The sequence below is a fragment of the Cololabis saira genome, chromosome 20, assembly GCF_033807715.1.
Source record: "Cololabis saira isolate AMF1-May2022 chromosome 20, fColSai1.1, whole genome shotgun sequence".
NCBI classification, from domain to species: domain Eukaryota; kingdom Metazoa; phylum Chordata; class Actinopteri; order Beloniformes; family Belonidae; genus Cololabis; species Cololabis saira.
The window spans coordinates 16,507,375-16,651,553 of NC_084606.1; the positions used below are offsets into that span (position 1 = coordinate 16,507,375).

At 40.5% G+C, this 144,179-nt stretch overlaps 2 protein-coding genes and 1 long non-coding RNA gene across 3 annotated transcripts; all 3 read left to right on the plus strand.

The window, feature by feature from the left end:
• Positions 1-26,712: 26,712 nt before the first annotated feature.
• Positions 26,713-87,675, plus strand: LOC133420842 (astrocytic phosphoprotein PEA-15). Its single transcript, XM_061710699.1, has 4 exons — positions 26,713-27,014; positions 85,661-85,830; positions 85,926-86,083; positions 87,478-87,675. Exons 2-4 carry the CDS (start codon positions 85,664-85,666, stop codon positions 87,540-87,542), a joined length of 390 nt encoding a protein of 129 aa, XP_061566683.1. The 5' UTR covers positions 26,713-27,014; positions 85,661-85,663; the 3' UTR covers positions 87,543-87,675.
• A 12,591-nt stretch (positions 87,676-100,266) lies between these two features.
• LOC133420464 (sterile alpha motif domain-containing protein 9-like) lies at positions 100,267-110,768 on the plus strand. Its single transcript, XM_061710159.1, has 5 exons — positions 100,267-103,037; positions 104,270-104,386; positions 108,291-108,422; positions 110,475-110,519; positions 110,608-110,768. Exons 1-5 carry the CDS (start codon positions 100,307-100,309, stop codon positions 110,766-110,768), a joined length of 3,186 nt encoding a protein of 1,061 aa, XP_061566143.1. The 5' UTR covers positions 100,267-100,306.
• An 11,417-nt stretch (positions 110,769-122,185) lies between these two features.
• On the plus strand, positions 122,186-124,009 carry LOC133420754 (uncharacterized). The gene is made up of 3 exons (XR_009770621.1): positions 122,186-122,212; positions 122,778-122,837; positions 123,352-124,009. It is a non-coding gene; the product is annotated as an uncharacterized LOC133420754 (long non-coding RNA).
• Positions 124,010-144,179: the final 20,170 nt, after the last annotated feature.

Consider the following 144,179-nt stretch of genomic DNA (forward strand, 5'->3'; position numbering starts at 1 on the left):
TCATAAAACCCCAAGGAAGTCTGTTTTCCCTGGCAGAAACCCTGCTGGGTCCTTGTTTTGATCTCCGGCCATGCAGTGGGGTCGTAAACGGACTATCTCGACCCAGGCCGAGATAACCAGGAGTTAGCAGCAGGGGGTCGCAGGACTTCAGGAAGAAGGGGCAAAGTCTGGTTTTACAGGTCCTCAAAATCACAAAATATTCATACATTTATAAGTCCAGATTTCACATGGGCGACGCACAACATAGCTAAGGATTAAACTGTTTCCAAGAAATCCAAGTGAACATGCGCGAGAAAACAATCGATTATTGATTGAGGTGCGTTTGACTCTGTGGCGCTAGGTGGCGCCACATGCACTTTTGTGTTGGTGTTCTTCCGGTTAGTTCTTTGTTCGTTTTCTCCTACTGTGTTGATATTCTGGCTTTCACAGTGTCATCACTTCCAGAGGCGGGAGTCCCGGGACAGTTGCTTGCTCTACTAAGTGTGGGTTGCGTATACATGCCGGAATAACTCCGATTAGGACGGTTTATCTGGCACTAAAAGCTTTATCTCAAGAAATTCAATTGGGTTCGACTACGGCCCGGCTAAGGTGTATACATGGCTTTTAAAAATTCAATATCGGTCAGATTAAAGCAATATTTTGACTTTCTGTTTCTGTTAGTGCATGTAAACGTACTAAGTGGCTTTTGTCCATCTCCTGCACCCCTCGTCTGTTTGTCCAGCCTGTTCAAGGATTGCTAACAACATCAGAAGCCTCTAAAAACAGCGTACGGCCACATTAGCCAAGTTGCATCAACATTCAACAAACGTTTTTCAGAAAGCACCAAGGAGTTTACTATTTACCTCTTGACCATGCATGGTTCATCTTTTATTCAAGATGTCATACAGGCTGACATGAGCTGCCAGCGAGAAGCTCCCAGAACGTAGCGAAACAGGCATTTGTATACATTAATATGGAAGTAGAAGTAGTTGCTGCTACTGCAGGAACAGCTGATTCAAGTACTTAGCAGCGCCTCAGGAAGTGTGGTCACGACTTCCAGGAGCAGAATAACTGCATGCATTTTTACGGAGACTGCTGAGTAGCTCACAAAGTTAAGGAAGTGATTAATATTGCATTATTGTAAAACTGAGACCCTTTTAGGTTTGGCTTTCTATCAGCAGAATTAGCATGAAATTACATAGAAATAAAAACAAACTCCATTTTGTTCTTAGATAGAAGGAAAAAATAGGTCCAAGCAAGAACATACGCCTTAATTTCATCAAAAAAAAGATATATTTGCATGCTGTTTTGCACAAATGAGAAGTTCCCAGGACATTATAACTGAATCATTTTTTGGCTGCTTATAAATGCAAACTTAAAATATCTCTCATGGCTGGAAAAGTTTGTTTCCAGAGAATATTTTTCTTGTATGCGGACAGTAAGGTTGATCAACTCTGTATCTGAATACTGTTTTTCTCTTCCAAACTATAACCGGGCACGGCCTGAGACATAGGCCATTTGAAATCTTGCAGGCTGCAACAATAACTTGTTATATGGTGATGAATGAATGTGAGGGGATGTATGTTTATCCTAGTGTGTCACAGCTGGTCACACCCGTGGTCATGCCCTCATTGGTCATTGGTGGGAGGGCTCCTGGTGTGGATAGATCCCCAAGATTTAGTTCCTCACCTCAGCGTCAAGCCAGGTATTTATTTATTTATTTAGGTATTTAATTATGATGGGTTTTTTTTTGTTATTTTATGTTCATGATTATGTTTTAATGTTTATGTGGGGGGCTATGTGTGCTGTGTGGGTATTAAAGTGAGGATGTGTGTGTGAAAATGACCAAATGTGTGAGTTTTTCTATGTTAAATGTTGATTTTATGATGTAAAGCACATGGCGTTACTACTGTATGAAAAGTGCTACATAAATAAAGATTTGATTTGATTTGATTTGGTTGCGCAATACTCTTGATTTTGGCCCTATCCTGATTTTTCCTGTTTACTGAGCAATAGTCGAGGAGCTGGACCAAACAGGGCAGCCCTTCTCATTTACATTATGAGGCAGAAATGCATAAGGTAAAGTAAAAAGAGGAAACGAGGGAATGTAAAAACAAGGAATGCATGTATGAGGAAAAGGAAAGACAAAATATATATATATATATATATATATATATATATATATATATATATATATATATATATATATTCCTGCTTTTAATGTTAATTATGCCAGTTTTGGTCCTCATAGGTTGATGATTTCATATCATGATGTTTAAAGGTTTTGGAAGTATTTTGTCACTGCTTAAGGATGACAACAGGTGCAAGACAAAACTAAACATCTATAAAGTAAATATAACCCTTTAATTATAATCCGGAATCATTTCCTAAAACATACACAGAACTCACTTTCGTTTTTCCTTTTTCTGATAATCTGCATCGAAAGTGACCAAATAAGAGTATTTCCTCGTGACCCGTTTAACCTGTTTTTTATTTACTCTAACTTGATGCAGATTATCTCCCAAACAGGCTGATCGTCTTCTTGATGGTTCTGTGGATTTCATGTGTAAACATTTAACAGAAAGAACGTACCGTAACATGGCTACTTGTTTCATTCTCACTTGTATGCTTTACAAGTAGATTTCAAGACAGCGGAAAAGGGAGTGGTTGCATTTTAAAGTGTTTGTGTGCGTGTTTCAGTTTCAGTTTCAGTCAAGATTGAGAATACGCAGTGAAGTTACAGTGTTTTTCTAAATGGAGGAGAAGATGACCGAATGTAGGAGACTGGCAGGTAGGAGTAGCAAAGAAAGGTCAAACTACAAAAGTGCTGCAGTGCAGGATCTAACAAAAAAAAAACGCAGGCGCAAGGACAACTAAAGAGAAAAGAGGTGCTGAGAAGCAGAGCAGAGCAGCAAGACGCTGGCAGGTAAAGGAGGAACAACAGGGCAATATATAAACTCACAGGGGTGTGTAAATGCAAATAAAGGAATAAAAACATTTTCAGAAAAATACAAAACAGCAGTCCAAAAACAAAAGAGCACCATGAAACTAACGTTAAACCCTCAGCTCTTAGTCCTTCATTTAGTGATTGATCACGACACAACCTTCTATTACAGAGACTTTAAAGGAGCATGAGGCTCCTTCTAGGAAATGAGACTTGTTAGCGCCACCCTTTGCCACGACGGCCGCCGGGGGTACTGCAGCCAACAGTGACGCCGGTGTTATGCCAAAAAGTGATTGCCTGCCAGAATCTGATTTCTTTTGATTTCTTTCTTCACAGCAGCCCGTTGAACAATAGCGCTAAAACATCAGATTTTCAGATTATGAAGCTCAAGAATGAGATCAAATCATATTTAGGTAGAAACAACCTTTCATTAATTGTATTTGGCCTTCAATCCATTTTTGGCAGGTAAAAAGACCCATTTTCAGGGGAGAAATCAGATTCTGACAGGCAATCACTTTTTGGCACGACACCGGCACGGGAGAACGGGGAGAACACGCATGCAGCGTCATGTGACGTCACATCCGCAGGACAGCGCAGGAAATTCCGGCCTGGAATTGCAGCACATTTTGCAGCACACAGCCTGTTCAAGGCAATGGAGAGATACACTAGAGGGCTCATTCTTTTTGGTTTGGGAACGCTTCATCTGACATTATTACTAGAAAACTTAAAACGTATACGAATTTTTTTCATAAATCCTGCAACAATCCTGCCTCATGCTCCTTTAACATTTAATTTGGGGATGAACTCTAAACTAAACTCTAACTAAACACTCTGAACAGATCTAAATCATATTAGTCTGATAGACGTTCAGATGCACCACAGCTGGTCGTGCGGTTCCGCAAAGTTGTCCGTCCGGATCAACATGTTTCCTTGTATAAATGCTTACATTACATCTTATTATCACGCTGCATGGCATTAATGTCCATTGTTATGCAGTCTGTACTCGGGTGTACTTATTCAGGAAGCCAGGACCAATTAAATCAGTTACTTGGACCAAAGGTATGTCTTAAAGATGCAAAAATATGGATGTGATGGATCTTGATTTCCTGCCTCTAAACTTGAGTGAGACTGTGGTTCTATTCTCTGGACCGGAGCTCCTCAGCCTGACTCCCCCTCCAGTTACTCTGGAACGCCTTACTTGGCTTACTGTGAGGAAGCCTGGAGTTATTTATGACTAGGATACACACATAAAACCAGTTTCCAGGACTGCCTCCATGTAAAAATGGTCAAAACAGGTAGGATCCTGTCTTAGAGTGATGGAGAGAGAAAAACTGATTTTTGCATTTATCTCAGACTTATGTCTGTGTAAAAGTTCTCTGAAACTGCCTCCATTTGATCTACAATATCAAATATTGTTCAGAGATTTGATGAGAAGGAGCAGGAAGGGTCATATTTCCTGCTCATTGGCTTAAATCCAGCATATAACTTTAAATTCCTATATGACGTCATTGCAGATACCTCAAACTTGCATATTATCCCAAATAAGCTATTTGGTTTCAAACATCAGGCTTACTTGTGGTTCCTAAAAGGGTGGCTCTTATTCCAGACTCCTCTCTTGTAGAAGCATTTCCTAGTTTCTTCTCTCACGAGTCATAAAACATTCAATTTTGACTAAGCTTATAGTTTGGGCTGCATTTATGCTGCTTGTTTTCCTCTTAATGTACGAACATGACATCAGCACACACCATGTTTGTACTTTCTCTTGTTTCTCCCAGCAAGTATTCCTGGCGTAATGTTTTTGTGTTTGGCGTCTTCGTCCAGTCCGCTCACCCTCCCCAAGTGGAGGGGCAGGTGGCCGCCCCTCCTGCTGGTTCTGCAGGATTCTTCCTGTTAACGGGACTTTTCCCTCCGCGCCTGTTGCATCCTGCGTGATGCATTTTCAGGACAGGGGACTCAATCCAAGTGAAGATTTCTGTGCCCTATATATTATATATATATTATATATATATATATATATATATATATATATATATATATATATATATATATGTATATATATATATATATATATATATATATATATATATATATATATATATATATATATATATATATATATATATATATATATGTATATATATATATATATATATATATATATATATATATATATATATATATATATATATATATATATGTATATATATATATATATATATATGTATATATATATATATATATATATATATATATATATATATATATATATATATATATATATAGAAGCAGAACAAACCTGTGGGCTGAAAACACTGCAATCCTCCACATTAGTTACTGACCATCACCTCCCGAGTCTGTTCATTCAAGCGCTTTCATGGAGGGTACCATATATTATTTATGTGCAATATCACCACTGCATCAGCAAGTCATTTTATATAAGTATGGTTTATGCATACATATCTTTTTTCCTTTAATCTTTATGAGACAAGATATGTTATTCCTGCCAAGTTTTTTTTTACCCATTTATTTTTTGCACTTTCAGTCTCAGCGTCTCTGTGGTTATCCTGGTTAGCCACAAGAATGCCACATTAACTCTTTACACTGGCAACTAGTGTTTATTTGTTAATTTGTTTATTAAAAAGGATCCCCATTAGCTGACGCCAAAACGACAGCTAGTCTTCCTGGGGTCCAAACGTTAACATACAAACTCAAACATTACAGAGTCAATTCATAGAAATACAATTCTAAATAGAATCACAAATAACAAATCACAAATAAAAACTGTGAAAAAAAAAGTGCTGTTGAAACTAGGGACATATGGAGCTCATCTTTCTTGACGCTCACCTTTGAAACACTTTATTTAGGGACACTTCTTGACAGCTTCTCTGCAGCCTGTGCTTCTAATACGACCGCACCTTTGTTGTGGAGTTCATACTTTTACATGAAAGCTGTGATGCACTGAGATAAAAAGTCAGGATAAAGGAGCACTTCCTCACAGGAGAAGAAAGTTTTTACAATTTCCTTGCACTTTTGAACCCCTTATCTAAGTATATTTGACTTGTAACGGCATGCAAATATGTATAGTAAAAGTAAAACATTAAACAAATGTTCATTGAGCATCTTAAACGTGTGCATGTAGTTGTATCTTCCAGAAGCCAAACAGGTGCCCTGTGTTTAACTAACCAGGGGTTAATGTTTAAGTTAATGAAAGTTGATGTTTTCTATTATATCTGATGATAAGTTAATGGTGCACTAACTCATCGATTCTTCTGTCCATATATATAATCCTTGTTGGGGTTCCAGCAGACTGGTACCTTAGCGATTCATGGGTCACTCGTCACCATGGCAACCAAGGCCTTTTCAGCTGAGGGTAACAGTTTGTATTTTCTTTACAGACCTTGGAAAAGTTTGTAACCTGGAGTCAACTTGAATTTTTAACTGATGATCTTGAAATCTACCATTATGTATGACGGAGCACCGAGGGGTGTTATTATATGTTCTTTGTAGTCTTAAATCCTGAGGTGCATTCAGATAAGTTTTAGGTCTTATGCTTCGGACTTCAGTGTCACTATACCGAGTTCCTACACTGAGGTTTTCCTGATAAAGTAGACCCATGTTGAATCTGTATGTGGACATTATCTGCAACGGTTGAAGAATGTGGGACACAACTACTTTGGATGACTACGTTCACAGTAAGAAATTCAAAAATGCGAAACTTGATATCACTCAATAACAAACATCCAGAGGTGGGTAGAGTAGCCAAAAATTGTACTCAAGTAAAAGTACTGTTACTTCAGAATAATATGACTTAAGTAGAAGTAAAAAGTAGTCATCCAAATAATTACTTGAGTAAAAGTAAAAAAGTACTTGGTGAAAAAACTACTCAAGTACTGAGTAAATGTTGAGTAACGTCTGATTTATTTTTTTAACACACAACCATTCTAACTGACAAAAGTACAAAATAATCATCTTCAGGAAAATTAAATCAATAAAATAAATTCAAATGAATAAAAAAATAGCTTAAATTAAAATAATCTTAAAGTAAATTAAAGTACTTTAATAAATAAATAAAATAATAACTTTTTTAACCAGGCTCCGCAGGCAGAACTAGAACAAGCCCATGAACTCATATAAACTCTATGGTGTGTGTGTTTGAGCATTTTTCCCAAAGAATCACCCAGTGATGTCATGAGATTGACGCGTACGCGGATAAAAGCGATAAAAGAAAAGTAACGAGCTCAACGTAGCCTAATGTAGCGGAGTAAGAGTAACAGTTTCTTCTTCACAAATTTACTCAAGTAAAAGTAAAAAGTATAGTGATTCAAAACTACTCCTAAAAGTACAACATTTCCCAAAACTTACTCAAGTAAATGTAACGGAGTAAATGTAACTCGTTACTACCCAACTCTGCAAACATCACACCTTTGTGAAAATGCGACCAGAAAGATCCAACTGAGAAATCTTTCTGGTGCTGTCTAAAAAAAGAAAAAAAGGAAGGAAAAGCATCGAAACAAGAGATCAGGATGAAATGAGAGCAGTGACTCTGCACTTTCTTTGTTTCTTTTTCCACTGAGTCATCCTTGTCAATAAGCGCATTCACACAGAGTGACACAACAGTCCCTCTCTGCTGCTGTCCCTGCTGATTCGTTCTGTCGGCCCCGCGTCCCCCATCTTCCAATTGTGGTTTATTGTCTTTCCTCTGCCTTCCTCTTCCTAATATCCCTCCATCCATCCTTCCTTTCTCAGCAGCTGAATCTTTAGAGTTGTTTTGTGTGCTGAACTTCCTCCCTGTGGGCCCCCCTCCCCCCCGTCTCTGCTAATCGAGCTGGTCTTATGATGGGAAATAACAATTTCCTCATTTTGGTGTGCTCAAGGGAAAACACAGACGCAAATCTGTCCACACGCTCATGAAATACATGGAGATAATCTTACAATTTCACAAAAATACACAGTAATTCAGATTTGTCTTAGTTTTAAAAACAGGGTTTAAATTCAACCAGTGCGTTTTGAAAGAGAGTCTGCCTCTTTTTTCTGTAGAGATCCGTTTTCTCTGTGATTTGGAGCATGTCAACATGCCCAGGATTCAAATTCATGTTAAAACAACATGTGCATAAAGTGCAAGAATTAGTATTGGCGTTCTGATTAATAACAATGACTTTAATATCACATGAGGGTGGACTCTGGGCTTGACCCGGCATTCAAAGCCTCTTGCAGGGACTGTGCATCTTTCATCATCAGGAATCTCCAACAATGGCTGGCAAACAAATCGTAGCTTTCAGAGGAATGATTCATGCTCGACCGCAGGTGGTTTGCATTGTTAAAAGCAAGATACTGATGTGTATGTTGAAGCATTTGTTGTAGTTTGCGGCGGCTTACATTTGGATGTGGCCCCAGCTCTGGAAGATGTACTGGAGTTGAATCATGAGGATGATGAGAGGAAACTTGACAGGTTAAAGATATAACCTATATTCATTCTTCTCAGGCTGCAAAACCCGACTTTATGTACGACAAAGAGGAGAGCACACCATCTCCCCCCTCATGCTCTAAACCTGGCCATGCAGGCCATGTGCAGACATCCACATGCATCCGGGTCGAGCATCTCCTGGGGCCTCATGTACAAAGACTTGCGTGGATTTCCTACTGAAACATGGCGTACGCTTAAATCCAGAAAACGTCCTACGCACAAAATAATCCAGATGCATGAAACTGTGCGTAGGCAGGAATCCAAGCACATTTCCTTTGTACATCCCAATCAACGTGGAATTGAGCGCACATGTAGGAGTACCAGACTCCTCCCTGTCCACGCCCCCATTTAAATATGCAAATGTATTTTAATAGGCCCTCGAGGGCCGGTTTCCCTGTTTAATTGCACCGTGATACAAGGAGCTGTGTCATCAACAGAACTATCCAGACTTTGATGACAAGCTGGTGACGATCATTAATTAGAATCAGGTGTGTTAAAGCAGTGAAACATCTAAAACATGCAGGACACCGGCCCTTCTGGGATTCAGTTTGACACCTGTGACATATTTTTTTATTTTTTTTGAATATTCTTTATTTCATTCAAAAAAATAAAATAATTCAATACAAATACAAATGTTCTTAACTCGTGAATGAAAAGCAAGCAGAAAGAAGAAGAATCTTATCTGATCTGCCCCTTTTTCCAAGAAATAACTTCACAAATAACATAAATTAATCATATAATCTGTACATTAATGGAATGAAAATGCTTCCTGTTAACGTACACATATTCATCCAGTGATGGTGCTTTTATAGCAATGTGTGTGCAGTCGATAGCTCCGATTACATTAGGAAAACCGGCTAAATATTCTTTCTCTTCTTACTGCGCCATTTGTGATATCTTCTAACACTGCCAAAGCTGCCATTGTTGTTAACGATATTTCTGCACCACTTTGCGCATGCTTTTATATCCACTCGTGTAATTGCAGACAGTTGAATGTGTTAATTGTTCATCAGTGTGTCTCTGATGTGCACATCACTCTGAGGGCTAATTGTTTTCACATTATTAACAGTTTCCCAGCATCACCACTAAGTGTCGCCAACGGACCAATAGCTGTGGAAACGTGCGTACGCCAGCCATGAAGTTGGCGTCGAGCACCGCACATTTCCACGGTCATTTCACTCTTGATTCATCCGAACGTTTGCGTGGAAAAGGGCGTACGCCATGTTTTTGTGCGTACGCACGCTTTGTACATGAGGCCCCTGGTCTCCAGTAGTAACAAACACCACTGGATTGAGTTATGAGGGAAACAAACAGACAAAAGCCACAAGGCTGACAAAACAACTTGTTTCTGCTTCTCTGAGGTATACAAGGAGGTTTAAGTTTCATGGAAGATCCAAATATTCACTAAAGGTCAGCAGGCTTGCTTAAATGTGGATACACTTGCTATGCCAACCACATCAACACCTGTCGGCCACGTCTTCCAGGAATCATGACCGAAGTCCAGTTCAACCAGTGTTAAAGTATTATTATTATTATTATTATTATTATTATTATTATTATTATTATTATTATTATTATTATTATTATTATTATTATTATTATTATTATTATTATTATATAATGTGTCCAGTTTATGCTTTATGTGCTCATGTGGGCAGAACATAGGTTTCAGGGTCTGAATGCACTCAAGGACCTAATAGTGTAACGTCATTGAATTAGAATAACACATATCATTTTGCATTCAAATGACCATAACATATCTTGTACATCACTTTGTTTGTTGTGTTTTTTTTTCTTCTTTTTTTGCAAGTAAAGACACTTGGGGCCCGATTTACTAAGATCCTAAATAAAGAGTACTAAATTGCGTGTGCACTGAAAAAGTTTGCGCGTGCTGTTGTTGTGTGTTTTGCGGGTGATCAACTAAGATTGCGTGCGCAATTGATAACAGGTGCAAACTGCAGTATTTAAATGAGGTGTTGCGCATCTTACGGTTTGCGGCGCAAACTTTGCGCCATGGAGAGTCTGGATGGAAAGCAGGGTATAGTCGCAAGCGCAAAATGAAATTTGACGAGTTGGAGTTAGAGATATTAGTGGAAGAGGCAAATTGTTGTGCCGTATTCAGCACCCCTGCCGTGAAAAGCACCCCCTCGTATATTCAATGATAAGTAGACCAAGAAAAAAAACAACACACTGACACTTCAATATATTTATATATACACACTCACACAAACACATACACGAGTTTATATTATATATATTTACAAATATTATGGAAGACAACACAGTAAGCAGGCTATTAATTAATGACATCAATAACCATTTACCCGATTTTTTTTTTTTACCCGAATCCATGAGCGCATTTAAACATGAATCATTAACACAAAACTGGACGCTAAACAGAACATGGACAACAGAACATGAACAGAACACGGAATGAGAATATAATTTTTGTCAGACGAGGGGGTGCTTTTCACGGCAGGGGTGCTGAATACGGCACAACACCGGGGTATGACAACTGCAGAACATATAGGCGCACAATAAGAAACACTTTTTTCTCCATGAAAACACGTGATTTATTTATTATCACAAATAAAAAAATTAATGTGGCTCCTGTGGCAACCTTTTGCTGAATAATACTCGATTTAACATTCAAATAAAATATTTCTCCTTTTGCATGTGGAGATTAGCACCTTCCTTTCAAACGTATTAAATACAGACGCAATCACAATCCATGCAAAAACTTTCAGGCTTGGTAAATCTCATTGCGTGTGGTAAATGGACCAATTTGCATTTTCCCCTCCCAGTATTTAGCGATTTCTGGTGGGTACGCCCCATATTGATTATTCATCAGTCCAAAAGTACTAAATGAATAGCGTGTGCTATTTTGCTCATTTGAGAGACGCAGTCCTCTTTGCACGCTGTTAGTAGATCAGCTTGCACATTGGTTTGCGGGTGATGTCAAGTTTGCACACGTTTTTACGCACGCAAACCTTTAGTAAATCAGGCCCTTGGTGTTTAGGACAACCCATCTATTACCCTATAAAGTAGAAAGGTCAGCTGTGATTACTCAAGATACCTTTGAGTGCACATTCAAATACCAGGTGTGAACCTACATGCAGATCTCCGGTCACTTGTGATCACATTTCTCCGAGCATACAGCGTCTGAATGAGGTCAGATTTCATGCCAGGTTAATGCAGAAAATCAAAGTGTGTACATCATAAAACGCTATCAGCTGCACATACCGAGCTGTGGAAGGTTTGTCCTCCGACCTAAAGCTTCAACAATCACACAAGCTGACACCAATTCATTTGATATACATCTTGTACCCCGTTTAATATTTGTTGCAGAAAACATCTGTTCCACTCAGACTGGTAGAAACTGAGCTGCAGCCTCAGACAAGATCTATGAAATGAAATGAGATGGTCTTTAGGTGGAAATGGTTGAGTCGCAGCCTGTGGTGACTCATCGCTCCTCTGTAATCACGGATAGTTTCGGAGCAATTGTCAATCACGTCGAGAAAATTCCCTGAAATTACAGCAGAATAATCGACACACAGCATCACAGGCAACCGAAGATCATCGCCTGCTCATCCGTCACCCACCGAGAGACAAGTAGCAGAGCTATCAGAAACACAGGCTGTGGTCTTCCTTTTGTTTCTCCATCAACTAAACATCTGTGTTTTCTGTCTTTCTAAACGATGTCTCTACATTAACTTTAGTTAGTCTCCACTGTCAGAAAAAGGATTTCTCAGTGTGTGGAAGTCTGGGTATACATTGCTGTTTCACTGCAGAGACTGTGTGCTTATCTTTCAGAACAATATATCAATTGTTTGACCGAAACAACTGCCAAGACAAAACTGTGTTTCACTGAGCTGGTGTCAGGTAGAGCGAATCGCTGTCTTCAGCCCTTCAAGAAGCTCAGCTTTTAGAATATTCCAAGATACTATACTGTACATACGCGATGATTAAGTATTTACCCTAACCCTAACCTTCGTCTGTTGTTAGGGTCGCCACCGACCCGTTCTTAGGTTTTAAATTCGTACAACTACCACAAAAATGCATTTATTGCATCAAGGCTTTTTGACTTTGTCAGGAACCTTTATTTCAACAAAATAATATCCAACATTTTTTTTTCACTAAATTATAAAATGCTCTGGTTGAAATTGTTACCTTTTACTTTTTTTTCCATTTCCTTGAAGTAAATGGGTCGAAATTTACCCATAACACCATAGATGTTACTATAGTTAATAATATTAAAATGAAAACATAAATGAAACAAATGTATCTAAGATATGTGTTCTAATACCTCTCCGTAACAAGCTTTTATTTATTCATATGATTCTCTTAAGGCTCATTTTACCAATTTTTACAATTGAAATTAAGGGCTAAACTGACAAAAAAAGGCCCAGAGTTCCCACACCAAGAATATTAAAACCAATATTTTCATGGATAAGGAAGCCTAACAATTTAACCAAGAGATGAGAAACAAATTGGATGATGGATAATTGCTTTTAGTGTATTTTAGAGATAATTTAAAACACGGGTCAAAACCGACCCGTTAACATCGGAGATGGTAACAGAAAGCTAACACCAGACAAAGGTTAAAAAGGTTTGTATTTTTTTTAAACAATTAGTTTCCTCTTAGATGCTGTGAAATGTTCCACATATTCAGCCGTGAATGGAAAAGAGGAATTTGCGCCGTCTGTCACAGCAACAGAAACAGGAAATAAAGAGTGACTGAAAACAAAAGTAAAGTTCTGCAGAAGCCACACTGCAGAAACTAATTTCTAAAAAATAGACTTGTTTCAATAAAATGAAGGACTATTTTAGACTATTTTGTCAGTAGAGGAAACTTTCTTTGGTTAAAACAAAAATGAATTTATAGAAAGTCAGCACACAGCGGAGGGGATCTCATTAGATTTGTAACACATTCGGTGCAAGTCCAAATACATGACTGTATTCAGTCCCTGCTAATCTAATTATTCTTATATAATGCTGAATAATAAATAGAACTGTGGAAATAAAGATTATTAAGTTGAATCTTTAATTTGATGTAACCGCCCCCCACCTCTCCATCCGCTTCCTGAGCCTGAGTGAAGAGGGACAACTCTTGTCCGGAGGGTTAGAAATTCCACTTATATATAAAACAAGGAGAAAATTATTCTCATGTATTCTGTGACCCAAAAAGAAAAAGATACCCTCAGGGCAAAGTCAAAAAGTGGACACTTTTGAATTTCCCAGCGATCTCCGAACTTTCACAAGGCCTTTTTAATCAATGACTTATGTTGCAATACAGCAAAATGTCCAGTTGCTTAACGGTGGTATTATTTATGACTGAAATAGATGATGAAGCAAGGAAATGCATTTGAGCAAGGATATATCAGGATTCGTTAACGTCGAGGATGGCTGGGTGTTTCATTTCTGTTATTCTCTGTCCAATTCACTGATAAAAACGGTCAATTTTAGAAGATTAAAGGGCCACTACCAAACAAAGTTAACAAACCAAACCGTGACCCCACAAGACCTGCATCCAGACACCTTGCAGGCGCTAATGTTGTCACACTAACAGCTCACACTAACTAAAATCCACCTTTAAAGGGAAGAAATGGTTCCTCTTTGAGCTCTAAAATTATGTCCAAAAGATTAAAAGATAAAAAGTTGAAAGAGACCTCTCTTTAGTACGACGGAGTATTAGGGCCAAACTAAGACAAAAAAAAATTGGAAATTACGAGAATAAAGTCATAATATAATGAGAATAAAGTCGTAAAATTACGAGAATAAAGTCGTAATGTTGTGAGAATAAAGTCGTAATAGAATAAAGTCATAATATTATGAGAATAAAGTCGTAACATTACGAGAATAAAGTCGTAATATTATGAGAATAAAGTCGTAATATTACGAGAATAAAGTCGTAACATTACGAGAATAAAGTCGTAACATTACGAGAATAAAGTCGTAATATTACGAGAATAAAGTCGTAATATTACGAGAATAAAGTCGTAATATTACGAGAATGAAGTCGTAAAATTCCGAGAATAAAGTCGTAAAATTCCGAGAATAAAGTTGTGACATTACGAGAATAAAGTCGTAATGAATAAAATGGTAATTTATGAGAATAAAGTCATAATATTGTGAAAATAAAGAATAAAGAATATTGAGCATCTTGTGAAGTTATATTTATATATTTATAATATATTATAACTTTATTCTCGTAATATTACAACTTTATTCTCATAATTTTACGACTTTATTCTCATTACATTATGACTTTATTCTCGTAATTTCCTTTTTTTTTTTTTTTGTTTGGCCCTAATACTCCGTCGTACTTTAGGGACATGTCTTCTCTTGGAGACTGCTGCAGGTTTCCTGATTCAGCTGAACAGATTACTCCTGTGAAGAGTCAAAATTTCAAGTCTAACCTGCATCTAGTGTGAAAGCTGAACCTGACAGTGCAGCAAAGTAGTTGGCTGATCCACATAAACCAGCAGCAGACAAGAAGCACGCCGCAATGGAGTAGACTAAATTCATTTTCTTATAAATAAAAAAGAGGAAGAAAGGGAAGAAAAGGGGGAAAACCGTGAAATAACTTGCAACTGACAAAAGTCGTCTGAGGCGACCAGAAATAAAATTATAGACAAGTTGTTAAAGGTAAAAGCTGTCGTTGCTGCGGTCCACGGGACTGTAGTCAGCCTCCCTAGAGAGAGGAAAAATAAAAAACCCATTCATATTATCCTTCTCTTCAACCTGTCGGGAGACATGAGACACTTCCAAAGAAATTCAGCTCAAGTTGAACTCCAAGCTCAAGGTGCATCAGCGTCAGTTCGCACCATCCCAGCCGAAGTTGACTTAATGGAAGATGACTGAGGAGGACTAAAATGTTGGGAGTAAATCCTAAAAAAGCAAGACTGGAATTCGTGAAAAAGATGATTGACAAGCCACAAAGCTTATCGGAGGACATCCTTTGGACAAATGAGACAAAACTGGAGCTTTTTGGTGACGGACATCAGCTCTGTGCTCACAGAAGCAACAATAAAGCATTCAAACAAAAAAAAAAAACAGCCTCTGTGGCTAGTGAGAAACGTGGAGGGTGTCAGTTAACTGTTAACTGATGTTAAAGAGCCATGTCTAATTGTCATCAGTCAAAGTTCATTTATCTACAGTTTCATTTCTCAGTTTTAAGTCATGTCAGTGGGTTTTTCTGTCCTCGCTCGAAGGGTACTAACAAGGTCTCTTCTTGGGCATAAGTGCAAGAATGATGCATCCTGACAGACCCTTTTACCAGCTGCGTTCCTGAGTCCACAACTGACCATGTTGAGAATTTAAAGGCCTTTGGAAGTAAATGAAAGCTGATGCACAATAAGCACTTCCTTCAGGCTGAATCCAGTCGGATATCATGTAGATTTCATCATTTTTATGCGTGCAACCGTGATTTGCACAAGAGCTATGGTATTATAATGCACTATAAATATGCTTTTACTGTTGTTTTTTAAATTATTTAAGCAACTGTACCCTTCTGATTAATGTGTAATGTGATATACATGTTTCCTGTAAAAGTAATGAATTCAACTCACGTCAACACATCCCTCTCTGTCATGCCTGGCAGTTAAGATCAAGATAAACCTTGGCTTCGGGCTAAACGACAGTGCAACAGGCCTTGAGGTTTAACATGGTTATGTTTATGGGGGGGGTTTAATCACGGGTTAACCTCCCCCTCAGTTAAGCCATGCTGCAACTGGCCTGCAAGGTTTCTAGTTCTGGCATTGGACCCTGCTTGTTAAATGGTTACTGCCTTCTGCTCAACCACCTTTTTATTCCTCTTTGGATTTGTTTTCTTTCTTTAAACTGATTTTCTGTGAACTGATCTGACCTCCTTCAGTTATGCAATATCTCTGCAATGATGTCTATTATATCATATATATTTGGCTATTTTATGCTACCATCAAATCCTGATTCACTCTTCAGAAGTTTGTTTAAAGGCATCTTTAAAGACATATGTTGAGGGTTGGTGTGAACCAGCGTACCGCCACCGCCACCATCTACTCAGAACTTTTTGCGAGTGTTGTCAACTGAGACAAGTTTGTCAGAAAAATAAAGATACGTATTTTTTTTTTAAGCGCATGAAAGCTGAAAGTTGTTGTGAGTACAATGTGCCCTTGTAGAAACTGATGTGTGCAATGCTTTTTTTTATTTGGGGAAAAGAGGTGAATTGAATCTTGCCTCCGGGTCAAAGACTTTCCAACAAAAGTCTTCTTTATGGTCAAATATTGGATGATCCACTTCATCATGAGTTACCGGCCCCAAAAAAATAGACACAACTATTTTCCTTACAATGAATGAAGCACATTTGGAAAGACTGATGGTCATGAGACGCAGAGTAGTCTTAGGAAATTTCTGGACAACAAAAGAGCATTGCAGCGATTCTGGAAAAAAACACTATGAGTTCTTCAGAACTTCAGATAGAGGGAAAAGTCATTTAAAGGAGTCATTTATTCGTTTTCTATTCCTGCTTTTTTCCGGTTCAGGGTTGGGGGGTTTCTGGCTTCTATCCTAGTCGCAGATTAGACCCCAGATAGTTTGCCAGTCCATCACAGGGTCATTTAGACGAGTCAAAATGATTTTATCATCCTACTCTTTGGAAAAACACTTGTATGTACGAACTTTCTTAACTCATGAAGTCACTTCATCTAAACACATACACACCGAGGTATTAATACGTAGGTTGAGTCAATCAGCATTTAAAATTATTTTGGTGATGTAACATTAGGGGGGTAAGGAAGAGTATTAGGGCCACTTAAAAAAAAATAAAAAGAATTCTGAGAAAAAAGTCAGAATTCTGACTTTTTTCTCAGAATTCTGAGATTAAAGTCAGAATTCTGACTTTTTTCTCAGAATTCTGAGATTAAAGTCAGAATTCAGACTTTTTTCTCAGAATTCTGAGATTAAAGTCAGAATTCTGACTTTTTTCTCAGAATTATTATTATTTTTTTTTTAGTGGCCTAGAATTCTGACTTTTTTCTCAGAATTCTGAGATTAAAGTCAGAATTCTGACTTTTTTCTCAGAATTCTTTTTATTTTTTTTTAAGTGGCCCTAATACTCTTCCGTAGGGGGGCACCATGGTAAAAAGAAGAAGAAGAAATGTGACGTCACATGATCAACATTTCATGTTGTCTGGTTTTTAAACAATTTCAATCAAATAAATCTTTTTCAGCTCATACTGTAACTGACAAAATCTTGCCTAAGCATAAATAATAACGAAAGGAAAGCATCCTTACTCAGAAAAAGAGAGAGTATTGTTGGTGTCTTGTAATAAACTAGTAAAAAAAGCAATTTCTAAGAAAGATTTTTTTAAGTGTTCCTTCAAGAAAATAAGAAGACTGTTTCAAACTGTGTTGCTGATTTTAAGAATTATAATCAAGAAAAGTTTTCTAACCCCATTGGCAAATATATATTTTCTTAGATTTTTTGATTTTGATAAAATTTAGGAATATTCTGCTTATTTCTCAATGGGCTGTTTTTACAGTGCTCAATTCCATCCGATGAGCAGCAGAGGAAGCTTTCTTTGGTTGAAACAAAAAATGTGCTAATTTCAGTTCATTTATATAAAGTCGGTTCAACATTTCCTCTCAGTGCATTTTTGACTAGTTTCGTGAAATATTAGACTTATTTCTAGAGAGTCTGCTTTTGCAGTGTATTTCCATGTGTTGTCCTTTTTCCATAATTGGACAATACATTTTGACAGGAGCTTGTCACCAAACCTTTCAACTTCACTGAATTCTCCTTCATGTTTACCCATGTTTGTGTTTCTTTCCTTTCACTTCCTAAAAAGAAGTGGTTTTTGACAGGCAGTCCAGGCCGTCCGGGTGTTTGCAACAACAACACAGAACCATTGTTGCCACTAGACAAGATAATTGAAATAATTTTCTCATGTCATATCACCAGACAAAGAGACATCTGTCACATTAGTACACCGTCTGCATCGTCGTCGCACTTCACTTGCGAATCTCCGGCCTCACTGTTCTCTCATATTAACAGAGGAAAAACAATGAGCCCAGCAAAACTGGACACCCTCCGCTCACTGCCTGCACCTAAAAAAAAAAGTATGATAAGTGGCATCCTCAGGTTCTAGAGAAAGAGGAATTTATTTGGCAAATATCTGCTTGAATTCATGCATGAAAAGGGCTTTAGTTCAGAAATGTTGTCTAATGAGATTTGCCTTCACAGTTACAATTACAAACATGTGGTCATGGCTATGAGAAACAATAGGGATTAAAAGTTTTAAACAAGAGCAGACTCATTTTGCTAATGTCCAGTACTTGGTCCCTCCATCCATCCAACCCAAGCTCGTCCCTGTAAAATAGTATGATAATAACAATACAATAATATATTTGAAGAAAGCTTATGATTGAATGCCAAGGGAAGAATTGTGTATATTGCATGACAAAGTGTGGAGTGACAGAGCAGTACAGGACGTATACGAGAGCAGGGTGGCAACGGTGCCGTGTGCAGTACGAGTAACAGATGGCGAGGCAGTTTTAGTTGTACAGCATGTTTCATACACACAGGCAATTCAAAGTACTTTACAAAAACATTGAGCTGAAAGAAAAATGAAAAAAGAATATAAGAATGAGAGAGAAAAAAACCCCAGCTTAATTAAATCACAAAAATACATTTGGAGAGAAAAGGGAATTAAACAGAGCTCAGAATAGATAAGTAAAAACAGAGGCATGGGGAAACAGTTTATTTTGTTTATAAATGTCTAGAGTTGGAGCACATTTACTATCAATTGGAAGTTTATTCCATCTGTGAATAGTAACTAAATGCATTTTCACACTGTTTACTTCTAACTTGCGGTTCCCATTGAAAGGATTTCAAAACAGGAGTAATGTGCTCAGTTTCCCTGGTTCTTGTTAGAACTCTGGCAGCAGCGTTCTGTTGACTAATCGTTGTCCTGGGAAGACCTGACAGAAGAGCATTGCAGTGGTCAAGTCTGCTACAGATGAAAGCATGGATGAGCTTCTCTAAATCTGCTCTGGACATAAGAGCTCTGACTTTGAGATGATAAAAAACTCTTTTAGTTACAGACAAGTTTTCAAACCTTGGCTTTATGGGCTTTTATGGCAGGTCAGCAACTTTTATTCTTTCTATTTTGTTAACAAATAAATGTTGTCTTGATTTAACTGAAATAAGCTTGATTGCATCCAGCTATTCAGATACTGCAAGTAGAGACTTTAATCGACCAGAGTCATAAGTAAATCTGGGTGTCATCTGCACAGCTGTGTTGAGCAACACTGTCATGTATGATCTGATCTGAATAACGTGGCTTTCATGTGACAGTGGGACTCCAAAAAGGGTCAGTTCTGAGCCCCTTATTGCTTGCCTTGGTGATAAGTTGACAGATAAAAGTCCATGGGGACTTTTGTATTCGCAGATGATGTAGTGATCTGTAGTGGGAGAAGGTAGCAGGTGGAAGAAAATCAGGATGTGATATAAATATATAGAAGAATACTAAGGTCAGTCGTCCATGTGACATCCCTTAGAGAGAAAAACCAAATGAAGAAAAACCACAGCGTCACAAAAGAGAGTTATTGCCTTAGTCTGACTCAAATTGTGTACAAACTGAAAGTAAACATCTTAGTCCAACTGGAATCAAACTACACAGAACCTCTCATAGCTAGACTACCACACCTGGTTGATGTTGAGCTAATTCCCACATGTAAATGTTTAACTGGACTGAAACTGGCCCATGCTCCTCGGTTCCTGCCCCGGGCTTTGACCTGGAAGTGCTTCAAGAAATCAGTACACACAAAAAACGCACTAAAGCAACATGTACAAAGGTATTTTTCTCATCTCAGCGATGAATTCACCAGTAGTGTTGTCGCCACACCTTGGCTTCAGGGGGAAATGTAAATGTTTGTTTTTTTAAATACATTTATGGAATTACTCTGTGTCTATTTGTATTGATTATTCTATTACTTAATACATATAGAATAACTACAAATGCAAATCAGAACATGATCAATTTCACTAGTTATTATACACTGCAAAAACTCAAAATCTTAACAAGAATATTTCTTATTTCTAGTTAAAATGTCTTAATTTTAGTCAAATAAAATCTCATTTCATTTAAGACAAGACTCAAAAACAACCATTTTCACCTGTTTCAAGTAAATTTTCACTTAATAAGTGGAAAAATCTGCCAGTGGAACAAGATTTTTTTGCTTATAAGGAGAAGATAAATCTTGTCCCACTGGCAGATTTTTCTAATTATTTCAAGTAAAAAATTTACTTGAATCAGGTGAAAATGGTCAAATAAGTTATTTTTCTGGTGATGACACTTGAGATGAGATTGAGATTTTTTGACTAAAAATGAGACATTTTAACAAAAAAAAATACAAATATTCCTGGTAAGGTTTTGAGTTTTTGCAGTGAGCGAGACTGCATTTGAAAAAATTCCAATTTTCTTAACCACACAGATAAGCTACGTAGCAGACTTCTGTGATGAGTATTTGCTGGACGTATTGATTGATACTCTAGTTAATGTGACTCGTAACCTTGCCATAGCTTAGCTTCGACTGAATTGACGCCACTGGTGTTGTCTACAGCAATTCAAGGAGTTGATTAAGTTCAAGGTTAAATTTACTATCTAACAAATCCCCACACAAATTTTAAATTAAATGTATTAAATATTACCGCCGTTGTACCACACAGTAGGTTTGTGGTGACGGTTTTCTGACTGCATGTTTTGGACTGCACCTTTGCCGTTCTGTAATAAAGGCATAATCTCTTTTTCTAAATAGGTATAATCCTGTTTTCCCACAAGTATCCATTTGAATTGTGCTTTATAGCGACCCTTTTTTCCAGGAGGCCGGAGGAGAGACACTAATGAATGATTTAACCACATTTGAGGGATCAGCACCCAGAGGCACACCTCCTGCTGGCTTGCTCTTACTTTTAAAAGAATGGACTTGGTGTTTTAGATGGAGTTGCATGGAGAGACAGAATCAGGAGGAGGGATTTGCAGGCTGGACAGTGACATCAGCTTCCAAAAATGTGTGTGTGTGCAAGTGTGTGTGTGGAATCACAGGAATTAATGGGAAGAGCTCTCACTCTGTTCATAATGTTTCGTATGCTGTGTCAGCAGTCTAAGGATAAAAGTGATTAGCCTGATAGTAAACCTGCAAATAAAACAATCACATTATATTTTAGCATCATTTTCTTAGTTTTGGATAAACATTATGAACAGACACGATTTAAACAAAATACGTCTTTACGATGAGTTATACTTTTTTGTTGCTTTGTTGTTCGATCCAGCAGAGATGTTTTACCACCTTCACACCTTAAAGCATGGCGAACAGAAGTGTAAGAGAAACGCATTCATCACTCTGGTGGTGTTGATGTGCTTGACAGATTGGACCAGTCAAATCGGAGCTTGACATCCTTCTTTGAGACAACAGCAATATTTTTCAAGAGAAAAAAAATCAAAAGTAAATCGAATTTAATGCGAACACTATCACTTTCACAATTTTGTAAATGTGTCCACAAGGGGCTTCTTGACTTACTCGAAGATGTGCATGTGGTGATTAAACTGAGATGACGATGCCGTGAATCCTAATGAAATACTTCTGCTTTGCTCCTGGAATCTCATCACTTTCTGTCAGGACGGAAGAAAACAGAACTCATGGCTCAGAAATCATGGCTAGACTGAAAACTGAGGAGGAGTTTGTAAGTTAGCTAGGTGGAAATGTGGCTTCCCATTAGCCTAGGTCTGGGATAAAGCCAATGGGGCTGGAGTTTTAACAGGCTGACCTCTTACTTGGGCCTTTTGGACATTGCGTAACCATGACAGTGTCAGACCAGGTAGGATCCACTGATTTAGCAAACTACTGCTTGGTATCACATGATAGCAGCAGTGCACCACTTCAGATATCTGCAAACTGTCAATTATTCAAATAAGTTGCAAAGCGCTCTGCGTATCTAACCTACAGTGGGACTGTGTTTTGCCGTGTAGAGGTTACCATGCTCTAGTGCTCAAAACTCTGTAAATCTACACCAGACAAATGAAAATGCACTGAAAACACTGTCCAAACTCACATCCAAAAACAAGGAAAGGGGGGGAAAAAAACAAGATGAAACTGCTGTTTATTCCACCCAAATTCGAGCATTTAAACAAATCAAATCAGAGAGGGTTGTATTAACACTGATGCTTAACCTAACTATGTGGTTTTATTGCTTAAAGTTGCAAAAGAGGGTAAAAAGTTAAAGATATAAAGACTAAAATCTGAGCTAGTGTTCCTACAACTGGTCCTGTAGCCACAAGTTCAACATAGTGACAAACTTTGGGGTGCTTTTGAAGAAAAGGCATCTCTGTCGTTCAGAGTAAGGACAAATGACCCACATGGTAGTTTAGTTTACAGGGTTTATCGTCACTGTTTGTTTATTATTACTACCTGTACATCTATCAACCATCCGTCATTAATATCTGCTTAAAGGTTTGGTTTATGGGGGAGGTAGGTGTGGGCTTCTCCCAGCCACGTCCTCTCACTCCTCTTGTTCCCGGGCCAGCAGAGAAATAATGTTGCAACCCATTTGCACACGGAAGCGTTTGATTTGCTACAACACACAAAGTCAGACATGAAAAACAGAAAAACATCTTGGATGTATCCAGGAGAGATACTCTTGCACTTTATTAAGCAGCATGTTCTTGCATAACGACATCATAACGGCTGTCGTTAATAAAAACACAGTGACCTGCTTACTACATTTTACACAAAATAGACTAAAGTGCTGGAAGAAAATGATGCACTCCAGGTAGCCTTGGTGATTACTGAACTTGGGATTGTCTGAGTTTGCAAGTAAATTAAGCCTTGTGTTAAAATGTCTTATGTTGCTCCAGAAATAAATCAGGCTGTAAATATTAACAGCCTGTTTCCAAAAACAGTCAAGATCTAACTGCCATCACTTTCTCATCAGTCACTGTAATGCTACAAAGGTTAGCTAAATAGTCACCAGCTTGTGCTAACCCAACATTGGCTAAATACGGCTCTCTCTTCTGCTTTCACCACCAAAACGACATTCAACAAACATTCCCAAGCCATCTGCAGCTCCTCTGGCCTGGATCAGCTGAATGAGCTGGCAGCTATAAGTAACTTTGAATGACACAAGGTGGGCGTGTTTCAGCCGACTTCCTTCACTTGTTCTAGCTATTTGCATCGCAGTAGAAGAACAAAGAGGCTACAAAATGCTTCAGTAAACTTATGGACGCCATCCAGACGGGTTTGTGTATTGATTTTGCTCTATATAACCTTAATAAGTTGTCATTCTGATGCCCGGGAGCATTCTTTTTGTCACTTATGGCTCCAATATTCAGGAAACTGCTCAGATTCAAATTGACTGCTCTAGTTATCCCTCCAGCATGTCCGGGGTTTGCTTTGGGGCGTCTTCCGTGTTGGACCTGCCCAGAGGACCTCACCAGGGAGGCATCTTAAACAGTTTTATTTATGCAATGGATACTAAAGTCTCTTTTGATCACTGCTGTGACATGGAAAACATATATAAGATTATTCCTAAAGTCATACATTTTTTTTATGTATCATACATCCTCACTCCACTGGCTCCCTGCCTCAACCTGGATTGAATACAAAGTCCTACTCCTCAGTCCTCACCCATAAGTGCATAAATGGACATGCATCTCCGTACATATAAGGACTCATTACTCCCCAAACCTCAACCCGAACCCTCAGATCTACAAACTGCTCGCTCCTCCGGGTTCCCAACACCAAGCTCCACATGGGCGACCGGGCCTTCTGCTCAGTAGCGCCCGCTTATGGAACCGTCTCCCTGACCGTCTGAGGGCGGCACAGACACTGGACTCTTTTAAGGCTGGCCTAAAAACCTTTTTATTGAGGAAGGTGTTTTTGAGTTGAATTTTATGACTTATTATTGTTAGTTTTAAAGCAGCACAATGTAACTTTCAGCTTTTATTGAGTTTGGCGGCTCCTTTGGACAAAAGCGGCAGTGCTTTACCAGTAGTGTGGCAGGGTTCCTACCATCCACCTCAAAGTTACATAGTGCCAGTGAAGGCGATACAGACCCCTCAGACCATGACAGAGGTGTCATTAAACCTGTTGTAAGTTGATGTACCATCACAATGACTCTGGAAATATTATATTAAGGTGGAAAAGTTACATAGTGCTGCTTTAACTATGTACTAGCTCTGTGACACTCTGAGATTTTTGGATGAAGAGTGCCTTACAAATACTACTACTACTACTACTACTGTCATTTAGCAGACAGTTTTATCCAAAGCGACTTACATCTGAGACACACACACCATGGAGCAACTAGGGTTAAGGCCTTGCTCAGGGGCCCAAGGTGGTTCATCTTGGTTGCCATTCTGGGGCTTGAACCTGGAGTCCTCCAGACCCAAGTCCACCTCTGTAGTCACTAAACTACCACCCCCCACATAGAATTTATTATTAGGGCCCGAGCACTGACAGTACGAAGGCCCTATTGTATCAGGAATTTTTTTCCTCGTTTTTTTATTTTCTATTTTTATTTTTCCGACGAAATGAGGGACTTTTTGTCCCCCTAAACGTGCCCCCAAAGTCACCAAATTTTGCATGCAAGCCAGGCCTGGCGAAAAATGTGATATTTAATGGTTTGCATTAATGGGCGTGGCCTAATGGCTCAACAGCGCCCCCTAGAAAACTTCGTGCCTCAAGCCCCACAATACGGTTTGACGTACATGCACGAAAATCGGTACACACCTGCATCATGTCGCAACTTAAAGAAAAGTCTCCTGGCGCCACAACCGAAAAAGGCCATTTTGAATTAATCATGTAATTTTGGCGCAAATTATGCCATTTCTTCGGCCGTTAATGCAGCCCGAACCATAACGTGCACCCAGGTGTGTTATACATCAAAATGTGCGTCTCCATCCTGCGACGATGGGTATTACTTTTCTCAGTCAAAAGCGTTACCGTGGCGACAATAGATGCCAAAAAGCGCGCCCCTCTTCATCTGATCGGTCCATATTGGATAGTTCCTACTTTCTGCCATAACTTTTGAATGGTTTGATATAGAGAGTCGTGGGTGGTGTCATCTGACTCGGTTTTGAGTTCTTGAACATAATTGGTGCAAATTAGCCCCGCCCCTTCATCTGATTGGTTGATATCTGATATTTCCTACTTTCTGCCATAACTTTTGAATGGTTTGATATAGAGTTGTGGCTGGTGTCATCTGCTAAATGTCCAGGCCTGAAGAATCTACATGCAAGTCATACAAGCGCTTCCACTGCAGCACGCCAGGGGCGTCAATTCAGTATGGCAAGGTACGGCAGCCGCCACACCTTGGCTTCAAGGGAAAATGTAAATGTTTGTTTTTTTAATACATTTATGGAATTACTCTGTGTCTATTTGTATTGATTATTCTATTACTTAATACATATAGAATAACTACAAATGCAAATCAGAACAATTTCTAGTTAAAATGTCAAAACAACCATTTTCACCTGTTTCAAGTAGATTTTCACTTAAAATAAGTGGAAAAATCTGCCAGTGGAACAATATTTATTTGCTTGTAATGAGAAGATAAATCTTGTCCCACTGGCAGATTTTTCTACTTATTTCAAGTGAAAATTTACTTGAAACAGGTGAACATGGTAAAATAACAAGTTATTTTTCTGGTGATGACTCTTGTTTTAAGTGTAATGAGATTTTTTGACTAAAAATGAGACATTTTAACTAGAAATAAAACAAATATTCCTGGTAAGATTTTGAGTTTTTGCAGTGAGCGAGACTGCATTTGAAAAAGTTCAAATTTTCTTGACCGCACAGATTAGCTACATAGCAGACTTCTGTGATGAGTATTTGCTGGACGTGTTGATTGATTCTCTAGTTAAGTTCTGTGACTCGTAACCTTACCATACCTTAGTTTCCACTGAATTGACGCCACTGCAGCACGCCAGTGTTAATTATTACTATTATTGTTAATATTATTATTATTATTACATCCATTTAAATTATAGTCGTGCTCATATAGCCTAGAAGAAACCTTCTTTCTTCATATTTATTCACTGTGCTTTGTCTCAGAGTGAGACATCGTTTTAAATAGACGATCTCTGAAAGGATCAGACTGGATGTTTAACCGTGACCGAGAGAGAGAGAGAGAGAGAGAGAGAGAGAGAGAGAGAGAGAGAGAGAGAGAGAGAGAGAGAGAGAGAGAGAGAGAGAGAGAGAGAGAGAGAGAGAGAGAGAGAGAGAGAGAGAGAGAGAGAGAGAGGAAAAGGCGTTTCCACGTCTCAGCGCCGGTATCGGAGCAGCGGACTCAGACACACGCGGACGGACGGACGGACGGACGGACGGAGCATCACGACTGCAGATCTGCGTGATCACCAAACTTTGACTGACAGTCCAGCCACACTGCGTCCCGTCCACGGCCCCACTCCCATCCGCGACTAAAAACTACTTTAAACCTCCTAAAGAAAGGGGAACCAGCCGAGGTCGCCGAGGCGGACTTTTCCTCTCTCGCAACGACGTCAGATTCCCAGACTTGAGAGGAAATTATCTCCCCGCACATCCGCGCATCTCTCCCCGTCGGTAGCTGACTCATTTCTCGCTGCGCTCGAGGTGAGTACCTCTTTATTTTCTCCATCTCTCCCTCTCTCTCTCTCTCCATCCTTTTATCCAAGGCTTCCAAACACACAAAACGCTCCCCGGCGGGGGGCTGTTACTTCCAGACACAAGTCCAGAGAGTGCGGTTCATTCATGTGACGCGTCCTCATCCATTCATGGATGCGCGCAGAGAGACGCACGGACACACACAGTCTGCTCCCATATGGAAAAGATATATACAAAACTTATAAGAAGTTTACATCACCTACAGTCAGTACTCGAGTTGTAAAAAATAATCAGGGGGGATTGTGGATTTTATCATATGGGGACATATAATTTGTGCTGAATACAAATAATATAATATATTACAAATAATAGCACTGACCAAAACACCTGCAGAAATACTGCAGGAATGACATAGCAGCAGTTAAATGCAGCCTTCTGTAAGCTTTAAATATCCATGGGCTTACATCAAATACATCAAAACACAACAATAAAAACAGTTTTCTGAACTTATCAATATGACTCTGTCCTTCACAGGATAAGTAAAATGGATCACTGCAAAAACTCAAAATCTTAACAAGAATATTTGTCTTATTTCTAGTTAAAATGTCTCATTTTAGTAAAAAAAAATCTCATTACACTTACAATAAGACTCATCACTGGAAAAAACAAAAATTTTCAGCTGTTTCAAGTAGATTTTCACTTGAAATAAGTAGAAAAATCTGCCAGTGGAACAAGATTTTTTTGCTTAAATAAATCTTGTCCCACTAGCAGATTTTCCTACTTATTTCAAGTGAAAATGTACCTGAAACAGGTGAAAATTGTCACATTTTTCTGGTGATGACTCTAAATGTTGAAATAGCAGTAATACCACATTCATTGATGAAATGACGTAAGGGATGAAAAGGGGGGATGGCAGTTTTACAGGGGGATGATTTTGACTGTTTTTATTTCAGGGGGGATGCCATCCTCCCTCATCCCCCCTCAACTCCAGTACTGCCTACAGTAGTAAATCTTTAGGCTTTACATGTATTGTGTGTCTTATAAGACTTATAAGTCCCATACTATGATAAACTCTTGAAAGTGGCCTCTTTTGCATTCTTTTCATACAAGATAATAAAAAGAATTAAGTATGAATCAAGTAAAAATAATGTATGTGGTTTATAAGGAAATTGAACAGCAAATTATGTTTTCCATACATGTTTCATATAATCTTTGTAGTTTTTAATTATATGTCAGTTTTCAAGACATATGCTTTTCTTATATGGAAACATAACATTATATGCAGGTTTTCTGTATGTAAAGTGTACAAAATTTGCAAGGGAATTATGCTTTTTTTAATGTTTTATATAAGTTTGTTTATGTCATCTAATTAAAATGACTAAAACCAGTATAAAAAACCTATATGAGTATGTAGCATTACATTACTAACATTACTAACATTAACATTACTAACATTACTAACATTACTAACATTACTACATTACTAACTGTTGCAGCTGCAACAGTTTCCTGGCTCAGCCTGGCTCCAAACACATCACCTGAACATGTTTTAGAGGGGAATTTAGTCAATTGGGGAATTTAATTTTTAATAGTTTAAAAAAATATAAGGGAAAAAAGTGGGTTTATTCCAAAGTATGAAATGAAAACTCTTGCCAGTATGATTTTGATTTGAAAGTATCGTTGACCACTTTGTAAAGGGGGGCACGGTATTTACCTGACATGAACCTGTCCTTACTTGACTCTCAGATCAATTGGGGGATTGGTCCGTTCCACGCGCATTGATTAGACTAATTGGATTGGGATTAGTGAGCCTGATGGTGCGCGCGTCTGCGGTGTCTATGGGGGGGATAAGGATCGCTGCAGTTCTTTTGGAGACTAAAATGACACAAACTTTAGTTCAAGGAATGAATTGATAAACCGCTGATGACCACATGTGACTTTTCTCCGGATGGCTGGTGTGTGTGTGTGTGTGTGTGTGTGTGTGTGTGTTTGTGTGTGTGAGAGCGGAGGGGTGGGTTTTTTTATGAATGGATGTGACTGGACATCCAACTGTGTGTGTGTTTGTTTGGGGAGGGGGGGCTTCTCCCACACTGAATGAGTTCATATTGATCTATTGTCTCTTTTTCAGCGCATTGATGGTTGAACTAGATCCATACTTTGTGTTGTTAAAGGCCATGCTCTTTAGTTCTCAAGGAGGGGGATTGCTTCTTCATTTGTAATGTTGTAAATGTTCCAGTCGGATGGTTTGGGCCCACAACATAACCCCAATCCAGTGGGCCAGAAACGAAATCAGGCCCAAACACAGTAATCGTTCTTCTCATCCGCTGGTGGTGACTTCAGTGTCCAAACTATACCAGATCTGTGTTCTGTTTATTTTATTTTCTGCTAGGGCTGTGCGATTAATCGATTTTAAATCTAAATCGGATTTATTAATCAAAATCGATGTTAAAAAAGGAAAATCGGAAAATCGATTTTCCTTTTTTGCAGCTGGCTGCATTACAGACAGAGCTTGTCTAGTCATCTTTGTTTGGTCAAGAAAATTGTAAATGTTGTCACTTTACTAAACTCAATGAGGATTAACAGTATCTTTCAATTACACTTCATTCCCAATAGGGAAATTTGTTTGCTATTTTTCTTTAAAAATAAAGATAAAATATTTGAAACAATTTATTCCATTGTCTTTTGTAGTTTTACCAAAAAAATCGAAATCGAAAATCGGGTTTTCAGAGAAAAAAATCGGGATTTTATTTTTGTTCAAAATCGCCCAGCCCTATTTTCTGCTCAAATGCACGTCCGGCCGAATCCAACAGTTTTGCAGCCCAAAGTGACGACAGCCACCGGCTGCAGCTGAACCCAAGCAGAACCACTACTGATACGCTTATTAAAGCTGGATAAATGTGGTTAGTTTCAGTTCTGACTGTTTTCTGTTGTAGAGTGAGCTCACTCTGCATCCCTGCTCATCCTCATCCCACACACACACATATACATCTGGCACGTTACACCTAAGAGTGCAGCCAAACAGCTGTCACACCATTTCCCATGAGGCTGCATTCCACTCATCCCAGAGCCAGCGTTCCCATGCATTGAGCATGGACTCGTAGAGGACGTGTCTCCAACAAGGTCTTCTGGGTGAACCTGAAGGTCTGGCAGGCGGCGGCGCTGGGATCCAGACCCAGCAGATGGAGGTGGGTCCTCACGAGCGCAGAGGTGCACCGCTGGCTGCATGTGAGCCTTGACTCAGCTTTTTGGGAGCTTGTCTCCTCTCTGTGAAACGCATCGATCTGTGTTGTGGAGCAGAGGGGGGAAACTGGGCAGCGCAGCAGAATGTGCTTCCTCTCGGGTTCACTTCCTCTGTGTGTGTGTGTGTGTGTGTGTGTGTGTGTGTGTGTGTTTTTGGTAACTGCTGCTGCCGCCGCCAGGGGAATGTTTGTGGTCGACTGTTTGCAGGCTCTGAGTCAATCACAATTCTGGGGGAAGATCTGTGTTAAAAGATGGGAAAGAGTCAAAAATAAAAGAAACAGGTCTTGTTTTTTATGTACCGGTATATATTTTTATGACCGTCTCATCCAAGAGCTGGCCAAGCAACCAGTAAATAAATACACCTCAAAACAGACACCTAACCCTGTTCTCAGACCAGCAAACTGTGAAAACAAAGGTTTTATTTAGTGTGAAAGGAAGGATGTCGCTCACCACAGGCTGATGCTGGTGCCGTCACCACATTTTACAGGAGATGAAAGCCTGGAGCTGACAACCGTTACTTCTGCAATCGCATGAAATGAAGAATCGAAACTTTGTTCAGATATAATTGGACTCCCCGACACCTGATCTGCTTCCTCTTCCTTCCTTTGGTTTTGGCTCAAATGCTTCAATGTATCGAACTTCCACTTCATATCGCAGAAGGGATGCCGGGAAAACATGGTCATAATTTCTGTGGGTTTTTTTCTTTCTTTTTTTGCTGTTTTTGCCTTCTTTTAATAGGCAACAATGACACATGATTAAAAAGGTCAGATTCTGGTTGTGTAAAGTGTTCAGATTCAGCCAGGACAGCTGGTTTGCAGCTTTCCCAGTGACAGCTGGAATGGACCCTATTCCCCGGCCCTCCGTACTCTGTCAGGGTTAAAGCAGGTAGAGGAAATCATGAAGTCATTGTTGAGTGATTATATTGCTACTAACTTGTTAAATTTACTTGTATAAAAAGTATTGTAACTACGTGTTTTTATGGAGCATCTTCGATCAAAAGCACTCTCTGCTGCACTTTAGCTCTCAGCGTCAATTAGCTGTTATTCTTAAGCGCCAATCAATCAGATGTTGTGCAAGGTCACAGACAGAGGTCGTCTGCATCAGAGGGGGAAAAAGAGGTTTTCAAGCAAAGTTTTAGTGAGAATTGTTTAAACAGAAATTGCATCCATTGATTGGCCGGGCCTATAAGTGGTCGACCTTTAAAATGAACCTAACCAATGTTGGGGTTGATTATTGAAAGTGGAAGGAAAGTCTCAAATTTACATTTAGTTTATTACAGCTTAGTGTATTTAAGGGGATAAAAATCAATGTAGCATCTGCGATGTCACCTACTGGTTATAAAGCATCCCGTTTGTCATTTTTTCTGTCACCATCTGGAGATTTTGGAGCCAAAAGTGATATTAAAAAGGGATTAAATCCCCATTTAACTTGTTTCTGCCCCGGCTTGTGATTATATAAACTAGACTTTAAATCACCAAGTTACCTGGAAGTGTTGTCAGGAGGACGTGACTTGAAAACGCCGTTATATCATCTTGCATCTATAGCCCGTCCTGCAATCCGCCGCGGGAGACACTGAAAGCTCTGGCATCTGATATTTACCAGAATCAAGTGTCGGCCTGATCTGACAACAGAGCATGACAGCACAGCAGACGAGGCAATTAAGATCACATCCTGCTGGAAAAGCAACACAAATCAGTGAGCTCCCAAAGCGTGGAGTCGGATATCGAAGAAAACAACTTGTGTTGTCGGTAAACGAGGCCCTCCGTCAGCATGACAGCGACGGGTCCTCTGACGGGCCTCCTGGCTCGCGGTGAACACACCTGCATCGGTGCCGGACAGCTGTTTTGTTTGGTTTTTCTTTCTTTTTTTTAATTTCAAACCACGTTTGCTCCCAGTTAGGGCTGGGCGATATATCGAGATTTTAATATATATCAATATATTTTCAAACACGATATGGTACGAGACAATATCGTTTATATCGATTTAAATTTTTTTTTATTTTTTTTTATTTTTATTTTTTTTACTTTTAAAAAAAAAAATGATATAGCTTATTTTCTGACAAATTGACTTGAATGTTTTATTTGAGATTTGCACACATTTTTTGTTATTTGCACAACTGTCAACCTCAGTGGAAAAGTCTGCCTGTTACTGTCTACATTGTATTAATTGCACAGTGTATTTTAATTTAATTGTTATGCAGGAAAGGGATATTTGTTTTATTTTATTCAAGAAGCATTTTTATTCTATATATGCAGGCAGTTTATTTTTATTTCATTTGTTTTATACATTTTGATATTGTGCAGACCTCTGTTAATAAAGGAACCTGTGTGACATTTGGCACGAGGCATTGTATTAAAACTGACTGTTTTTTTAAGGGTTTGCCTCAGAAAAAAAGAAGCTAACAGAGATGCTATGCTATAATGCTTTGGGGGAAACCCCAATTAAGGCACAGAAAAAATATCGAGATATATATCGAGTATCGCCATTTAGCTAAAAAATATCGAGATATGACTTTTGGTCCATATCGCCCAGCCCTACTCCCAGTGAAACCCGGCGTTACGGAGGGTTGGTGTCATTGCGGCTCGTTACATCACTGCCTGTAATCTGCTGCACAGCTGCTCGCTTGCATCGCTCCCGCCGCCCGCTGCACTCAGATCTGCTCCAACCATTTGCAGATTAAGCTGCCGGAGCAGATGCCACTTTCTGGCTCCGATGGAAATGTTCCAGCGGACCAACAGCACATGTTGAACATGTAGAAAACATATGACGTTTCCTGCTAAATTTGCTCTGGAACGCTTACACTCGCAGAGACGCTTTGGGAAACTGCTCCATTAAATAAGTCTAATACTCGGGCTGTGCTTCTCTGACGTGAACTAGATGTTTGTTTGTCTCAGTGCTGTTCTGTAAATCAGTGACATGCTACACGGTCCACTTGAAAAGACTGACTAATTGTTTTGAAGAATGTGTTCAGCATTCTTGCCTGGCTTGTGGCTGAACTTCCTCTGAATCACTGGGTGCTTTTGTTACTCACTCAAACGCGTTTGTTTGCCACCATTTCTGTCAATAAACCATCTCTTTAGGTTAATTCAGCCAGCGCTGGACTCAGCTCCGTAGAAAGCTGATGTTTGTCATCACACATGACGATCAGCTTGGAGGTAAACTCCGAGGGCTCATTCGTGTCTCCGAGCCGGCGCAGGCCGGAGGACTCTGATGGTTCAGGCAGCACAGATGTGCTCGTATGTAGTCCTCCAACAAAGGATACTCGTACTTTGAGATAGGGCTGGGGATTGATTCAAATGTCAAGAATCGATTCGATTCCGATTCTTAAGATTCAGAATCGATTATCAAGATTCGATTCCGATATTGATTTGGGTTAGTGTTATTAAAACTGTTTTTTGATCTGTTGCATGAATTATATGACTGTAGTTATGCAAAATATTACTACTAGTATTATATTGAGATTAAACAGCAAGTATTGGCAGCTAATGATGCTGTAAGGACCAATCAGCTCCCAGAATGCTGATAGAACTGCTTTCAGAAACATCGTGTGGGTCAGAATTACCAAACAGATCCAGGGTTTGTTCCATTTTCTGTCTATTTTGGTTTTTAATTTTTGAGCATTTGGTTTTTAGCATTTTTTGCAAATGTAACCCCAAGACGGTATATAAAGTAATGAAATATAGACAATTTATGCAATTATAACCTTTAATGTTTTCATACCTTTAAACATATTTAAAGGCAAAAACATGGCACCAGTTATTCTCGTGTCCAACAAAACATTCCTTTTTTGGGGATAAACAAAAAAATAACCAAAAGTTGTAATGTAAAAAAAATACATAAATAAATAAAATAAAAAAAAATAAATAAAAAAAAAAACAAAAAATTTAAAAAAAATCGATCTTTAGACATATGAATCGATTTTTAGGAATTAATATGAGAATCGATTTAGAATTGGGAAATCGATTTTTTCAACACAGGTCTACTTTGAGATTTAGGTAAGGATCCTGATTGTGATAGATTTTTTTCCCCCTACTAATCAGCATTTCTTGCAGTGCAGCAGAAAAACCACAGACATGATTTATAGTGGACAAATATTACTTGATGGATCTGCAGTCATTTGAAAATGATGTCTCAGCATCCACGTTTTGGGTTAAATAAAGTTTGTGTTTCACCAGAGTGTATTGATATGAATCCCTGGAAATGTTACTGAAGCCTTGTGTAGTGTAACATCCACCTCTGGAGCTGTCTGACGCCTGTCCTTAAGTTGCCATGGCAACAGTAAACAGAGAAATAATCAGGCTGGCCTGTTTCTTTTTTTTTTTTTTTTTTTTAATATCTTTTTATTTCACAATAATTTTCACAATTTACATTTTCACATGCATGATTTCTATTATACCCTCATTCCTACCCTCCCCATAATTACCCTAGGGAAAAAAAAAAAAAAACATTAAGGGAGAACAAAATTAAATAAATATTTAAAAAAAAAAAAATAAAGAATAAAAATAAAAAAATATATAGTAGCAGCAACAGCGATATATCAAACTATATATATATATATATCCATATATACATACAAACATACATACCTATAAGGCACAAGTTCGAAAACAAAATAAAGACACTCATTGGTCCCCTTTGGAAAAATTATCCAGTTTTGAGAGTAATGGGAACCAAAATTCTTGAAAAATATGAGCACGGTTGTATTTTTCTAAAGTTAATTTTTCCAATGGTAAAAAAACTGAAATTTGATCCAAAAAAAACTTGAAAGTTGGAGGGGAATCATCTTTCCAAAGTAAAAGTATGCATTTCTTGGCGAAGTATGTGATCATAATTAATATCCTGGTTTTTTTCCGGTCTAACTGAAGATCCAGTGTGTCGTTTAATAAATACAAATTGGAACTTAAATCAAAATTAATTTCTAATACTGATTGTGTGAAGGAATGAATTGATTTCCAGAAACTTATTAAAATATCACATTCCCAAAACATATGTACAAATGTTCCATCGATTTTTTTGCATCTTGGACATTTTGAAGAGATATCGTTTGAAATTTTGTGCATTTTAATTGGAGTTAAATAAAATTTGTGAATAAATTTAAAATTAGCCTCTTTAATTTTATTACTAGTAAAAGGAAAATTTATATTTTCACATATATTTAACCACGTGTTTTCTTCAAAGACCATCCCCAACTCCTTCTCCCATATCTTCACTAAAGTTTGGAAAGATGACAAACCTCCTTGTGATAAAATATTATAAAATTCACTGATCTTTCCTTTAATTGTGTCTGAAGTTATAAATATGTCCTCTATTTCAGATAGTCCAAGTCGAATTTTATTTGCTTTGATAAGTGATTGAACAATGCTCCGTATTTGTAAATATTTAAAAAAATGTTTGTCAGGGATGTTGTATTCTGATTTTAAGTCAATGAATGATTTTAATTGCATGTTCAAATTAAATAAATCCTTAAACTGTTTTAAACCAGAGTTTGCCCATTCACCTATGTTGATATGTTTGATATTCAGATCTGGATTTTGATAAATGGTGGAATGAATTGAAGTGCAGGTGGTAATACTGTTTTTTTTCCTACAATCCCTCCATGCTAACAGGGTATTAAAAACAGAGAAACATTTGTCTATGTTTTTTTATTTTTTCAAACTTATTCATAAAAATAAGAGAGACCAGTGGCAGGGGTTCGAAAAACTTTGCCTCCATTTGGACCCACCGAGACTCTTGTCTCCCCAATGCCCAAGATACCAGATTCCTTAACTGGGCTGCCCAAAAATAATATTGGAGATTGGGGAGGCCAAGACCTCCCATGGATTCTGGTTTCATTAGGGTCATTAGACTGATCCTAGGTTTTTTATTGCCCCAAATGAATTTTGAGATGCCGCTATTTAATGGTTTAAAGAACTCCACAGGCTGGCCTGTTTCTGATGGCCCTGGGCTGCTTTCTCCATGTGGGACTAAGCGCTGTCGAGTTTGTGGAAATTTCTCCCAAAAAATATCGTCAGTCATTGTAGCCGCCGCAGCTGCCAGGACTCTGCCGGGAATAAGACGGAGCAGAAGGAAAAGAAGAGAAGAAGAAGTCACGGAAGTATGGAGATGTGCATTCATGCAGGATTGAATGAGATGTTTCCAGATATTTACTTTACGAATTACAGACAAGCTGCATTCACACTGGATTCCTATCCGACATCCTGGCAGTTGCTTCAAATTCCCGCCGGTCAGCTCATGCTAGTCGAGCATCTGTTCCAGGTGTTTCCACAGGTGCCCCCTGGTGGCAGCCTCGTGTTATTGCAAGGAAAAGTTCGCTTCTAAAGCGTTTCAGCGCAAGTTGAAGAAATATTTTTCTTTTTATTCATTTATTTTTTTCTTAAGCGATCTGAGATTATAGTTGTTCCTTATGAATAGAAATTAAAAGTGAACGACGACGACCAAAGTGCAGATAGTTGGAGCTGAGACTTCAGGAAACCTTAAGGGCCTGACGTCTCAGTCTCAGTCATCTGGGTCACTGACAGTGATCCTGCGAGCAGGACTGAATTCGTGTGGGCAAGAGTGAAACCAACACCAAGAGCCAAGCTTACCGCCCCCACTCAAATAAAAATGTCCATAACAAACACATTTTTTATTGTGTTGAACTTACAAAGAACACTGGACGCCCCAGGCAAACAGGAAGTTATCACCACATGTTGTGATTTTTCTAAATGTATTTATTTATTCATTGTTATTTTCTTTTTTTAAGTACTTTGTTTCCCCGGTGCTTATGTTCAGATTCTATCAGGTTGGTTTTTGTGATGAGAATCCAATGCATTCTTAGATAAATATATTTTTCATTTGATTATGTAGAATTTCCCTTTAAATTAGCATCGTGCTCCTTGAGTAGAGCATCAAGTGGGCAGCCAGTTGACATTTATCATGCGTTTCCCTTAAAGCAGGGATTTCCCCTAATGCAGTGTGCATCTGAAGCATGTGCAATGATTTATTTTAAATTCCCCAAAGCCACAGAGGTTAAGCCTATCCCTCTCAGGCTGCAGCCATGACACACACACGTTTAATCTCTCCAGCAACTGTTGGCTTGTGCAGCTGGTTGGTTACTGTCCTGCAAATGAAGCTCTTAAAGAACGAGCTCCTCTTTCTCAGTTGCTGATCTTCATCGTCGACTCCGGAGGTGGAGCTCAGTCTGCCAGCGTGGCGGCAAGGGTGAAAGTACAGCCACGTGTCATAATCAGTTCTAGTAATTACTGTGGATGGAGGGAACAACACAGAAGGGGGAGATGGCGGCGTTAACGCGGCCGTGGAAACGTTTCGTAAGACCAATTCGGTGGTGTTTCAGGGTGGCCAGAATAGTGGATGAAATGATCCACTCTCACACACACACACACACACACACACACACACACACACACACACACACACACACACACACACATGCCCGAATGCAGCTCATCTAAGCCCACACAGATGAGACTGAAGCCCACAAATAGCAATAGTGCCGATCGACTGAAGCGCACACATGCATGCACACGTGGGCATGCATGAATGCACTCATTCATTGTGTTTTTAAATGCATACGGTTTAATTTGGGCCGCTCCGCTCCGTCCGTGGGCATAATCCACTCTGCTGCTCCACTCCCAATGAAATGCCTCAGTGGGCCCGATTGGATTTGATGACACTTGATCCATTTGCAGCAGGAAGGGAGGGAGGCATGTGTGTGTGCGTGTGTGTCTCAGGTGTTGCAGGATATGTTTTCTGACTTCCTGCTTCCCTCTCAACATCAAGGTTAATCACCTAATTGACTGTGAAGAAGTCCCTGCATCCAAATGTGTTTCACCCTCATCTGTCAGCGCGCGTCTGGACTGTCAATGTGCTGTTTGATTAACGTCGGCGTCCAGGAGGAAACATCCTGGATCTCAATTTACTGAAGTCAGACGCTTAACTAAAGCAATTGAGTCCCCCTGTAGAGCTATTAATCTAATGTGTTTGACACGGCGGTCTCTACGTCCACCTGCACGACATCCTGGTGGGATATTTGGATGCAAAATCACAAATGATCCTAACAATGATTTTTACCGTACTTTCCATTAGGGATGGGCGGTATGGACTAAAAAATGTATCACGATTATTTCTGGCATTTATCCCCATAACGATAAAAATGACGATAAAAAAAATACCAATTCAACTCCACCTTTTTAACTATGAATCTATCACGCTCTCAGATCCGCCATGTTTGTCATCAACGGGAATTTATCTTTCTTTCTTTCTTTCTTTCTTTCTTTCTTTCTTTCTTTCTTTCTTTCTTTCTTTCTTTCTTTCTTTCTTTCTTTCTTTCTTTCTTTCTTTCTTTCCTTCCTCCTTTCCTCCTGCTCTTTCCTTCCTTCTTCCCTTCCTCTTTTCCTCTTTTCTCCCTTCCTTCCTCCTTTCCTTGTTTTCTCCCTTCCTTCTCCCCTTCCCTTCCTTCCTTCCTTCCTTCCTTCCTTCCTTCCTTCCTTCCTTCCTTCCTTCCTTCCTTCCTTCCTTCCTTCCTTCCTTCCTTCCTTCCTTCCTTCCTTCCTTCCTTCCTTCCTTCCTTCCTTCCTTTCTTCCTTCTTTTTTTCCCCTTCCTTCCTTCCTCCTGCTCTCTCCTTCCTTCTTCTTTTCCTCTTTCCTTCCTTCCTTCCTTCCTTCCTTCCTTCCTTCCTTCCTTCCTTCCTTCCTTCCTTCCTTCCTTCCTTCCTTCCTTCCTTCCTTCCTTCCTTCCTTCCTTCCTTCCTTCCTTCCTTCCTTCCTTCCAAAAATCAGCTTTACACAAAAACATCATCAACGGGAATTTATCATTTTTACCGCGACATGACAAATTCTTATCGTGAGGAATTTTTTGACGGTTTATCGTGAACAGTAAAATATCACCCATTCCTACTTTCCATGCATCCACTGGATGGATGGATGGATGGATGGATGGATGGATGGATCACTTCATGTGCTCTTCTCTTGCTCCTCCCCAGCATTCATCTCAACAGCCACTCAGGAGAAAATCAGGACAAAAGTGTCCCGACATTTTGCAGAAAGTCCCTCATGTTCATGGTTGAAAATGGTCTGAAATATGTCGCTATCGAGAGGATGTGATGCTTTAGGTTTGTTTAGCACATGCATGTGCACAAGTCATAGTTACTTAGTTCTTAGTTATTGTTTTTTACCTATTCCTCAGGTTTTTTTCTCATTAAACAAGCCAGAAGAGTTAAAATTATACATTTTAGAGGTGTTAAACCTTTATGATTAAGTTATTTTCCCCACCGTTATTCCTTCAGTAGCCAACACTTAACTCTTGCAGGAGTTGTTTATTTCAGGAGCAGATGGTCCGTGGTGGCGTGCTTGTTATCTCCATGTCCTGTATTTGTTGTGTCTTTGCAGTATTTTTGTGCTGAGCTAACCTTCCCACAGGCAGGTTGACGCTTCCCAAGCTTGCCACATTCAGCAACTTCTTAATCTTGCACCTCTGCAAAAGTTGCTGGAAGTATTTCACAAATTGTCAGATGATTTTTGTTGCAAACCAGGTCTCCAAAACGAGCCAAATTTTTTGTTATTATTACCGATTTTGAATTTTCATTCTCTCTTAGACATAATTAAAAAAAGAAAAAAGAATGAAGACAAATGGAATTTGATTAAAAAAACATCTTAACCTACAATAACCCTGTGTGTGTCAGTATGTTTGTGAGAAGAGCTAAGTTTCTGGCCGGTCATTACTTGCTCCAGACGAGGAGTCGGCGTGCAGCAACAGAGAATCTGGCGGCTCCCGTTGGGGGTCTGGACGCGTTTGCACTTCTTCATCTGCTCATTGAGAGATGATGTATGTGTGTGTGTTCATGTGCACTGAAGAAGTTTGTGGTGTGGGTGGAGAAGACGGGCCTGTAACAGTTGCACTGATGAGCCACGATGGCCCTGATCAGACACTTGGTGTTGCTGAGATGATTCGGAGCTGTTGTCTCTTCTTCTCACATCGGCCTGAGGTGGACGTGATGAACACCAAAGGGCTTCTTCGCTTCATCTGAGTTAAATTCACTTCAATTCAGTTTGTTTATTAAGCGCCAATTATGATAAATGTCATATCAAGGCTCCTGGGGTAAATGAGATGAGTCCAAGTCCAGTTGATTGCAATCCAGTCCAATTATAATTCAAATAAATCCGAGTTATTTTCAATCCAAAAACACTAAACGTTTCAAGGGATATTTTACCAAGAACAACAACAAACATACAGTATTTCATGGACTCTTTAATTTACTTTTCCACACAGAGGCCTCAGCTGGTACATCACGTCTCCAGACGAGCCGTCAGCTCTCAATGTTTTGAATTCAGGTCTTAAATCTACATCCGGCACCAGAAGACATGATGTTCTATGTAAAAGATTGCAACAGCTCTGGTGCCGAGCTTAACCCATGAAGATAACCTAAGATACGAGGACAAGTTGATGCAGGGTGGTGGAGAAGTTGGCTGAGACAAACCTTTTCTTTAAAACAAGACGCTACTACACGTTGTTGCTGTATTTGTTTTTAAACCAAGATGGCAGAGCTGATATGTCCTGATTATGGCTAACGTACCACTGCACCAGCTTCTGCAAGCCCACATGTTTTACTAAAAGATGTCAAATTACTGCAGACTTGAATTCTGTTCATTTGAGAAACATTCATGTAAACTACAAAACTACAAAGGGAACTGGTGAGTCAAACAAACTGAGTTTTAGTGATTTCATCCATAAAACCCCTGAGTCTCACGCTCACAGCCCGAGGATCATTATAACAGTCAAAGAGGAAGCATGACCTCTGACCTGTGACATTCATGCATCAGGGCAGGAGTTAAAAAAAACAAAACATTTGCTCTTTAACATGTATAAAGAAAAATTGCTGCATATACTTATTCAAAAAGGCAAAATGTTTATTTTGGAGCGAGTCCAAATCAGCATCTACACTTCAAAACAACCCTCTCAAAAAAGAAAAAAAAAACTCAAATACTCATCCTAGAAACACTCGACCTTGCTCCTATCAGAGAGATGTTGCCGAGCGCTCCAACTGAGTCCTTCATGTCGTTCTCTGTCGCTCTTGAACAGCATTCTTCCCCTTGTGCGGCTGTTAAGGTGGTAATAAAGCCCCTTTTTATTGATATCTGTTAGTATTACACATAGTTCCTTAAATCCTATAAGAGGGGTTTTTATTTCTTTCTTTCTTTGTGGATATGTTTTTCACAACGTAGGATTTGGAGCAACGCATGGAGAGAGTTATAACTGCCAGAGTGAGACGTTTAAGTGTATCGTTTAGGTCACTGTTACTGCTCCTTTCTGCTCGTTTGGTGTCATGAATGTGCGTTCAGGATGGTTCAGTTTGGGTGGTTTAAAAAAAAAAAGAAAAGAAAAGAAAAGAGAGCCTTAGGAATCAGGTTAACTTCCTCGCCACTTGGATGAAAAATTAATGCGCACATGCAGAGAGCTTCCACTCAAATGCAAGGCAGGCGTCACACTTGCTCCATGTTGTTTATGTAACCCTCTGGGGACCTGTGTACCCACATAGTGTTATCGCAGATTTCACTAATGCATCGTACCATTAAACAAAGACCCAACCGGAGGCTCTTACGTAATGCTTTTTAACTGAGCTTTTTTGGGAGAGGCTGCAGATGAAGTCGCCGACGAGCAGCAGCTCGAGCGACGTCTGCTCTTGCTGTCGTCGTCCGGTTCCACCTTAAAAAGACATCGTCCCTTTGTTGGTGACCCTGTCAGGGGTCATTTTCTTTACTCTGGTCAGCTCTTTGTTTACTGGATATTTATTCAAAGTGGTATTTTACAAGTTGAAGTATAATTAGCATGTTTAAAAGTAAAATACAAGAAATTGTACGGATAGGAAAAAGTATTGTAACCATCCGTGACATTGAATTTATGAGTGTTTCCATTTTGCTCTCCAGCTTCTGCCAAACTCTCTGCTGGTTTAACTTCACCAAATATAATCTATGTAAAGTAAAAAAAAAAAGTCTGAAACACAAATACAGCATTGTGTAACCGTGGAGACTAGCTGGCAAGGCATCGAGGGTTTTCTGGATCTTTCGGATTTAAACATTGCCGTTACAGTAATGATTGATTGATTGAATGATTGATTGATTGATTGATTTAATACACACTTAACAGATATTATTGGTAGTGATACACCGAAATGAAAATTTGTTGCCGAAACCGAAACCGAAAATAATAATAAACACTTGGCCGAATACCGAACAATACCGAACATGGTTCTTCGCAGTTTTTCATTTATTTTGCCAATTTTTTCACCATTGAATAAATCAAATAAATTTGATTTAGGCATGCTTTTCAAAAGAAAAAAATCTTTTACAAAATTACAAGGTAGAAAATATTTATTGAACATAAAAAACTGAACATTTTTTAATTTCCCACCATTATGTTGTTTTGGTTCCACCTCCTGGTGAATGTTAGGTAAAATTCTTATGTGGTTACTTTTTGGTTGGCCAACGATTTATGTTTGTGGTGCGCAATAGTTACGGGAGCGGCCAGTCTATTTCCTTATATTACAACGCCGTTATTAATTGTTCGTTTTTTTCCCCACTTATTCCACCGAACACCGAAAGTGTTTTTTGCCATTTTCGGCCGAACAATTTCGGTTACCGAACAATTTCGGTTACCGAACAATCGGTGCATCACTAATTATTGGTAAGATATTTGTTTGAGTGTTGACATTTGTCTTGGCTTTGACGTTGGTCTCAGGTCTGTCAGAAAAGTCTGACTCGGCCTCGGCTCTGTGTTTTCAGAAGCTGGAACTGACACACTGGACATGGTGAGGTGTTACGAGAGCGGCAGCACCTTGCGTAGTGGCACCATGTCACGTGATGAAAGGGAGGCAGAGTTAATAGTAGTGGACACCACAGTTGATGTCCATCTGAAGACAACACGTTCAAAACAGTGAAGACGCTGGACGACGACAGGAAGCAGCAAGTTTGTCTGAGTGAAGTTAGAGATGGAACAATTGGGGTTCAGTTTGCTGATTTCCAAAATTTTGTAAATCCATTACAGATTTTGGTTGATTGTGATTCTCTTTCTTAGAACTGAATCAATCGTATACATGAACTTAACCCTCGATAGTCGATAGCAGAGGCTGCAGGGCGTGTGGGCTACCAGCTTTGTCGTTAGCCTCCTAACGTGTGAAAGCCTCAGAACATTGACGTCCTGCAGGATGATGTCGTTTAAAGTTGTGTTTGTCATTTCAGATGTTTTGATTGTGGCCGTTTCATAAGATATTTTCTGCTTTGCTGCCTGCTCAAATGACTCTCTCTGCTAACGTGAACCTCAACGGTGTGCCCTCGGTGGGCCCCAAAGTGTCTTCATCATTGTGATGTTATTACTGATGTTAAAATGTGACTTTTCTCAGTACTGTAAGGATCCCAGCTGAAGCATTTACTGTCTCTCAGCCCCCAAATAAATAAATAGTTAAATGTTGGACAAAAATGGTCCAACTGCAATCACCAGCCAACCAGTTGGAGCATCTCTAACATACAGGGTCAATATGGCATGCTTTTATAGTCCACTGATGCTTAAAATGTTTCATAACTTTTACCAGTTTATTTATTTAAGTGATTTACTTGTGCAGTGTAGATACCTTTGAGCAGCTTTGGTATTAATATTATTATCAATCATCATTACTCTAAATGACAATGTGGAATTTCAAGTAGTGTCACCTGAAATGTCCCCTAATAATCCTTGAACTTTGTGTTTTTAAAAGCCACTCAGAACGACTTCAAAGGAAAGTTTAGTTGCACATCAACTCGAGGTTTGGAGGCTTTACATTCTCAAGCAAGTGCCCTCTGACGAGTAACTTACCCAATATTGGTGAGCCAAGCGAGAGCGAAGGAGTAAATCAGTTTCAAAACAGAAGCAGCACATAAATTAACATCTTCAGTTGGTTAATCACAGCTGAAGTGACCTTTAAGCTGATCTTGAACATGGAGCTCAATATTTGAGCTGCCTAATCGACTCCGCTTCACTCTGCGTGGACGCCATCGCTACAAACAACCTTTAAGTCGCCACAGCCGCGCTCTGTGGCACGGATACCACGCGGCTCTCTGTAGTCTGGAGGACGCTGTCGCTCAGCAAAGTCACTCCATACATCCAGTGCAATATAATCCCTATAAGTGCAAATTTAAACTTAACTTATTTATACCTTATTTATACTTAGTGCAATACTGTCACTTAACACTTTATCCTACTCTCTGTAAAGTCTGTATCTTGTGTCTTTCCTACCTGATATAGAATAGAATAGAATAGAAAGCCTTTATTATCATTATAATGGTACAATGAGATTAGGCAGCAGCTCCGTAAAAGTGCACACGTGTAAAGACTACAGTATGTAAAACAAAGACTATGTAAACAACAGAATAAGAAACAGGATACATAAATATACAGCATATACACTATGAAAATGAATGAATGAGAGAATAATGCACATGAATGAGTGAAAGAATATTGCACTTGAAAGGATGAAAGAATATTGCACGTAAATGGATGAAGAATAATGCACAGTATGAGGTTGCTAGGGGTGTAACAATATATCGTGCCACGAAATTTCGCGATACAAAAACGTCACGAAACGTGTCGTGGAGGTGACAAAGTGTATCGCGATATTGGGTTATTAATATTAATCTATTGTGTTGACTAGAAACGCGCATCTGACCGCGACCGCGCCTCAACCCGCAGACCAAAATCTTACTCCGCTCAGAAGAAACTAGTCCCGTTTTGCGGTCCCGTTTTGAGCTCTGAACTTTTACTTATGTAAGGCTGGTGTAGAGTTAAGCCTTACCTTATTAAATTAAACCTTTTTGGGGTCGTGAGTAGGATAAACACGGGACAACTTCTGCGTGAGTTCCAGTGTACTTTAATGTCCGCTCAACAGTGTAGGGTTTTAGAACTTCAACACAGCACCTAGTGCCGTACTGTGGCGTATCACTCCGCCCAATCTAAAACAGACTAATCACTACAGATAAACTGACTAGTGTCATTATAGTCTCTGATTTACAGAATATATTTATAAAATAATGAACCCTGAATTACCAAACTAACCTTCTTAACAAAAATAAATCTCCTCTTACACTTATAAGGTGAGCATGAATCAATATTTTTTATGATGTAAAATTGTATGTATTTATTTACTTTTATTTATTTATTTAATTTTAGTTGTTAAATTTCTGGAAAAGAAAAAAGTCAAATCATACATGAGAGAAACTAGTTTGTGGCAAAAAAATATTTTTACTTGTATGAAACTGAAGATGCATCATGCAAACCTGACATTTACTTTTAGTTCAGTTTGTGGAAAATGGTTGGCCTGGCTTTCTCTTTAAAACTTAAACAGTTATAAAGCATTACAAACTGTAACAATAGGACAAACACACAGCATTTTTTTGTATTTTGTGTCTTTCAAATAAAAGACAATTTTTCCAGTCATATGTTCCTCATTCAAGGTTGTTAAAAAAATACTGCTATAATATCGTATCGTATCGTTATCGTGACCTCAATATCGTGTATCGTACCGTATCGTGAGATTAGTGTATCGTTACATCCCTAGAGGTAGCTTATATGTCTTTGTGTTGTACAATGTGTGGCTTCGTCATGTGACTGTATGTTAGTCTCTTTTTTCAGCTGTAATTTCATTTTGTCCTGATACAGTGACAAATAAAGGTATCTATCTGTCTATCTATCTCGCTGGAGAATTAACAGGAAAAGCAAAGAAAAAGCTGAATGTCACGATGGGATCGATGATAATGAAAGCTCAGGTTGAGTGAGAAAACGGCAAGTAAAGGACGATAACCCTTCTGTTCTCTCACAGCCTCTCGTGCAACATTACAAAAATATGTTACAGCACAATAGGGACTTTACTGTGTGTATTATATAAGCAGTAATTAAGTTTAAACAATTATAGGGATGAAAGTTACATTTCAGCCAAGCAGATAATCACAGCAAGGAGACCAAAATGAGAGCTTCACTGGTTGCTAAGGCTGTTTCTGTGGTTACCAAGGAACTAATTAGCCATTAGCCGTACTATTGCTACTATTATTTATGGTCATCAACATAAGACTGGGGTTGATTTGAAAGCAGCAGTTTACTGGAGGTTATTCCTTGGTGTTTTGCTGTGATGGCTATGTGACTGTTCCTAATGTAACATTAATTAATGGGGCATCTAATGAAAAAAGCTTCCTCTACATGCGTTCAGTAATATAAAAGACTTCCATTTCCTTTCAATCAACAAGTTGCAGGCACATAGATGACGCTTCACTCCGCTGCAGTTATTAGGATCGGTAATGTAGAGGAGAGGCAGCAGGACCGAACGCGGAGTCTCGCTGCAAATTCATCTGGTATTTGGTTATTACAGAAATCCATAACCGTGATGTGGAGAAGCAATGAAAGAAGCGACGGTGAAGCGTGGCAGTTAGCTCCTCCAACGGCCGCCCCAGGCGGGGCGTTGAGCCCAGTTTCGTTTTCTCTGAACACCACATACCTTCCTCCCTGCAACCACAGTGCTTAATCCACTAATGGAGACACGGAGGGGTGGGGGGGTCCAGGTGAGGCGGAGCCAGGGAGGTGCAGAGAAAGAGGGGAGGCAGGGTACTCAGAAATGTTGAGCCCCACCTGGAGTCTGAAACAGCGATCAAACAAATCTCTAACGGAAGGCTCCGTGTGTGTGTGTGTGTGTGTGTGTGTGTGTGTGTGTGTGTGTGTGTGTGTGTGTGTGTGTGTGTGTGTGTGTGTGTGTGTGTGTGTGTGCGTGCGTGCGTGCGTGCGTGCGTGCGTGCGTGCGTGCGTGCGTGCGTGCGTGCGTGCGTGCGTGCGTGCGTGCGTGCGTGCGTGCGTGCGTGCGTGCGTGCGTGCGTGCGTGCGTGTGTGTCAGTGACGTGCGGTGAGATTCATGGATGGTGAGGCACTGACTTCATGAGTCAGATTTACAAGCATATGAACCTCCAGAGCAACTTATTCACCATTTGAATGGCAGCAGTTAACTGGTCACATACAAATGCTTTACAAATACAAACTGTAGCGCACAAAAAGCACATTTAATAAAAAAAAAAGTTATTATGGTACTTACCTTTACTTATAAATGCCAGGCGAGAAGAAAACGGATAACTGCACTTGACTTGCTAACTGTAAACTCATCCATGGTAAACTCCTGCTTGTTGTCACTTATTCTGCAGCCAATTAGTCGCAAGAAGAATCCCTGAGCTCACTAGTGCCCCCTACCGTGAGGCAGGAGAAGTGCGTGCCTCACCCCGTGCCTCTTTTCAGCCGTTTTATGATTGCGCCGGCCAAAGAAACACATTACACACATATAGTTGCTGTTCATTATATAAATCAGCTTAACTATGGAAACTTATTTCATATAGCAAACGTGTTTGAACATTTTAATGACAAACAAAGAGACAGCGATCTGGTCTCACTACATAGCATGCACAGTTAGCCGAGTCATTGCGCAATCCATGGTGAGGCTTAGCGCTGCGCTGCCTCACCGCCCGCATCTTCTCAGCATTTGAACGGCAAATGTGAAAATTCGGCGATTTTGAAGAAAAAAATAATCTAAAAATGGTGAAGTTAAATGGAAAATTACTTTATAGTACAAATCAATTGATAAATATAAAAAAATATATATTTTTTTTCATTTTACATTTCTTTCTTTCCATGATGGCAGGTGAGGCACAGCCTCCCCTGCTTCCCCTGACCGCACGTCACTGGTGTGTGTGTGTGTGTGTGTGTGTGTGTGTGTGTGTGTGTGTGTGTGTGTGTGTGTGTGTGTGTGTGTGTGTGTGGGTGGTAGAGGGGTCAGGGGCTCTAATAGCTGTGCCCCCTGGTCCCTGACCACTTGACTCGGCGCCTCCGCTGGTGAGTGAGGGTGAGGCTGCCGCCAAACAACACCTCTCCTCCGTTTCATGGGAGCACGTGTGTGTGTGTGTGTGTGTGTGTGTGTGTGTGTGTGTGTGTGTGTGTGTGTGTGTGTGTGTGTGTGTTTGTCTTCTCCTCTCCTCCATTCAGATCAGATGTTGCTTCTGACGATGACTCAGACCACCGTCCCCGCCCCTCCCTCCCCACTTCCCTTCCCTCATCTTTCTCACATCCTCCTCTTTTTTTCCCCTTTGAGCATTTTTCTCTGTCCTCTTTTCTGCCGTCTCCTCTCTCTTCCTCTTCCCTCCTCTCGCGCGCTTCCTTGGCAGTTACAGTAGAATAAGACTTGGACCATACGCGTGACCCCCGCTCTCCTCATTTTTCTTTTTTTAAATAGCTCACAAGTGAACCTGAAGCATAATCCTTAATTCTCTTGATTAAAATGCTAGTTGCAGGTCGAGTCGCAACGTGGTTTTAAGGATCTTTAAACCCCATGAATGCTAAATGTGCAGATCAAATTAGAATAATTAAAAAAAGTTTACATTATGATTCATCATTTCCTCTTAACATGGAAGAGAGAAACAATAAAACACTTAACTGTTCATGTTCCTCCTGCGTTCTTGTGTCGATGATTCCTTAATAAACCAGCTGGAGACTGGAGAATGTTTGTTACTGAGGACTTTTATTCCATGTTCTTTTTTAGATTTTCTTTTATATGGTTTTGCATATATACAGTATATCATTCTCATTCTTTTATCTGTGAAAGATGATATAAATACCAATACCTTGAAATCCTGCAAAAAATCCTATGGAGTGGAGGTATTTTTTTGCATTATTGTATGTTAACAAATCTACAATGTATTTTTATAAGAAAAAGAAAGGAATTGGCAAAGTCAGTTTAGATTTCTTTTAGAGATCAATGATCTTGAAACATCCAGCACTTAGTTTTTAAAATATGATTTACATGGTGACCTAAAGATGCTTTCTGTCCTGTTTTTTGAAAGTAGTTTAGGTTTGTTTCTCGTCTGCATGACAATGCAACAGGATTCACGTTTATTAATGGTGCCTCCATGTTGTAATAAAACTGTAAGCAGAACAGAATGAGTCCTAGTATGAAGCCTTGGGGTGCACCACACAGAACGGAACATAAAAGTGGTGTATTTGCTTGATCAAGATCAGCATTTTTAAAGCTGTGTGTTCTCTTTAAACGGGTGAACCAGCCTTCCAGACCAGATGAGCATGGCCTAACCTTTCTCCTCTTTTTCTTTTCACATATAAAGAATGCAAAAGACCTTTACCTCCTGACACGTTTCTGCTGCTTCCAGGTCATCTTATATCCTATATCCTTTCTTTTTCTCTCACAACATGGTTGCATGGACACAGCTGGGGCGGTGGGTGTTTTATGTAAGGCTGCATAAATGTGTGATGTGTGTCCGTGCAGTTCAGTTCAGTTATTTTTGGTGAACACAGCGGTCAGAATCCATGAAACTCTTCTCTATCTATCAGTGTAGCTCTGAGCAAGATTGTGCTTTTCTGTTTTTTATATACAAATGTACAGTATTTATATTGCATGTCTGTTTTTTTTGTTGTTTTATTCTTCCTTTTTTGTACAAGCAAGCATTTGTGTGGGTTGATACAGGCATGGGTGCTGTGGCCTGTTTATCCCTGTGTGTGTGTGTGTGTGTGTGTGTGTGTGTGTGTTTGTGTGTGTTCCTGCAGCTGTGGCTCCTGCCCTCTGTGTGAAGCGAGGTTATGGCATCCTGTTCCTTTTCCGCGCTGCCTCTCCATCTGGAGCCGGGCCAGCCACAGTGTACTGTGCTGTACAGTGGGATACAGCTCCATTATCGCTGTGGATAATGCCGGCATCCGGACCTACTGTTAAACTCTGTCTGTGTGTGCACGTTTGTGTTTTCAACTGAGTTTGATTCAACCGTTTCTTTCACTCACATATATATATCTGATTTAATACTCTTGCAGTTCTGCATCGGTTGGGACCAAATGTCTCATCTTCGACTAAATACATTAATTGTTGTAAAGCATTGTTATTCATGTGATTTGATTTGATTAAAATGATTAATTTACACAAGATAACATAATCACATGAAATATGAATCTACAAATTGATTTCTATCTGTATTTTTTCTTAAGTCAGACAAGATATTCTGACATATATAACCACTGTGATTACAACGTTAACAGATAAATACATCTTTAAGCACTTTGGGACAGTTTGTAAAATAAAAACAGACTTTCGTCATTTTTTTAAACTCCATACATTGTAAATACTGCATACGTGCAGGGGTGGTTGTTAGAAACCAGTCACATGACTGCTCTGACCAGCTTCCACTGTAGTAGTGCAATGCATTGTGGGATATTATACTTACTGGAAATTATGCCAGAAGTAGTAAACTATTCATGCACTGCAAATTGTGCAATTATCACCACACACAATTAGTGTAGGTAAAACCACCAGCCATCACACACAGTCCAAGCTGATATAATATTGGTTTTTAACTTACCGGTATTAAAAGGGTTGGAAAATGTTGATTATTGATTTTCTCCAGTTTCTACACTTTAATAGCAAGCATTCAATTTAAAAATACCATAAACTCCCCCTTTTGATATCAGCGTCACTAAACTTTCGTCTCATTTTTGTAGTTTTGTGCATGTTTGTATTGTTTTGCCGTTTTGTGACACCTTGTGATTCCTTTTGGTAATCATTTTGCATGTCTATGATTTTCCTTGTGGGTCCATTTGCATTTCTATGTACCAAATGTATGTCCATTGTGATTGTTTCTAGTTGTATGTGTCATTTTTTGCATATTTTTCTGGTTGCCATGCCCGGTCATGTGTATATATTTTATTTATTTCTTTAGAAAATACATTCCTGCCATCAGACAAGGAGCTTTCTGAATGTTTGGGCTCCCGTGTCTGCATGTTTTTACTGTCAATAGCATTTCTTACATATCCATTTTGTGCAGATGTTCATGATAACTTTATCAGTAATCAAAGGCGGCACCTTCAGACTCTACTACAGGAAATAAGCCACGTTTTAAAAGGCCCTTTTAAAGTCAGCAGACTGTAAAGTGCTTGATAGCGAAATGCAAGCGTTTAGCAGACGTGTTTGGGTCCATGGCTTCGCCCCGTCCTTTCCATTTCCGCCACTGGCAGATGAATTTGCAGCTGCTATGAATTCGCTGATACACAAGCAGAAAGATCCCTGAGCTGCAGGCTCGCGGCCGTTCAGACGCGCTGCACATGCTGCGCTCTTGAATAGTGCAGGAGAGGCAACCGTGCTGCTGGAGGAACTAAGCTCACACCTGGAATGTGCACGTCAAGTCCAGCCACCTTCTGTACTCGTCGTGTCTCAAGTACAGAAGCAGGCCGATGAATGTCCACGCAGATAGTGAAGCAGGTGAAGCGCTGCGGCAGCCAGAGAATCTGGTTTGGTGCGTCAAAACACGACACGGGTCAGGGAAACGATAAGCAGAAGTAAAACTTTCTGTCTTTCTCTCATTTTCTTGCGTGTCTTTCATATTTTGTTTCACGTGTTCCATCACCATGTCTCCCTATCTCCGTCTGGGATCACAAAGACCCAAACAGGAACTACTTTTTTGTCCAACCTCCCAGTTTAAGGTATTTATGCAAAAGTATGTGGAAAGTGAGCAAAGAGTGCTGAGCTGTAAAAGTCAGAGCAGGACTTTTATCAGCATTGCTTTGCATGTCTGCATAAGTGTGTGTGTGTGTGTGTGTGTGTGTGTGTGTGTGTGTGTGTGTGTGTGTGTGTGGTTTGGCCCTACGCTGGCCTTCGTCTTTGTTTGCATATTGCTGAGAGAAGGAGAGGAAGTACAGTTTGCAAATGGTGGAGGTGTCTGTGTTGTTTGGAGTAGAAAAGTCAGGTTGTTGCCAGGACTGCTCTCCCGTCGGTTTGCTCCAGTGTCTCCTGCTGTTTTAAAAGCCTCCTCTGTGGCGATGAAAGTGGAGTGTCCCATTCAGCTTTCTTACCAATTTTTGACTCTTATCTTTCAAAAAATAGCTCAAAACCTTTTTTAAAGAAGTTTTTTTTTTATTGTTACAGTAAAAATCACAAATACTACATGTTTTTGGTGTCTGTTCAGTTATAGTCATTTCAGGTTTTAAATAGATTGTTTTGACATATTTCATTGGTTCTTCTTGACTGGGTAAAGGTCTGTTGCAGGTGTCTTTAAATCAACTTTTAACACTTTAACTCTTTGGCATCACAGTTTATGTAATAATTGCTCAGGGGTCATGTTCTGGGTCTAGAGACAACTTCTGTTGTAATAGACGCTACATAAATAAAATTGAATTGAATTGAAGCTTCAGGAGAAACACGCGATTCGGCCGTTGTCGGCAAAAGAGTTGCAAAGCTTGACCCAAATGGAGCAGTCGTCGGTTTTAACACTAAAGACGACGCGATCTGGAAAGATAATGTTATTTTTTTTCTTGCTGTGATTGGTCTGAAGAACCAAATCCAAAACTCTGCACCACTTTTTCTGACTCTGAAAGTGTGTCAGTACTGTGACATCCCAGAACCAGAGAAAAGTGGTGTTTTTTTGCTTTTCTCTCCAGTTTTACCTTCATTCAACTTCACGTCCGATTTGTTGTTAAACACTGTCGGTTTTTGAGAGTGATGGCTTTGGTGATATGATACACACGTTCAAATCTTGCTCATTATTGAGATTTTTACAGTATTTTCCAGCAAATGTGTTCTAATCATGTATCTCAACGTAAAAAAAAACCAAAAGGTGCCTGTTTTTCTGTGCTACAAGTATCAAAAATACTTTAGATTTCCAGATCTTTGAATGAATTTAGAAATAAATGCCACATTTATAGAAAATGTTGTTCTAACATGTTTTTACAGTTCAGTAACAGATGTTGGTTGGGTAGTTAAAGTACATTTGACAGTGTTATAAGTGAGAAAACCCTCGGCTGTCACTCACACCAGTTTCTTTCAGCTGCATTTTGTACTTTCATAAGATATTACATAAGATGCAAAAATAGGATATTTAACCTCTGTCTGCTTTATTAGTGCAGTATAGAAGCAGAAAGGTTTTGGGAGGAATGTAGCTTTTTTAGATAAAGTTTTATACTTCCTTTAACGTTCATCTGTTCCCAGTCTGAGGTCATTCATAATGAAATAAAGAATAACTGTATTCATGAATCCTGAAGATGATGATATTGTTTAATGTTTTACATTAAACACATGTGCTGCCCTGATATAGTGCTGCAAACGATGACTGGAAGGGAGTCACAAGTGTTTGAGTGGTTTTTGGAGACTGCAAGAACGAGACAAAACTTTTCCTTCAAATGAAACTGAAACTTTATAATGAAAAAAATACACTTTTTCCTTTTTTAAACAGTTGGTGAAATAAATCCCTTTTGAGCACTTATTTTCTCTATCAATTCACGGTCCAGGAGACAAGCAACTAAAATGAATACCCTGTTGATTTTTCTTTGTCCTCAAATGAACCTTGCAAAGATTAGAAAGCCCTTATTTAGGTGCACATTATTCCAACTAATAATGGACTCTTTAGACCAGCAACAAACAAAACATGATTGATTTCATTCATTTCTAAAGCAATCGTTATTTCTCAAAGCAACAAAAGCCAATATAACAGTTTCAAAAGTGCACAAACCCATATTCTGTAAAAACAGGCTGGAAGATGGTGGAAGAATCTCAGACCTCAGAAAGAGGGGGAATAAGTGTTAGATTACAGGAATGGCACGGCAGGGAAACAAACTGTGATGTAGCGAATGAGAGGAAAGGATATGGAGGTGTCTGAGATGCTCAGGAGTAAATGATGAAGGTAAAGTAATGAGATGAAGGGAAGTGGAGGAGGAGGAGTGTACGACGGTGAGGATGTGAGAAAAGAAAATTTGTTTTTTCTTTTTTTTTTAAATTAAACTCATGACTGTAGTCCAAACTGCAAGTGGAACAGCAGTGAAACACATTTAAAGCCTTATTTCTATAGAACCATCTCCTGTTCGCCTATTACTCAGAGTTGTGAAGGAAAACCAGGGCGTCGGGTCAACTGAGTACATTTAAGAGTAATAAAAGAGACGCTTTGCACTTGTTTGTGCCTAATTCATTTCCAGTTGTGTCATCACCCTGAGTTTGGAGCTGGATTTAATTATTCCTGTTTAGATCAAGCCCACTGAGCCTCGTGCTGACAGCCGCGCTGCGCCGTGAGTCTGCAGCTCTGGAACAGACGCTTGTAAAGCACTTCTCAGGTTAATGGAGACAACCTGGAAATATGAACACTGACAGAATGATTGGGGGGGGTCGATCTCTCAACACATGCCATTGCTGAGCGTAAATAGTCTGAATTTTTTTATTCAAGGACCTTCTTGCTGAATTGAATAATTGCCAAATGCAGAACCTGCAAAACTGCCTGAATTAGGATATTTTTGTTTTTATGCACTTCGACTGACACAATGCACATTTACAGCTCCAACATGAACTTTCTCATCCTTTGTACTAGGGCTGTTCGATTAATCGATTTCACTTTTTTTTTTTTTTTAAACCTTGTCTGCACACATATTAATGATTGATACCATATTAATGATTGATGGAAATACCTCTCAATACCTGCGACAAGTGCCCCATGGGAGAGGCTCTTTAGTGTAGGAGGGGGCGTTGGAACATGCCACCGGGCATCCCTCAAGCCAGATGCCGTAGACCGGCTCGTCTTCCTTGCAAAAAACTTGCAAATGTGAATAGCAAATGTAATGACTGACATTACACACCTCTACCTCCTTCATGGGTTACATTATTATTTATCATGCAAAGACCCAGTTTAGTTTAATTAGAAAATGTCTTGTTTTATTTAATTGGAAATATAACTTACTGTATGTTTGCAAGTGCTGATTTGCTGATTTTTTTTTTCAGAGATAAAACTTTATATTTTATTATATTTTTTACAACTTTTTTTCAACTTATTTTACAGAGTTTTGCACTTTATTCATTCATTTTTGGTTTAATAAGAGCAAAGTTTGCACTTAAAGCCCAATGGGGCAAATGTTCAATAAAAAAACAGCATATTTGAAATCTTTTCTTTGCCTTTTTGTCAATTCACAAAATAATCGTAATCGTAATCGAAAATCGGATTTTGAGAGAAAAAAATCGAGATTTTATTTTTGGGCAAAATCGAACAGCCATACTTTGTACATTTTGTGTAAACATTAAATTACAAGCTTATGCTTCTGCAGCAATAAAAAAAACATTGGTTTGGAGTTGAGCAGCTTTTAAGAGAAAATACTATTATGAGTCTTCTCACATGCAGACATCTCTTTACAGCACAATGCTTGATGAAAGCTGTTAAGGAGATGATTTTGGTTTAAGGAACCTTTGTGGTACTTTTTTTTTTTATTGTGGAAAACAGGGCTCCTCTCTGGCTCCTGTCCATGGAGCTTAGAGTTCATCTTCACCAATTTCCTCCCGCAGTGATAAATTCAAGCTGTGAACTTTGACCCCAATCAGGAAATGAGATCTATTAGTGACTGTTGTGGCATCTGGACCTCATCTTCTGATTAGGACGGCGTTGTAAACGTGTCAACAACACAGGTCGCACCTCACAGAAGGTGAGGCAGCACGCTGCATTGCTTCAACAGCTCAGCACCTTCTCACCTCTCCTCCTCCTCCTCCTCCTCCTCCTCCTCCTCCTCCTCCTCCTCCTCCTCCTCCTCAGACCCCTGCATGCTCATCTTTTTTAATTTTTCCCTTACGCTCCCACACACACACACGCACACACACACACACACACATCATCAGATGGTCAGAAGAAACCAGCCAGATTCCCGTCTGATTTTCTTGATTATGGGATGACCAATCAGAACGTTTGACAGTGTTACCCTGCAGGCCGACTGTGTCTGACTGTTTGGAGCTTAATTAAATTTCCTGCATGACTACCTGGGCACCTGCTTTTCTTTTTTCATCCCTTCTTCAGAGCAAGAACGGAAAATTTAGAGGCAAAGTGTGCATGCTTGCTGTATTGACATCAACCCTTAGAAAGAAGTGCGTGATTTGATCTCCTATTTTCAGTTTGACCTCCAACAGAAACAACCACGTTGTTTTTCTGCAGCATCTAAGTTGGTCACATGCATGCTGCCTTTTATTTTCCTCCACTTTCTAACCGTGCACTTTGCCACATGAATGATGAATGCTCCTCACAAGAACATGCACAATTTGCCCTTTTTATCTGCAATGAACTGGCTCTTTTACGCTCCCGTGCATTTTTAAACCGGAACATGTGCGCTTGGAGCAACACCCAGCGGGACTTTTAAAAGAGTAAAACAACAACACGTCATGAAACGATTGTGATTATTAAGATTTAAGTGTCATGAGCTGTCACCCAGTCGTCTGCCCAAGGCTTTGTTACGTGCTCTGGGACTTTTCCAAGTGGATTTAGCTTGAACTAGTCATTTTAAACAGCAGCTTGAAGGATGAGCTTATTATGGAGATTGTTATTGTGCTTTAAATAATACAAAATATACATTTCTTTATTCCAAAACCTTTGGCTTTTCACGAGGAAGCTGCTGCTTTTATGTTTTCAGGCTTCCTGTTCTCCAACGCAGGTAGGAGCAGCTGCAGAAGCTCAGTAAATCCCACTTCGCAGTTTGAATAAAGAGAAAGAAGAAGTGCGGAGATCAGAGTGAAGGTGGCAGAGTTGAGGAGGAGAGATTTTTTTGACGTCATTTCATGGTGGGATGTCTGCTGGCTCGCGACGTTGCACCTTTGGTCACATGTTTGTTTGCAGTCTCACCCCGGCGGAAACACGACAGAAACACACGCGTGTTTTTGGTGGGGAGAGAAAGAAAAAGGAAAAGTGATCATTTGTCCTACACGTTCACATACACATACATACTCTCCCCCTCCCCTCGTCATCTCTCCTCCCAGAGGCGCTGAGATATTTTTATCCTACATAAAGCTGGAATGCTAATGAAGCATCGACAACACAAATGCATTGCCATGATTTTCTTGCATCTGTCTTCCATCGCCGCTGCCGCTGAAGCTGCAGCCTCCCCGTCGGTTTTGAACAAAACTCAAGCTGCATGAGAGCTCCGATGATTCTGACTCAAGTTTTATTGCACTCCAATAACAGTCATGCATGAAAGAAGAGGGAGTGGGGGCACATATTAATCATGTATTTGGCATAAAAATGAGAGAATTCCCCTAATTTCTGATGCAGTTCCTTATTTTAAAAGCATCTTTAAATAAAATTCCATCACAATCCGATTCTGGAAATGAATTCATTTGTGATGAGAGATGATTTGAAGAGCATCGTTTAAGGATCTTTCAAGAAAAGATGCTCAAAACATTAGCTGCACACATGAATGTTGACATGGGGGATACAGCTGTTTGTCTAGTGCAGGGGTCGGCAACCCAAAATGTTGAAAGAGCCATATTGGACCAAAAACACAAAAAATGAATATGTCTGGAGCCGCAAAAAATGAAAGGTCTTGTATAAACCTTAGAATGAAGACAAATGGTGAAAGGAGAAATGTCAAAAAAGTCAATATTTAGAGAAAAAAGTCTAAATGTTGAGATTAATGTTGAAGTACAATCTCAAGAAAAAAGTTCAAATGTTGAGAAAAAAGTCGAAATGTTGAGAAAAAAGTCGAAATGTCGAGATTAAAAAGGAAAGGAAAAGGGAAGAAAAAAAAGAGGAAAAAAAGGAAAGAAAGAAGAAAAAAGAAAAAAAACAAGAAAAGACAGAAAAAAGGAAAAAAAGAGAAAATAAAGACAAAGAAAGAGAAAAAAAGGAAGGAAAAAAAGAAGAAAAAAGGGAAAAAAAAGAAGAAAAAAGCAAAAAAAATAAGAAAAGAAAGAAAAAAAGGAAAAAAAGAGAAGAAAAGAAAGAGAAAAAAAGGAAGAAAAAAAGAAGAAAAAAGGAAAAAAAGGTGAAACATTTTGGAAAAAGCTCCAGGAGCCACTAGGGTGGCGCTAAAGAGCCGCATGCGGCTCTAGAGCCGCGGGTTGCCGACCCCTGGTCTAGTGTCATCTGTATAAAGCAGTTGACTGTCATGGAGTCAGCGTCACTCATCGCCCTCGCAGCAGGACCACTGGACGCCGCTCCAGCCATCCCTCTGTTCTGCCAGGGTGGTGCTGAGGCAAGCATCATCAGCATCATCAGTGCAGTTCATCTCCGTGATTTTGCTGTGAAGCAGTGGGTCAGTGTTGCATGTCCATCAGCGTGTTCACTTGGATCATGTTGTTTCTGCCAAAGTGGGATGTTCTTCTTCTTGCCAATCGCTTAAAGATTAAAGAGATTTTGCAAGAAAAAAAACAAATCTCTAAAAACCACAGCATCCCAGTGGGCAACATGGAAACAAACATGCACAGCCAAACCACATCGGAAGTCAGTCGTGCAGCTCAGGAGGACTTTTATTGTTTTTTTGTTGCATTTTGTTTTAAAATCTTAATGAAAAAAAAAAGAAGTAGAACTTGGAGGAGGGGATTTTATAAATATGCTGCAAACAAAGATTCTTCCTGCAGCCCAAAGACAGCTTTCTTGATATTTGGATTTCAAATAAAAGATGGCACCAGTGCAGTTTATGTAGATTAACTGCACTCTCTGTTCTTCATCCTCTCTTTCCTATCTCTCTTTTCCTGCTCTCTCCGGCTGGCCTTCGGCAGCAGGCCCCCCCTTGTGATCCAGGTCCCCCTGAAAGTTTCCCCCCTCTTAAAGGAGAGTTTTGGTTTAAGGCCAGAATGGATTTTTTTTTCTGTCCCACCCCTGATCACATGAATCATGCAGTTAGTTAATATGTAGGAACAGTACCGTTATATATTAAAAATCTGGACTGTAAAAAAACCTTTTCCTTGGCTGCTAGTTCATATACTGGAGCCAAGTTGTGTTAAAACAAATTTTATTATTAATCAAATGACAGTGAGGAAGAAATGATTTTAAGTTGAGAATTTATGGGGAGAAAAGTGTTTTAAATCATCTTTAATGAGATAGTTTTTGAATTTAGAGTTGGAGAGAGTAATATCTCTGCTATAAGAAACTTTATTGCTCTTTAAACCAGATTTTGGAAATGAACCGTACTGTGCACCGGCCAGTTCTACTTCTGCAACTTCACCTTCATCACCTGGTGCAGGTTTTGAGTGCATTAGAAGAAGACATAATGGCAGGCGGCTCAGCGGCGTGGGAGGACGTCCATGTCATGGACGATGCCACTGAGGGGTCACTGAGTCGTGAGATTTTTTATTTTTTTGAATCGGAGGACAAACTGTGAACTGAAATCTTCGAGAAATTCCTATCTTCTCATGCATTCCTGAAAGCCGGCGTCCCTTTCAGCATCTTTGCCCCACATCTGGACCCTCGCTGCCTCTGGCTTTAGTCACCAACATCTGGTCTTTTCCTGCAGCTGCGATGAAACGTTGCAGAGTTTAGATGAAAGCAAACGACAGAGCAACTCATTTTCTCCCGTGTCTCTCGCTCACACACATTCGCAGCCGTCCCTGTTTGCTCGGCTTTAATGGCGTACAGTTAAAAACATTATTACATGTGCATAGATGTGGTGAACCTACTGGAAACTGGTCCATTCACAAAATTAGCTGCAATTTAACATACCAGGCTGTACATCAGTGTACTATAAACATAACTTGACTTCCCTGCACAGATGTAATTATAATTATACAAAAGGGCTGATTGGCAGCCAGAATATTTAAAAAAAGTCCTATATCACCATTAAAACCCTGTAAGACCTCATTTAAATTCTAAATAGGGATTTAATTAATTTATCCGTGCATGTTTGACACAAGGCTGCCTGATTATGTTGTCTTGCCTTTTACTAATTCATAACTTAACATTAAATAAAATCCTGAAATTGACCAGGTAAGTAAAGCGTCAGAGTAAATAAAGATGACTCAACATAATAAATGTCGGTAGATCTGCTGCAATAATCCCCGAAACACCAACGTGACCTCGATATTACTTAAATAAATCACTTTGTTACACCCAATCGATGCCTGAAGTGTGTGTTGGTATAATAACTGCTTCTTCTCTCGATGGCATTGATTGTAATCGTTGGAAGCCAAACTTGCTTAATTCCTGAGCCTGAGGGGAAGATTTGAGCAAAGAGAGGAGGAGGCTCGTGACAAACAAACCAGAAGGAACCTGCTTGGGGACCCAAACGGCTGCTTTTTTTCCCCCAGCATTTAATTCCTCACCTCCTCTGCTCTCAGCACCTTACCCCACTCTGTTTTTCTGTCTCCTATTCTTTTTCTGTCCGTCTCCCTCCCTTGGTGGCTGTTTTTTCCGCTGCCTTAAACCTGAGGCGAGGAAGTGTGTCCATGGTGACGGCAGGAAGTGAAGCCTCGGCCCTTCAGTCACGGCCAGGTCTCCGAGGAACAAAGCCCACACTGCCTGGAGCTTCTTTAAAATCCTGTTTTCTCATCCGAGCCCTTAAATGGGCCGAGCCGCTGTGTCTCTGGAAACTCAAATGAATCTGCGCGTTCGTTTTGGACCAGTGACAATAAAACCCCAGTTTCGTGATATTGCTTTTGTTTTATTGGATAAAAAAAAAAAACAGATTAAGGAACTTGAGGCGAATTTAATACATTTGTTTGGCAACACAGGACTCATGGAGTACCGAGCGAAGCTCCTGTGGGCCCGTGCATATGCCTCCTTTTTTTTAATCTGCAAAGGTCTGCTGGGAAATGTGTTGCTAATGAATCTGTGTGCGAAAACATTGTTTTGTGTCTTTTTCGCTGCTGAAAAGCAAATCCAGGATCCTTTTCACACTTTGACGCCACCGTCCAAACATTAACAATTGAAATTTACTCCGGTGGCAGCTCATGTTCCTCTTTACCGACCTTTCACCCTCTGACTTTGGCAAAGTTCTTCCCAAAAAAGAACAACAAAAAACGAGAGGTGTCTGTATGCAGGACACATCCACCAGATGCACACCAGTGCTGGTGTGTGAGTGTTTGTCCCTTGGGAGGATTGATTCCTGGCTCTGCCTACACAAACGCTTCAGCGATGCTGTTTTTCTATAGCTCTGGGAGAAGTACGAGGGAGGAATAAAACGCAGAAGTTTTCACAAGAAGTTGCAAGTTCGTAAGCATTTGAGTGATGTAAAGGAATAGTTACATTCCTCTTTCTCCATCGGCGTGTCCGTATATAAGTGCCTGCACAGATGCACGCACACAAGCAACAGTAAATCAGCCTCATAAAGTGATGGATTATAAATGTGTGACAACAAAATCTGATTCTTAGCACGGTGGCAGCTGGAGGATTTAGACACGAGTTCACCCACATTTAGCAGAAACACATTTCAGCCATGGCTGTCCGCTGCTGCAACCTCGGATTATCCTGGGCAAGCCAATCCATTTGTGAAGGAAAAAAACACCAAACAATTGAGTGCTGAAGCATCATTTTAAGAGTTCGGAGCATAACAAGATGTCTTTAAGCCTGAATTTACCGTAATTCAATTGCTGCAGAACCTCCAAGTATGAATGTTTATCACCCTAAAGAGATAAAACTGCCACGTTTAAGGGCTCAGAAACCGCCTTTTTTTCTGTTACTATTAAATCACTCGGGTGAGCTTCACTTCAGTGAGCTCAAGTCTAGATGATTAAAGCTAAATCAGCTTCTCTCCTAATCCCCCCTCTGTCCTGAAAGAGGGAATACAAGAAGAAAAGTGTGCAAATAAGACTTTTTTGTTTTATTTGAGAGCAGGTTTAGCTGCAGGTCTAACCATTTATCCCTCATCAGCAAGCTTTAATCAGCTTTACATTCAGCTTATGGACAAGTTCCATTCACGCTGAACTTGAGGTGATTTGAGGGTTTGATTGACCACCTTTAAAGGGAAAGTTCGTTTTTTTACAACCTGGACCTTATTTCTGGCATTTTTTATGGTTGTATACTCACCCAGGCAAGTTTGGTGTCATTTGGAGTCCTTCGGAAGATATTAGGGGGTTTTTTGCGAGCCGCTTCTCCATATAACGGTAGTGAACGGGGCACAGCGGGACACAGACGATGCAGCGTCTAAATAACACATGATTGCCGCGAAACTCTTCATTTCTTTTATGAATCACTAGATCTGCTTCCAGGACCTGTTGTCTACATCCGGGGCTGTGTGTGTAACAAATAAATCAGTTTGTAAACAAGACCTCTGAACTCATGACGTCATCTCTGTGCGTGCATCGCAGACACAGCTCTGTGTACAGCTGGAGTTTGCTACTGTTAGTTTACTGTTAGTTATTTGAAACATGTCTGAATATTTGTCAAATTCTGAGGTTGTGGACGACGACTTTGAATATGATGGACGTCCTTACCGTTTTGAGCCGGAGTATACGGCTGAAGAGCTCACTGAACGGAGGACAGAGTCATGAGATGACGTCATGAGTTCAGAGGTCTTGTTTACAAACTGATTTATTTGTTACACACACAGCCCCGGATGTAGACAACAGGTCCTGGAAGCAGATCTAGTGATTCATAAAATAAATGAACGAGTTTCGCAGCAATCATGTGTTATTTAGACGCTGCATCGTCTGTGTCCCGCTGTGCCCCGTTCACTACCGTTATATGGAGAAGCGGCTCGCAAAAAACTCTTAATATCTTCCGAAGGACTCCAAATGACACCAAACTTGCCTGGGTGAGTATACGACCATAAAAATGCCAGAAATAAGGTCCAGGTTGTAAAAAACCGAACTTTCCCTTTAAGTGGCTTGGAAAGGGTTTTTCTTTTTTTTTTGAAGAAGAAGAAGAATGATTTAGATGAAGTATTTTTCCCTCATCATGTGAACAATCGATGCTAGTTTCTACGTGGAGCAGGAAATCATTGCAAGGCTGAGAGTTGAGGACAAAGTAACAGTAACTGATGAGTCTGACATTATGTTTCTTTTGCTCTAAAGGATCAATGTCAGCAGAAGAGTCGCGTTCGTCTGTAGTCGGGTGACCTTTCACTTCAGTTCGTCAGTCGTAGACGAAGCTGGTTGTTCAGAACCGACAACGGCATAAAGTTAGAGGCCGTCCGTATAGTCCTGAGTCCAATAAAGAAAAACAGATCAACGATGACATTGCATGGGAACTAATCAATATTCATCTACCCACCTCCATTTAATCCTCTTCAGAAGCGTTTAGAGATGCTGTCAATACCACACCTGACCACAGGGGGGCGTATAGACGTGCCTTTTGACGATATAGTGCTAATGAGCTCAGACGGTCTGACACATCGTGTAATACCACTTGGTCCCACTAGAGGTGCACTTAGTCATTTTTGACACCAAGTTCAATTGTCAACTTTCTTGCTACATGCTGCCCCATGTGGTCGGAGGTGATATTGCTACAAAGCGTGACTTTAAAGAAAAGCTAAAGTGAACATAAAAAATATGTCAGTAAATGTTTGTTGCCCAGTGTAAAACACGACGATGGAAACGTCTGAGATGTTTCTTGTTTTATACCAGTGAACCGCCATTCTTATAAGAATTATACCAAACTATTGTAGTTGGGGGAATTAATCATGATCAGGTGGTGATACGATCTTTTAGAGAGACCTGCTTGTAATGCAAATATGATGTTGCATAATCCGTATCTTTATATTTTTATGACACGCAACGTTTCACTCTCCTTTTTTTAACATTTATTTGTCTTTTTGTTGCATCTTTTCTTTGGCAGGTTTAACTACTGATGCCATCTCCATAAACGCTCTATTTATACTTTATACTCGGTCAAAATCCTTAAATGGCAAACATTGAAGTTTTCCATCGTGACAGATGTAATCAAGCAATCAAATAAGAAAAGGACGGTTTAAAAAATTCCCTTTGACAGATTGTTTAAAGAAAATGATGAAAATATCTGAATCAAATGCTCTATTTTTACACACAGCAAATCTTCTTTTCTCCTCAGTGAAAAATGGGCCAGTGGCCTACATTCTCTATAGCTCCACTGCTTCTCCTCAGATTAGCGCTTCCCTCCTTCCCCTCGTTTCTCTCCCTCCCTTCCTCCCGCACTCTCGCTCTGGGGTTTTGAACTGATAAGTGCTGGCAGTCCTTGCTGCCTCATTGGACATGAAGCCGTCTGTGAGCGAGGAAAAAAATAAAAAAGGGCTGAGCCCCCTCCTTTCTTCTCCTTTTCCACTAATCCTGTGTTTGATATTACTCTCTCGACTCTTCATCGTCACTCCAATATCCCTCTTTTCACTGTCCAGGCCTTTGGTGTAAATGGGAAGGGTTGCAGCGGGTGACCATGACCAACCAGACAAGAGTTAATCCCGTGGTGAAGCGCTGAGTCTCTTCCAGAGCATGCAAACATAATTGGGACATCTGTGAAAGACGGAGAGGAGCTGGGACGAGGGAGATAAAAACAAGCAATCAAAGTATTTGAAGTGGATAGAAAGAGGCGGTGAGGGTGTGACGTTTTTGTCTGGAAGGTACACGGGCATTGTTCCCAGAAAGAGATGCATCAAAGTACCGTTAATGGGTCCAAATCGATTCTTGCATGATGAGGCTTCAAAGCCTGTCCTGTTTTTTGCGTCATGAATAGCACCAGGAGGCATGAAAGAGGAGCCGTACTGAATCAAAGTTAAGGGGAATATGAAGAAATAGTTGCAGAGTGGTGATGAACTAGCGGGAATGGTCAGAGACAGCCTTTATGTTTTGACTTGGACTGTGTTTTAATTTGCAGTCAATGTGTGTGTGTGTGTGTGTGTGTGTGTGTGTGTGTGTGTGTGTGTGTGTGTGTGTGTGTGTGTGTGTGTGTGTGAGTGTGTGTGTGTTATTTGTCCCAGATGGCAGCGTTACACTTAGCCATGCGAAATAACATCTTGCACAAGAGACTTAAATGCCACCTTAAATTAAAATCCACATTGGTGAAATTTTCTTTCTACAAAGCAGACCGACTCGTTTTAAGAGGGACGAGTCTTACAGAGCACTTCACCACTAACCAGTGGCGGACAGTAATGGAGTAAATTTACTTGAGTACTGTACTTAAGTACATGTCCAGAGGATTTGTACTTTACTTGAGTATTAGATTTCTTTGGTACTTATTACTCTTACTTGAATACATTTCCAAGACAAATATTTTTACTTTTACTCGAGTAAATTTCTAGGAAGGCTGAAAAGTACTCGTTACTTTCAGGTCTGCTCTTTTTTCTTCTTCCCTAAAATCCTATTGGACACAAGCTGTTTTTGTCAAAGGAGGAGACCTATCACAGTGCACGCTCTCCACTGGGATGTACGTAAAGCGGAAATACGTCAAGCCTCCTCAAAACGATACCGCCAAAGTAGCCTGCGTTTGTCAAGACAGAGCCGCAACAAGTCAAGACAGAGCCGCAACAATGGCTACGCCTGCGTCAGGAGAAGAAAGACAATCCGCTGAGTCGTCTGAGTCTGATAATCAGCCGGACTCGGAGCAGGGACTTTCACAAAATCCTTGGCCGTATCTTAACTCAATGTTTGAGTTCGACCGAGTAAAAAAACGAGGGCACAGACAAACCACAGACATTTATTTTCAAATGTTTATTGTGTTTGCCGAAGCAGAACTACCTCTCTGCTTTCAACAACTCAACATCGAATTCTCAGAAACAAGAGTTAAAAGATCCTTAAATTAATTTAGAAAAAATATAGTAATTTACTGATGTGGAAAATAAGAAATTTACTCTTACTCTTACTTTTACTTAAAGTAAATTTAAAAGCATTTACTTTTGGATACTTAAGTACCTTTAAAAGCAAGTACTTTTCTACTCTTACTCGAATAATATTTTGACTGAGCTACTTTTACTTGTAACGGAGTAAATTTTGACCAGTAGTATTTGTACTCTTACTCAAGTACCGGGGTCTAGTACTCTGTCCACCTCTGCCACTAACAGACCAACTTCCAGTTCATCTCTGGTGTGGATATATTACATGACCATCACTGAAAGCATTTCATGTTCACAGAAGTCCTTCTTTACCGTCAGCAGGTTTATATCTGCTGCTCAGTGAGGTTTATCACCAGAGCAGGAAATCATTGCATTCATATTTCAGTATAAAGGTGTTGTTTTTTTCATCTTGTTATATTTTCTAAAGATTCTCGCTTACAAAAAAAACTATTTTCAGATATGAACACAGAGACTGTCTGGGGAGTCTGGTCCAGCCGGACTGGGGGAGAACTGGACTGGATTAAGATGGCGTGACAGAATAAAAGTGTGTGAAGTAGTTCCTGGTTTTTTGTTTTTTTTTCATCGATGCAACAGGAAGTACTCCAGAGCCACACGTCATGGGGCGATCGAGGGGGTTTATAGTGCATCAAGGTTGGCAGGTGACGTGTCCCACTTTTACATAATTATGACTTATTTGCCTACTTATCAAACACGGCGTGTATTTGCATGCAGCCGCAGCACCGATGAGCAGGTGCGAGACCCTGGAGAGCTTCAAGTAGCAGCTATATCAGCGTTGACATTCAGTCCCCCTGAGTTCGATGCAGAATCAGCTGCTTTCTTCACAAATGCTCTTTATTTCCCAAAAGGAGCTGGTTAGTTAAAGCAGAACCACCGGGTGCATCTGAAGTTGGTCTTTAGGTTCTGACGCGCAGCCACTCCGATCAGTCTGTGCAGGTTTGAGATCTGCAGTCATTGCTAAAACATAGAAGGAAATGTTTTATCACTCCTGCAAAGTGTATATTAGTATTCTTGGTACTTCTGCTAAAGTGAAGGACACTATTAAGGCTTTTTGTGGTTCGGTGCTGGTGCCAGACTTCACGCTCCTTTTACGGACTTCCTGTTTCCACTTTGGTGACGTAATTATTCACATAGGATTCTGGCTCTCTGGTGCTCTCCGTCCAGTGGGAAAGCAATTCAGTCCTTCGTAGAATCTGTGTGGAACTGGCACCAGCTCCTAATTCAGATCCAACTGGCCACAAACATTCACGGGTTCTGGGCCAGATTGAAGGGACATCTCCCAACATGGCGTGATTTCCTTTGCTTGTTGTTATCATGAAAAAATACACTCTTTAAAGGCACACAGGGAGGCTTTAGAGCTTCAGAGATGTCCCATTAGTGGCGGTATGACTTTTAACCAGCGTCAGGATGAGTCACATATGTAATGTAAACAGTGATGCTACCAATGAGAAAAAAGACAAGAATAGCTTTAAAGCTAAGGTTTTTTTCTGATGGTAAGACAGTTAAAACCTCTTTGAAGTGGTTGAGATTATTCACGTTCCAGGAGTTGACCCTGTCTTAGTCAGAATGGCATTCTTCGTCTCATGGCCGGAAAAAGCGTCCCTGCATCCAAATGATTCACATCTCATCGGCCTCGATCACGTAGCCAGTCCTTTTCCCTCCTCGAGAACGACCCCTTAAATCACCACTGGATTTAAACGACACTCCTCGACCCCACGACCAGCAGCACTTGGTGAATTGAGTTTCCGATAATGAGGCCTCACTACAAAGAGAAAACGGGAAAATGTTGTTTGAAACAAACTTTAAGACGACTTCTATGCAACAACCCTTAAGTGCTAAGAGCTCCTAGGTAGAAGCTCTGTGACCTGACATGAAAGTAGATCTCTGCTCCTGTCATTTTAATAAGGTTATGAGGAGGCAGCTACTGCCTAACCTATCTTGATGTTTTGCCTTTATTTCAGTCGAGGTTTGCAAAACTTCTCACTAAGAAGAACCAAAATAAGCACGAAAAGGATCAAAAGTCTTTTTTTTTTCCCTCAACGCCTTCAGTAAAGCTGGAAATCGAGGCACAGCTGCATGCGAGCAGCGTGGCGTGCTCCTCCGGTGTAACAGTGGTGGACTAAGCTGTTGCACGACGCCGTGCGGCGAGCGCTGGTCGGTCCCCGCCGTGGCGGGACGGCGTTCCCTCCGCGCTGGCGGCCGCTGGCTGCGGGGGGCTTCTGTTTGCTGTTTGAAACCCTGCAGGGAGGCTGCAGCGGCTCGCTCCAGCGCCGCAGGGCCGGACCCACGTCTCAGTATTTACCCAGAGCTGGTCAGAGTCCGCAGCGGTCGGCACGGGAACGTGCAGCGACTTGTAAACCTGGAGAGCGCTGAGGCCTCACGTAAACAAAACGACAGTTTTGCAGAACTGGACACATTAATGATGATACAACTAAATTACTAAGTACCACTCATGAATCACTGCACACTTTTATAATCAACGTGGAGTGCAGCGCTACATTTATTGTGTAAATGTGTCTCTCTGCTGATGAATAGATTAATAAAAAGACCACCATTACATCATTCTTAATTACTGACCTCAGGCAACCTTCGTCCTGGAGTTCAGCAAACGTCTTTGATGTTTAACCACAACCAAACATGCGGCAGGTACATAGACGCAATTTAAACATCGACTATCGGGAACATTTAGATGCTCTGTTGAAGGAATTGTAAAATAATATTCCTGACTTGGTTTCCAGGGGTGTGTAACTGCAGATTGGAGGCTGCAACATCTGCATACAGAGGTGGTGGTGGTGGTAATGATGACCTGAGCAAACTCATTTATCAACAGCACAGCAGATAATCCACAAAGGGAACTTTGAATCTGCCAGTTCATTTGTCCGGCAGCTTTGTTCTGATCTGAACGTTGTCGTGTCGCGTCGGGGCGGATGATGAGAGCCGAACACCATGAGAAGGTGGATGTTGCTCGTCAGGAAGAGGAGGGGAGGTTGTCACGGCAACCAATTGGAGGACATAACCTCGATACCGACAGTCGGTCTCCCCAAACTGAATTAAAAGAGTCGCCACTTGTTGATGCTGCAGCAAGGACACTGAATAAAAGACCAATAGAAAAGGAGTGATGGGACGCGGGAGGTGGAAAACTCTCTCAAACATCTCTGATCAATGATTTCCAGATGTTTCTTTGAACTTTTAGCTGCTTGTCTAAGACTTTCTTAGCTTTTTGTTTCCATACGGACCTCAAAGTTTCTAAAGTAAAGCGTCCAGAGACTCTCACCATAGATGATGTAGCATGTGCTTCTCTTTCATGCTCTGCCGCTTATTATTTATTAGGTTTATTTTTAAATAGGACTCTTCTCCTGCTTCTCCTGTCGCGAAACTAATCGCCCCCTTGGGGACAAATAAAGTAATTGATTGATTGATTGATTGATTGATTGATTGATTGATTTATTGATTGAACAGTGTGAGAGGATGAACCGCTCGATGATGAGGCTCTTCCCCGTACTCTGTTGACATGTTTGCACTTCGTTCTTTGCATTTTATACGTTGCGACCGCTGCTGCATGCAGGTAACTTGAGCGATATAGAGGATGGGATTGAAGAAAATCTGTGTTAAGTGGGGTGTATCTTGAGGAGTGTGCCGGTTAAATATATTGCCCTGGTTTTCAGTTCCTTTGGCGAAGGGATTTTGTTATTTGAGCATGCAGAAGAAAACAGCAGAGCACGTGGGCTGAGATGGGATGCTTAAAAGAAATAGTAATTAGTTAAGCTCCCTGATGTAAATCTCTCCCTGCTCCGTGTGGCTGGGAGAAACTTCTGAACCTGAGCGGTAGAGTTTGGAGGCGGACGTTTGTTGCAACCTCCAACGACGGTGCTCGTCGTCCTCCCACTCTCTCATCCCTCACCTGCTGCTGCATCGCAGCATATGTGATCACTCAAACGGATGAATTAGAGAGTGATCACATCGAGTGATTATATAACTTTTGGAGAGAAAAAAACAGAAAAGCCCGTCTTAGAAAAGGCATTGGCGTTCTCGGAGGGAGAGCAGATTCTCATGTCGTTGTTTCAACGGAGGTGTAAAGATGGAGAGTGGGCAGGACTCCCACTCTCTGCTTCTCAGTTCATCCTGGAGAAACGGAGAACATACAGTGTGAAAGAGATGAGGCGAGGTTTTAAAAAGGTCAGGTTATATTTAATGAGAGTTAATGCAAACGATGGAGATGAGCTGTTCCGTCTTCAAGAGGAAACCAGGAAGTGACGGGATGGAAGAAGCCAGAGTGACACCAGCTAGAGGGCTCTAGGTCAGTGTAAGGCCCTGTCCCAATACTCCCACTACCCCTACTTTTCAGCACTACCCCTACATTTTGCGCGTTCCCGTGAGGGTAGTGGTGTCCCAAATCCGTCAGTTATTTAGGTGTAGTGGCTATGAATCTGGCCCTACGGAGCAAGGGTTTTCAGATGCACACTAGTTGATCTAGGGCCAGAAAAAATTCCCAGAATGCTTTTCGTCGTCATTTGCGGACTGAATAAAAAAAAAAACATGGCGGACATTTCTTATTTTTTAGTGAATAAAATCCATATTTTGAGTTAGTTTCTGCATAAAAATGCGTTTTGATTACATTTCTAGCGAGAAATATATATTTTACTTTCATAATATTCACTCAGTGAATGTACATAATCACTCGTTTGCGCGTTGTTGCGAAGTCTTTTTCAAAACTCGGCAGAATAAAGACTGATTTATGATTCCGCGTTACACCAACGTAGAGCCTACGGCGTAGGTTACGCGGCGACGCGCACCGTACGCCGTACCCTACGCCGTAGGCTCTGTGTTGATTTAACGCAGAACCATAAATCAGCTCCGTAGCCGGCAGGCAGTTTTGATCCCGAAATTTTCAGAGCAAATTTCTTAACAGTACAACTGTTAGATTTCATCTATTAAACCAACATTTATTTTCCTAAATGATTTATTTCAGCCAGCGGTAATTCTCCACAGAGCTGCAGGTTTCTCCCCGGGACGACGGTGCAGGTTGACCTGACGATCACGTCTGTACGTGAGCTGCTGCTGCTGCTGCAGGCCGCCGGCTCTTCTCCGAAAACATCGGATCAAATTTCTTAACAGGCTTTATTTGGATAAACTGAGCCCAGGTTGGGGATCTTAACGGTTACTTTTACGCCTGAAAAAATATTAAAACTTAATAAAGTGGCATATTAACAGCGCTACAGTGGAAATTAAAACAGCTTTTGGCTCTCGGCTTCCTGATAATGTGTGACGTATGTGCAAACGTAACTACGCAGTCGCTTACGTACCCGAACGTAAACCACGCAGTGACGTAGCACGCAAAATTTAGGGGTGGTGCTGAAAAGTAGGAGTAGTGGGAGTATTGGGACTGGGCCCTGGGAAGATTTCAAGTGCCCTAAAATCTGTGGCTTCTTTTTTAGGGGTAGTGGTAGTGAGGGAGGGCTAGAGGTAGAAAGTAGGGGGTGTATTGGGATTGGCCCTAAGTCCAAGTCTAACTTTCATTTTAACGTTATAAATTACTGTGATGTTTCAGCCATGGGAAATCAGTGAGGCTGCTGATTTAAAAGAATAAAAGCAAGGGGGGAAAAAGGTTTAAAGATGCCTTCAGGCTGCAGATGTTACTGACTTTGTTGTTGTTTTCTTAACGATTTCTTTTCTGCTCAGAGAAATATTTTGGTCTAAATTAGATGCTTTCAGACTTTTACATAAGTGATGAAAATGTCCAACCAGGTCCAGCAGGAAAATGTGAAATAACCAAAACAGTGAATGCCTGGAGGAAGAAATCAGACAATCTGCTTAAATGTCAAAAACAGGCCAGAAAGTGGAGTCTATCACGTCCTGACATTTACACGCCGGTTTGTTTTGGAAAGGCACAACTGTTGTAGGACAGCAGCTTTAATACTTCAAAACCTACCTCAGCTATCTTTATTTGTGTTGTTTTTATTATTATTATTACTTTTAGTGACCCAGATCACTCAGTAAAACAAAAACACTTTGCAGTGGACGTTATTTACGTTTTTTACTTGTCTTTAGAAAAAGCGTCGGTTTTGCTGACCTGCCTGAACTCAAAACAAAAGGAACATTTTAAACTCAATTAAGTGTATAAACTGAGGTTGGACTGACCTCCAGTCACAGATACTTCAGTTTTCTCTATTTTATTTCAACATGGTCGCCTTCTTTTGTGATACTGCATTGACGTGCACTTATACAGTCACCTCCTGGTTTAGGCAAACAGAAGAGAGCCTCCCATTTGAGAAGTAGTGCAGGGATTTGTAAATTTCAGCTGGCTGCAAGATATTTCATCCTAGACAACACGGTGAGACGCTTCCCGTTCCTGGATCAAATATCTGATCTCTGTCAAGCAAACACGGTGACAAAGGAGGCTGCTGAAAATGCTCAAACTGGTGTCAATAATGCTAAAAGAGCTGCACGGAGCTGCTCGACGTGAAGAGAAATCATCCACTGAGACTAAACAGCTGTGCAACCTTTTACATAGAACACTGATCTGTCAGCCTAATTGGGGCAGGGGGGGGGGGCTTCCTTTCAGTAGAGAACATAAAAATCGGACTCTGGAGCAATGATAAAGGTCATGTGGTGCGATGAGTCTGGATTGTCCTTGTTCCGGTGTCGTGTGCCTGAGATGAGCGCAGGATGAAGTGATGCACTCGCAGCAGGGTCTGGATTCAATGGGGAAAAAACATGTTGAACAGCCAAATGTATCCATCGATATCCACTTCAACCCTGAACCGATAATCTTTGGAGTGTGCTGGAGAAGACTTGACTTCGTCTTCTGACTCTCATAGAAACGACAGACTGAAACAATGAATGCAACTGGATGGAAATCAAAGTTGTGATGCTGCGAGAGCTTATCGAAACAATGTCGTGGCGACTGAGAGCCGTGGAAGAGGCTGAAGGTGCCAAGACAATTAGGATGTATTCAATGCTGTTGTGGGCCGGTGAGAGCTTTAAAGGTCTGATACGATACTGCATTGTTTCAGAAATGGGAACAGGAGATCTTTTTATACAGATAATGACGGAAAGAATTCACTGTATATTAAAAATAACACATTACTCTCAGCAGTGTCGCTGAAGCAGGCAAGACAGCCCACAAAGACGTATTTTATACAATTAGTGTGTGTACTTTTAATGTATGGAAGTTGTTTTTATCTTTTAAAATAAAAATGTCCTTTAATGTTGCATTAGATACAAAGTCAAAGAAGTGAGGAGCTGAAAAAGGACTGACGGCAGTCACTCACGACCAGGAAGATAAGTGTGTGACGGAGCGGAGAACAAAGCACAACCAGACAGATAGCTTGGCTGTATGGATGGAGCACAGTAGAGACGAGTCCCAGTCTCCGTCCAGATCTCTGTCAGAGAGATTTTTGAGCTGCCATCCCTGTGGTTTGGTTGCTATGGTGAAGTCTAAAGGCTTGTGTCCACACTGAAGTCCAGCACAGTGACTGCCGCTAGTGTGTGTGTGTGTGTGTGTGTGTGTGTGTGTTTGGTTGAAGAACACTGTGTATCTGTTTTTGCATCATCAATTGAGAAGCGAGCCAGAGGAGGCAGAGTCGGCCGGTGAGAGACCGTGTCTGTTGATCATATGACTGTCACATCGTGACAGTCAAGAGACGAGCCTCTTCAAAACGTCCTTTTGTCTTCTCTCGTGTGTTTGTGTTCAGTGCTCTCAGGCACTTTCCGAAAATGTTATCACCGTGTTGGATTTGTTTTTGGTGATGCAGATTAATGAAATGAAGCCTGTTGCACAAGAAAGACACGAGAAATAAACATTTCATGAGCTAAAACGAATTCTGTAAATATGTTGGCACTTTTCTTTCCGTTTTCTTTTTTAATTGTATATCAGCCATCCTAGTGTGGGGCTCTTTTACTACGAAAGAGTCTGTGACTATACAAGGTAAAGTAAAGGGGGGGGGGGTCGCTGCCCTGTCGCTAGGTAACCGTCTCCAAGCCTAAAGGCAAAGCCAGGTCTGATCTCCATGGCAACATCATTAGTGTGGAAACTGAAAGGAGTTTTGGGGGTTGTGGTGTGTGTACATCTTGAGTAAGTATGCATATATATATACAGTATATATGTGTGTGTGTATGTATGTATGTGTTTGTGTGTGTGTTTGTTTATCTGAGCTTAAAAAGAAGGAACATTCAGCTGATGTCCGTGCAATTGAAAACTGAAAGAAACGGGGAAATATGAGGCAAATTCTGGAAAATTAAGTCATAAATGTGATCAGTGTAAGCACAAACCGTCTCATCGGGGCGGCTTATAGACGGTAGACCAAGGTCACCTGCAGATGCTCCTCATATTATCTTTATTTGCGCACTTTGCCGCCTCAGGAGTGGATTCAAGTGTTTGAAAACACTGATCTGATGATACTTGTGCCTTCATTCTTTGCAGGTTGTACATTTCTGAACGCCCTTGCAGGCATGGTTGGATGTTGAAAAAACCATAAAGGGGAGAATAAAGTGGTGAAAATGAGGGAAATGGCCGTGGAGGGAGAACAAAGGGTCATCACGCCATTATCTGGATGGATAATGGTGTGATTGCACAGTGTGATGCAGCAGCTCATTCAAGGTGATGGGGGTTAACAGTTGAGTCGTGGATTGGTGGAGACTGCTTGGCTTCCATTAAATCCAGAGATGTGGGGGTGTAACATTACCATACAATAATAGTCAGGGAAAAATAAAAGAAGATGTGCCCTCTTCTAAAGATGAAATTTAAAAAAAAGCACATGCTTTGACATGTGTAACTCAGCTGCTTTGACTTTTTCAACCTAAAATAGGACTGGGCGTCTATTTTCTCTTCATTGTTGAGTTGCAGCGATACAGCGAGCGCATCACCGTGCACGCTGAAACAAAACGAGGAGCCGTTTGTGAAATTCCAGCTAAGCTCAGTGACTTTGCATTGTCCTCCAAGCCTCAGCTTTCTGCAGACGAGATAAGAGGGATCTTTGTCTCCAGACATGACGGAGCTGCAGGGCTTCAGACGTGCACCGTTTTTAGCGCTGCTCCGTTCGGAGGGTCGCGCTCGTGCAAACCCCCGAGATGCGAGATGTGAAACTCCAATGTGCTCATTTTAGTTTGCTGAAGAACTAAAAACCAGGATGTGGTTACCAGCTTAACAGAAAACAGAAAACAGGAAAGGGGTCCTCTTTCACAGTAACTGGTGGGGTTGAGTGGGGGGGCCCACATACTGTCTTAAATGATTTCTGCTAAAAAAAAAAGAAAGAATATTTGCACTAAAGGACTTTCATATAAATCCCACTGACGTGCATTGCTAACTGAGCATGTTTGTGGAGTCCCATATTTGACTGCATGAACCAAATCTGGATACTTTAAAAGAAGCTGCTTGCAAAGGAACGTTTGCATGTTGCTTTTCTAGTTTGCAGTTTTTCCAGAAACTTTTTATTATCTCTTCATGACCTCCTGAAAACCCAAAACACTTGAGTTTCTAAAGAAACTGTATATGGTGAACATGCTGATATGGATATTTGATTATAACTTCAGGGACAACTCTTTATCTCTCTTTCTCCCTCTCTCTCTTTAATTCTTCGACACACACTCAAACACACACACACACAAACGCACACACACATGCGCACACTCACACACAGGCAGCATAGACAGAGCAGCCAGCAGACAAAAGCATGTTTGTGTTCATGAGAATGCAAAGCACAGTGGGTCTCTATGTATGGGAGCAGTGTCAGGCTCGCCCCAGAGACCGGGGATTGGGGGTGAAGGGAGGGCATTTTACAGATCCTTTTTTTTTTTTTTTTCCTTAAAGCATGACTACAAAAATGCAGATTAGTTTCTTTAATCGTTATTCGTCTTTGTTTGTCCACAACAGCCTGATGCATCTCTTCAAAGACTCGAGTGGGGACCTGATCGGTGGCAGAAACACAGAGTTTCTGATGTTCAGCCCTCTGCTTGAACTGGTGTTTTGTCCGACACCCCCCCCACCGCTTGCACCCTCCACTTCTCCACCTGTATCCATTACTTTGCCGTCACGTCCATGTTGATGTGATTTCCCATAATTCACCTCCCAAAGACAGCTTTTAATTCGGTTCCGGTGTTCTGTCACATTGTTTTGTGGGAGGGTTTTTATAATTCATGTAAAGTGCCCGAGCAGCCAGAAAAGCACTTTATATATGAAATTCATTATTACTGAAATCGGTTGTCAGGCAACAGTGAGCCCCAGTGTTGCCAAGGAGTTGCTCCTAGCTTTACTTCAGCATGGGACCTTGTTTCTGTCGTAATTACAGTCGGGTCTCTTAGAACTGTGACACTGAGTTATAATTATACCTGGATTCTTTCAATCAGGGAGCCGGAGCCCCTGAAACATGTTTGCATGATAATACTCCAGTCCGTCTCTCATGTTCGTCTCCATCGCTGGGAGGTTCTGCGGATGAGGACGACAACTGTGTTGGCGTGATCGGCTGGTCACGGACACATCACATGAATCTTACCGGACTGGCAGACAGGAAGTCCTTTAGCTTCAAACAGGAGAGCAAATGTTTCTTAAAAGAGGTTCACACTCTCACTCAGGAGGACTGGATGAAGCCTTTTTATAAGAGGACCAAACATGCCAAGCAATACAAAACGTTTAATTCTCTTTGTAAGAATCCAATTATGTTCATCTGAACAACTTTATCACCAACATTGTGATTTTTGTCCTTTTTTTCCATCCATACCTGATGGCACTTATATTTTCGTAACCAATTACTAGGGATGGGCGGTATGGACTAAAAAACGTATCACGATAATTTCTGGCATTTATCCCGATAACGATAAAAATGACGATAAAAAAAATACCAATTCAACTCCACCTTTGTAACTATAAATCTATCTCGCTCTCAGATCCGCCATGTTTGTTACACAAAAACGTCATCAACGGGAATTTATCCTTTTTTCTTTCTTTTTTTTTTTTCTTTCTTTCTTTCTTTCTTTCTTTCTTTCTTTCTTTCTTTCTTTCTTTCTTTCTTTCTTTCTTTCTTTCTTTCTTTCTTTCTTTCTTTCTTTCTTTCTTTCTTTCTTTCTTTCTTTCTTTCTTTCTTTCTTTCTTTCTTTCTTTCTGGCTCATTTCTTTCTTTCTTTCTAGCTCATTTCTTTCTTTCTTTCTGGCTCATTTCTTTCTTTCTTTCTTTCTTTCTTTCTTTCTTTCTTTCTAGCTCATTTCTTTCTTTCTTTCTTTCTTTCTGGCTCATTTCTTTCTTTCTTTCTTTCTTTCTTTCTTTCTTTCTGGCTCATTTCTTTCTTTCTTTCTTTCTTTCTTTCTTTCTTTCTAGCTCATTTCTTTCTTTCTTTCTGGCTCATTTCTTTCTTTTTTTCTTTCTTTCTTTCTTTCTTTCTTTCTTTCTTTCTTTCTTTCTTTCTGGCTCATTTCTTTCTTTCTTTCTAGCTCATTTCTTTCTTTCTTTCTTTCTGGCTCATTTCTTTCTTTCTTTCTTTCTTTCTTTCTTTCTTTCTTTCTTTCTTTCTTTCTTTCTTTTCTTTCTAGCTCATTTCTTTCTTTCTTTCTTTCTTTCTGGCTCATTTCTTTCTTTCTTTCTTTCTTTCTTTCTTTCTTTCTTTCTTTCTGGCTCATTTCTTTCTTTCTTTCTTTCTTTCTTTCTTTCTTTCTTTCTAGCTCATTTCTTTCTTTCTTTCTTTCTTTCTGGCTCATTTCTTTCTTTCTTTCTTTCTTTCTTTCTTTCTTTTCTTTCTTTCTTTCTTTCTTTCTGGCTCATTTCTTTCTTTCTTTCTTTCTGGCTCATTTCTTTCTTTCTTTCCTTCTGGCTCATTTCTTTCTTTCTTTCTGGCTCATTTCTTTCTTTCTTTCTTTCTGGCTCATTTCTTATTTTCTTTCTTTCTGGCTCATTTCTTTCTTTCTTTCTGGCTCATTTCTTTCTTTCTTTCTTTCTTTCTGGCTCATTTCTTTCTTTCTTTCTTTCTTTCTGGCTCATTTCTTTCTTTCTTTCTTTCTGGCTCATTTCTTTCTTTCTTTCTGGCTCATTTCTTTCTTTCTTTCTTTCTGGCTCATTTCTTTCTTTCTTTCTTTCTGGCTCATTTCTTATTTTCTTTCTTTCTGGCTCATTTCTTTCTTTCTGGCTCATTTCTTTCTTTCTTTCTTTCTTTCTGGCTCATTTCTTTCTTTCTTTCTTTCTTTCTGGCTCATTCCTTCCTTCCTTCCTTCCTTCCTTCCTTCCTTCCTTCCTTCCTTCCTTCCTTCCTTCCTTCCTTCCTTCCTTCCTTCCTTCCTTCCTTCCTTCCTTCCTTCCTTCCTTCCTTCCTTCCTTCACGTACGTAACGCAGAACCATAAATTCGACTTTACACAAAAACATCAACAGGAATTTATCATTTTTACCGTGAGATGACAAATTCTTACCGTGGGGAATTTTTTTGACGGTATATCGTGAACGGTAAAATATCGCCCATTCCTACCAATTACTCTCCAAAACTGCTCACACCCACATGTCAAGGATATTTTCTTTGTATGGGAGAAAGGCACATTTGTCTGGCGACCAGTTTAGCTGGAATTTGATTGGAGGACGTTTGGCTCAACTCCTGAACAGACAGAAGTAGTGGGACTGCTTCAACCTATACTTGCAAGCACGATTGCTATTTCTACATGCGTCGTCATGATGTCACACTGAATGGTTTATTGGAAGTATGTCTATGGTTTTAATTCAGCGCCACCTGTATGAATGTAAAACCTGAGACATGTCCTCAATGACGTTAACATCTTCATCATGTCTGATAAAGGCGGGACAGACCATGTTAACGTACATTCTCTGGCTGTTCCCAATGACTGCCACATGCAGGTTGTTGGCGCTCTGACGTCGACACGAGGTGTCATTCAGTAGCCAGTGAGCTACCCCATCTCAGAGGATAGACGTATGATTTGATGCTTTTTAATGAAACTTCCCAAATGGCAGAAACAAACTTCCGTACTAGAATCCGAGGCCTCGTTTGAAGATGTTATAGAGCATCATAGTTACCGCTGAATTACACTGAGGCAGAACAAAAAGCCTTCCTTTTTCTGAATCACAGCCAGCGCTGCATATTTCCCAAAAGGACGAGTTGATGCTGCAAGGAGAGAAAGGGAGAGAGAGAGAGAGAGATGTGAAGGAGGCAGGAAGAGAAAAACACTAAATGTAGCCACTCCATCCTTTTGTTGTGTTTTTCTCCCCCTTCTCCTTTAAAAGTACACAAAAGCAGCGCCAGTCCATTGTGGTGCAAAGCAGGGAGCAGCGAGGGCGACCCGAGTCGGCCGGGGGACCAACTCTCTCCCACACACACACACACACACACACACACACACAGACACACACACACACACACACACACTTAAACACACTCACACACTCATTCTTTCAGTCTCCCTCCACGATCACCACGATTCATAAGGTTCACATGCGTTGAAGCACATGCACATAGATGCAAACGCAGACACTCATCCCACAGGAAACACACACACACACACACACACACACTGTTGTATCTAGTAGAGTTAGGGTGCATCTCGCTGCACTGCTCTGTGTCCTCTCGTTAGAGGAGATAAATGAGACATCTGAGTTAACACACACACACACACACACGCACTCACACACACACACACACACACACACACACACACACACACACACACACACACACACACACACACACTCACACACAGTAAAAGTGCTCTGTCATTAAGGTTGAGATCAAATGTCCAGGATTTGAGTGGGGACCAAATGTCACTGTTAGCTATCAAAGAACATTAAAAAGAAATCTGCCCCCTGTCACGCCGGCTACTGTATTTCTAATAACACGTCTCAGACTTTTTCAGTTAGCAATTGTTAGATCTTAATCTGTATTGGATTTCAAAACAAAAACTGTGCTTATTAATGAATATCTGAGTGGATAAGCGATAAATGAGGACAGCTTCATTAGTGGCGTTGCCTCGTGGAGGTGTTTTATTATGAAAAATAAAAAAGCCTCAGTGTCTGATGCGCTTGCTGCGAAGCGGCGCCCTCTGGCGGCGGCGGCGGGTAACTGCAGCTCCGTTATATAGGTCACGTCACCCGTCACGGAGCTCTTCCGGTCTTTCTGTACACCGTGTTTATCTGTGACGAGACTGAAAGGATCAGAGTCAGACGGAGCTTTGTGCCAGGGCCCGTGATGCCGTACAGAGCAGCAGCGGCCGCATGCCAGCTGCATGGATGCCAGGGACCGGGAGGGGTTGGGCCTCCTCTGTCTGATGATGAGGGATGCAAAATATGCATTGTTCAGATGAAGATGCTGACACAGAGCGGAGAGGAGAGGTGTGGCTAGGGTTGCCACCTTTCAGAAATAGAAATAAGGGACGCCCTGATTTCAGCAGCGCAGGAGCCAAAAATAAAGCCCCAAAACTTCTAAACTGAATAAAAATGTGTTTATTTTATATGAAAAAACAAAATGCTTTGATTTAAAGTTTAAAGTGCTTTAATAGCATTGAACATTCATGACTGTACAGACAGACAACCATACTAGCAACTGAAATAGCCTCCTATGCTACGTATGTCCACATCAGACGAGATGTATAATATAGTTACAGGTGAAGAATATGGTGTAAAAGTTAATTTATTTCAATAATTCAACTAGAATATGGTGTAAAGGTTAATTTATTTCAATAATTCAACTAGAATATGGTGTAAAAGTTAATTTATTTCAATAATTCAACTAGAATATGGTGTAAAAGTTAATTTATTTCAATAATTCAACTAGAATATGGTGTAAAAGTTAATTTATTTCAATAATTCAACTAGAATATGGTGTAAAAGTTAATTTATTTCAATAATTCAACTAGAATATGGTGTAAAAGTTAATTTATTCAATAATTCAACTAGAATATGGTGTAAAAGTTAATTTATTTCAATAATTCAACTAGAATATGGTGTAAAAGTTAATTTATTTCAATAATTCAACTAGAATATGGTGTAAAAGTTAACTTATTTCAATAATTCAACTAGAATATGGTGTAAAAGGTAATGAAAATACGGTACAAATCGTGTCCCGTATTAGTTCAATACGGGACGCAACATTTTTTTCTCAAATAAAGGACAATTCCGTATTTTACGGGACGGGTGGCAACCCTAGGTGTGGCCCTGCCGCGGCTCACCCAGGTGTCCCCCGGCAGCTCCTTTTGGGTGATCTGGGGCATTTCCACAAAACGAACAACACCGCCTCATTAAACTCGATCACGCCAGCACTTAGAAATCCTGAGGCAGCCCTCTGATTTGTTCTGCTTTCGCAGGTTCAGGGTAACAAAGTCCCAAAATAAAACATGATCCAAATGAGTAACTAAGCACCTTTCACAGTTTTTTTTTCACAGAGAAAGTTGGGAGGTGTTCTAGCTGTACAACATGTTTTTATTGAGCGCCTGTTTCAAAATGACATCCCAAAAGCAAGTGTTCCCCTAACCTCTCCTCTCTCTCCCGGCCTTCTTCTGCTCCTGTGCTTGGGAGGGATTAAAACACGAGCCAAGGAAACAAGAGGAACATTCAAGGATGTTGAACTGAGAAATAAGAGGAAGGGACGGTTTAGACACAGCAGGCCGTCCCAGAGGACGAAGTGAGACAGAACACAACAAAAATCAGGCAGTAACTTTCAAAATAAAGCAGGAAATGTGATTAAAAAAAAGATGAAAATGTTGGAAAGGTTGGCCTGACACAGCAGGGACTCAGACCGTAAGAAGTTTTTCTATCACCAGACACGACACATGTGTGTTTCTGCATAAAGGATGTGTCATGAATTTGATGTTAGATTCCCTTCCCGACACAAACGTCGCCGTTTATCCCGGCTTGAGACGGCGCTATGACAGGACTGACTTTGTGACCCCTTTAGTGGATGAATTTATCACCATATTTAACTGAATGTGAAAAAGGTGCTGTTAGGTAATTATTTTCATAGAATAAATACAGATTGGTGTTTGTGAATTAGCTACTTTTAGACAATTATCTCTTTGGCTCACCCACTATGGTGGACAAAGTAAGAAACATTCACAATGTTCCTATAAATAGATAATATTAGATGTATAGCTTTATTTATTTATTGTAATTTGATGAACTTCTGCCTTGTGCAGTACATATACTGTAGCTGCAATGTATCATTACAAGGTAAGCGCAACAAAAATGATGGAAAAGCTCAGTCCAAATATGTAAATCAGTCAGGAATGAGCTTCACTCTGAACTGTAAGCGCCTGTTTTGGCCTGGTGATGTATTTCCTTTGCTTCTCGTAACGGGACACAGCTGAGCGGAGCAGATGGCTTCGTCTCTGAATCACTGTTTTCTAGATCTGTTTCACTGTGGATTTTTTTGTGTTGTTTTGTTTTGTTTTGTTTGCCTCGCCAGCTGCCTGCTTCCAAACAGCGATGCTCTTGCCAAAGACGCATACTTGTGCGCACTCCCACGAGAAAACTACCACCTTAACTCCTCGGCCTTGACAACAGTTGTTCCTTATTATCGGCCCCATCAGCAGCAGTACAAGCGCTGACTGTGTCGGCCGCTTCTCCCGTCTCAGTCTGGAAACTGTGACTGAAAGGTTGTTACAGGATTGTTTGTTTTTTAATTGATTCAAACAATTTTATCAAAGTTTTAACACAAAAAATGGTATTCTCGGTCTGTTTCCAGTAGGAATGGGAGATATTTTACCGTTCACGATAAACCGTCAAAAAACTTCCACACGGTAGGGATTTGTCATCTCGTGGTAAAAACGATAAAGGACGGAAGGAAGAAAGAAAGAAAGAAAGAAAGAAAGAAAGAAAGAAAGAAAGAAAGAAAGAAAGAAATGAGCCTGAAAGAAAGAAAGAAAGAAAGAAAGAAAGAAAGAAAGAAAGAAATGAGCCTGAAAGAAAGAAAGAAAGAAAGAAAGAAAGAAAGAAAGAAAGAAAGAAATGAGCCTGAAAGAAAGAAAGAAAGAAATGAGCCTGAAAGAAAGAAAGAAAGAAAGAAAGAAAGAAATGAGCCTGAAAGAAAGAAAGAAAGAAAGAAAGAAAGAAAGAAAGAAAGAAAGAAAGAAAGAAAGAAAGAAAGAGAAAGAAAGAAAGAAAGAAAGAAATGAGCCTGAAAGAAAGAAAGAAAGAAAGAAAGAAAGAAAGAAAGAAAGAAATGAGCCTGAAAGAAAGAAAGAAAGAAAGAAAGAAAGAAAGAAAGAAAGAAAGAAAGAAAGAAAGAAAGAAAGAAAGAAAGAAAGAAAGAAAGAAAGAAAGAAATGAGCCTGAAAGAAAGAAAGAAAGAAAGAAAGAAAGAAAGAAAGAAAGAAAGAAAGAAAGAAAGAAAGAAATGAGCCTGAGAAAGAAAGAAAGAAAGAAAGAAAGAAAGAAAGAAAGAAAGAAAGAAAGAAAGAAAGAAAGAAAGAAATGAGCCTGAAAGAAAGAAAGAAAGAAAGAAAGAAAGAAAGAAAGAAAGAAAGAAAGAAAGAAAGAAAGAAAGAAAGAAAGAAAGAAAGAAAGAAAGAAATGAGCCTGAAAGAAAGAAAGAAAGAAATGAGCCTGAAAGAAAGAAAGAATGAAAGAAAGAAAGAAAGAAAAAAAGGAGCCAGAAAGAAAGAAAGAAAGAAAGAAATGAGCCTGAAAGAAAGAAAGAATGAAAGAAAGAAAGAAAGAAAGAAAGAAAAAAAGGAGCCAGAAAGAAAGAAAGAAAGAAAGAAATGAGCCTGAAAGAAAGAAAGAATGAAAGAAAGAAAGAAAAAAAGGAGCCAGAAAGAAAGAAAGGAGCCTGAAAGAAAGAAAGAAAGAAATGAGCCTGAAAGAAAGAAAGAAAGAAAGAAAGAAAGAAAGAAAGAAAGAAAGAAAGAAAGAAAGAAAGAAAGAAAGAAAGAAAGAAAGAAAGAAAAAAAGAAAGAAATGATCCTGAAAGAAAAAAAGAAAGAAATGAGGCAGAAAGAAAGAAAGGATGATGAGATAGATTTATAGTTACAAAGGTGGAGTTGAATTGGTATTTTTTTTATCGTTATTGGGATAAATGCCAGAAATGATCGTGATACATTTTTTACTCCATACCGCCCATCCCTAGTTTCCAGTCAGTCGGATGTAAATGAGTTGACTGTTGTTGGCCTGTTGTTGGCATACATATTCAAATACTAGACGTGTAAAATGTGTCTTTTATGTGAGTTAATAATATACGCTCTCCAGTGCAGCTAAACAATTTACCATTAAAGGGCTGTGCACAGGATTGTTGTCCCTCTTAAATCTGAATCTGCTTTTTACCCACTCTGAATGAAAATAAATCCATTTGTGCAATTTAGTGATGAATCATCCATTCTCCGTCCAGCATACCCACCCAACTGCGTTACCGTGGGCTGAGAGCCTGTTTCATCAGCCTCCTCCGTGGCCGGCGTTCAGAAATCACAGCAGCCACTAGAGGAAGACAGAGAGACCCAGAGAGGCTGCGCGTTCATGAGAGCAGCACTGACTCACACTTCCTTGGATACTGGCACATTCTTTGGCAATAACGCAATGCTGATATGATTTTATTTTATTTTTTTGTCTTCTTATGGTTTATAAATTTCATCTAACTTCATGGTTGATTGTATTCAAGGTGGAGGGGGACTCCCAAATGTATTGTTGCACATGAATTTTAGTTGGATCAGTGAACATTTACAGTTGCACAAGGAAGTTGACAAAACCTGGAGTGCTTGTGTTTTGTTGTTTTGTGGGGAAACTGGTAGGGCTGGGCAATATATCGAGATTTTAATATATATCGATATATTTTCAAACGCGATATGGTACGAGACAATATCGTTTATATCGATTTAAAAAAAAAAATAATAATCTTTTTTTTTTTTTTTTTATGATTTTGATATAGCTTATTTTGTGACAAATTGACTTGAATGTTTTATTTGAGATTTGCACAAATGTTTTGTTATTTGCACAACTGTCAACCTCAGTGGAAAAGTCTGCCTGTTACTGTCTACATTGTATTAATTGCAGTGTATTTTAATTTAATGTTATGCAGGAAAGGGATATTTGTTGTATTTTATTCAAGAAGCATTTTTATTCTATATATGCAGGCAGTTTATTATTATTTCATTTGTTTTATACATTTTGATATTGTGCAGACCTCTGTTAATAAAGGAACCTGTGTGACATTTGGCACGAGGAATTGTATTAAAACTGACTGTTTTTTTAAGGGTTTGCCTCAGAAAAAAATGAAGCTAACAGAGATGCTATGCTATAATGCTTTGGGGGAAACCCCAATTATGGCACAGAAAAAATATCGATATATATCGAGTATCGCCATTCAGCTAGAAAAAATCGAGATATGACTTTTGGTCCATATCGCCCAGCCCTAGAAACTGGCACCTGCTGCAATAATATTAATGTCTGACACCTTTCTAATGATACTAGAGGACATTGAGGCTCTGAAATAAACGCATTCAAAGTTGATGCTTGCTTGGAGGATTCATTCACTTTTGAGTTTGACATTGGCCCCAAAAAATGGGGGGGGGGATTGGGGGTATCTGGTTCTATGACATTATTGTGGAGAAAGAAAAGTCTTCCTCTAAATGCCCTGTGAAACTTTCTTATAAGGTCAGGGTCAGTGTTTTGTCTCTGGAGTCGGTATCAGCTCTCTAATAACAAGACGTCGCTAAGTGAAATCACAAAACCAGAGGACTCAACAGCGATGTGCTTTTCCATCCCACCCAGACGGCATGCTATTGTCATTAACTAAGATTACCTAACTGTTTTCCACAGTGGAGTCTGGGAAGTAGGTAGGCTGCAGCACACGGGGCAATACGACACCATCGGCGTGGTGTAATCACTTCTCTTTGTTCCTTTTTCTTCTGCATTGTTTCCTTTAGAGAATAACTCATTTTAATCACCCATTTCAACCTTCAAACAGCCTCACCTTTCGCGTCTCTTTGCTTTTGAACAGACCATGGCGGAGTACAGCTCCCTGCTCAGCGACCTGTCTGAAAACATCACCAACGAGGATCTGGAGCAGCTCAAATCGGCCTGCAAGGAGGACATCCCCGAGGACCAGAGCAACAACATCTCCTCTAAGGAGTGGTTCAGCTACCTGGAGAAGAACGACAAGCTAGCCCAAGTGAGACGAGCCAAATACATCACAAGCTTTAATATCACTGTGTTCTCCTCTGTTTTCTTGTTCAGTCAAACTGTCTCCTGCTGCCTTTCCGTGCAGATAATCTGTCATACATCGAACACATCTTCGAGATTTCGCGGCGACCAGACTTGCTGACGAGGGTGATAGAGTACCGCACCACTGTGCTCAAGATCTCTGAGGATGATGAGATCGACACCAAGCTCACGCGCATTCCCTCTGCCAAGAAATATAAAGGTACCACACAAAGTTGACACATTTCACTTAGTTATTATTATGTCTGTGACATGTTCTGGTCACAAAACACCTCACTAATATGGCACAAAAGCCCCGTTTTCAGCCTGTCTTTATAGTTCTGTTCACTGCAGAAGGTTTTAGTGGGCGGAGTCAGCCACTTCTCATTCAGCATGATGCAAAATTGGGGGGAGATGAAGATGAGGAGGCGGGACATGTCTGGGTTGATCTGGGTCTGTGATGTCAGAGTTCTTTGTACATCTAAATAGCTCACTGATTTAAAATTGACCAATATGGAAACAGGTTAAGTAGTCAGATCAGATACCCAAATGTAGGTTTTTAAGTATAAAACATTTATTTAAGACCCTGAATTTACAGATTATTTGGGTTTATGCATCAGTTTCTTGTAATACCAAAAAATACTATCAGAATCTACTTTGATTAGCTTCCTGAGGCTCCTCCCATAACCAGCTCCTCATCTCTTCTCTCCTCCATCCCGGTCATCTGTAAGTCGTCATCAGGAACACATTTTAAGGACTTCATAGTTCTTGTAACGCACCTGGATAAAACAGAAGTGAGGAGAGTGGAAGTTTACCAGATGAGATAATAAAATTAAGAATGCCGAATTGTGTCTTATGATAAATCTCTTCAATGACATCTAAAGAAGGGAAGAGGAAGTAAATACCAATGTTGTTAGAAACATGTTGATTCTCATATGACAGGCAGTAGTTAGATACTGCAGCTGCGGTGTAATCTTTAACTGATCTAAGTTTCAAATGATAACACAATGGATTGGATGGAAGGGGGAATGGAGGACAAACAACCTGGAAAATGGGATCTGGAGCTGGTTTTGTGTCAAGTAAGGCCTTCTAATAGCAGAAAGAGAAAAAAAAAACATTTAACTCAAGCCAGTTGTTCTCAGCACCTGCCGGGTGTTGTGACATCACAGACTCAGATCAGAGAATTATTGTCTAACCTTGTCATCCTTTATCATGAATACTTCAGTCCTGCATGGAAAAGTTATCCAAAAAATCTGAGTTTCAGTAGGAAAAGCTCAGGAGGATGCAAAGGCAGAGCTAGAGCAACAGGCTGCCACTAAAGTCAGTTTCTAGAATTAAAATAACACTAATACATGGTTAAAATGAAGCTTTGTAGCTCTGTGAAATTCTGAGAAAAAAGCATATCACAGATATTTAATTAAGACTTCAGGAAATGTTTTTGTGAAGAATGTATTTTTTTAGTGGAAGTGTTGGATTTAAAGAAGAAGAAATGTATGTCGCTCATCTGAAATCATGTAAAAGAGGACGGAGGCAAAGGTTACACGGTTGATTTAGAGTACGGGTTTCCTAACCGATGTTTCTTTCTTCCCCGATGCTCTACACCTGGAAAAACGAAAGATATCATCCGCCAGCCCTCTGAAGATGAGATCATCAAGTTGGCCCCTCCCCCTAAAAAGGTGTAAGGTCACCATCTCCAGCCCTGACCTTCGCCCTGACCTTTGCACCTTGATTTCTCCGCCCCCGGCACTCCAATCAATCGACCGACCATCTCACCGGCCCCGTTACTCAGCACCAGCCCGACACGCGCAGCCCCACCCGTTCCCCCCCTCACCCCCACCTCCACCTCCAAGGCCCACCGATAAAGCAACCAATCTGATCGTAGCAACACGGCCATTCCCGAGCTGAGGGGAGATGGCAGGCTGCAGAAGAAAAAAAAAAGACATTCCAGGAAGAAATGTTGAGACGGATGGACGCGGTGTGAGTGAGGAGAGAAAGAAGTCCGCACCGACCGGGACGCCGGGTGGGTCAGCTGTGAAGTGAGTGTGATCTGTGATGTTGAGCGTGTGTGTCAGTCACGGCTGTGAAAGCGAAGACTGCGTCAACCCACGAGGAAGCAGAAGTTACAAGCTCCGCCTCCAAGCAAAGCAAAATGAAACGGCAAAAGTTTTTTTGTTTTGTTTTGTTTGTTCAGAAAAATCAGAAACAGTGAGATGTGTCGACGTCGTTTGTGCAGTGATGCACAACTGTGATCAACATCATTCATCAGTACTTTAAAGTTTCCTTTTCTTTTTCTTTTAAACTCACCTTGTGCAAAAACAGCCAAAATATCAAAACTAATGTTCTGAAAACTGTTAAACTGACGTTACCTGAAACTAAAATTTGTAAATATGCATTTTAGGTCATGGAAAGAAAGTTTTGTTAATTAAATTAAAGCTGAAGGTATAACGATGGTAAAAAAAAACTAAACAGAAACCAAACCGCACACATGTTCTACTAGTCCATTTACGTAAAAGTGCTCGCGTGTCCCTCAATGTCCGGGCATGTTTGTGACGTGGAAGGAACGGTTTTGATGCCAAGCGCGTGTCTGTCCACGAGGAGAGGGTTTGCCTTCGCACAAACGTCGGAAAAGCTTTTAGCCTAAAGCGTGCCCCAGCTAGCAGAAGCAGCGCGGCGATTTCAATCCTCTCATCACGCTCTTACAAAGAAAACATGTTCCTACAAATAAATAAATACAACTATTCCCTATAATCCCATTAAGTCCATCCAGCTGCCACTTAACATGAGCTCGCTGCATTTCAGACGCAACAAAATTTTAAAAATTTAATTTAAAAAGCAGCACAGGCTCTGTGTGCGTTCCCTTTAAACTGACAAAAAAATCAAAAAGCTGATATTTTAGGGGAATTTATTTGAAGTTGATTTTTTATATATATAAATATATATATATACTGTAGTAAAAGCCAATATTTGCCTTAGTCTTGAAAACTACAGTACATCTTTATCTGCTAAGGAACTCCCTCTTTGTAGGTTTTCTTTTCAACGCGAGGTGAAAACTCTTCAGATGTGACGGTCTTTTTGTACGACCCGGTTAACGTGACGATGAAGCATTACAGAAAACAAAGTAGAAGTAACAGAATGACCTGCGGTGTATTCTCGAGCTAACCGCTATCGCAGCAAATGTCCACTTTCAACCTATTTGGTGTCTTTATGACCCAATAAAGATCAGAATATACATTAGAAAAATACAAAAATATTTTTTGAGACAGTATATTGGATGTAATATTTACTATCGTTGTTGTGTGGTACATAAAAAAAAGATAAAATCTCTGTTGCCATTTCACTTGTTCCACGGAAAGTAACTGACCAGTGTAATGAAAGACACCTGAAGGCCCCTCAGAAAGAAAGGGACAAGAAAAAAAGTGCATGTGATAAACATGAGAAGCTGTACAGCGGCTCCAAACCTAACTATGCCATTCCCGCCATGTAACCACACGATCGCTAGCAAGACTGTTGAAACTAAACTATAATAACCGCTCTTTTGAACACTGTGTAACTTTTCTCCGCGCGACGAAGCCTTAGCAGACTGTCTTTACCCCCAAATATTTTTTCGCAGCTGTGGGAGATTTCGTGCGTGGAGCCGGGACGTGGCGCCGGTCGAGGAGGCTCTCGCTTTTTACCGGGGAGCGGCGTGACTTTTGCTACGGACTTCAGTGTTAAGTGTGTGCAGAATACCTGTGGTCTTGTTCCTGTGCGGGTGTTTGTTGTCCTCAGGAGTGTAGGATTAAAGCGCGGGGCAAATCTTTAAGTGTAAGACTAGTTATTACCCCACGGCACCCCCACCCCAGCGCCAATGACCTACACTTTTATTTCAATCACAGTTTTCATCTCTTTTCTTTTTTTTCCTTTCTCTTGCGTGACTTGTGTTGCAGTGAAGTGATTTGTATCCTATGCATTTCCATTTGTGGGAAAACGCAGAACCACTTAATTCTCAGAACCGGTCTCTTCAATCGAGACAGATCAAGCTGCGTGGAGAGTCCGGCACACGGCTGGTTAAAAAGTGCACAGCTTCAGAAAAGACAAGTACTGTTTTCAGACAGAAAGCCTCTTTTTTTCTGGGATAGTAACACAGCAGGAGAGAGATAGTGGCACCACTGAAACAGACCTTTAAATACCATTAAAATAACCACCATTCAGACTCTTTTTGTGCTCGACAGAAAGGTTCAGAGCATAATCCAGCAGAGCCGGCCGAGGCTAGTAGGTGGCTGTATACCTGTAAAGTGTGACCAATCTGCCAAGAAATGCCATCCTCAACATAACCGGTCAGTATTTGCTTGATTTCTGAAGGACTGTGACACCAGTTAACCGGGAAAGATGCACAGGGCAATTCACATTCTGCTCTTTTGTGTTAATGCAGGACTAGGACAACCGTCAACACTTTACACACATCTGCATCCAGCCTGATCCAGTTCAGTTCAGTTCAGTTCACTTCAGTAATATTTTAATATCCCTTGATGTTATTAATAAATACACTTAGCGGCTGCTTTATTAGGCACATCCACCATTTACAACTAATAAAGTGGCTGGTGAGTGTATATAAGATGCTGTTAAAGGGATTACACCCCTTCAAATATTTTAACACTGTCGTACAGTGTTTTAGCCAAACGGAGGGGGTCCATCTGTTGGATGCATACTCAGAAACATCATTAATCCAGCATTAAAAAACACATTTTCTACTGGATTAGTCAGAAGAGAAACTGGTGCAGACATTCATCTCGGTCCTGTCATCAGGAATTTAAATTTAGTCCTCTAACAACAACAAGATTATTTTATTCCAAATTACAGCCGTCGAACTATTGGCTGAATAGTTGTCTTCTCTGAAAGGGAATCTGAGTTTTTACATTTCTTTGATTTCCCGTCAAAGCTAACTAATAACAAATTATACGGATGCTACTACGATGGCTACGTACACACGCATTTAATTTATTTTTGTTCAAAACCCACCCCCCCCACCCCGCAATAGATAGTTTTCTTCTTTTTTTTTCAAAATTTTAAAACACAAAAATGTTTTTTAGACTTAATATAGCTTTAAAATTGCACCATTACGTTTTGGTGTGGACTTGACCACTCCCGAGGACCAACCCCTGTTTCCACGTCCAACAAGCAGGAAGAGTGTGTTCTGCTAACGGTGTCACAACAACGTTAGCAGGAAGAGTGTGTTCTGCTAACGGTGTCACAACACTTGGGTGTGTGTTAGTTTCACCCTCCTGCGTGTCCAGACGAGCCCGTGCTAGGCCGGACCCCACGTGAAGCGGTCGCTGCTCTCCGACGGCTCCGTCCAAAGCGGACCGCTGCATCCATCTCAAAGGGAGACAGTTCTTACTGCTATGACCTGTGGGTTATGGTCTTTTCCAGAGTTAAAATCCATAAAATCAGGTCTAAATATTGGACTCCCTCTTACCAGTTCCTGTGAAGACCTTTTCTTACAAACCAAAAAAAGCAATTCATTTTTTTGTTTGTTTGTTTTTTTTAATCTTTGCATGTTATCCCACTATTGTACTAACTACCTACAACATAAGATTACAATACTGAGTTTTACATTTTTCTTTTAGGTGCTTTTTGGATAGCAGCTTGTGAATTTAAATGTGAGTGACAATGTGATTTATTTATTTTCTTCTCTCCAAGTCAGAATTTTACAAGGCAAAGGACCAATCGGCAGCTGTGTGGTGGTTTGTTAGCGGTTTGAAAGTAATAGTTTGACAATAATCCAGCTGCCTGATTATGTCCTGATGAAATCTTAAATCAAAACAAGCTTGTTTAGTTGCTGCGCCAATTTGTGGTCGTACTGAGCTTTTTTCGTGAATCTTTCTCCATACTCCTCAAGTCAGCTCTCGTTATTGGCACAGCTCCTCGGACTTCATCGTGAAGTGGATTACACACTCGGCATGGTTTAGCATTTTAGTTGTTTTTTTCCTCTGTTGTGCATATGATAACATATCAGTCACAAATGATGTCAAATTTGGATTTCCATTTACAAACTACATATCAAATCAGTAAATGCTGAAACATGGTAAGCCTGAGGTATTATTTACCTAATCAGAACTAATACATGTGTATTGATGAAGTACTGGAGCGTTAGTTCGGAGGTATACAGCATGTAATGCTAACTTTTAACTAAAATTCATTCCAATATTTTCCCTTAAAGATACGTTTTCTTTTCCTTTTCCATGTTCCTTTTCATTTTACTTGGTTGTAAATATGGACTTTGAATATGTCACTGTGTTTGTTTTTTAATTGATTAATTTATTTAATGCCTATATATTGTTGTTTTTACACGTCCCGAGTTTGTTTTACTGACTTAAAAAACAGATTGCGGGGATGAAAACTATGTATCGGCTCTTTTCTTATTCACGTTACTCTCTTCATTTATGTTTCGCTGTTTCATCTTTGGGTGATGGTTTTTACAACAAGAAGACAAAAAAGGAGGTGATACTCATTTACTTGTATTTACTGATATGTAACAAATTATGTTTTAACTGTACTGTATTTGATAAGATGTGTTGTGGTCACTGCTTGTACAATGATTTTATTCCAAGTTTCCAAATCATGACAAAAGATGAAAGCGGTCACAAATAGCCTATCATTATATGACATATTGTTCGTATGAGGTATGTTGCAGATCTTTTGAAAAAGAAGAAAAAAATCAGAAAGTTTAGAGCCTCAAAGTGTTTGTTGACTTGTTTTTATTTTTATTTGTTGGTTGTTGTTTTGTTTTTTTTAGCTTAACTAGAAAGGCTGTTGATTAAAAGTATCTTCTAACTACAGTATACGTGGAAAAAAGCAGGGTTCAATTTGATATAGAAATGAATAGTATTAAATAAAAGTTTAGAGTAGTAAACTGAACCGCGGTTAAATGGTTAACCACAACTCACCATTTAGCCACTTAGCGTGTTAGCTGGAGCTGACGCTTTAGATCTAACGCTTCTGAAGTTTTGAACTGAAACGATGGGTCAACCGAAGTTAACTTACTGGAGTCCTAGAATTAAAACTTTTAGCTGGAATATAGCATAAAGAGGTCTTTATGGTTTAATTTATAACGTGTGGACACAAGACGACACGTGCACTTCCCTAGCTAGCTAACTCTTAATCTCTTAGTAAAAAGAAGAACAAGAAGACATTTTAAAAATAAATATCCCCAATGAGGCTGTACTTATAATAAGTTATTTGAATTACTTGACATGTCGCACACTATCACGTCGAAATCAAGCGTTGGGTTGATTAAAGAGTGGATGAATGAAGTGAAAGCAAGGAAGTGTTTTAATGAATGTTGGATAAAGTGGAGAGGAATAGTCCTGGAGTTTGTAGCTGTTAAAGGTGAAATAGAGGAGTGAGTAGAGCAAAATATATAGGTATTTTGGGGTTATAGTCTGTGAGTAGATGTTACTGCTTCCTACGATGAGGTGAAGTGGGCGGCATCTGTAGTTACACAATATTGTTTTGAATGTGGCAGGCCTTGCACAAGAATGCTGTAAAGTGGTGAGTCAAGTCTGTTAGAAGTAGAAATGCTGAATCTCTGGTCAGGCGCTTACGATGGCAATGTTGTGCAGTGAAGTCATCTTGTTTTGTTTTTGTCGAACCATCATGGTGAAGAGTAAGAGGAGTGTTGCTCAAGCTTTTTAACCATGTTACTTTTCTGCAGATCTGCACGGCAAAAATGTGATTAAAGCTTACATTTCTCGCACAAAGAAATAGCTTTTTTCTTTCTTTTTTTTTCTCAATCGTGGATAAAAGTGCCAACTTGATTCATTTGCAGACATCTGGCCGTGAATGGATGTAAAATCATTACACACATGCTTGACATTTAGTAAGTTCTCATGTTTGTGGTGAACAATCTTGATTTCCAATTAGTGTTTATGGCTAGATCGGAGATTTTTCTGAGGCGGGTGCGTGTGTGTCTTTTCTCGCTGTAGCAGAGTACGGAGGCTATTTTTCGAGTGATGTATTTTTAGTCATTTCATCGTGACTTGTTGTGGCATCATCTCCAATGTGGGTGGAAGTTTACCTTTCGGTGTAATTTTAGGGCTTTTAACCATCAAACATGTTCAGTTAGGGTTTTTAGCTCAAAGGAGACTTTAACAGAGACGATGCTTGATTCTTTGATCTCTTACAAATACATTCAGTACTCTGGAAAGCAGGTAAATAAGAGTCTGAAACAATACTCTGTGGAGACTATCCCTAAATCTGTTGGATTGAAATTCTGCATTTTCAGTCGTTGGTGTATCCACTAACAATCGTGATACAAATGATTAATTGCAACTTTAAAGAGCTATAAAAGTAAGCTTTTAGCTGGGTTTAATTCTCGGGCACTGACAGTTGCTCTGTGTGGCCCTGATTCAAGTCAGTGGGACGTTTCCTCTCATATTGTACTCGTCTGTTAGTTTGTAAAGCTTGCAGCTCTCTGATAGTGTAGCAAGAGGCAGTTTCCTGAGGAGAGGAGCAAAATCCAGTCTATCAAGTTAGTTGAGACGCTCTAAAGTAAATCATCATTATCCACACTGCTGATTTGGGGTTTGAGAGGGAAGTGATCCGATTCTGTAAACAATAAAATGGATATAATGTTGGATCCCTGGCGTAAGAATGAAGTGATCCATCATATTTTCACGTTCAGCTCACACCACGGTCCTGTTGGACTCCACAGGCTGTTAGCGATTGGGATGTTGGAAACTTTTCCTGAGGCGACAAAAAAAAAGGCCTCGAAGCGGATTTCTGCGGTGACTGCAACAGAATATAGGAGGGAAGTGCAGCTTTTGTTCATGATTTAAGAGACTAAACTGAAATTGTCATTTTGTCATTGTGCTAAAATGAATATGAATATTATATATTAAAATATATTTGCTAACCAACAATGTGTTGCCTGGGAATTTTCTTTCACCCCATCTGAAGCTGATGTATTGATCCAAGAATATTTACAAAGCACTTTCATATCAAAACAAAGCTGAAAGCTAAGTTTATTCAGAGCTGCAACTGTCCTTGTACAGTTAGACGGGTTAGACAGGTTTTCTGTTCTCATCCACCTGCTGACATGCAGATTTAGTGTTTCTGGTGATGATGTTCACGTAAAAAAAATTAAAAAATAAAAAAAAAACTCTTAAAAGCAGAACGTGAAGAAGGAGCCCGTCTAACCAGCAAGGTTCCGATCATACCTCATCTTCGGTGCTCCAGGCGGAAAACCACAACCTACTCTGAGCTTACTCTTTGTTTTGGGCACTCCTGAGAGCTGAGAGGGCGTTTAAGGACTCAGCAGCTCAGAGAGGTCGGCTGGGGCTAGAGTATTAGAGACTTACAAGCAAATGAAAGACTTTTAAAAATGACCATAAAATGCACAGGTAGCCAGTGCAATAAAGCAAAAAAGGTTGAAATGTGAACTTGTTTGTGTGCCAGTTAAAAGACCTAATTATTTTAATAGATGCAAATGTCATTAGCATGTCATTCTCTGCCAATACATTATACTAAAGAAATGCATGTTTGGTTTCAGGCTGACTCTTTACGTGAAATATAAACAAACAGGATCCTGCCTCTGTCCATGTGTAAATTTGTGGAAACGAAGAACGAAGAACATAAATATTACTATCAGTCTCCCACTGTGCAACAACAATGCTTTATATGGACTGTTAATTTCACAATATGCAGATACTTTAAAAACACGTCTTTTAAGTATGAGAATAAAATTGAAATATATAATATCGTGATTAAAAGAATTATAGAAGCATCTTTATGCTTCAGATCATGTTTCTTTAAGTGTCAGTGGTTTATTAAATGGACTTGATTTGTTGACAAGCACCCATGCAGCGACTCAGGTCGTTACAAACCGATGTTTACTTTCTTTTTAGTATAACTCTGCTGGAGAGAAAGAGTGGCAGTATACCCACTAAAGCAAAGAGAATGGAAAGAGAGCGGGTGATGGAGGGAGACGGGAAACCCACAGCAGAAGGTGAAGAAAGGTGACGTAGACTATCGGATATTTGACTGTCAGACAGACTTACTCCAATACACAAAATGTTACATATCTTTTTTATTATAATTGTTCTTTTGAAGACATGCATTTGGGAGGAAACCTATAATGTTAGTAGTCTGAAATCATGTGATGTGATTAACTGATTATTCGTATGTAAGATCTTAAAGTGCACAATAAATCAAAAGACAATTGGAGATCATATACAAAGAAAATGCTTGTTAAACATATTGATGATCCCTGAACTCATGAAAAGGTGCAGGACCAAGTCTTCAACTGCTGCCAATGCCCCTTACGGACAGAGGAGTAAATCCAAGCTGTAACCGTACCGAGCGAGAGCGCGCTCCGTTCCGTTTTAACGACGACCGATAAGGCTGTGTGAGTACCCTCATCAAATAATGTACGTAATACAGAAGACAGCCAGCAGAGGTTTTGAAATGTGTTTTTTGAAAGCCCACCACATTGTCCTTCTACGTACCTTTGGGGAGACCAAACAGGCAGAGACTCTTGTTTGCTACAGTCGTGTAGTTCAACTGTAACTCTTATTCAGCTGTGACCAATTCACAATGCGCTCAAGTGTTTCAAGGGAGTCCACCATGCTAACATTAGCTATATTATCAGAACTGCTCTTTAGCTTATGTGCTGAAGACATTTACAACAGTAAACTGACCACAATGAAACAGCACATTCTATCAAAACAAGTTTCATCTTTGAAAAAAGTGGGATACAGTATGTGTCAGGAGCTCCATCAATGTGCATGCAACTCCATGGGTGTGTCACATGTTCCCCCAAATTGTGTTTCCTCACATATCCGTGACTTGATTAAAACGACTTGATGTGCAGCCAGACACTCTTTAAACATGTGCTGTGTCCTCAGGTAGACATGTAGGTTGAGGACGCACCTTTCCACCTCCTTACGTGGCGGAGTGCACCCCCAACCTGTGATCCGTTGGTATTTATGTGGTACTGGGTACACATACATATGTTCTACAAATCTGAGTTTTATGTGGCATTCATAAATCAGGAGCTGCTTTCTAGTAGTAGGTGGTGAGTTTTGTGCAAATCTTCTCACAAATGTATAAAGAATTGATGAATGAGGACCAATACTATTTACTGATCCATTTTAGGGACTGATATCATTTATTATTAAACACAGTTAACAAGAGGCCATTGTTAAATTATTTTACGTTTTAACATCAACGTGATTAATAACATAAGTTAACTGTGGACAAACAAGTGAAAAACAAAAGTGAAACAAACCACAGGGCAGCCCGGTGACTTGGTGGTTAACACCGTTCCCTCGCAGCAGGGGGGTTCTTCGGTTCAATAAGAGTTGGGGTCTTTCTATGCGACATTAGCATGTCCTCAAGTTTGTGTGAGGTTTCTCCAGGTCCTCTGGTCTCCTCCAACAATCAAGTCATTCTAAATTGCCTACAGGAATGTGTGTGTGGTTGGTATCTAAAGGGAGGTGGCACAGATTCGAGTTAGCCCGCACGACCCTGAATATACATAGATTAAATATGTATTAATTTTAATTAAATGAATTTGAATTAAATCTTTATGAGGAAACCTAACAAAAAAGCATTACGCTACACTCAAAACAAAATGATAGGATACTTGTCACACCTGTGTAACAACTTTAACTGTCGCTGGGTTAAAACTACAGTGTGGTGTTTTACGAGCTTAAGGTAACCTGGATATATTGCACATACACCTGTTGCAATGTGAAGGCTAAAACTAAAACTAACATCTGAATAAGAAGCATGTATAAATGTATATGACTATCATTCAACATGGGTGACTCTTCACAAAGAGACTAACGTCATGTGCTCAAATGTCATTGTGGTCATGTATGTGATTTCACCCCTTGAAGCTTCAATAAATAACCGAAAAAGTCATATCAAGCTCATTAAACCGCTAAGAGATTACAATCTAAAATTCATTTAAATTGTGTGTCGTTTAGATTTGTCCTATGATGAAACCTTACAAAGGATTAGTCCATGAACAGTCGGTCCTTTTTATCAGCATCCAAATGGTATAAAACATTGTCTCTAAAATAACCACAAATTGATTTTACATCTACAAATGAGTAACTGCTATCAATACAATCAGTTAAATTACTGTTTCACTACATCTTAAACCTTTTCTAACACGTTATTTGCTTTCAACAACTGAGGAAATATTTGTAACTACAAAAAGTGGAAAACTAAAATAATTAAATTACTAACATACTCTGTCTAAATTAGTCTTTACAGATTGAAAGTACAGTTTTGTTATGTAGAAGGGTTTCAAAGATGCATCATGAAAATAATTTATTAATTCAGTGATTTTAATTCAAGGTAAATGTACTCCTTCCAGTTTATGATGTCCAGATTTTTCATGGAAAACCACATGACAGATTTACGGTTAAACCGCGGTTGAACCTGTCTGTGAGGTTCAACGGCAGTTTACCCAACACACAGGTTTCATGATGAGCAGTGTAATGATTCTTTGTTTGATGAGAACAAAACTTCATCATTTGAAACTCATCATAGATCATTAAATTATGGTTTGTTTTACTTGGACCTACCTGATTTAGTTATATATTCTTTAAACAGCTGACTAACAATAATGAAATTGATTATTTTTGTCTTCTTTTTTTTTTAATAACTTCAAATGGCTTCTTGTTAACTGAATTTCAAAATTAAAGCGCTCTGCCATGAAAGTCGATCAGTAAAACTGTTCTGCTGTAACACAAGAAAACAGTGCTTGCATTTATTGCATAACACAGTTAACTATCTGGAAATAGGTTTGCATCTTCATTCAGTGGTTCTGTTCTCTGTTTGTTTTCTGGCCGATTATTGGTGGGAACAATAGATGTATATTCAAGTTAGATGGAAACATAACAAAATGTAGAGCCTGAATATATATATAACTTTCCATCAACTTTCCTTGTATGACCTTTTTGCAGTAAACTTGTTTTATTCAGCAAATAGTTTTTTTTTTAAATCCGGGGTAGCCTATTTCTGTTTTGTCAAAAAGATAAATGGCTTCATGATACTTTGATCTTGACATACCATCTGTGCTGGCATGCATCTCGTGTATCACACCTGCCCACTTTGGGCGTGGCATGCAGAATATATTTCATGTTAGACGCTTGATTTGTCAGTCCCAACTGCTGAATGCAGTAAGTAGCATGTCGGTGAGACCTCGGAGAAGACCGCATCTTATGAAAAAGGTAGGAAGAATCTTTGTTGGCAAAGAATATGTAGTCTCAGGTCTTAGATGTTTGAAGGATGTCATAATCAAAATGGGTAACAATTTCCACATGTTTCTGATTGCAAGATCCAAAAAAGACTCTGTTTTGACATCTGTAATTATCGCAGTGAGACAAGTAGTTTGAAATAATACAAAAATACTTTAAAAAATAGTAATACTTTTTGGAAACTAAAGGTAAATCAAATCTTTAAAATATTTATCAAATACATTTAGGGTATCTCCACATTAATCAGATGGAGTACTCAGGTGTTCACTAATGAATAAACAAAGAAACTTTGTATTAAGTGACAAAAAGATGACATATAGTAACAGAAAATGTGGATCAAACGAAAGAAAATGTAAAAAAGGTCTAAAACAAGAGTTTCAGACTCTGAAGAGTTTCAGATTTTCTGATATAAATGTTATGGCAGGCTGCTGACTCTGCTTTTTGAAAAAACTCAAATAAAAACTCCAGTCATAAACATAATTGACAGTGTAGACTGGGGAAAAGGAAATGAGGAGGTTGGTGAGCAAGCTGTTAACATACAAATATGTGTCCTTTTTTGCTCTGTCCATTTGTTTACAGAAGCAGGAAATAAAAGCGAGTCTACGTGCAGAAGCCAGAAATCCAAGAATGATATACAGGTAATGCTTCTGTTTGTACAGGTAAAGTGTCTGTATTTCAAATGCTTTTAGGACATACTGAAATGAAAACATTTTCTTTCTCATTAGTATTATTTCTGTATTTTTATTTATGAAATAACTCAAAATCCATCTAATTCTACTTTTTCTGTGCAAATACTTGGCAACACCCAAAGAGCAGCACAGGTTTAGCTTTGCCCCATTTATCGTCACCTTTTATTCAAGTAGACTATTTTTTGCAATAAGATCTCTCTTTATAATGTTTTTTTGTTGTTTTTTTGTCAGAAGAATAGATTGAAAGTGTGAGTCAACTTGACAAACAGGTTTATTACAGTGATTTGAAAATGAAAGCACCTATTTACTTTACGTTTTAAGCAGGACATAATCAAAAAGAATTGTGCTGCAAAGTTTCTTCTTCTAATTCTGAAAACCAAATACGTGATATTTTTAATGTAATATTTATAATTAGCCGTTTAGTTTCATACAGCTATCTAAATAAATCATTTTTTCTGTTTAGATTTTTGACATCAGGTTGACGTGTGGGAAGACTCTCAGTCTCAAATGGCAAACGTACCGGTCCTGTCCACGGCTCAAGGTGGGCAAAGAGATGTGGGCAGGGAATTCAGAGACTCCCTCCCTCTCCTAGATGTTCTCCATGCAGATCAGTTTGAAGGAGACAACTTTAACCCAGAACTCATTGAGAAGACAGAGGAAGACTTTTACAGAGGCGCCCCTCCCAGCTGGTTAAACTTTCACATTAGTGAGCAGGCGACATTAGACGGCACGGGAACTCTCTTTGTTAAACGAGACGGATATGAAACACTTAAGAAACAAATTCAGGAAAAAAGAAAGCTCCCTGGTATATCAACTGTTAAACTGTTCCACCAGTCAGGATGTGGGGGCACCACGATGGCCATGCAGGTGCTGTGGGACTTGAGGAAAACCTTTCGCTGTGCTGCTTTAACAGGCTCTACCTCAGATATCACAGAAGTTGCGAAGGAGGTTATCGAGCTTTTCACGGCAGGTAATCGAGGACACCAGAACACCGTGCTGCTGTTACTAAATGATGAGCAGATCCTAGATAATCTCCAAAGCAGCATTATTAGAATGATTGCTGAAAAGAATATGGTTACCAAAAGGCCTGTGGTGATTTTTCTCAACTGTGTGAGAAAGGAATCTGTTTTAAAGAGTAACTACGTTGTTTTACAGAGAGAACTGTCAGATGCAGAAAAGCAGAGATTCAGTGAGAAGAAGAATGAGCTTGTCAAAAAGTACGGCAATAAAACCAAGCAATTCCACGGCTTTAAGATAATCCAAACTAATTTCTCTCTAACCTACATTAAGGAAGCATGCACAGTATTCAAATCGGTCCAAAAAGCAAAAAGACCACTGAAGGCCCAGCTTGCGGCATTCCTGTCCCTGCTGAATGCATATGTACCAGGTTCATACCTTCTGGAGTCTCAGTGCCTGGCCTTCCTCAGAATCGGGGGCTCAATCAATGGAGACCTCGCGGTGGAAGAACTAATGCAGCCCTTCAGTCATCTCATCATCTCCTTCCAACAAGACGTAACAGCTGAGCGAAAAGTCCGCATGGCCCATCCCATGATAGCAAAGCGTTGTACTGAACTGATGGCTGCAGGAGGCGTGACCAGAAGTGACACAGCGAGAAATCTCCTGAATAGTTTTTACAGCAATGATGAAGACACAGATGAGTTCCCTCAGTATTTACTTAGTTTTGTCAAAGACATGCTAACCAGAAGAGAAACAAAAACAGAGGAGAATCCAGTTGGTGGTTCAGACAGTAAAGAGGACAAAGAACGGTTTTCTAGACTCGTTCTCGATATTCAAAAGGAAGAGGGACGTACCCAGAGTGCATCAGTTTTGGAGGTGGCAACAAAGAAATTTCATGGAAATCCTTTTTTTCCACAGGCTCTTGCTCGTTTCTGCTGTATAGAAATAAAAGACTACAAGCAGGCCGAAATCTGGGCAGAGACAGCAAAGCAAAGAGACCCCCAAAATTCATTTATAGCTGATACACTGGGTCAAGTCCATAAAAACCACCTGAAGAGCAAAGGGGGTCCAGCCAGTCAGAGAGAGATTCTGGAACTGGCTAAAAGGGCCATTGAAGCTTTTAAGCATGAAGAAGAACTGGCTGAAAATGAACAAGGGATGGACATGAAGGATTATGGCTTCACTAAAGTTTCAACAGTTTTTAATGTCAGTGGTCAGTTGGGTTTCTTGCAGGTCTGCAATATTCTGTATGACCGTCTTGTCCGTCAAAACGAAACCTGGAAAAGTGTTCTGACAAAGAGGGTGTCCTTGAAATCTGCCCTGGAAAATCTCGGAGACACAAAACTATACAATTTCAATGATCTTATAAACAGCCTCAGAGGAGAAGTTCAGAAAAAATTTGACTTCTTTGATAAATATCTGACGTACTCAAAGCTCAGCATCGAGAAAAATGATCCCAACTACATTTCAAGAGATGCCTCAGAGTGCCACAGGAAGTATGTTGGAGATTTACCACCCAGAGATACATTGCAAAATATTGATCAACTTATGGAGATACTTCAACAAAAACAGGCTGCTGGAGTTCTTGCATGTTTTGACAGAGGAAACACCAAATCAGAGATTCAAGAGATAACTTCAATGTGGAGAAAAATGTGCTCAAGCACAAATCAAGGAACAGCAGTGGTCAACTACATTCTTGCTCATATCATGTCAGTGAATACAGGAGTGACCCCTCCCTGTAAACGCAAACCTTTCACTGCGTTTAGACAAATAATGCCCCTGAATATTCAAGATCCACCTGAAGAGCACATGCTGGCACTCCTCTTGTGTTGGCCTTCAGCCAGTGAGGATGAACTTGAACTTGATCAATTAATCCAGCGCATGCGCCTTTCTTACGAGATTGCATATAAGAAGTACTTTCGATCAAGATACCTCCGCCCTCTGTTTTTCATTGGAAAAGAAGAAGGTCTGAACAGAATTGTTCACAGAAAAGTTCTTGAGAGATTGCTTTCAGAGGAGAGTCAGGACACAGCACCAGACTGGACTCATAACTGGAGACATGAGAACATTTTTGAAAATCCAAAGGTCCAAGAGATTCTTCGGAAAGTTGAAGGGGAGGTACAGAACTGCAGAGTGTACGCAAATGTCAGAGACACAAAGATTGAAGTGGAAGTCCATCTGGAAAAAATGCTCTGGAGACCACGCCGAGTTTCCTTTTATCTTGGATTCACCATCAGAGGTCCTGTTGCCTTTGGTATCCAGACCGAAACTCCAGACCAAGGTAAGACGACATGGATATACAATATAGACTATATACTACCTGTCACATATAGACTTGGGACTGAAGTAATGAACAATAGCTGTGTGCTTCAACAATGCAAATGGTAGCAAATGGTGCAGCAGTGTTGCATGTCATATGTAATTAGCGTCATTTTTAAATTAAATTCAGTTTAATTCACTTATATTTCTTAGAATCAGTGTTACTCTCCTCCTCCTGTCCCTCTACATGACTCCCGCACACATTCACTCATTCACTCACTCTGGCTTTTATCTGATCTCATTTACCTAGTCTTTTCAGCTATTTATTGTGTCGACTTCTTTAGCTTTTTTTTTTTTTTTTAATTATCTTTAAAATTTTAATCCATTTTAGTGACTTTTTATTTTATGTTATTTGTTATTCGTCTAAAGTTTTGTATAGATTTCTCTAAAATTTTACACTTTTAGGCATTTTTTACTTTCTTTTAATCTTTTAGTTTTTAGCTCCAGTGTTTCCTCAGGGGGGTCGTCCACACTGGGAGGTGTGTCTGCTCCGCCCATGGGGGTGTCGTCATGGGGATCCCTCAGGCCTGGGTAGCTGGGGGTGGGACTCCACCTTCTGTGTGGGGTCTGCCCTGGTCTGTCCGGGTTGGGGGGGTCTCCGTGGCGATGCTCCTTGCGGTCATGGTCGGTGGAGCCTCGGTGTGGACGGCCACCCATAGGTAGTGTTTTTCCTCACCTGGATCGTTAGTGCTAAGCCATGTCACCAGTCCATTTACTGTGTGTGTGTGTGTGGGTGTGTGAGTGTGCGCACATGTGTATGAGTGTGAGTGAGTGTGTGTGTACGCGTGGGGGGTGGGGGGTAGGGGTCGTATGGGATGTCTTAAATTGTGTTATTGATTATTATTTTTTCTGCGTGTAAAGCACCATGTGTTGCATTTATATTGTATGATTTGGTGCTATATAAATAAATAAAGTGCTATATAAATAAATAAAGTCAGGTCCGAGGGGTTGGGGGATCCGGGGCTTGGGGATCACTGTCCCACATAACCCGGGCCTGCTCCTCGGGAGCACGGGGCCTCCGGAGGAAGGTGGCAGTGGTGAGAGAATGAGTGTCCATGTCTTTGTCAGTGAGTGTATATGTGTAAGGGTGTTCTGGGATGGAAGATGCACCAAACTTTGGGCCTCCATCAGCAGAAAGTCAAAATTACTAAAAAAAAGAAATTATTATAAATAATTATTTATTATTATTATTAGGGATGGATTCTTCTGGTCTCTCGGGTGGCGCGGTTGTGCCCTCCTTCCTCCACTATAGTTGCAGTTCAGGTATGAAATGGTTGCTTTTTGTCTCTCTGCCTCTTCTTGTGTCTGTTTGTTTGTTTGTTTGTTTGCTCTCTTACAGATTTCAAAGACTTGTGTGCCTGTTGTGCGTTTCCCTGTGTTTCTCTCATTTCAGACCAGCAGCGAAAATGATCCTTCAACATAATCAAGCTGTTCAGGAGTAGGAGCTAGGTAGCTCCCTTTGCACAGCAGATGGCAGGGAGTAAAATGACTATAGAATTTGTAGCGTTAGACAGTTCTGCAGTAGTCTATTGGGTTTTAGCAGTCACCAGAAATGTTTAAAAGAATTAGCTTCACGGACAAAAAGTTTCACACACACGTCTTGTCTCTTGGTCGGAACTCTCTCTCTCTGACCGTTTATTCTTGCACATGCTCAGAACAACATTGTGCGCAGGCACGTCATGACGTCATTTTGCTATGCATTTGGTTAGCTTAACATGGCTTTGCAACTGGTATATTATCAAATATACTTAACACCCCCACTCAAAGATATGTATATAGCTCTCTATAGAGGTAAACAAATAAATTAGTAAATTAAAACATAACTCCAAAATCAAACATTTTGCATACTGGCGATGTTGTGAAAATGTCAAATATAAATTACACCCGACAACTTTCACTTTCATCCAAACAAATACCCCTTGAACCTCTCAAGTATCACCTTTGTCACTGGCTTGGTACGAACCTCAGCGACCATGTTCACAGTAAGACAGGATTCTATAAATATTCTCCCTTCTGTGTGTGCAGAACGTACAAAATGATACTTTATATCAACATGCTTGCTTCTCTGTCTGCATACTGGGTTCTTGGACAAAGCCAGGGTTGCCACCCGTCCCGTAAAATACGGAATTGTCCTTTTATTTGAGAAAAAAATGTATATATATATATATATGCGTGTGTGTGTGTGTGTGCCAGACAGCGGGGAGGACTCGGGCTTCACCTCCAGGTAGGGGTTGGGAATTGGGAATTAAAAGTTGCGTTCCGTATTGAACCAATACGGACATATATTATGCTCTTATTTATTGATGTCATAATATACAGGTGAAGGTTGGAAAATAAAAAATAAATTAGAGAATATTTTATGAAATCAATAAACAATTCCATCATCAAAATTATAACAAATAAAGGTTTAACATATCTTGCTTTGTATGTAATAAGTTTAAGTTTAAGTTGAATTATTGAAATAAATTAACTTTTACATCATATTCTAGTTGAATTATTGAACTACAGTAAATTAACTTTTACACCATATTCTAGTTGAATTATTGAAATAAATGAACTTTTACACCATATTCTAGTTGAATTATTGAAATAAGTTAACTTTTACACCATATTCTAGTTGAATTATTGAAATAAATTAACTTTTACACCATATTCTAGTTGAATTATTGAAATAAATGAACCTTTACACCATATTCTAGTTGAATTATTGAAATAAGTTAACTTTTACACCATATTCTAGTTGAATTATTGAAATAAATTAACGTTTAGACCATATTCTAGTTGAATTATTGAAATAAATTAACTTTTACACCATATTCTTCACCTGTAGGCTATATTATACATCTGGGCTGATGTGGACATACATAGCATAGGAGGCTATTTCAGTTGCTAGTATGGTTGGCTGTCTCTACAGTCATGAAAGTTCAATGCTATTAAAGCACTTTAAACTTTAAATCAAAGCATTTAGTTTTTTCATATAAAATAAACACATTTTTATTCAGTTTAGAAGTTTGGGGGCTTTTTTTTGGCTCCTGCGCTGCTGAAATCAGGGCGTCCCTTATTTCTATTTCTGAAAGGTGGCAACCCTAGACAAAGCTATTGCCTGGTTGTCCTCATATATCTTAACACATGTTAACACACCGGCATCCAAACCTTTAAGTAGTTGTACAAGATACATACTCTCCTGAGTAGGGGCTGCAAGTGCCATGTACTCTGCTTCACAGGTGGATAGTGCCGTTGGCTGCTTTCTACTCCTCCAAGATATGACGGGACCACTCTCATATAAACTGAAACAGTATCCAGTTGTGCTCCTCCTGTCACCTCTTTCAACATCACTGTATCCCTCTCACATTTTTGGTAGTGTAGTTCTCGATCTACGGTGCCCTTTAAGTACCTCAGTAGGTGCTTTGCTGCAGCCCAATGCTGCTGCTTCGGTTCTGCAAGGTGCTGTGACAGCTTACTAACAACCCAGCTAAGATCAAGTCGAGTAGATATAAAGTATAATGTATATCAAGCTGCCTACCATCTCTCTATAAGCAGTTAGGTCAACAACTTCACCCTCACTGTCCAGGTTTAACTTCTGCTCACATGGGGTGAATCTTGGTTTGCATCCAGACATTCCAAATTTTTCTAACATCCTTTCTATGTGTCTCTTCTATGTCATTTTGACCTCTCCTTCTTTCTGACTAAAGTCAATACCCAGAAAGTGTTTAATCCCATATCTTTCATCTTGAACCTTCTCTTCAGCACTCTCTTTTACATCACTGAGTAAGGTATTGTTACTTGCTGCTATGATCAGGTCATCTACCCACACCAACAGAATCACTTTCCCATATTCAGATTCTCTACTGTACACACAATGATCAGCATCATTTTCAAAATCAAAATTGTTTTCTGTAAGGTGATCATGTAGTAACATGTTCCAGTTACATCCAGACTGTTTCAACCCAGACAATGACTTATTGAGTTTACACACTAAGTGCTCTTCCGTCTTTGACATGACCTCAAAGCCTTCTGGTTGCTCCATATACTGTATACCTCACAGTTCATTGGAGCATGGAGGTAAGCTGTCTTTATTTCCATTTGATGTAGGGTAAAGTCTTCCTATACAGCCACATGCATCAATGCTCTAACAGAGGTCATGTTAGCTGTTGTTGAAAAATTATCTTTATAGTCAACCCTTCCACCTGACCATATCCCTTTGCGACATACCTGGCTTTACAAGTCTTAGATCCATCTGGGCTTTCATTTACTGTATATACCCAGCGGCCTCCCACTGCTTGTTTGCCTCTTAGCAGTGGAGTCAGAGTGAAAGTCTCATTCTCTGTGAAAGAGTTCATCTCTTCTTTCATTGCATTAGTCCACAGTTTTGACTTCTTAGAGTCCATAGCCTCTCTGAATGTTTTAGGCACTCCATTCACTCTGTAGAAATAATCTAAATTTTCACTTCCATCATCATTATACTCAGCTTTACACTGGTATTATTTTAAGTATTGTGGATTCTTTCTCAGTCTAGTGGGACATCTCCCTTCTCCTTGAGTGTTATCTGCATTGGTTGTACCTGTGTCTGTAGTCTCTTCAACGTTGGACTCTGTACTCTCTTTAGACGGTCCCTGACTCTGGTTGACTAGCCTCAGTGGTATACTGTATCTTCATTACTCTCAATGCCATCCCTCATGTCACAATTTTTCTGAGTCCGGGTATCAGCGATACTCTTGATACTCGTGATGAACTTTACCTGCCTATACTTTAAGACTTTTCCTGTCTCTGGATTGTACATATTGTATGCTAGACTATATTTATCATACCACTACTACTACTACTACTACTACTACTACTACTACTACTACTACTACTACTACTACTACTGTCATTTAGTTTTTATCCAAAACAACTTACATCTGAGAGAACAACTCAAGCACAAAATCACATAGGAGGGTCCAGTTGGATAAGTGCTGGTCAGACTGCTGAGAGTCCAGTTGGACAGTTCCTGCCATGCCAGTGCTATTTTTTTTTAAATTTATATAAGAAAGCTACGTAAAAAGACACAATTTTGTCATAAGTGCATGCAGCTACTAGATGCAGAAGAGAGCTGAGTCTTTAGCTTGCTCTTAAAAAGTAGGTGATGTGTATCAAGGTACAAAATTTTGACCTTTCCAACCTCCACCACTCACTTGTTTTTTTCTCCTGTTTTTATCTAAAATTACCTCCTCAGATCAGCATTTTGTGGATGTGCATCGCATAGCTCTGATTGACAGAGTCAAAGACACCAAACACATCCTGGACAAGCTCTTGGATATGAAGATCATCTCAAGCGAGACTAACGACGATCTCAGAGCCATAACAAGTGTGCGTGAACAGATGAGGGAGATTTTAAAGTTGGTGATTTCAGCTGGAAAAACAGGAAAAGATTACTTCTATAAAATCCTTAAAAAGATGAAGAGTATGAGGCCTCTCCTGTCTGAGCTTGAAGCAAGTTGACAAAGCAGCAAAACCTAAAAGACGGTCATGTGACTTTGAACACTGACACTGAAGTCATGTTTCATTTGTGTGGGACTTTTCTGAAGCATTAAAGTGTGATGCAGAGGGATTTATCTACTTTATCTACAAGTATGTAAATATATGTAATTATGTAACACATGTAAATATTAACTTGTGACTTTTGATGTATTGGGAAAAAAAACAAAGATGTTTTACTTTCTTTTGCATAAGAAGGGAGATTTACAATGTTTTTCATCTTTTTTTCGTGCTCATGTCCCATTATAAGCATCTCTTCTGCTGCAGAGTTAGAAAATCCTTTGATTTGGACGATCATTTGTGGTTCCTCAGGATCAATAACTGTTCCTGAAGTGTCTTTTTAATGTGGAAAGTAGAAAGATGAAAGCAAAGGACAGAAAACGAGCAATTAATATCAGTTTTATGTGTCATGCAACTGTCACAAACAAAATGTAAATATGAACTTGTGTCTTTTGATGTATTGAAAAAAAAACAAATGTTTAACATAAGAAGGGAGATTTACAATCTTTTTCATCTTTATTGGTGCTCATGTCCCATTACAAGTGTCTCTTGTAAGTGTTTCTGCAGTGTCTTCTTGATGTGGAAGGTAGAAAAAGGACACAAAACGAGCAATTACAATCAGTTTCATGTGTTATCACGTATCCATGTGTTTTTTATTAAATATCTTTTCATTGTTGCAAAATATTAATTTATGTCAATTTTAAAGTGTTACCCATTTTCCTTTCCTTTAATCAACGTTTTTGTTTTTAACTAATTTTTCTTTAGTTTCCTCACTTGTCTGTTATGTAATTGCCATTTATGCTGAATTTGGTGAAATAATCAGCGTAATAGGTGGTCATGGTAGGAATGACGTTCATAAACTGAGCTTCAAGTCTGCCTGAACTGGATAAAGTGGAACTGGATAACCCCAAACTCACATTTAATCCTCCTGGACGGCTACGTTCAGGCTAGTGGCCTTCCACAAGTCTTTATTCACAACTCTGAAGTTCATTCAAAGTGTTAATTGATGACAGAAATGTGTGGTGGCGTAGACTTTTAAAACAGTAATTTGTAAAAGCACGTCACTAACTGCATTAGTTGGTGACAGAGGCGGTTGCATGAGCCAACCAGCTCTGGTGGCAAAAGAATCAGAATCATCTCCAAACACTGGTGTTAAAATAGCTCCCCTGTCCTGTGTATTTTAGGGTGCTTTCACACCTGTCCCATTTGGAGCAGTTATTCCGGAACAGGGAGCGTTTCCCCCTAAAGATCGATTCGTTTGGTATATGTTAACGCAGCAATTGCGCTCGGATGCGGCACAAAACAAGCGAGCCGAGATCGCCTAGGAGAGGTGGTCTCAGCTCGCTTCCATTCCAGACCTGGAGCGGTTTGTTTTTTTTATTTGGAGTGAGAACATAATCGACACAGCAACCGACACAACTCCATTCATTGTGTAGGTGCGACCGCGGCGCAAGGAGAAGAGTTGGCGCAGCCTCCACCACCTCTCCTATTGGACGTGCCGAGATGTTGTCACAGCGTGGGACGGTGAAATAAAAAAAATTTCAATTTGGGCAGGGTTTGCGGAAGAGGAAATCCTTCCGCGTTCATTTCTGACCAATCAGAGAACAGTTGGTTCGCGCATGGCATTGGTTAACAGCTTTGAACTGCTACAGACGGTTGCCTTGTGAACACAAACCCCACAAACGAGAAACAAAACAACTGTATTGTTGGGCCACCGCCATCTTATGAACGTTTGTGATTATGTGAAATGCTGATGACGTCACCGCATCCCGGTGGACAAAAGTCCCCCCCCCCTCTCTTGCTATCTTCTTTTGCCCCAGCTCGAGTGGACAGACCGTTTCTGTCTCCCCGTGTTTGGACCCACGTCGCTCCGTTTCTTCAGAGCTGGGGGCGGGGAGCCGCCTGGGCCAGGAATTACCCGCCGGGCGTAAGGTCTGTTACCACGGAGCGCTGCGCTCCCGATTCTCTCTGCCGTTCTAACCCCTTTTTCCGCTTCAAGCCTTCTCTTGCACCAGGAACTGTGGTGTTCCGAGGACGACCGATCAGCGTGAGCGAGAATCAGCCGCAGAAGCTCCCAGCCACCTGGATCCGTGAAGTCCACGAGCCCGGCGATCAGACGGAAAGGCCGCACGTTCCGACGGACGGAACCGGCTCCGTGCGCAGCGAGGCAGCGTGAAAGCCTCCGTGACCAGGGACGGAGGAGCCCGGCTTAAGGCGGCGCTGCATCAACTGTCCTTTTCATTCCAGAGTTGGAAGCAGAGAAGGAACGGAAAAGCTTGGACTGACGCCGTAGGGTACGCGGCGACGCCCAACGTACGCCGTAGGCTCTGCGGTGGTCTAAAGCGGAACCATAAATCCGCCTTTACCTCTCACTGCTGCTCACTGCACCGACACGCGCGGCTTTAAACAAAAAAAAAAGTCAAGTGAAGATGTCTCCAGAGGCTCCAGACACCCCACCTCTTCCCAAAAGAGGAAGCAGAGGTCTCCCGGAGGTGTGTCAGAACCTCCACAAACGTAATATAACATCCCAGAGGAGCCAGGCATCTGTTGCACAGTTCCTCATACCTGAAACATCCCCCGAGCTTGATATGGTATGATATGGGACATATATTATGCTCTTACTTATTGGTCATAATATACAGGTGAAGGTCGGAAAATTAGAATATATTGCTAAACTTAATTCGTTTCAGTAAATTCAACTAAAGGTGAAACAAATATATTATTTCCCACTATGCAAAGTGAAATATTCCAAGCCTTTATTTGTTATAATTTTGATGATTATAGCCCACAGCTTATGAAAACCCCAAATAAAAAATCTAAAAAAATGTGAATATTTTATGAAATCAATAAAGAATTAAATAATCAAAATTATAACAAATAGTTCAGTGGAGCTCACGAACTATTGGACACAACTTTCTCAATTCTCCCTTCTCTTCTATTGGACGTGCCGAGATGTTGTCACAGCGTGGCACAGTGAAATTAAAAAATGTTCAATTCGGGCAGGCAGGCACAGTGCCCTCTCGCCCGCCTCTGAGCTCGCCCGCCTCTGAGCTCGCCCGCAGAGCGGCCCGCTGTTGCGCCGGTAGTACATACAGTAAATGAATGGGATCGCCGGCTGCGGTCTGCGCTTTGCGCCCTCTCTGTGAAAGGGGCTTGTTGTTTATCCCGCGGAAGAGGAAACTCCTTCCGCGTTCATTTCTGACCAATGAGAGAACAGTTGGTTCGTGCATGGCATTTGTTAACAGCTTTGAACCGCTACAGCCTTGTGAACACAAACTCCACAAACGAAAAACGAAACAACTGTATCAATTTAGCCCCTGAATTGGAACAGAACAAACGAGCCAGAGGTCTGAAAGCACCCTTAGTCACAATTAGAAAAAAAGAGAATCTTCATAAAGTAAATTTTATTTCAGATTTTATTTCACTTATCTAGAATGTAGAAGCTAAGCCAACGCTTTAAGCCACTGAGTTGTATCTCAACGGAAAAACTTTTTGACGCGCTTACTTTTCATATGCCAGGTGCATGATGAATGAATGTCCACTTAAACTGTCTTTGCGATGCACAATATACATTTATTTGTCACTCGCATAATCCAGTTTTGCAAGTTACAGATATACACCAACCCGGTACAGCATGACATTCCGTGTGTACGTGCGTGCGTGCAGTCAAAAACTGTTTCCTCCTGCCAGTCGGAAACACACCTGGTGAGCCAACAAAGGTTCATAGACTAAATAGGTTTCAGCGTCATACTGAAACCAATCAGCACCTTGTAATCTGCTCTTACATAGAAATCAAGCAATAACAAATCTGTGCTTCTTTACAAGTAAGTCTTATTTCTGTGTATGAACTTTAACATTAGAAAACCATTCTCGTCTCTTTTTGCGGCTCTAGTGGCCTTTATTTTCCAAGTGGCTAAACAGGAAAGACGCAGTAGAGAGTTACAGGCCGGGATTCGAACCTGTGCCGCCTGCACGAGGGCGACAGCCCCTGTATACGGTGCATCCGTTCAACTACCTGAGCTATCATGAAAGGATTCTCCCAATGAAATTACATCTTAATCCTTTTAATAGTTTCATAAGTTATTTAGTTAGTTAACTGTGGTTCAGTATCATACAGAATGTCAATCGTTACTTCGACCCAATGAATCACCTCCTTTACAGAGAGCTGTACGCCCTCCGGTTGGTTCTTGAGAAGAAGGTCCATGAAGACGGGACACAGCGAAGTGTTCAGGCTGCTCAGCTGGAAAACAACAACAACATGGATTAAGTCCGGAGCGTGGGAACTGCAGCAGAGAGGATTCACACACCAGTCGGGTCCCACCTGGACGACCCGCTCGTGGGTTTTCAGGACGGCGTCGACGTACGTCTTGGTGCCTTGTTCTTGCATCAGCATCACCTCGGTGGTCTTGGTTGGCAAAGCATAGCTGCATTTATGAAAACATTTGGAGACAAATTCATGAAAGAGCCTTTGCTCTGCTACAAAGATGTCCAAGTCAGATCAGTTACTGGACACCGGTGAAAACTTCTTCTCATTCATCTTAATTCATGGTTGCAGACTAGTAAAATAAATTATTTTAAATTAGTGAAATAATTAAATGATGATTTAAAAAAAAAAACATGAACAAGATGAGTTAAAAGATAAATTGTTGGTGGAATTGGAGTCTTTCTTATAGGTATGATGTTACACTTAATAATATTGATAATAATAATAATAAACTTTATTTCTAAAGCACCTTTCTTAACAAAGTTACAAAGTGCTTCCCAAGAACGATAAAAAACATCAAGATAAAAATACAGTGCATAGTGGATAAGAAAATAAGACAGCAATAACCAGGTCTAAAATTAATAACAATATTCACACCACAATAAAAGCTTTTCTAAAAAGGAATGTCTTTAGTTAAGATTTAAAAGCAGTGGGGGATTTAGCCGACCTGATCTCAGCAGGTAAAGTCGAGCCCTGGGAATGATCAGAAGGCCACTACTTGCTGATCTGAGGGAGTGCCATGATAGGGGGTTAAAAGTTCTTTAAAATAACTAGGGGCTTGGTTATTTAGGGCCTTAAAAGTCAGCAATAAAGTTTTAAAATCAATGCAATATTGAACAGGAAGCCAGTGAAGGGACGACAGAATTGGAGTGATATGTTCAAATTTTCTTGAGGCAGTGATCAGAGGAGCAGCGGCGTTTTGTACCAACTGAAGGCGGTGGAGTGATGATTGAGAAACACCGGTGTAAAGGGCGTTACAATAATCCAGTCGAGACAGAATAATAACATGGACAAATTTGTGGAGATGATCAGGAGATAAAAAAGATTTGATTTTGGAAATCAACTTCAGCTGGTAAAAACACGACTGGACAACTTTCTTAATTTGTTCATTAAAACAAAGACCGGAGTCAAATAAAACACCCAAATTCCAAGCAGTTGGTTTGATGTAGTGTGATAGGGTTCTGAGATTGGCAGCTATCTGGTTGGAGGATTTGGGAGTGGCAAGTAAAATAATTTCTGTTTTATCATTTGAGAAAATGTTGGGATGTCCAGGAATTAATGTCGGAAAGACTGGCGGTGAGTTGGGTGAGACAGCTCTTAATGGAACATATTACTGAGTGTCGTCGGATTAACACTGGTATGTTTCTTGATGACTTGACCCAGGGGCAGCATATAAATGGAGAATAATAATGGCCCCAAAATTGACCCTCGAAGAACACCATGGGTGAAGTGGGAGATGAGGAGTTATTAAGGACCACATTAAAAGTTCTGTTTGACAGGTAAGAGTATAATAAGTTAAAAGCAGACCCTTTTAAACCAACCCATGTTTCAAGACGCTGTAACAGGTTAGAATGGTCAAATGTATCAAAGGCTGCAATAGGGTCTAGCAGGACTAGAATCGAGCTATCACCCTTGTCTGCAGCCAGGAGCAGGGGCTTCATTTATAAAAGAGTGCGCAGGATTCATCCTAAAAGTGCACGTAAACCCAAAAGCCGAAAATGGCGGGCACAAAAAAAATCTGGATCTATAAAACCCTGTGCACGCACATTTGCACGCAATGTTCGCTTTATAAATCACAGTCCAGCTGGAAGGTTGCGCAGGTGAATCCGCCTCATATCCCGCCCTCTACACGCCCACTTCATACCATAAATGGGCAATGCAAAGTAGTATTTGCATATGAATGAGCCTGCTGAGCATGTGCAGGGGCTTCCTGCAGCCTGTTTGGGCGTCAGGATGAATGAAACGTGTCGAGCCACCGTGCCACTAAATTTCATGGAGACTGAGATCGAGATGTTGTGGATGAGGTGGAGGCCAGGAAAACCACATTATTGTGGTCACAGTAAAAGTATAAATAGTATATAAATAGTATAAAATAAAGAGAGTGAGTGGCACGTCGTTGCTGCGCTAAACGACATGAGTGCCACCAAGGGCGCAATTTCCACTGGGGACAGGGGGGACATGTCCCCCCAACCTTTCAAAATCATGTTTATGTCCCCCCCACTTTTTACAGTTTAAAAACTAACAGTAGGCTCAGCCTGTAATTGCAAATCATCAAGACACCCTGTGCGAAGGCGATGCAAAAACGGCACGGCAGCCCCGCTCCTAGGATCAGCCATTAATTGCAACTCATCGACACACCCTGAAGACGATACGAGAACAGCCCCGCAGCCCCGCTTCACCCGCCGCTCCCCCTCCTCCTCTCCGGTCTCCCCTCAGAGCTGCTCAGGGCTGATTTATGGTTCCGCATCACACCAACGCAGAGGCTACAGCGTAGGTGCGCATCACCGCGTACCCTTCGGCGTAGGCTCTGCGTCGTTTTAACGGAGGACCCTAATTTAGGCTTACACCCGCACCTAAAGGTTTCACGCGTGCGTAAAACTCATTATATATTAAAAAAAATCTGTGTCCCTTTAGGGAAGAAATGAGAGGCTCCGTGGAGCCCCTTAACGCTCTACGAAGCCCCTCATTTGTTCTGTCCTAAAGCGGTGGGTGAAGGAGGTTCCCGGCGTGTCACCGCGGCTGCAGCAGCAGCAGAGTCCTGACTGACGCTGTGTTTCAAACACAGAGGAACACGATCAGCGCTATTTTATTATAAGTCTGATATATTTTGTGATATGTGATGACATTATTAAGAGTATGACATGAATCTGGCTTCATTTCACCACCTCACAGCCTGCGTCGCCAGTTCCCCGTGTCTTAAGTAAATTCTTACGGGAGGGTCAGGGTTGCCGTAAAGATAAGCAGATTTTTCGGTTAGTTTTTTCTTTTTAGATCCTAGCCTTTGCGTAGAAGGTGGCTTCCGCATCTTTCAAGCCCTTTTTGTGCGCAAGCAAGCTTTATAGATGAGGCCCCAGGTCAGTTTATGACCCCCACGGACCTCTTGGTCAGTTTATGACCCCCGCTGCATGGCTCCAGATCAAAGGAGGACGGCGAAAATCCTGGAGCCAGGACTAAGGTTTATGATACCTGGAGGGGTCGGACACAGTGCAGCCCGACAAAACCAGCGGGGTTCCTCCCAGTCCAAAGGAAAGACAAACATCAAGGTACCAGAGCCAGGACTCCCTGAGGATTATGACACCTGGGGGGGTCGGACACGGTGGAGCCCCAGGAAACCAGGGTCCTGCCAGGCCTGAAAGGGGGGTACTGCCCCTTTGAACAGACCCGCCCCAAAACCTATAAATACCAGCAACTCCAAAAGACCCTCCCTCTCTTCTCTCTACATCAGCCAAGCTGGTTGGTTCGTCCAGCTTGGCCTCGTGCCAAGAGCCCCTCAGGATCACACTTCGGGAAGGAGGCCCGAGGCGCGCTCACCTCGGGACCACGGAGCGCACTGCGCTCTCTTCTCTCACCTCACACGTCTCCCAGGTCCCTGGGAGTTGAAAAGGGGGGGAAGCCGCTTCAAAGCTCGGCCCCGATCTAGGGTGAGACCCCTTTTCCTCTTTCCTAACTTCTCTCTCTCCGCTCTTGAGTTTCTTTTGATAGGACCTGCGGTCAGCCTACCCAGCGCAGACCGAGACGCATCCCGCCGCCCCGTCCGGGGCCACGCGCTCATCAGCCCGACGGTAACCCGCACGTCCCAAGGAGTGGACCGGCAAGCGCGTACAGAGACGACGTGACAGCCTCCGGACCGGGGCCTGAGTGTATTAGTTTAACTTGGAGCGTTTCAGAGCTAAATCTGTGTTCAGAGCTGAGATTACATCATCATCATTATCAACATTATCGTGTTTGATTATTTGGTAGTCGTTGTTTTCTGCCGTAGGCACGTTTTAAATGCTGCGTTTGCCATCTGGTCTGATCGCACGTGGCCCAAAGGGGGCTCCGCCATCTTTAAATACCACAGAAGCCCGCCATCTTTAAACGTTTTAAACAGTAGATGGTCATTGATATCATGTTTGTTATCGCTTGATTTCTTTTTCATTCCATGCATTCAAGTTCCTATTTTTATTGATTGTTGTCTTTCTTGTTAATTAATGTTTTTTTTGTGTATCGTAGTGTGCATCAGGATTTATTTGGGTGTTGCATTTACCATCTTTTGACACCTGTATGTAAATAAATTCTGATTGATTTTTAATGAGTGGTTTTTGTTGTTTCATGCAATTTTGGTCACATCTGATTGTTTGACAGAGTCAGTTGCTCGAATCTCACCCTTCAATTATATTATACTATACTTAAACCTTAATCATCTGAGACTGATTTTCTGCTGTAAAAGTTATCATTTCCCTGGATTAAGGCCCCGGGGTGGTGCCCCATACGAGAATTATTATCATTTTGATAATTCAATTTGATAGATAGTCGACTTTATGAATTATTAATAATTATTAATAAAATTATTAATAGCCTTCGATAACTGATCAGCTAAAGCTCTGCTGTGGCACAACACTGTGAATGAAAGCAATGCCTCCACCCCGACCTGAATGCCGAGGGAGATGAAAATTAGAGAAATTCGGAGGAGTAGGCCCAACTAAAGCGATAATATTGTTAGGCGTAAGCCAGGTCTCAGTAGCCATAAAAAAGTCTAGGCAGGTAGCAGTTATAAAATCGTTGCAAATAAAAGACTTATTGCAGAGGGAGCGGACATTTAACAGGCCACATTTTAGAGGTAATTGAACAGGAGGTTTGGGGACAGGAAAACAGTTAATGTAGTGGAGTGAACTCGCCACGCCACGCCTCTTCTCGACTCGACTCGCCTTGCCCTCGTTTCTTTTCAATACCCAGATCAGAAGTAGGCGGGGTTGGAGCGAAGCTGCTGTGACATACTCGATTGTGTGGTCGGGCCAACCCCCTGACCACTCAGTGGCGTGTAGTGTGATGACGTCAGATACGGCCCGATACAGCCAGCTTGGAACCTGGGCAGAGTAGTTACAGAAAAAGTATCTACTCGGAACGGTTAGACCCCTAGTGGGAAAGCGCCAAACTGAGTGGAGGCGATTCGAGTCGGGCTGAGTGGTTGCAAGTTGAAAAGCGCCAATAGAGGAAGTGGGAAGTGCCTGTGTGTGTGATAGAGGTCGGTGTGTGACCAGTCAGTCACATTTATGGGTATTGCACAACATATTGCAGATTGGTTTTTAAGATCTGGGCGCCTAGTTTGTTGGGATGGATGCCGTCAGACTTAAAAAAGGAGTGGCAATTCCAAAACAGGTTAAAATTGTCAATAAAGCCTACATTGTGTGCCTTGCAGAGAGACTGCAGCCAGTTGTGCAAGTAGAGGACTCTGCTGAACTTTTCAGACCCACAGCCGTGAGGGGAGAGCGGCCCGCTAATGTGGACAGATTTTCCACAGTTGCTTACAAACTGAAGGAGTTTCCTGAACTCAGTTTTGGTCACCTTGGAATGTGAACAATCATTTGTTCCAACATGGAGGATTATCGTGTGTACGGAGGATGGGAGTGTGTGCAGCAAATTTGGGAGTTTTGCCAAGATAACTGGGACTGTGGCTCCGGGGAAGCAGTTCGTAATGGCATTAAAGAAACGGATGTTTCTCGTTATTGAGTCTCCAATTATAAGTGTAGTTGGAGGAAAAAGGAGGCGAGGAGAAGTTGAATGTTGTGGTCGGTGCAGGAGACTTTGCCACCGGCGATGAAGAGGCTGGAGAGTGATGAACAGAGGGGGAGCAGGAGCGTGCTGCGGTGCCGGTGTAAACAGCAGTATGGAATGGTACGTTTTGAAGTGAGAGGAGCCGTCAGGTTTGGCTGGAGGGGGCATTCGATGTGACGGTGAGCTGTGGGACCTCTGGGACGACAGTGAAGATGCTGGGGCTCCTCGTTGATGGACAGGAAATTTAGAGGCGCAAACATATTTTCCAGTGGGATGTTGTGACGTGGTGCAAGAGGGTATTTCCTCCTTCCCCTGCTACGACCAGTAGCCAGGGACCAGGGCTGAGAAGGCGTGGAGCTGATCGGATCTTTGGGTCTGTCCCCAGTCCGTAGCCAGGAATTCTCCAGGGCAGTGACCGGCAGAGGAGCTGCATCAGCTGTAGGAAGGTGAGCAGCGTCATCTGTAGGACAGTGAGCGGTGAGGGGCTCCAGTGTGGGGGCAGCCCCATCAGCAGGGCAGGAGGTAGCGGCCTCTGGCACTTGGACGCTGGCTACATCGATCATCGCTGGACTGATGATGATCGTATCCAAGAGCTCCTCGGCCTCCCGGATCTGGTAGAGTTTGGAAATTCGTCCTTCCAGCTGAGCAATCTTCTCAGCATGACAGGCACAGGTGACGCAGCCGGAGGGAGAGGTGAGTGGAGCCATGGCTTTGGGTGGAGCGGCTGAGGGGCAGAGATAAGTACTACAGTACGGGGCTAACACGTTTATAGCTAAGACAACCAGCTGTAACTGTGTCAACAGGAAGGTCAGAGGCACTTACTCGCAAGGGCTCCAGCAGGAGCCCACAGCGGTGTGATAGTATTAGCAGACTGTTGAATCAGATGAAACCACAGAGAGAAACAGCAAGCAGCAAAAACGTACCGATACGGGTCCAACTAGTGGACCCGCTGCGGTGATTCAGCGTCTGCTTGCTGCCGCCGCCTTGTCTTTGCCCTCAGTCCCTCATTTGTTGTCTCAACTTCCTACTTCCTACTTCCTACTTCCTACTTCCTGTTTGAACTCCTGGCTGTGTGTACCTCATCAAAATAGTATACTGTACTTGTCACATCTGTATGACAACTTTAACTGTCGCTGGGTTAAAACTACGTTTCCATAGTTGTGTTTTGTGAGCTTAAGGTCAGAATATGCACGTAAACTGGATGGCTATATTGCAAATACACCTGTTGCAATTTGAAGGCTAAAACTAACATTTGTAGATCACAACTGAATAAAAATAATTTATAAATGTATACAACTATCATTCAACATGGGTGACCCTTCTTTTTGTTTAATGGGTGACCCTTCTAAAAGAGACCAACGTCATATGTTCAAATATGTCATTGTGGTCATGTATGTGATCTTCAACGCTTGAACCTTCAATAAACCGGAGAAAGTCATATCAAGCTCATTCAATCCTAAAGAGATTACAATCTAAAATGCATTTAAATTATGCGTTGTTTAGATTTGTTCCTATGATGAAACCTTATAAAGGATTAGTCCACGAACAGTTGATCCCTTTTATCAGCATCCAAATGGTATAAAATACTGTCTCTAAAATAACCACAAATTGAATTTACATCTACAAATGAGTAACTGCTATCAATACAATCAGTTAAATTACAGGTTCACTAATAATTGTCTTACATCTTAAACCTTTTCCAACTCGTTATTTGCTTTTAACATCTGAGGAAATATTTGTAACTACAAAATTCTAAATTAGTCTAAATTAGTCATTACAAAATGAAAGTACACGTCATGAAAATAATTTATTAAGTCAGTGATTTTAATTCAAGGTAAATTTACTCCATACAGTTAAAGGTATAGTCTGTAATCGTATTCAAAAACATTTATTGTTATACTGGGTGAAATGGTCCTTCCATCCTGAGAGTAGCCAGTGAATAATGTGTTCAGAAAAAGGAAAGAAAAAATCCGACCTCTCTGACATCTTTAATCCTGTAAAAACTCTGACCAATCTGTTTTTTGCGCACCGAGTGGCACGGATTGGTCAGAGGACCAGAGGATTGGCAGGGGGGAAAGAACCAACCAGATGCCTTCATTTTAAGTCCCGCCCACGCCCCTTTTGTTCCATGCGCGCACTCGTCACGTCGAAAATCTTGCCGGAAAACTTCACACACTCGAGTCACGTTTGCTGAAGAATGACGCAGAAAATGAGAAAACGCAGCCAAAAATACCCCCTCTCCAGTATGGGGGTCCGTGGGGATGGAGGCGTCTCCATACCGGCGAGGGCAGAGAGCGCCGTTGCGGGTGGCGGTGCGCTGCGGTGGCGTGCAGGCTCTGGAGCCACGGCTACGCCGTAGGGTACGCCGTAGCCTACGGTGTAGGGTACGCGGCGATGCGCACCATTCTGCGTTGGTGTAACGCGGAACCATAAATCAGCCTTCAGTGTATGCTCTGGGTGCTGTTCAGAACACTTCTCTGTTGTGCTCATTTTGCTGGGACGTCAGGTCCCTCCGCCGAGACACAACTTTTGCGGTTCATTGTTGTGTCTAAAAATGATGCGCAGTGCCCACCCAATCAGAAACGGTAAAGATATTCTCTGATATTTTTTTATATCTATAAAAAATAAAATTATAAAAAAATAAAGGATCCCCATAACTTTGATTGGGTGGGCAGGACGCACGTTTGGGTGGGCACAGCTCACCCCTGCCCCCCCATAAAACCGGCCTCGCATACAGGTGAATGAGACATGGGGTAGTTTTGTTGAAAATGTGCTGTCCAAAATGTCCTGGAAAACTCGACTCCTGCAAATGCGCGTTCCCCAAAGTTTGTGGGGGCGTGGCTTTGGACGGAGCGCTGACGGGAGGGGGAGGAGGGGGTGGGGCTTAGAGGAGGTGCCACTTTCAAATCTTGCTAGCTCTCCAACATCACGGACTATACCTTTAAACAGCTGACTAACAATAATGAAATTCATTATTTTTGTCTTTTTTTTTTTAAATAACTTCAAATGGCTTCTTGTTAACTGTATTTCAAAATAAAAGCGCTCAGCCATGAAAGTCGATCAGTAAAACTGCTCTGCTGTAACACAAGAAAACAATGCTTGCATTTATTGCATAACACAGTTAACTATCTGGAAATAGATTTGCATCTTCATTCAGTGGTTCGGTTCTCTGTTTGTTTTCTGGCCGATTATTGGTGGGAACAATAGATGTATATTCAAGTTAGACTGAAACATAACAAAATGTAGAGCCTGAATATATATGTATATATATATATATATATATATATATATATATATATATATATATAAAAAAAACTTTCCTCGTATGACCTTTTTGCAGTAAATTTGTTTTATTCAGCAAATGTTTTTTTTTTTTAATCCGGGGTATTTCTGTATTGTCAAAAAGACAAATGGCCTCATGATACTTTGATCTTGAAATACCATCTGTCCTGGCAGGTGTCTCGAGTATCACACCTGCCCACTTTGGGTGTGGCATGCAGAATATATTTCATGTTAGACGCTAGGTTTGTCAGTCACAGCTGCTGAATGCAGTATGTAGCATGTCGGTGAGACCTCGGAGAAGACCGCATCTTATGAAAAAGGTAAGAAGAATCTTTGTTGGCAAAGAATATGTAGTCTCAGGACTTAGACGTTTGAAGAATGTCATAATCAAAATGGGTAACAATTTCCACATGTTTCTGATTGCAAGATCCAAAAAAGACTCTGTTTTGACATCTGTAATTATCGCAGTGAGACAAGTAGTTTGAAATTATACAAAAATACTTTAAAAAATAATATTACTTTTTGGAAACTAAAGGTAAATCAAATCTTTAAAATATTTATCAAATACATTTAGGGTATCTCCACATTAATCAGATAGAGTACTCAGGTGTTCACTAATGAATAAACGAAGAAACTTTGTATTAAGTGACAAAAAGATGACATATAGTCTCAAAAAATGTGGATCACACGAAAGAAAATATAAAATAGGTCTATAACAAGAATTTCAGACTCTGAAGAGTTTCAGATTTTCTGATATAAATGTTATGGCAGGCTGCTGACTCTGCTTTGTGAAAAAGAAATGAGGAAAAGTAAATGAGGAAGTTGGTGAGCAAGCTATTAACATACAAATATGTGTCCTTTTTTGCTCCGTCCATTTGTTTACAGAAGCAGGAAATAAAAGCGAGTCTATGTGTAGAAGCCAGAGATCCAGGGAATGATATACAGGTAATGCTTCTGTTTGTACAGGTAAAGTGTCTGTATTTCAAATGCTTTTAGGACATACTGAAATGAAAACATTTTCCTTCTCATTAGTATTATTTCTGTATTTTTATTTATTAAATAACTCAAAATCCATCTAATTCTACTTTTTCTTTGCAAACACTTGTGGCAACACTCAAAGAGCAGCACAGGTGTAGCTTTGCCCCATTTATCGTCACATTTTATTCAAGTAAACCATTTTTTGCAATAAGATCTCTCTTTATAACGTTTTTTTGTTGTTTTTTTGCCAGAAGAATAGATTGAAAGTGTGAGTGAACTTGGCAAACAGCTTTATTACAGTGATTTGAAAATGAAAGCACCTATACTTTACGTTTTAAGCAGGACATAATAAAAAAGAATTGTGCTGCAAAGTTTCTTCTTCTAATTCTAAAAACCAAATACGTGATATTTTTAATGTAATATTTATATTTAGCTGTTTAGTTTCATACAGCTATCTAAAGAAATCATTTTTTCTGTTTAGATTTTTGACATCAGGTTGACGTGGGGGAAGACTCTCAGTCCCAAATGGCAAACGTACCGGTCCTGTCCACGGCTCAAGGTGGAAAAATACATGTGGGTAGGGAATTCAGAGACTCTCTCCCTCTTCTAGATGTTCTCCATGCAAATGAGTTTGAATTTGAGGACGACTTTAACCCAAAACTCATTGAGAAGACAGAAGAAGACTTTTACAGAGGCGCCCCTCCCAGCTGGTTAAACTTTCACATTAGTGAACAGGCGACATTAGACGGCACTGGAACTCTCTTTGTTAAACGAGACGGATATGAAACACTTAAGAAACAAATTAAGGAAAAAAGAAAGCTCCCTGCAATATCAACTGTTAAACTGTTCCACCAGTCAGGATGTGGGGGCACCACGATGGCCAAGCAGGTGCTGTGGGACTTGAGGAAAACCTTTCGCTGTGCTGCTTTAATAGGCTCTACCTCAGATATCACTGAAGTTGCGATGGAGGTTATCGAGCTTTTCATGGCAGGTAATCGAGGACACCAGAACACTGTGCTGCTGTTACTAAATGATGAGCAGATCCTAGATAATCTCCAAAGCAGCATTATTAGGATGATTGCTGAAAACAACATGGTTACTTGCATGCCTGTGGTGATTTTTCTAAACTGTGTGAGAAAGGAATCTCTTCGAAAGAGCAACCACGTTGTTTTACAGAGAAAACTGTCAGATCCAGAAAAGCAGAGATTCGGTGACAAGAAGAACGAGCTTGTCACAAAGTATGGCGATAAAACCAAGCAATTCCACGGCTTTAACATAATCCAAACTAATTTCTCTCCAACCTACATAAAGGAGGCATGCACAGTATTCAACTCAGTCCAAAAAGTAAAAAGACCACGGAAGGCCCAGCTTGCTGCATTCCTGTCCCTGCTGAATGCATATGTACCAGGTTCATACCTTCTGCAGTCTCAGTGCCTGGCCTTCCTCAGAATGTGGGACTCAATCAATGGAGACCTCACGGTGGAAGAACTAATGCAGCCCTTCAGTCATCTCGTCATCTCCTTCCAACAAGATGGAAGAGCTGAGCGAAAAGTCCGCATGGCCCATCCCATGATAGCAAAGCGTTGTACTGAACTGATGGCTACAGGAGGCGTGACCAGAAGTGACACAGCGAGAAATCTCCTGAATAGTTTTTACAGCATTGATGATGACACAGATGATCGATATTTACTTGGCTTTGTCAAAGACATGCTAACCAGAAGAGAAAAAAAAATAGAGGAGAATCCAGTTGGTGGTTCAGACAGTGAAGACCAACAACTGTTTTCTAGACTCATTCTCGATATTCAAAAGGTGGAGGGAAATACCCAATGTGCATCAGTTTTGAAGGTGGCAACAAAAAAAATTCATGAAAATCCTTTTTTTCCACAGGCTCTTGCTCGTGTCTACTATATAGAAATAAAAGACTACAAGCAGGCCGAAATCTGGGCAATAACAGCAAAGCAAAGAGACCCCAAAAATTCATTTATAGCTGATACACTGGGTCAAGTCCATAAGAACCACCTGAAGTGGAAAGGGGGTTCAGCCAGTCCGAGAGAGATTCTGAAACTGGCTAAAAGGGCCATTGAAGCTTTTAAGCATGAAGAAGAACTTGCTGAAAATGAAGAAGGGATGGAGATGAAAGATGATGGCATCACTCAAGTTTCAACCATTTTTAACGTCAGGGGTCAGTTTGGTTTCTTGCAGGTCTGCAATATTCTGTATGACCTTCTTGTCGATGAAAAAAACGAAACCTGGAAAAGTGTTCTGACAAAGAGGGTTTCCTTGTACTCTGAACTGGAAACACTTGGAGACACAAAACTCAACAGTTTCAATTATCTTATAAACAGCCTCAGAGGAGAAGTTGAGAGAAAATGTGACTTCTTTGATAAATATCTGACGTACTCAAAGGACAGTATCGAGAAAAATGATCCCGACTACATGTCAACAGATGCCTCAGAGTGCCGCAGGAAGTATGTTGGAGACTCACCACCCAGAAAAAAATTGCAAAAGATTGCTCAACTTATGGAGAAACTTAAACAAAACCAGGCTGCCACTTCTGCTGGAGTTCTTGCATGCCTTGACAGAGAGAACACCGAATCAGAGATTCAAGAGATAACTTCAATGTGGGGAGAAATTTGCTCAAGCAAAAATCCAGGAATAGCAGTGGTCAACTACATTCTTGCTCATATCATGTTAATGAATACAGGAGCGACCCCTCCCTGTAAACGCGAACATTTCACAGCATTTAGACAAATAATGCCCCTGAGTGTACGAGATCCGCCTGAACAGCACATGCTGGCACTCCTCTTGTGTTGGCCTTCAGCCAGTGAGGATGAACATGAACTTGATCAATCACTTCAGCGCATGCACCGTTCTTACGAGATTGCATATGAGAAGTACTTTCGATCAAGATACCTTTGCCCTCTGTTTTTCATTGGAAAAGGACAAGGTCTGAACAGAATTGTTCATAGAAAAGTTCTTGAGGGATTGCTTTCAGAGGAGAGTCAGGACACAGCACCAGACTGGACTCATAACTGGAGGAATGAGAAAATCTTTGAAAATCTAAAGGTCCAAAAGCATCTACTGAAAGTTGAAGGGGAAGTACAGAACTACAGAGTTTACGCAAAAGTCAGAGACACAAAGATTGAAGTGGAAGTCAATCTGGAAAGAATGCTCTGGAGACCACGCCGAGTTTCCTTTTATCTTGGATTCACCATCAGAGGTCCTGTTGCCTTTGGTATCCAGACCGAAACTCCAGACCAAGGTAAGATAATATGGATTTATAGACTATATTGTGACAAAACTAATGAACAATAGCTGTGTGCTTCAACAATGCAAATGGTAGATGCTGCATTAGTGTTGCATGTCCAACCCAGTCTCACATAAAAATGTACCCTGCCTACGTTGGTCCAAAGTGCAAAAACATAGAGGGGTTACAATAATAGCACTTGAATTGTTACATTGTTAAATTTTTCTGCCTATTCATTTTGCGTCCAGGTCATGTGATTTTCAAGATTCTGACCGTGACACCAAAAAACATGGCGGACATTTCTCATTTTTTAGTGAAAAAAAAAATCTATATTTTGATTTAGTTTCTTCATTAAAATGCGTTTTGATTAAATTTCTAGCAAGAAATATATATTTTACTTTCATAATATTCACTGAGTGAATGTACATAATCACTTGCTTGCACGTTGTTGCAAAGTTTTTTCAGATCTTGCCAGAATAAAGGCTGATTTATGGTTCCGCGTTACACCAACGCAGAGCCTACGGCGTAGGGTACCCCTACTGTTATGAAAAGCTCTTGATCTAATGTATCATGCCAGAGTAGTCATCACTAGGTGGTGCTACAATATAAGGGTAAAACATGGTTAAAATTAATTTTCACACATCTATCAATTATATATTTATAATATATTTACACAAATGTGTGTATCATGCCCTTAAACTACTATGTGCACTCTTATTTTAGTATTAACAACCTCCATTTCTGTGAAAAAAAATAACATTGGCTAAGAACTACATTTCCCTAGAGTCATGCTATACAGCTTTATGCTAATCAGTGCCATATTTGTAGACATTAGTTTGGGTTAACCCTAACGTATAAAACCGTTTTAAAAAACATATATCAATTGAATATATCTATTGTGTAGTGCATCTGAATTAGTAACTACATTTTGTAGAGATTATGTATGTTAAGGAATTGTAAATATGTTTGTTTATTTAGAATAGTTTATTTAACGTCCTGTAACTCACTGATGTATTCACAGTGATTCAATATTGTAGTTGTAAATGTTTCCTGTGTACGGTTTATTTTAATATTTACCGTTCAAAAGCACACCATTATTATATTTAACCGTTTACTTACACGTCCACGTCGGGGCACTCGTCACGTGATCAGGATACTCGCTCGTCACTCTATGACGTAGAGGGGACGCCCAGGGAATTCCCTGTGGTTGACGAAATGGGAGAATGGTTAAAACAATGAATTTAAATATCGCCTGTTTCCACTCCCTGGTTCAAAAGCCACTAAAAATTATATTTTGTGGCTGGACGACGCTCTGGTTAAGATCTGGTTAGGTTAAAGAACCACTTATGATTGGTTAGAAGTAGGAAACGGTTGACAACGGATCCCAATTGACTTCGCATAGGTACAATGTCCGTGGTGCTCACACGGAATTTACCACTTTCCGTGCTGGTGCCACGGAAAATAGTGGTGAGACGTCCTGGGCATTTCACGGATTTTTGTGAGATCAGGTTGAAAACGTTGCAGTTTCGCATTAAGCCTGAATTATGGTTCCGCGTTAAATCCACGCAGAGTCTACCGCGTAGCCTATGGCGTATGGTCCGCGTCGCCGCATACCCTACGCCGTAGGCTCTGCTTTGGTGTAACGTGGAACCATAAATCAGCCTTTATTCTGGCGAGATCTGAAAAAGCTTCACAACAACGAGCAAGCGAGTGATTATGTACATTCAGTCAGTGAATATTATGAAAGTAAAATATAAATTTCTCGCTAGAAATTTAATCAAAACGCATTTTATGCAGAAACTAACTCAAAATATTGATTTTTTTCACTAAAAAATGAGAAATGTCCGCCATGTTTTTTGGTGTCACAGCCAGAATCTTGAAAGTCACGTGACTTGGACGCAAAACCAATAGGCAGAAAAAATGTAACAAAGTAACAATTCAAGGGCTATTATTGTAACCCCTCTACGTTTTTGCACTTTGGACCAACGTAAGCAGGGTTCGTTTTTATGTAAGACTGGGTTGGCATGTCATATGTAATTGGCGTCACTTTTAAATTAGATTCAGTTTAATTCACTAATTCACTATTTAAATAGTATTACAATACAGTCAGTCCAAAGCCGGACCCCAAAGCAAATATTATTATTTCAATTTGTTTGATTATTTTTGTTCAGTTTAAGATAGTTTAACAAGCCTATCAGTAGTTTTAGTTTAGTTTAATTTTAGGTGCGAAAAAATTGGTTAGTTTTGGTTTAGTTATTACGGAGCCCCTAAAGGGACATGGATTTTCTTTTAATATATAATGAGTTTTACGCGCGCGCTTGAAACCTTTATGCGCTCGCGTAAAACCTTTAAGTGAGCACGTAAAGTTGTTTACGTGAGCACGTAAAACGTTTATGCACTCACTAAAAAGTTTCACGCGCTCTCGCAAAACTTATAAGTGAGCGCCTAAAAGTTGTTCTACGTGAGCGCGTAAAAACAAGTACATGGGAGTTTTGCTGGAACAGGAGACCCTCCAGTTGCGCCCTGCTCTGTTTATGAATGGAAATGACATTACAGGATTTAGTTGAGCTATATTTTAACCTGGGACTTCATTATAAGGACATTAACACTTTGCTTGCAAGTAAACAACTTTACGTGCTCACTTAAAGGTTTTACGCGCGCGCGTAAAGGTTTCACGCGCACCCTTAAAACTCATTATAAAAAAAAAAAACTCATTATAAAAAAAAAAAAAAAATCTGTGTCCCTTTAGGGGCTCCGTAAGTTATAGAGGTATTGACTAGGATGAAAGAATCGTATCAACAGTGCCACACAGTACAAACATCTTTTATTCTTTGAGTTACTAGAATAAAAAAAAAAAAAAGAATTAATTAGAAAAATGAGCACTTACAGTGCGAAGGCCCTATTGTATCTGTAGGAATTCTTCTTTCTTTCTTTTTCTTTCTTTTTCCAACGAAAGGAGGGCCTTTTTGCCCCCCTAAACGTGCCCCAAAAGTCACCAAACTTTGCACGCAAGCCAGGCCTGGCAACATTTTTTATATTTAATGGTTTGCATTAATGGGCGTGGCCTAATGGCTCAACAGCGCCCCCTAGAAAACTTTGTGCCTCAATCTCCACAATACGGTTTGACATACATGCACGAAAATCGGTTCACACCTGTATCATGTCGCAACTTAAAGAAAAGTCCCTTGGCGCCATAGCCAGAACCAAACAGGAAATCGGTCATTTTGAATTAATCGTGTAATTTTGGCGCAATTTATGCCATTCCCCCGGCAGTTAATACGGCCCGAGCCGCAACGTGCACCCAGGTGTGTTATACCTCAAAATGTGCGTCTCCATCTTGTGACTATGCGCATTACTTGTCTCTTTCAAAAGCGTTACCGTGGCGACGATAGACACCAAAAAAGCGCTCCCCCCCTTCATCTGATTGGTCCATATTTGATAGTTCCCCAAAAGTCACCAAATTTTGCACGCAAGCCAGGCTTAGTGAACATGGATGTATTAAATAACTGGATAGGAGATAGGAAAATGGCCGCCCGTTCATTTCAATGTAAATTGTTCACCTAGCGCATGAGCCGAGAAAAGTTCCGGACTTCCGGGTTTACTTCGGCCCATAGGGGGCCATAGAGCATGCGCAGTTGAGTCACCTCCCATGATGCTCTGGGGCCTCCCATCATGCCCCGGGGCAATAACGCGAGTATTAATATAATATGTATTAATATAATATATTAATTAATGTATATTATTACATGTATAGTATTACACATATTATTAATGTATTAATATAATATAATTATATAATATAATACATCCATGGGGTGCACGGACAAAGCTGTGACGTCAGCCGTGACGTCACGCCCAGAAAGAGACTTTTCTTTGACTTTTTTGGCCGTTAGAAAACATTTGACGGATATAAAGTCCATGACTTAAAAATATAGAATACAAAGATTAGTAATTCACGGTGATTACAGCTGGAGTTGTCCTGTGAACAGTTTTAGAGGCTTCTCTTTTACTATTGCGGTCTATGGGAAAAAAGCTTTTTGGGCCCCATGGGATTTTTTGTTGTACCGCAGTACCGCAGTACCGCAGTACCGCGGTTGGCCACTGGGAAAAATCTGCGTGCCTTCTGAGTGCGAGACCGGGGGGCTGCTGGTGATACATTTGATATTTCATGGTTTCTATTAATGGGCGTGGCCTAATGGCTCAACAGCGCTTGATAGTTCCTACTTTCTGCCATAACTTTTGAATGGTGTGATATAAAGTCATGGGTGGTGTCCTCTGACTCGGTATTGAGTACTTGACCTTCATTGGCCTTAATTAGCCCCGCCCCTTCTTCTGATTGGTCAATATTTGATAGTCCCTATTTTCGACTATAACTTTTGAATGGTTTGACATAGAGAGTCGTGGGTGGTGTCATCGGACTCGGTTTTGAGTTCTTGAACATAATTGCTGCAACTTAGCCCCGCCGCTTCTTCTGATTGTTCAATATTTGATAGTCCCTATTCTCTGCCATAACTTTTGAATGGTTTGACATAAAGGCTATTGGGTGGTGTCATCGGACTCGGTATTGAGTACTTGACCTTCATTGGCCTTAATTAGCCCCGCCCCTTCTTCTGATTTGTCAATATTTGATAGTCCCTACTTTCTACTATAACTTTTGAATGGTTTGACATAGAGAGTCGTGGGTGGTGTCATCAAACTCGGTTTTGAGTATTTGGCCTTCATTGGCATGAATTAGCCCCGCCCCTTTTTCTGATTGGTCGATATTTGATAGATCCTATTTTCTGCCATAACTTTTGAGTCCTTGAATATAATTGCTGCAAATTAGCCCCGCCCCTTCATCTGATTGGTTGCTATCTGATATTTCTGACAAAACTTTTGAATGGTTTGGTATAGAGAGTCGTGGCTGGTGTCATCCGCTAAATGTCCAGGCCTGAACACATCTACATGCAAGTCTTACAAGCGCTTCCACTGCAGCATGCCTGAACGTGCACAAGGGTGCAAGGGTCTGTTCGAGGGCCTGTTCGAAATTAAAGCTTGCAGCTTTAATTTCAGTTAGTTTTGTATCGTTAATTTTAGTTTTCACTTAATTTTATAAAACTCTTTGGCTTTTATGTCTTTTAACAGGAATATTTTTTCACTCTTAGAATCAGTGTTAGTCTTGGTTTTTGTTAACTGTAATTACTCTGGTAAAGAGACATATACTACAAGATTATTCTTCAACATAATCGAGCTGTTCAGGAGTAGGAGCTAGGTAGCTGCCTTTGCACCAGCAGATGGCAGGGAGTAAAATGACTATACAATTGATATATAGACAGCATTGACATCTCAATATGCTAATTACCTGTTGTCTTGACTTCCCCAACATCACTTCTTCAACAAACTGGGAAATGGAATCAGTTAATCTTCTTAGCCTGCAAGTTTTGCTCTCTTGTGGCTGAAAAACAACCTTAACCTAAGCCACTGGACCTGAATCTTTATTTATAAAACAAATTTCGCTGGTAACCTAAACATAAAATAAAGAACGTGATTTAAAATGCGATATTGCAGAACCTAGTGAGCTGTGTCCCTTATTCTGTGAATAGCATAAGAACTACAGTGAAAGAGGAGCTTTGTCAAGGGTTCGTTCTGGACATTAAAAATGATGATGGCTTAGTCCGAAAACTTCCATAATCAGTGCTTTTTATTATCACCAGGTTCCCCAAAAAAGTATTTAACGTGTCTCAATTTGACCAATGGTATCAACGGCAGGTGAGAGTGTGTGTGTGTGTCCATGTGTGTGTTGAATGTGCACCCTCATACTCACTGCAAGGAGAATGGGGAAGAGTGGAAGAGGGATAGTTTGTGGGAGCAAGCGCAGACTTGTTCTCAACAGTTTCTGGAAGCACACACTTGCGCTCTCCACCCTTGCACTCTCCGGTGCAAAGGGAGAGAGAAAGAGAGAGAGAGAGAGAAAAATAGACGGTGCCCATGAGCCAGAGAGGCAGAGAGACAGTGACGAAGTGTTAGGAGGGCACCGTCACATTATCCCCTTCTCCACAAGGTTGGCGATGTGCAGCAACCTGGAGAGGTAATCTGCCACAATATTGTTTATTTCCGCACGGTGGCGAATCTGACACTGGAATGGCTGAAGGGAGAGGTCCTTCATAGAGTTCATCCAAGTCAGAGGATGGTGGTCTGTCTCCAAGTCAAACTCTTTCCCTGGCAGGTAGTACCGCAAACTCTCCAAGGACCACTTGATGGCCAGGCCCTCCTTCTCTACAGTACAATACCTGGTTTGTACCATACCAGGAAGATTCATATCATTCATATCAATAAATGTAATTCTAATGTGATTGATTGACAGTCGGCTCAGCCAAATATTAGCCATTACCCTTTTTTCATCTGTAATCATCATGTTACCATACTTAGCCAAGTAACCACCCATTTGTATTAACCCAACGTTGGCTAAACGCAATGGTCATTTTTGACTTGGCAACATGTTATATAGTCTGGCAGCAGCTCTGAAGATATTTCAGCAGGGTTCGGCTGAAAGAGATGGGAGCAAAGTCAATTTTGATTGACATGGGCGTGGGTGTGTTCCTGTCGGCTTCTAGAGCAACATGGCTGCGCCCCTTACAAAGAAAAATGGGCTTCAGAAACCAATGGCTCACATGACAGAATGCTCTGTCCATTGTTTTATACAGTTTGTGACATGTGTGCACTGTGCATTGGGTCAAAACTCCCACCTTGAGAGCAGAGAACGTTTTAAACATAAAGCCAAAAACATGCTTAGTGGACTTTTCTTAGACTAAACCTCCAACACATCAGGAATTTCTCTTCAAACTCAATTAAACAGTTTGATGTCATTTTCCTTTTCTCCCTTTTCTCCTTGCTTACTTACATTCACAGTAATGTCTTGTAATATGATAGTATAAAACATTGGGCAGCTCTAACTTTGTACTTTCAGAAACCATTTGAATTTTGTTTTTTAAGTGCACCAACCATTTACATTAGAACAAATTTGACATACTACTGGCGAATCTGTGATTGTATACTGTACAAGTTTGTAAACATGGCAAGGCTGCATAATTCTAAAACAATACGCAAAAGTTGGTGTGCCCTCATTTAATCCTATGTATTTATGAGTAAAAACAAATGCATTGCAGTAGGACTTTACAATTAAGCAAATACAACCTCAGATAATCAACTGCAAATAGTATTGCTTTTTTTTTTAAACCATGCCAAATCAAAAAGCTGATAGGAAAATAATTATGTAGGCAGTAATTGTGATTAAGTAACTTAACAAAAAATACAACGGTCATGGTCCACATAGCGACTCCGAGGTACACAGGACCTGCAGCTGCAAAAAACTCCAAAGCTTCACCACTTAATGCTGTGCAACGCTGGATAGGTGTTTCTGCTGAAATGCTGCGATTTATTTATTGCCATTTTGGTGACTCCTAACCATGGGCTATTGTTTTAGAAGTTTTGTGGTGTGTTCAGATGCATTTCTGCAAACCTGAATTGTTCATTCATACTCTTTTTAGACAGAAGACGCTTTCTCTTGACAGTTCCTTCAGATAAATAAAAATATATGCAAATATATGCTCTGAAAAAAAAAGAAAGTTTGTGAATGTAACACCTCATGTTTTGTGTACAAAAAAAGCACAATTGGATCATAAATAGTAGGTCTGAAGGACCAACCTCTGTTAAAAGTGATTTTTTTTCACATTTAACAATTTGTAGGTCCTCCTGGAAAGCTAAAGCTTGAAACTTCTGATTGTGACATGGTAAGTTTTATGTATTTATTTTCCAAAATGCTTTCTGAAACATTTTATCAAACAGTTATGAGCATAAAAGCTTCTATTTTTTTTAATTCAGGACTCCTATCATTGGACTAAACTTGAACCAGAGGTCAAAACAGTGGATGGGGTCCAAACCTACAGGTGACATTGCAAGCAAAAACAAAACCTTTACATACATACATACATACATACATACATACATACATACATACATATATATATATATATATATATATATATATATATATATTCCAGTGACGTGCGGTGAGTTTCATGGTTGGTGAGGCACTGACTCCTTTAGGGTCAGATTTACAACTATATAAACCCAAAAGGATAGCTTATTCAATTGGCTACTGGTTATTTCATGTCTCATCAGCATTCTTCACACAAACACAGACACGAGGTACGTATATACGTTAATATGAGAAAAAAAAAACGTTACAATTACAGCAGCGCTAAAGCCAATATGTCAAAACTCCAAATACATTTTGTCAACAAAAGGATTTGATTTATAACAACTTAAAAATACATATGCAACAAATGATTGCGCCACCAACACTAGCAACACCCGCAACAAAATGCAAGAGAACGCAAGATCAATTTTCTCCACCCCAACGTAGTGGGTATCATATGAAACTAGAAAAGCTACACTTTTTTTTTTTATAAGATTGAAATTAGAACTACAGAAGAGTATTAGGGCCAGGCAGGAGAAAAATAAAAATTATATTTTAGAGAAGGAAGATCTTTTTTTTCATTATGCACTTCGAGAAAAAAAGTCGAAATGTCGAGAAAAAAGTCGAAATGTCGAGATTAATGTTGAAGTACAATTTCGAGAAAAAGTCGAAATGTTGAGAAAAAAGTCGAAATGTCGAGAAAAAAGTCGAAATGTCGAGAAAAAAGTCCAAATTTTGTGAATAAAGTTGAAATGTTGAGAAAAAAGGAAAAATTTCGAAATTGTATTTCAGCATTAGTCTCGACATTTCGACTTTTTTCTCAAAGTGCACAATAAAAAAAAATCTTCCCCTCACAAATATTTTTTTCTCCTGCATGGCCCTAATATTCTGTTGAAAACTGTTTGTGGTCTTACCTTTATTTGTAGATGAAGTCCATGCGCCTATCCAAGGGCGAAACTTTAGTTTCAGAGGTGGGGGGGACACAAGTAGGAAGGGTAAATTTGTGCATGTAGCTGTAGCGTGGATGTGCAGTGTGGCTTTGTAAGACTACGTGTGTGTGAATGCAAACAATCCAACAATTTTGGATTTACTTTTTTAGACACTTTTTAACTTTTTTTTCCTGATGTATTTATTATTATTTTCGTTTAGTGCTATACAATGATAAAAAAGAGTCTTTAATCTTGTGACCTCTTTCTCTTTGGGCATCCTTTATTTTTGACACAACACAACATTAACATGCCACATAACAAATCAGCTCTTACCCTAAGACAGTATACAAGCTTTACAGGCTTACTTACAGGCCTCTGGAGAAACAGAGTTCTTGGCTAGGCTTGATTTTTCATTTTCAAAAGCTTGGCCACAGAAAAAACATAGAATTCCATTGACTCCTTGTTTATAAATGAGCCAAGGAAATTCACAGTACCACTACTCTTGATCTTAAGGTTTTGTTGCTGAGATGCTGTTCTACAATCACTTTTAGGCTAACTTGGTTGGGTTCCTGCCTGCACTTCTTCTCTTGCGCCTGTCTCCACATATTTCTCCTATGAAATATGAAAATAGATCATGTTCATTCCTTCCTTTCCTTATAAACAAACCAAAATTACCTAACCATTTACAACATATTAAGTTGAGAAATATTTGACTACTCATCTCTGCACAGCCTACCTGCAACATAGCACTGCTGCTGCTTTTTTGTCCCGCTGCAAAAATTGATTTTAAACTGAGCTGCCGGCTCCTCTTCATTTCTGCGCCACGTCCTGGCTGTCTGTCTGTGAAGGCTGATTTATGGTTCTGCGTTAAATCGACGCAGAACCTACGCCGTAGGGTTACTGTGCGGCGCGCGTCACTGCTTAACCTACGTCGTATGCTCTGCGTTGGTGTAACGCAGAACCATAAATCAGCCTTGAGCAGCTCTGAGGGGAGCGGGGAGGGGAGGAGGGAGCGGGAGCGGGATGCCGTCGCAGTGTCTTGATGATTCGCAATTACAGGCTGAGCCTACCGTTAGTTTTTAAGCTGTAAAAAGTGGGGGGGACAAAAACACTATTTTGAAAAGTGGGGGGGACATGTCCCCCCTGTCCCCAGTGGAAATTACGCCCATGCGCCTATCCTTCGTCACAAAAACCTCAGTTACTTTGTTGTAAAAGTCCTCCTTATTTTCCTTTAGTTTTAAAAGTCTCTCTGCCTCAATGGAGATGATCGCCTGGGATGAAAGCCGTCCTGAATCTGTCCTATTCCGTTTGAAAAGAGCAGGTTACCTTTGTCAGGGCTGGTATGGTGAGGACCCAGATGCAGGAGAGCGAGAGGCAGGAGTTCGCAAAAACAGGTTTTATTTAACAACACAAAAAACAAAAGCGCTGCAGAGCAGGATCAAAGGCTGAACAAAAACGGGAATCCAAAAAACTACAGGAGCAAAAACCGAAAACTTGGCAGGACATATGGAGGAAGGAAACAGTACAGAACCACAAGGAGTAAGAGAAAGACAAGACCAGATATACACAAGGGGGTAACGAGACACAGGTGATAAAAATCAGGGCAGATGGAAGACAGGCGGGGCAGAACAGAAACACAAACTGGGGGAAATGTCAACCACTGACAACCTTCTGTCCCACAGTTTGAAACACACCTTTTAGCTCTGAAAGTCTGAAAGTCCAGTTGTGAGACATTTTTAAGTTTAAACATATAATCTTCTTCCATCTTGGCAGTCGTTGACTCACGTACGCCCCCTTCAGGGCGGCAGAGTATTGTCTGCCTCACCCTGTGCCTTTTTCACTGCGGTTTTAAGTCCCATCAGCGAAACTAAATATGTCACTTACAAACATTAAACTTCAATGGTTAAAGACATTAGCAAGACTGTGGAAAATCCGGATATACAAATGTATCTGCAGACATTATATTGGCGACATGCAGAGATACGGCAACCAGCACGCGCCAATTGCACGTATTAGCCCAGTTTGTGATGGATTGCGCAATCAGAGGTGAGGCTCGGCTCGTTGCTGCCGCACCTCTCGTTTCAGCCCCGTATTTGAAAATGAAATATGCAAATTCAACGATTTTGACTATAGAAATGTTCGAAATTAATCATACATAAAGATTAGTGGACAAATATTAATATTTATTTGATGTTATTATTATTAGGGCCCGAGCACCTTCAGTGCGAAGGCCCTATTGTATCTGTAGGAATTTTTTTTTTTTCTTTCTTTTTTCTTCTGACGAAAGAAGGGCCTTTTTGCCCCCCTAAACGTGCCCAAAAAGTCACCAAATGTTGCATGTAAGTCAGGCCTGGCGAAAAATTTTATATTTAATGGTTTGCATTAATGGGCGTGGCAAAATGGCTCAACAGCGCCCCCTTGAAAACTTTGTGCCTCAAGCCCCACAATACGGTTTGACCTACATGCATGAAAATCGCTACACACCTGTATCATGTCGCAACTTAAAGAAAAGTCTCTTGGCGTCATGTCGAGAAACCGAACAGGATGTCGGCCATTTTGAATTAGTCGTGTCATTTTGGCGAAATTTATACCATTCCTTCGGCAGTTAATACGGCTCGAACCGTAACGCCCCCAAGTGTGTTATACATCAAAATGTGCGTCTCCATCTTCCGACCCCACGCATTACTTTTCTCTTTCAAAAGCGTTACCGTTGCGACGCTAGACGCCAAAAAGCGCGCCCACCCTTCATCCGATTGGTTCAGACAGAAAAAACTTTGCGCCTCAAGCCCCACAATACGGTTTGACGTACATGAACGAAAATCGCTACACACCTGTATCATGTTGCAACTTAAAGAAAAGTCTCTTGGCGCCATGGCCGAAACCGAACAGGAGGTCGGCCATTTTGAACATTCTGAATTAATCGCTTCATTTTGGAGCAATATATGCCATTCCTTCGAGAATTAATACGGCCCGAACCGTATCGTGAACCCAGGTGTGTTATACATCAAAATGTGCGTCTCCATCCTGCGACTACGCGCATTACTTTTCTTTTTCAAAAGTGTTACCGTGGCGACGCTAGACGCCAAAAAGCGCGCCCCACTTCATCCTATTGGTCCATATTTGATAGTTCCCCAAAAGTCGTCAAATTTTGCATGCCAGGCCTGGCGATAAATTTGATATTTCATGGTTTGCATTAATGGGCGTGGCAAAATGGCTCAACAGCGCCCCCCGGAAAACTTTGCGCCTCAAGCCCCACAATACGGTTTGACGTACATGCACGAAAATCGCTACACACCTGTATCATAGCATAACTTAAAGAAAAGTCTCTTGGAGCCATGGCCGAAACCGAAAAGGAAGTGGGCCATTTTGAATTAATTGTGTAATTTTGCCGCAATTTATGCCATTCCTTCGGGAATTAGTACGGCCCGAACCTTAATGTGCACCCAGGTGTGTTATACATCAAAATGTGCGTCTCCATCCTGCGACTACGCGCATTACTTTTCTCTTTCAAAAGTGTTACCGTGGCGACGCTAGACGCCAAAAGGTGCGCCCCCCCTTCATCTGATTGGTCCATATTTGATACTCACCAAATTTTGCATGCAAGCCAGGCCTGGCGATAAATTTGATATTTCATGGTTTGCATTAATGGCCGTGGCCTAACGGCTCAACAGCGCCCCCTAGAATACTATTATCTGCCATAACCTTTGAATGGTTTGACATAAAGAGTCATGGGTGGTGTCATGGGACTCGGTATTGAGTCCTTTACCATAATTGGTGAAAATTAGCCCCGCCCCTTCTTCTGATTGGTTGTCCCTATTTCCTGCTATAACTTTTGAATGTTTTGACATTGAGAGTAGTGGGTGGTGTCATCTGATTCTGTATTGAGTCCTTGAGCTTCATTGGCCTGAATTAGCCCCGCCCCTTTTTCTGATAGGTTGTCCGATTTTCTGCTATAACTTTTGAATGGTTTGATATAGGAAGTCATGGGTGGTGTCCCTTCTGATATGCTTATGGGGGACGGTGGCCGTGAGTGCGAGGGCCCGTTCATCGCTGCCTGCAGCTTTAATTATTCTTTTTACTTGTCATGATGACTGCCTCCCCTGACCGCACGTCCTTGAGATATTCATATTCATATTTATTTATTCCAGATTCTTTTTCATATTGTTCTGAATCTTGTTGAGTTTTCTTGTATGTTCTGCTTCTATTTTTTACATAGCCTGCGGTCACACAGAGGTAGCTTTGAATGCTGCGTATCTTCACTGCGCTGGGTTTGCCAGGAATACATCAGATTGAGCTACTAGTTTTGTTCCTGGGAGAATCACAGAGAGAAACCTGTGTGCATCGGCTACATGCCTGCTGGACCCCTGATGGACATTTCACTCACCGCTGGGAAGATGGAGAAGGTGTACCTGCCACACTGGATAGGTGATTTGAAAATACAAAACTAGTAAGCCATTTGTGTGTAACTGGTGCCTGACAAAGGAGGTTCACTAAACTCATCAAAAAACTAATTCAGAGTCAACACAGTGCAGACTCTGAAGGCTCTTTAAAAACATTTTGGAGGAAAATAGAAAAATGGGCTGCTTATGGGTCCGACCATTTTTCTCAACATTCTATTACAAACCATTCACTTTATAATGGAATTATATAAATATGTTCAGTCTCGCCATTATTCGGAAAAATTAAGGTTTGCAAATGAATAATGGCTAATACAGTTAATAGTGAATAGTCACTAGCGGAGCAGGCGGAGCAGGCGGAGCAGGCGGAGCAGGCGGGGGGGCAGAGGGGGCGGCCGCCCCGGGCCCACTGCTGCGAGGGGGCCCACGCCAAAAAAAAAGTGGAAAAAAAGTGTGCTGAATAAAATAAGGAAAGTTGGACTGTATAAAACTTGCAGACCGGCGACACAGCTCGGGGGGGTCGTCCTCGAGGCTTAGGCCTGGGCCTTGGCGTGGGGCTTGGACCACTTGGCGTGGGGCTTGGACTCTGACTTGGCGGGGAACTTTGACTTGGCGGGGAACTTTGACTTGGCGGGGAACCTTGACTTGGCAGGGAACCTTGACTTGGCAGGGATACGAGGAGCCGGTTGAGGGGGAACCTGGGTCCTCGGCGCTGGCTGTGGGGGAACCCGGGTCCGTGGCGCTGGCTGTGGGGGAACCCGGATCCGTGGCGCTGGCTGCGGGGGAACCCGGGTCCGCGGCACTGGCTGCGTGGGGTCTGGGACCTTCACCGAGGCAGGGGCTGATGCATCCGGGACCACCGCCGACGATGCGCCCAAGACCACCGCCGGACAACAATGGACAAAGTACTAAGTCACATGATCCATTGTTTCTTCATTCCAGGTGCAGCCATGTTGCTTAGGAAGCCAATTAAAGTTAGCTCATTGATTTAATCTTAGTCTTCCACCTGTAGCCACATTTCTGATAAACAGAAAATAACACTCCAGGCCTCTTATACCACTTACCGGTAGAGAATAGGTGCTAGGCGCATCGATTTACATGAATGGTGTGGTAAGTGTATATATGTGAACACATTTTCTGCAAATGTTAGCCAGCCTGGAACGGTCCCCTCTCCCCATTACTCTTTTAAACGCTTTTTTGGTGACATCAGAAATGAGGATGACTATGACGTACAACTACTCAATATCATAGCCCGGGATGAACTAATCTAATCTAACATGGAAACTAAGCTATAATTAAAGCTGCAAGCAGCGATGAACGGGCCCTCGCACTCACGGCCACCGCCCCCCATAAGCATATCAGAAAAGACACCACCCACAACTTCCTATGTCAAACCATTCCATAGTTATAGCAGAAAATCGGGACAACCAATCAGAAGAAGGGGCGGGGCTAATTCAGGCCAATGAAGGTCAAGGACTCCATAAAGAATCTGATGACCCCACCCACGACTCCCTATGTCAAACCATTCCAAAGTTATAGCAGAAAATCGGGACAACCAATCAGAAGAAGGGGCGGGGCTAATTAAAGCCAACTAAGCTTAAGAACTCAGTACAAAGTCCCATGACACCACCCACGACTTCCTATGTCAAACCATTAAAAAGTTATAGCAGAAAAAAGGGACTACCAATCAGAAGAAGAGGCGGGGCTAATTCTGGCCAATGAAGGTCAAGGACTCCATAAAGAATCTGATGACACCACCCACGACTCTCTATGTCAAACCATTCCAATGTTATAGCAGGAAATCGGGACAACCAATCAGAAGAAGGGGTGGGGCTAATTAAGGCCAACGAAGCTTAAGGACTCATTACAGAGTCCCATGACACCACCCACGACTTCCTATGTCAAACCATTCAAAAGTTATGGCAGATAAAAGTATTCTAGGGGGCGCTGTTGAGCCGTTAGGCCACGCCCATTAATGCAAACCATGAAATATCAAATTTATCGCCAAGTCTGGCTTGCATGCAAAATTTGGTGACTTTTGGAGAACTATCAAATATGGACCAATCACATGAAGGGGGGGCGCGCCTTTTGGCGTCTAGCGTCGCCACGGTAACACTTTTGAAAGAGAAAAGTAATGCGTGGTGTCGCAGGATGTAGACGCACATTTTGATGTATAACACACCTGGGTGCACGTTACGGTTCGGGCTGAATTAACTGCCGAAGGAATGGCATAAATTTTGCCAAAATTACACAATTTATTCAAAATGGCCGACTTCCTGTTCGGTTTCGGCCATGGCGCCAAGAGACTTTTCTTTTAGTTGTGACATGATACCGGTGTGTAGCGATTTTCGTGCATGTACGTCAAACCGTATTGTGGGGCTTGAGGCACAAAGTTTTCCGGGGGGCGCTGTTGAGCCATTTTGCCACGCCCATTAATGCAAACCATGAAAGATCAAATTTATCGCCAGGCCTGGCTTGCATGCAAAATTTGGTGCCTTTTGGGGAACTATCAAATATGGACACATCAGATGAAGGGGGGGTGCGCTTGTTGGCGTCTAGCGTCGCCACGGTAACACTTTTGAAAGAGAAAAGTAATGCGTGTAGTCGCAGGATGGAGACGCACATTTTGATGTATAACACATCTGGGTTCACGATACGGTTCGGGCTGAATTAACTCTCGAAGGAATGGCATATATTGCTCCGAAATTAAGCAATTAATTCAGAATGTTCAAAATGGCCGACTTCCTGTTCGGTTTCGGCCATGGCGCCAAGAGACTTTTCTTTTAGTTGCGACATGATACAGGTGTGTACCAATTTTCGTTCATGTACGTCAAAGCGTATTATGGCGCTTTTGAAAGAGAAAAGTAATGCGTGTAGTCGCAGGATGAAGACGCACATTTTGATGTATAACACACTTGGGTGCACGTTACGGTTCGGGCTGAATTAACTTTCGAAGGAATGGCATAAATTTCGCCAAAATGACACAACTAATTCCAAATGGCCGACTTCCTGTTCGGTTTCGGGCATGACGCCAAGAGACTTTTCTTTCAGTTGTGCCATGATACAGGTGTGTACCGATTTTCGTGCGTGTACGACATACCGCATTCTGGGGCTTGAGGCACAAAGTTTTCAAGGGGGCGCTGTTGAGCCATTTTGCCACACCCATTAATGCAAACCATTAAATATCAAATTTTTCGCCAGGCCTGACTTGCATGCAAAATTTGGTGACTTTAGGGGGGCAAAAAGGCCCTCCTTTTGTCAGAAGAAAAAAGAAAGAAAGAAAGAAAGAAAAATTCCTACAGATACAATAGGGCCTTCGCACTGAAGGTGCTCGGGCCCTAATGAGCATGTTTCAGGGAGTCTCAAAGTTCACATCCTTTTTACCTACTTTTTCTAAGATTCAGTTAAATTACTTCAAATGAAGCCTTCAGAAAATCTATGTGCTCTAACAAGGTTTAAGTTGCTTGTTACTCTGTTTTGATTCCCCAGCACACCAACATAATGAGAAACCCAGATGAAAGTTTCCAAATAAATAGTTTTATTCCTAAAAACAGGTTAAAACACAGTACTATTGCTAAATACTATTAAAACAATGACGTGGCTAAAACCCTAGCCCAGTCCAAGCAGTCATTTCAGAATAGTTTAAGAAGCCCTCTATCCTCTCACATAACCGTTTTTTAAACTGTAATTTATATCTTACCCTATTGAGTTAGTAGAAGAGCAATTTAACCTCAAAGTTATTACGTCTTTTATTTCTTTCAGACACTGAATCTGCAACTTCAGACATGTTCACAGTCCTTCACGTCGATGCCTGTGGCGACTCTGTTCAACAAGTGTCTGAAGTGACGCCACACCATGTCAAACTAGTCCGGCCAACTTTCTCTCCAAACGGGGTCATAATTCGGATTAAACGGGGCATAGGGCTACCAGTGAAGGTTTACCACGATGTGTTGATATTCAAGACAAAGAAGGAATTCCTCACGTTGCACCTTTACCTGGTCCCTCCTGATCCTGATCTACAACAGGTTTTTCTTATTAATATATCCAAACATGTCAACACAAAACCTTTATTTTACTTACTGTTTTTAATAGGTGTTTGTTTCCTTTGACACAGAAAGTGGAGAGTAAAGAGTCATCCTATGGATCAGTCAGGATCCCTAAACCAAGCATAGACAAGTCTCTGCAAATGCTGGATGAGTTCCTTTTAAAATCAGATCCAGACATGGCTACGATTCAGCCTACAGTAAGGCTTTGACCGTTTTTATATATAAATATATATATATATACATATATATATAAATATATATATATATATATATATATATATATATATATATATATATATATATACATATATATATATATATATACATATATATATATATATATATATATATATATATATATATATATATATACACATATATATACATATATATATATATGTATATGATATGATATGATGTATATGATATGATGCATATGATATGATAATGTATATGTTTTTTATGAGATTTTTTTATTTTTAAATTGAAATGCAAATTAACACAAAGTTTTCTCCATAGACAATGAAGCTAAAACGCAAAATGAGAACATACTTTGAGGTGTTCTTCAGAAAAGCAGATGGGGACTTCATACTAGAACTTCAAGCACAAAAGAAAGACAGAGTGGAAATGGTCTGGATGTGTACCATTCGAACGGGTCAGTGCTGCAGTGCTGTTGTATGTGTTAGGCCATATTCTAACATAACTAATAAGTAAATTAAATAGATACTGTATG

Excerpts from the sequence above, each read along its gene's own strand:
- LOC133420842 (XM_061710699.1), top strand. The coding sequence starts at position 85,664 with ATGGCGGAGTACAGCTCCCTGCTCAGCGACCTGTCTGAAAACATCACC. Across the intron at positions 85,831-85,925 it reads AAGAACGACAAGCTAGCCCA|AGATAATCTGTCATACATCG; the intron begins AGTGAGACGAGC and ends GCCTTTCCGTGC. Across the intron at positions 86,084-87,477 it reads CTCTGCCAAGAAATATAAAG|ATATCATCCGCCAGCCCTCT; the intron begins GTACCACACAAA and ends GAAAAACGAAAG.
- LOC133420464 (XM_061710159.1), top strand. The coding sequence starts at position 100,307 with ATGGCAAACGTACCGGTCCTGTCCACGGCTCAAGGTGGGCAAAGAGAT. Across the intron at positions 108,423-110,474 it reads CGATCTCAGAGCCATAACAA|AGCTGGGGGCGGGGAGCCGC; the intron begins GTGTGCGTGAAC and ends CCGTTTCTTCAG. Across the intron at positions 110,520-110,607 it reads CCAGGAATTACCCGCCGGGC|GAACTGTGGTGTTCCGAGGA; the intron begins GTAAGGTCTGTT and ends CTCTTGCACCAG.